Source organism: Cucumis sativus, chromosome 3, assembly GCF_000004075.3.
Source record: "Cucumis sativus cultivar 9930 chromosome 3, Cucumber_9930_V3, whole genome shotgun sequence".
Lineage (NCBI taxonomy): Eukaryota > Viridiplantae > Streptophyta > Magnoliopsida > Cucurbitales > Cucurbitaceae > Cucumis > Cucumis sativus.
Genome location: NC_026657.2, coordinates 7,337,267 through 7,473,756, shown reverse-complemented (window position 1 = coordinate 7,473,756; position 136,490 = coordinate 7,337,267). Strand labels below are relative to the sequence as shown.

General features: G+C 33.4%; 18 protein-coding genes, 2 long non-coding RNA genes and 1 other non-coding gene across 44 annotated transcripts; 7 read left to right on the top strand and 14 right to left on the bottom strand.

The window, feature by feature from the left end:
- Window positions 1–1,668: 1,668 nt before the first annotated feature.
- LOC101203933 (actin-depolymerizing factor 7) lies at window positions 1,669–4,578 on the bottom strand. Its single transcript, XM_011652455.2, has 3 exons — window positions 3,710–4,578; window positions 3,359–3,624; window positions 1,669–2,256 (listed from the first exon to the last, which is right to left on the bottom strand). Exons 1-3 carry the CDS (start codon window positions 3,710–3,712, stop codon window positions 2,106–2,108), a joined length of 420 nt encoding a protein of 139 aa, XP_011650757.1. The 5' UTR covers window positions 3,713–4,578; the 3' UTR covers window positions 1,669–2,105.
- Window positions 4,579–4,881: 303 nt separating this feature from the next.
- LOC101202969 lies at window positions 4,882–6,455 on the bottom strand. Its single transcript, XR_180737.3, has 4 exons — window positions 6,298–6,455; window positions 6,125–6,186; window positions 5,643–5,769; window positions 4,882–5,189 (listed from the first exon to the last, which is right to left on the bottom strand). It is a non-coding gene; the product is annotated as an uncharacterized LOC101202969 (long non-coding RNA).
- A 1,728-nt stretch (window positions 6,456–8,183) lies between these two features.
- LOC105434815 lies at window positions 8,184–10,188 on the top strand. The gene is made up of 2 exons (XM_011652454.2): window positions 8,184–8,412; window positions 9,862–10,188. The coding sequence occupies exons 1-2, from the start codon at window positions 8,296–8,298 to the stop codon at window positions 9,982–9,984; spliced, it is 240 nt and encodes a 79-aa protein (XP_011650756.1). The 5' UTR covers window positions 8,184–8,295; the 3' UTR covers window positions 9,985–10,188.
- A 728-nt stretch (window positions 10,189–10,916) lies between these two features.
- On the top strand, window positions 10,917–13,474 carry LOC101223085. The gene is made up of 2 exons (XM_004133819.3): window positions 10,917–11,930; window positions 13,016–13,474. Exons 1-2 carry the CDS (start codon window positions 11,690–11,692, stop codon window positions 13,231–13,233), a joined length of 459 nt encoding a protein of 152 aa, XP_004133867.1. The 5' UTR covers window positions 10,917–11,689; the 3' UTR covers window positions 13,234–13,474.
- A 74-nt stretch (window positions 13,475–13,548) lies between these two features.
- On the bottom strand, window positions 13,549–16,780 carry LOC101212360 (F-box/kelch-repeat protein SKIP4). The gene is made up of 3 exons (XM_004134279.2): window positions 16,693–16,780; window positions 14,570–15,087; window positions 13,549–14,290 (listed from the first exon to the last, which is right to left on the bottom strand). Exons 2-3 carry the CDS (start codon window positions 15,049–15,051, stop codon window positions 13,696–13,698), a joined length of 1,077 nt encoding a protein of 358 aa, XP_004134327.1. The 5' UTR covers window positions 15,052–15,087; window positions 16,693–16,780; the 3' UTR covers window positions 13,549–13,695.
- Window positions 16,781–17,624: 844 nt separating this feature from the next.
- LOC101222848 (acyl-CoA thioesterase 2) lies at window positions 17,625–26,337 on the bottom strand. The gene is made up of 17 exons (XM_004133818.3): window positions 26,124–26,337; window positions 25,937–26,029; window positions 25,490–25,557; window positions 25,340–25,412; window positions 24,737–24,783; window positions 24,511–24,636; window positions 23,572–23,649; window positions 22,897–22,984; window positions 22,064–22,176; window positions 20,210–20,272; window positions 20,071–20,126; window positions 19,326–19,430; window positions 19,161–19,217; window positions 18,943–19,044; window positions 18,327–18,375; window positions 18,182–18,250; window positions 17,625–18,096 (listed from the first exon to the last, which is right to left on the bottom strand). Exons 1-17 carry the CDS (start codon window positions 26,137–26,139, stop codon window positions 18,019–18,021), a joined length of 1,281 nt encoding a protein of 426 aa, XP_004133866.1. The 5' UTR covers window positions 26,140–26,337; the 3' UTR covers window positions 17,625–18,018.
- A 700-nt stretch (window positions 26,338–27,037) lies between these two features.
- LOC101212117 (16 kDa phloem protein 2) lies at window positions 27,038–31,179 on the top strand. 9 transcript variants are annotated; one of them, XM_031882689.1, is made up of 6 exons: window positions 27,039–29,392; window positions 29,668–29,728; window positions 30,326–30,391; window positions 30,465–30,600; window positions 30,689–30,827; window positions 30,905–31,179. In XM_031882689.1, the coding sequence occupies exons 1-6, from the start codon at window positions 29,255–29,257 to the stop codon at window positions 31,064–31,066; spliced, it is 702 nt and encodes a 233-aa protein (XP_031738549.1). In that variant the 5' UTR covers window positions 27,039–29,254; the 3' UTR covers window positions 31,067–31,179. The 9 variants fall into 9 exon arrangements, 2 of the variants coding, with proteins under 2 accessions (XP_031738549.1, XP_031738550.1); XM_031882690.1 differs by having other exon boundaries at window positions 27,043–29,392; window positions 29,636–29,728; XR_004215288.1 differs by lacking the exon at window positions 30,905–31,179 and having other exon boundaries at window positions 27,038–29,392; window positions 30,318–30,391; window positions 30,465–30,598; window positions 30,689–30,828.
- A 714-nt stretch (window positions 31,180–31,893) lies between these two features.
- LOC101222606 (mediator of RNA polymerase II transcription subunit 12) lies at window positions 31,894–45,040 on the bottom strand. 3 transcript variants are annotated; one of them, XR_968879.2, is made up of 14 exons: window positions 44,644–45,025; window positions 43,306–43,486; window positions 42,576–42,635; window positions 42,250–42,355; window positions 41,709–41,777; window positions 41,526–41,579; window positions 41,326–41,433; window positions 40,072–40,221; window positions 39,644–39,988; window positions 37,150–39,548; window positions 34,094–36,649; window positions 33,457–33,790; window positions 32,320–33,222; window positions 31,894–32,194 (listed from the first exon to the last, which is right to left on the bottom strand). XR_968879.2 is itself a non-coding variant. In XM_011652453.2 (14 exons), the coding sequence occupies exons 3-14, from the start codon at window positions 43,431–43,433 to the stop codon at window positions 32,767–32,769; spliced, it is 6,765 nt and encodes a 2,254-aa protein (XP_011650755.1). In that variant the 5' UTR covers window positions 43,434–43,486; window positions 44,644–44,724; window positions 44,882–45,040; the 3' UTR covers window positions 31,894–32,766. The 3 variants fall into 3 exon arrangements, 2 of the variants coding, with proteins under 2 accessions (XP_011650755.1, XP_004133865.1); XM_011652453.2 differs by having other exon boundaries at window positions 31,894–33,222; window positions 44,644–44,724; window positions 44,882–45,040; XM_004133817.3 differs by having other exon boundaries at window positions 31,894–33,222.
- Window positions 45,041–46,332: 1,292 nt separating this feature from the next.
- On the bottom strand, window positions 46,333–52,277 carry LOC101211871. Of its 2 annotated transcripts, none has more exons than XM_031882198.1 (7): window positions 51,011–52,277; window positions 50,710–50,914; window positions 50,187–50,254; window positions 48,547–50,101; window positions 48,179–48,435; window positions 47,590–47,779; window positions 46,333–47,461 (listed from the first exon to the last, which is right to left on the bottom strand). In XM_031882198.1, exons 2-7 carry the CDS (start codon window positions 50,858–50,860, stop codon window positions 46,893–46,895), a joined length of 2,790 nt encoding a protein of 929 aa, XP_031738058.1. In that variant the 5' UTR covers window positions 50,861–50,914; window positions 51,011–52,277; the 3' UTR covers window positions 46,333–46,892. The 2 variants fall into 2 exon arrangements, with proteins under 2 accessions (XP_031738058.1, XP_011650753.1); XM_011652451.2 differs by having other exon boundaries at window positions 46,333–47,464; window positions 51,011–52,269.
- Window positions 52,278–60,000: 7,723 nt separating this feature from the next.
- LOC101211637 (putative recombination initiation defects 3) lies at window positions 60,001–72,490 on the bottom strand. Of its 4 annotated transcripts, none has more exons than XR_004214935.1 (13): window positions 72,284–72,490; window positions 71,571–71,721; window positions 71,105–71,258; window positions 70,809–70,943; window positions 70,458–70,510; window positions 70,152–70,346; window positions 69,868–69,933; window positions 69,726–69,775; window positions 69,091–69,244; window positions 68,825–68,924; window positions 67,719–67,833; window positions 65,182–65,230; window positions 60,001–60,322 (listed from the first exon to the last, which is right to left on the bottom strand). XR_004214935.1 is itself a non-coding variant. In XM_004134277.3 (12 exons), exons 1-11 carry the CDS (start codon window positions 72,346–72,348, stop codon window positions 67,721–67,723), a joined length of 1,236 nt encoding a protein of 411 aa, XP_004134325.2. In that variant the 5' UTR covers window positions 72,349–72,490; the 3' UTR covers window positions 64,364–65,230; window positions 67,719–67,720. The 4 variants fall into 4 exon arrangements, 1 of the variants encoding a protein (XP_004134325.2); XR_004214936.1 differs by having other exon boundaries at window positions 68,825–68,921; XM_004134277.3 differs by lacking the exon at window positions 60,001–60,322 and having other exon boundaries at window positions 64,364–65,230.
- On the top strand, window positions 65,230–67,669 carry LOC116402523. Of its 2 annotated transcripts, XR_004214939.1 has the most exons (3): window positions 65,230–65,693; window positions 65,781–66,677; window positions 67,216–67,669. It is a non-coding gene; the product is annotated as an uncharacterized LOC116402523 (long non-coding RNA). The 2 variants fall into 2 exon arrangements; XR_004214938.1 differs by having other exon boundaries at window positions 65,230–66,677.
- A 932-nt stretch (window positions 72,491–73,422) lies between the features above and the next one.
- Window positions 73,423–80,645, bottom strand: LOC101222369 (RNA polymerase I-specific transcription initiation factor RRN3). Of its 2 annotated transcripts, none has more exons than XM_011652448.2 (16): window positions 80,492–80,645; window positions 79,476–79,634; window positions 79,210–79,293; window positions 79,039–79,110; window positions 78,898–78,969; window positions 78,568–78,804; window positions 77,690–77,800; window positions 77,492–77,605; window positions 76,640–76,762; window positions 76,473–76,541; window positions 76,245–76,351; window positions 75,888–75,971; window positions 75,711–75,798; window positions 75,111–75,230; window positions 74,364–74,548; window positions 73,423–74,100 (listed from the first exon to the last, which is right to left on the bottom strand). In XM_011652448.2, exons 2-16 carry the CDS (start codon window positions 79,587–79,589, stop codon window positions 73,800–73,802), a joined length of 1,881 nt encoding a protein of 626 aa, XP_011650750.1. In that variant the 5' UTR covers window positions 79,590–79,634; window positions 80,492–80,645; the 3' UTR covers window positions 73,423–73,799. The 2 variants fall into 2 exon arrangements, with proteins under 2 accessions (XP_011650750.1, XP_004133864.1); XM_004133816.3 differs by having other exon boundaries at window positions 79,476–79,658; window positions 80,492–80,644.
- A 1,422-nt stretch (window positions 80,646–82,067) lies between these two features.
- LOC101211387 (U-box domain-containing protein 33) lies at window positions 82,068–88,110 on the top strand. 2 transcript variants are annotated; one of them, XM_011652447.2, is made up of 9 exons: window positions 82,068–83,183; window positions 83,392–83,513; window positions 83,722–83,843; window positions 84,476–84,580; window positions 84,814–85,222; window positions 85,438–85,578; window positions 86,072–86,593; window positions 86,759–87,523; window positions 87,660–88,110. In XM_011652447.2, the coding sequence occupies exons 1-9, from the start codon at window positions 82,922–82,924 to the stop codon at window positions 87,840–87,842; spliced, it is 2,631 nt and encodes an 876-aa protein (XP_011650749.1). In that variant the 5' UTR covers window positions 82,068–82,921; the 3' UTR covers window positions 87,843–88,110. The 2 variants fall into 2 exon arrangements, with proteins under 2 accessions (XP_011650749.1, XP_004134324.1); XM_004134276.3 differs by having other exon boundaries at window positions 82,070–83,183; window positions 85,441–85,578.
- Window positions 88,111–89,146: 1,036 nt separating this feature from the next.
- On the top strand, window positions 89,147–96,586 carry LOC101222133 (ascorbate transporter, chloroplastic). The gene is made up of 11 exons (XM_004133815.3): window positions 89,147–89,449; window positions 90,156–90,724; window positions 91,359–91,466; window positions 91,565–91,720; window positions 91,939–92,154; window positions 92,602–92,811; window positions 93,189–93,326; window positions 93,795–93,896; window positions 94,698–94,763; window positions 94,967–95,051; window positions 96,079–96,586. The coding sequence occupies exons 1-11, from the start codon at window positions 89,395–89,397 to the stop codon at window positions 96,174–96,176; spliced, it is 1,803 nt and encodes a 600-aa protein (XP_004133863.1). The 5' UTR covers window positions 89,147–89,394; the 3' UTR covers window positions 96,177–96,586.
- A 307-nt stretch (window positions 96,587–96,893) lies between these two features.
- Window positions 96,894–99,963, bottom strand: LOC101221896 (ATG8-interacting protein 1). 2 transcript variants are annotated; one of them, XM_031882139.1, is made up of 3 exons: window positions 99,766–99,963; window positions 98,421–99,290; window positions 96,894–97,418 (listed from the first exon to the last, which is right to left on the bottom strand). In XM_031882139.1, the coding sequence occupies exons 2-3, from the start codon at window positions 99,231–99,233 to the stop codon at window positions 97,317–97,319; spliced, it is 915 nt and encodes a 304-aa protein (XP_031737999.1). In that variant the 5' UTR covers window positions 99,234–99,290; window positions 99,766–99,963; the 3' UTR covers window positions 96,894–97,316. The 2 variants fall into 2 exon arrangements, with proteins under 2 accessions (XP_031737999.1, XP_011650748.1); XM_011652446.2 differs by having other exon boundaries at window positions 98,421–99,271; window positions 99,766–99,959.
- A 660-nt stretch (window positions 99,964–100,623) lies between these two features.
- Window positions 100,624–103,069, bottom strand: LOC101221666 (hypothetical protein). Its single transcript, XM_004133813.3, has 3 exons — window positions 102,654–103,069; window positions 102,228–102,356; window positions 100,624–101,294 (listed from the first exon to the last, which is right to left on the bottom strand). The coding sequence occupies exons 1-3, from the start codon at window positions 102,987–102,989 to the stop codon at window positions 101,115–101,117; spliced, it is 645 nt and encodes a 214-aa protein (XP_004133861.1). The 5' UTR covers window positions 102,990–103,069; the 3' UTR covers window positions 100,624–101,114.
- Window positions 103,070–105,551: 2,482 nt separating this feature from the next.
- LOC101221426 (ATP-dependent helicase BRM) lies at window positions 105,552–117,751 on the top strand. Its single transcript, XM_004133812.3, has 14 exons — window positions 105,552–105,722; window positions 106,241–107,581; window positions 107,700–109,019; window positions 109,169–109,281; window positions 109,541–109,628; window positions 109,724–109,810; window positions 111,596–111,688; window positions 111,772–111,855; window positions 111,937–112,140; window positions 112,739–112,981; window positions 113,059–114,624; window positions 114,728–115,273; window positions 115,894–116,145; window positions 116,760–117,751. The coding sequence occupies exons 1-14, from the start codon at window positions 105,552–105,554 to the stop codon at window positions 117,393–117,395; spliced, it is 6,744 nt and encodes a 2,247-aa protein (XP_004133860.1). The 3' UTR covers window positions 117,396–117,751.
- Window positions 117,752–118,533: 782 nt separating this feature from the next.
- On the bottom strand, window positions 118,534–123,414 carry LOC101221190 (ubiquitin-conjugating enzyme E2-23 kDa). 3 transcript variants are annotated; one of them, XM_011652444.2, is made up of 6 exons: window positions 123,031–123,414; window positions 122,820–122,899; window positions 122,355–122,469; window positions 122,209–122,261; window positions 121,991–122,059; window positions 118,534–118,900 (listed from the first exon to the last, which is right to left on the bottom strand). In XM_011652444.2, exons 1-6 carry the CDS (start codon window positions 123,072–123,074, stop codon window positions 118,770–118,772), a joined length of 492 nt encoding a protein of 163 aa, XP_011650746.1. In that variant the 5' UTR covers window positions 123,075–123,414; the 3' UTR covers window positions 118,534–118,769. The 3 variants fall into 3 exon arrangements, with proteins under 3 accessions (XP_011650746.1, XP_011650747.1, XP_004133859.1); XM_011652445.2 differs by having other exon boundaries at window positions 121,991–122,119; window positions 122,355–122,515; window positions 123,031–123,408; XM_004133811.3 differs by having other exon boundaries at window positions 121,991–122,119; window positions 123,031–123,404.
- On the bottom strand, window positions 119,940–120,040 carry LOC116403011. Its single transcript, XR_004215740.1, has one exon. It is a non-coding gene; the product is annotated as a U6 spliceosomal RNA (small nuclear RNA).
- Window positions 123,415–124,659: 1,245 nt separating the features above from the next.
- Window positions 124,660–128,111, bottom strand: LOC101211138 (AT-rich interactive domain-containing protein 1). 2 transcript variants are annotated; one of them, XM_004134275.3, is made up of 3 exons: window positions 127,733–128,111; window positions 126,363–127,604; window positions 124,660–125,551 (listed from the first exon to the last, which is right to left on the bottom strand). In XM_004134275.3, the coding sequence occupies exons 2-3, from the start codon at window positions 127,275–127,277 to the stop codon at window positions 124,802–124,804; spliced, it is 1,665 nt and encodes a 554-aa protein (XP_004134323.2). In that variant the 5' UTR covers window positions 127,278–127,604; window positions 127,733–128,111; the 3' UTR covers window positions 124,660–124,801. The 2 variants fall into 2 exon arrangements, with proteins under 2 accessions (XP_004134323.2, XP_011650745.1); XM_011652443.2 differs by having other exon boundaries at window positions 127,830–128,111.
- Window positions 128,112–128,840: 729 nt separating this feature from the next.
- On the bottom strand, window positions 128,841–131,866 carry LOC101220957 (probable E3 ubiquitin-protein ligase RHB1A). 3 transcript variants are annotated; one of them, XM_031883387.1, is made up of 6 exons: window positions 131,648–131,866; window positions 130,533–130,603; window positions 130,220–130,431; window positions 129,754–130,139; window positions 129,515–129,624; window positions 128,841–129,361 (listed from the first exon to the last, which is right to left on the bottom strand). In XM_031883387.1, exons 3-6 carry the CDS (start codon window positions 130,240–130,242, stop codon window positions 129,338–129,340), a joined length of 543 nt encoding a protein of 180 aa, XP_031739247.1. In that variant the 5' UTR covers window positions 130,243–130,431; window positions 130,533–130,603; window positions 131,648–131,866; the 3' UTR covers window positions 128,841–129,337. The 3 variants fall into 3 exon arrangements, with proteins under 3 accessions (XP_031739247.1, XP_011650743.1, XP_004133858.1); XM_011652441.2 differs by having other exon boundaries at window positions 129,754–130,126; window positions 131,648–131,862; XM_004133810.3 differs by having other exon boundaries at window positions 129,754–130,126; window positions 130,314–130,431; window positions 131,648–131,861.
- Window positions 131,867–136,490: the final 4,624 nt, after the last annotated feature.

Below are 136,490 nucleotides of genomic sequence, written 5' to 3'. Positions count from 1 at the left end.
ATACTTTTAATATGGTTCGATATTAATCTCTATCCTTTTTCTAAATCTTGCTTAGTTGTTTTTTTTATTTTATTACTATTTTAAAAAAGATCTCCTTGTTATATATAGTATATTTAGTATATTTTTTACAAAATTTAAAAGTATAAGTTGATAAGTTTTATTATATTTTATAAATAGTTTCAACTTTTTTCTATATATAAAAATACTCCTTTTAAAAAATATATTTACTTGCGCTATTTTTACACAAAAATCAGGAAAGTTTAGAAAAATAGTAAAATAAAAATATAAAATAAAATTTATATCACTCATATTTTCAAAATAACAAATATAAAAGTAGATTGAAAAAAAATGTGTTATTTTTTTAATTTAGAGTATAAAAAAAATGTGTTATGAATTGTTTTTAATTTGTTTTTATCATCTAATACAATATCCCTACCAATTATCGTTATTATTAAATTAAAAATTTAAGATTTATTCGAACTACAACAACCAATATATATATATATAAAAATAGAAGTAAAAGTAATTTAAATTGATGCCATAAGTTATTGCGTTTTGTCTTTTTACAATAAATACATTGCCGCATTTGCAGCAGCACTCCGTTACGGCCAAGAGAGTTAATAGAAATGGGTTTCTCGATTTCTATTTTATTTTCTTTTTAGATTTTCCTTTTCAAAATAATAAAAATGATATATTATATATATACATATATTCATAATTTTAAACCTCATAAATTGACACCAACCAAACCACTACCTTAATTTAGGTGTATTTTATCTTTAAATAAAAACAGTTTGAAACAATTAAGTACTTGTTAATTAATTAAAATTAGTGGTTATTTATTTATTTATTTATTTTTTTGTTTATTATTATTATCATTATCATTAGTAGAGTAATAATGGGTAGTTTTTAATCATAAAAATTGATGTTAAGAATCAATAAGATTACTTGCCTATATAGATTGATAAAGAATAGGAATCCAACAATGGAATAAAGTTCATATACTAAAATATTTCATATATATAACAAATTTTTTTGATTAAAACTTTTAGGTTAGAGACTAAATATATTACCTATTAAAATATAGATATTAAATTATTCCAACGTTATATAATGTAGAGCTAAGCCAATAAGTAATATGCACTCATTCTATACTTCAATCTCACATTACTCGTTGTTACGTTGTGCTAAATAAATGTATATAAACTGCATGACAACATATTAAAGTTTGTGAAATAAATAAATTTTTTCATATGAAATTTGGGTCTCCTAGTTGTTACTTTATTACTAGTTAATTAAGATATATATTAAATTTGACGGAAGTTTAGATTCCTATTTATGCTTTTTTGTTTATATCTCCGAGTGTTTGGGTCAACATACATATCTCAATCTCAATTAATTTCACGAGACAACTCGTGACCCTACAAATCTATACCTACACTTGTTGAGAGCTAGTTTATTAAAAGTAATCTTCTGTGTTTCTATTTATAAACTTTCATAACTAAAATCTAATGAGTCCCTCAAATTTTACAATGACATGAAAAAAAAAATCTATCATTTATCAGATTTTCGTGTAGTAGTTCTTGTGTATTTTTCTACATGCCTATAATATGATCGAAAACCTAAATTAAAAAGAAAAGTTAAAGTTAAAGAATTTATGTGACAAAATGCAATAATTTAACATTTGTATATATATACCATTACAAACTCTTCGTTAAAGTAATTTATGTAAATTCAAAAGATTCACAATGAAAACGAAAAAGTACAAAAACTATAGTAATTAATGACACTCTACAACTTTGATTAGAAAGAAATTATTCTTTCTTCCGACACTCAAACATTGTAGGGTCAGATGAGTTGTCTCGTGAGATTAGTCGGGATGCATAAAAGCATACACTTCAAACCTCATGAATTGCATATAGCAATCCGTAGAAAAACTACACAAAAGTGTAAATTTAGACAAATAAAAAGAGGGGGTAACAAAATAAAATAATTTAACACAAGGGGTGAAAAGAAAATAAATAAAAGAAGTGTTTGGGTAGAAATGAGAAAGTATATTGTTTTATTTTCATTTTTTGTTTGTTTGTTTGGATTTGGATTTGGATTTAGAGAGCTCTTGATTTAATGATGTCAAAGCTCATCTCACTTGGATCTGTGGCTTGTAATTCGACTTGAATTCCATCCAACTCTCTCTTGAATCTATCCTTCGAACTTGCATACAACATTTTACTTCTTATTCTCGATGAGTCTGGTGACCTACAACATACACCGTTTACAAAGATTTTATAGAAAGCTATTGTAAATGACAAAACTACTAAAAAAACTATTTATAAAATATATCAAAATTTAGTTTCTATAAGTGATAGATGCTCGTAAACTTCTATCTATATCTATTAGTTACATATACTATAGAATTATGTCTATTAGTTAGATATAGTATATAATTTTGTTGTCTAGATTTTTCTTATTTGTCTTCTTTTTAGATTTTTTAAGAACATCAAATAAGTCTTTAGAACGTTCAAAATTTCTAAAAATTGAACTTTTTCTAATAGGAAGATAGAACTTTCTAAGATTAATTAACAAATTAAATTATGTTAACGAATCTTTGAATTTTATGTCTATTTAGTTTTGTAGGGTTTTTTAAATGACGGGTAAATTTCTAACCTTTAAATTGTGTATCTAAAAGTCACACAATATTTAATTTTGTGTTCAATAAATTACAACCAAAATTTAAAATGATTTGATATACTCTACAAAACTTCAAAACTTTTATAAAGTAAAATTTAATTTAGAAAAAATTTAATTTAAAACTTCTAATTTTGTGTAAAGAAATTATGTAATAACCAAAAAGAAAAAACCTATAGATCACGAAAGTGTAAGTTTAACTAAATATTAGATTAAAGAAATGAAAAAAAAAAAGCTATTATAAAAACTTTAAAATTCAACTCTCCATTTGATCAAACTTTTGAAAATATCTCATTTGTTTATGAAAATTTCAATTTTATGTTTAATATTTACTTTTTCAATATATTGGTAAGATTTTCAATAGATGCTTAACCATTAATCTAATCATACAAAAAAATATATTTAATTAACGTATTTATCAAATATAAAATTTAAAATTTAAGGTTCCAATAAATTCAAAAAACGTAGTGAATTTATCCGCATCAAAGTTTTAATGTGAGTGTTTGAGTGATTCAATCTAAGCCACTAAGAAAATCTAGTTTTGATTGAGTTTAATAATCGTTTTTTTTTTTTTTTTATCTATAGGTCTAATTCTCAAAATCCAAAAACAAAAGATAAAACGGTTATCAAAAGGAGATATTAAAAATGGATGATAAATATGTGGAGACGATACCAGGCAATGAAGTAAATCTTGCTCTTCTGACAATTCTCATTGGTTGTAAAGTTGTAATCATAGACAGCATAACGACACTCATTGGCGGGGATGGAAGCAGTGAAATCATCATAGGTTTCATCGGGGCCACCGACCTTGTCGACGGTCACCTGCTGCATCTTCTCCTCAATCTTGAACACTATGAATCTATATTTTCTTTTGGCCTTCAGATCCAAAAACTTGAGCTTGCACTCATCATGAACCGCCATTCCTGATGATGAATTTGCCTTTCCAAAATTGCAAACAAAACATCCTTCAAAACAAATCTAAAAAATGAAAAACAAAACAAATCAACCCAAGTTTGAAACATACCATAGTGTCTGATTTGATGCCCTCAAATGAAAGAGAAGTTTTTGTTTTTGTTTTTTCTTTTCTTTTTCTGTTTTTTTGGGTATTTTTCTTGAGATCAGAGGAAGGAGAGTTTTGAGTTGTGAGAAATGCTTTCTTTGTTTTTTGTTTTTTGATTTTGTTTTTTTTTTTTTGTTTTGGATATCTCAAATTCTCTCCTAAAGGCTCTTGTCTTGTCTGACTTAGCCTTGTAATTGGTAAGGTTAATTTGGTTCACGTAAGAGAGTTATGGATTTTGATGCCTTTTAATGTTGTTCTATATTTGGTCAATTAATTAGATTTTGAAATTTAAGATTTATCTTGACCATGTCTTCCTTTTGTTTGGTTCCCCATAGACATCGCTATTTCTGTTCTAAATTAACCCTTTTCATACCCAACACCCTTCTAATCAAAAGAGAGAACTCCTTCCTAAATTTTGCTCACCCATAAACTTTTTTCGATCTCTCTGCTGATTGTTGTGGTTCTTCATGAGTTATCTACATGTGTGTGGATTAGGAATAAATATGATGGGCTGAAAAACCAAGTCGGCGGACTAAAGTCGATTGGTGTTGGTTTGAGATTGGTTCAAATATTTACTAACTAAATCAACCATATGATCACCTCTAGTGCTAATACACATATATACATGCATACATATATACACGAAGCATTGATCAAGTTGTACCAATTGTGTATGAGAATGTATGCATGAAACGTTGATCAAATTGTAACAATTGAGTATGAGAATATATGCGTGAAGCATCAATCCATCAATCAAGTTGTACCAATTGAGTATGTCAATATATGCACGAAGCATTAATTAAGTTGTACCAATTGAGTATGACAATTCTCAAGTATTCAATGAAACATTTCTTTTACTAAATAAATTAGTTGAAATTAAGCTTGTAGGCAAATTGAATTAACAAATTTATGTCATTTTACTTTCAATTGGTTAAAGATGTCAGCAGTTTTACAAAAGTGAGATCGTTACAAAATTGAAAGCTAACAGTTTATGAATCTTCATTTGTCGTTAAGGTTAAAAATTATTTGTTACGACGATCCTATGAATGAGAATTACTATTTAGGGGTCCCTTTAATAAGGGATCAGGTACTTGACAATAAGCAAAGATGAAGCAGCTCAATAGCAAAATGAACTCTTGGATATGAACACGCAAGCTCAATATAAAACCCATAAGCCATATGTTTTCTTGACAAAAAAGTGGAGCTTTCATTGAAAAGTATGAAATAATGTACAAGGACATGCTAAACAGAAGGAAAAATATCAAATGAGTACTACTCGAATTAGATTACAAGAAAGGGACTGAGATCTAAAAGAATGAGACGAATTGGATCTTCAATGATAAACTACTTGAGTTCAAATAATGCCAATGCATTTCACCAGATTTTCTCCAAAACGAAGGGCTAATGGTACCCTGAAGATTCAGCCTCTGCACCCATTGCCAACCTAAAGACATGATAACAAAAACCGTTTATGGAATCAAACGACACAACCCGATTTCCAGTTCAAATTAGACGACCAAATACGTTATAATTCGAGTTTCTATAGACATTCACATTAGGAGACACTCATGAAGGGGACATGAAATTATCCGATACAGCTAGTAATATGATTCAAGATTGAGATGATGGGGATTACTTTTTGTTTGAACACCTAAGAAAGTAAGAAAAAGAAAGAGATATTCTTGACAGAGCAATTTCCGAGTTCAAATGATGGAACATTTTCTTTGAATTTGCATTTAGTATTAGGTAATGATTAAGAATTTCTTATAAATCAGATTCGAATCAGTACTCAAGACATTAGAGATCAAAGCTTACTACGAATGGAAGATTTTTCTTTGTAAAACTAAATCAATATGTCAATTCATCAATACAGGGCCAAAAAATATACATATCAAACCTCATTTATCAAGCTCCATAGCTTGAGAAGCTTTTGCTTTTGCTGTTGCCGTCAACTTGGTCTTCACTTTTTTCTTCCCAACTTGAAATCCACCTCCACCCTTCTTTTTCTTTCCACTACCATCAACCTATGAACAAAGTTATACGAAAATCATGAGACTTTTGAATGATATCAAAAGAACAAGCACACAAACAAACAGAACTTGTTTCAACTCCATCGAAAATTGCCAAATCACCCAAGAAATTAAGCAGTAGAAAGTCATTGAACTTCACAATCCCACTGGAGTATGTAAAAACTAGAAAATTACTCATACGATGAAATTCCTAAATCGTCCTACTTTTCTACCCCTAATAATTAAACGTTTTTCTATAAACGAAGCAGAAAATTCTACTTTTCTACCCCTAATAATTAAACGTTTTTCTATAAACGAAGCAGAAAATTCTACTTTTCTGGATTCAGTAGAGTGAAAGAGAGAGATTTACTTTCATACTATTCTTCTTTGCTTGAAGCTTCTTAGCAGCCTTTTCCTTTTCTTGTTTCTCCCCTGGTAAGAACATTACATAAGAACCACGAAAATAGTGAATCAACTGGAACGAACGAATGAACGAACAACCAAACAAATTATTCGAAAAATTAATCCATGATTAGAAGTTACTTTGAAGGTCGAATTCATATTGTTTCTTCCTGCGCGAAAGACTGTTCTTCTTCGACATATTGTTGGTCTGCCGCCAGAAATTTGGATATCCCAACGTCGTCTTCTTAAACCCTAATTCATAATATATATATATCGGCTAAAAGAGAAAAAATAAAACTGAAAAATCAAATGGTTACGCTAAACGTTACCGTCTAACCGTACGATAAACTTTTTCTTCCTATTTTGTCCTTTATATATATATATATATATATATTAGTTTTGTTGTTTTTGCATTTTTTACTTTGTTGATTTTTCTTAATTATTATGGTTTTTTAACCAATACATGCATGCATCTATTTGTAAAATTTCTTTTTAACGTCTTCACACGTAATTAAATTAAAAAAAAATTACTACCATTCATTAGTTAGGTTTTTCTTTCTTTCTATCAATCACACATTCTTCTTTATCTTCTTTCTTGTGACTCATCTTCACACTTCTAATCATTTTCTATAAAATATAATAAAATGATAAGCAATAAAATAAATTCATATATTGGAGAAGTTGGTGTAAAACAATATGTACTTTTGTGTGTTTTCAACCAATGTATAAGAATGCGAGAAGGCCTCTGACAACACTATCGTTATGTGTTGAATAAACAATATTCTCACAATACTTATCATGCACTACAACGTTATTTTATCTATGTATCTATGTTCGATTAATTTAAAATTTGGTTGTTTATTAGCATTGTATTTGAGATTGGAGAGACTTCTTTATTCATCATTTTATTTTAATTATATCCTTTCATTATTTATTCATTTCATTTCATTCTTTAATTTATTTTAGATAATCGATACGTAATATGGACTTGCTCTTGAAATATATACTTCAATCTCACGCTACTCTACGTTGTACTAAAAACATGCATATATAAACTACATAAATATATACTAAAGTTTGCGAAGAATAAAAGTTTGTGAAATATTCTTCAACTGCCCCATCGTATGGGCTCATATGGAATTTGGGTCTTCGAGTCCTTACTTTATTACTAGCTAATTAAGACATATATTAATTAACAGAAGTTTAGATTCTTACATATACCTTTCTTTTTATTTATATCTTCGAGTGTCTAGGTCAATTTATGCATATCTTAATCTCAACTAATTTTACGGGACAATCAGGACTCTACTAATCCTTACCTACACTTGTTGAGAGCCACTTTTATTAAAAGTGATGTAATGTGTTTCTATTTATAAACTTTCATAACTAAAATCTAACGAGTCCAATCCCTCAAATTTTACAACTAGACATCAGTATTTTTAAGTTAAAAAAAAAAACTTGTCACTTACCAAATTTTCGTGTAGTAGATCTTGTGTATTTTTTTACAATGCGATTGACATTCTAAGACTTACTCCTACGATGAAATTCTTAAATTACTACCGTGTAAACCGAATAGAAACAATAATCCTTCGTTCTCTACTCTTGATACTAAATTCTACTTTTTTGAACTAAATAGAGTGACAATCTTTCACATGTGTCAACTAAACAATAGATCAAACTAGAAGAAGCATATTGAAAGTCAAATTCACGAGGGGCCTATGCCCATAACGAACACAATGCAATATTTGAGTCCAACAATTACTATTCAACCAATTTTGAAAAAAATAATAAATTTGAATTTCTTGCCACTAACTTTAAAAGCATTTGAAAATAAAAATAAACTAAATTAAAATGATATGCTAACATAAACCTTCTACTTGTAATTGAAAAAGAAATAAGAAATTATAAAAAAACAGAATTTAACAAAAATATTTATATTTCATAAAAAATAAAAACCAAAAAATAGTAAAAAATAAAACATTTCACAAAATATTAATTTTGAGAGTCAATTTTTCTATTTTTTAAAAAACAAAAAGAAAAAAAAATGTATAAAAGGGTTTTAAGCGGTTAAAGGGAATCGCGATTTCTTCTCCGTTCGAGCAATTGATTCGAAATTGAGAGGTCGAATTGATACAAAAAATGGTGAATCAGCGAACAGACAAGTTGCTGAGAAGAACAACTATGGTGGCCACTGTCACTGCTTCATACTTTCTCTTAACCGCCGATTATGGCCCTCAACCAAATTTTCTCGATCCTGTGAGTCCTCTATCCATCTCTCCCTCAAAATCTTTAATTGTCTGTTTGGTCGCCGGGAAAATCCATGCAAAAAACCACTAGGATCCTGGATTTTTAGTACGCCGGTTTCTTCTTACTATTCAGCAACCTAGGGATTGTTTATTGTGCAAATGTAACGCGGATTTGTTTGTAGAGTTTATTTGTCTTATCCGTATTCTCTTCAAGTGGAAATTAAATTGCGTTTGCAAGGGTTTGGATTTCTAATTGGTTATTCTTTTTATACGTGTCGTGTAGTCTAGTTCAAGCTTTGTGGTTCTTGGATTTCTAGTCGTATTTTTTATTCAGTTATTGTTCGTAATTTTTGTTGACTGTGTAGAATTTGTTGTTTATTATGCCTAGTACTTGATTTTAGTGTGGAAAACCTATGTTTTTTTTTTCTAAATTCTTCGTCGGTCCTGTTTTCCTCGCTAAATTGACAGATGTTTAACACGATCCGTGTTTAGTTTATGATAAGCTCATCTAACGTGTTGTAAAATTGTTGAGGCTTTAACTCTACATTACATTGAGCTTAATTAAATGAAATTTTTTACTTCCAGTTCATTCTCAAATTGATAAAAAAAAAGATATATTACTTCATGTGATGATTCTGATCCATAATAAGAACAATCTGTAGTTTGTGGTTTCATGAATTGCTAATTATCATTCGTTGTAGTGTTTATTTTTTTGAAAAAGAGACAAACTTCTTTATTAATGATAAAATCTCAAAGTACAAAAGGTATATATATTAAGAATAATAAAGAAGCCTAAAAGCAAAAAGGTAGGGGATGAGAAGGTGCACTCGGGCATCTCACATTTGTTATAGTGTTCAATTTTTTAATATCACTTCCAATGAAGTTTATGTCTTGCTAGAATTGTCTCTTAATGATGATTTCTTGCTATTGCAGTAAGATATGAGAACTAAGAGTAAAGATTGAAGTTTCCCTTTCTGTTACACTCAGAAGCTAGAAGACTTAGCATTTAACTAATTAAAATTATAAGTTGAATTGAGAAGTCATTGTGGTTCTGCTTCTACTTGTAATAAACATCTGGAAAGCAGTGGATATTTCAGTTATTTACTTGTTACAACACAGGAAAATCTTATGCTGTGATGAATCCTTGTGCATAAAAACACCACTTTCTTTGTCTTGTGGTCTAGAGACTTTTAGATTGTTTTCAAAATCAAAGTCCTTTCCATAACCTTGTTTGAAATTGGCTGAGAACTCACATGTTCATATAGGAATTATGAAAATCCTGAAGCAAGGAGTTGCTAGAAAACAAGCACAGTTATCAAAAACTAAAAACCGAATGGTTACTAAACGGGTCCATATTGATCTATTGGTTTTTTATATGCTTGATTGGTGTTTGATCAAATTTCCAGATGCTTAGAAGATTGTAGTTTTGAATTCTAATGGCCTAATCTGGGAATGGCAGGTCAAAAAGGTTATACTGTCAGCAGAAAGTTCTATAAAGGGATTCATCTTTGGATCAAATAATCAATCTCAAGAAGGTCAAAGAGAGAAGCTCGGCTCCAATGGCGTCAAGGACAATGCATGATAAGTAAACTTCAAAGACTTAGTTACGAATTTATGTATATATGTCTTGAATCTGCAGTTTGTTATTATACATTTCCTAAAGCTTAGGTTGAGATCATGCGTGAGTAAACCTTTTGGAGGAGTAAAATAATAATGCAGTTTGTTTAGACTTTAAGATGTTTAATGAATTGGTTTATGACCAAACCCATTTAGCATATTAACCTCATAGATTCAAATTAGTTATAGCATATTCCTGGATTGGTGTAGGGTTCTCCACATCAGTACCCCTTTACAAATAAGGTCGAATCTATCGACATTAACGTGGGATTCATTAATATTCATGAAATACCTTTATAATGAGAACAAAGAGGGTATAGTAACTCCGTAGTACTAGAAAATTTTCATCTTCAAACCTATGAAGTATTGAGAGACCCTTACATTTTTGTTTAATCTCATAGAAGGAAGTGATATTTGTTTAATTGCTAATCTTATATGCTCATGGATCATAATTTGTTTTATATGATTTCTGGAATGTTGAAAATTTAGCCTTATATTAATGACTTGATTTTTTTTTAAGAACTTAAAAACAAAGTTAAATTACAATAAAAAGAAACATTTGATAATATACCAATCAACGATTTTTAAATCCTTCAATTATGTTGGAGGATTATTATATAGTTTTAACAATTTAGAATAAAATAGATACACTTGAAAAATTTTTGGACTAGTTTTATAATTAAGATTCTTAAAAAAGATTTGGGACAATTTGAACCAGAATTTAAACAAATTTCAAAAGAATATAAAATAGGGTCTTTTAAAAAATATAAGAAACCCTCCAAATATTTCTAATAGAAAATTTAAACAAAATTTAAAAGAATATAAAATAGGGGTCGAAATATTTTTAATGTATTGAACAATTTTAAAAATGGAAAAACGTGAGGATTATCATACGATCTCTTTCTTAAGTATGGATCGTGTGAAATAATTTTTCTTTTTTATTCAATATTAATTTTTTTTTATTTTTTACCTTTGGTTATTTGATTTTAGATCTTAATTGTACTATGATCGTTAGAGATTAATTAATCGAAAAAAACTTAAACATAATTAATCGAAAAAACTTAAGCATGATATGGATCGTGTGAAATAAATTTTCCTTTTTATTCAATATTAATTTTTTTTATTTTTTACTTTTAGTTATTTGATTTTAGATCTTAATTGTACTATGATGGTCGGAGATTAATTAATCGAAAAAAAGATATAAATCACGATGACATATATAAAATTTTGAGATTAATCGTAAAAATATATATATATATATAAATCACGACCACATATATAAAATTTAGTAAAAAGTGATCGGGCATCCTGAAATTTTATTAGAATTATGTAAATTACTTTCTAAAATGTGAAATAAATAAATAATAACAGTGGGCTGGGCTTATGATTGAGCCATGGGCCGAACGGTCAATGTTCAATTTTCATACTTTAATATTTGGCGGGCGCCCGATCGGGGCTTCAAGACCCGACAGGTTGGAGCGGCCTTTCTCGGCCAATCGATCTCACAATCCAATTCCATTTCAACGTCGAACATTCAAATTTCAAAATACGTTGCCCTCCAAATTCTCAAGATTCGCGTTCGATTCCATTCGAACACATAACTGAATTTCATTTCTCAGATCTTTCAATCCTACTTTCTCTAGAAACTGGCTGTGATTATAAACTCAAACATGTCCCCAGACAAACCCGGTGAAGATGCCGGGGTTTCTGGATTTGAACCCGAAGAAACCGAGCCCGATTCCGAGCTTGAGGAGCTGGAGCTTGAAGTTCAGCAAATGGCTCAGAGGATTCTTCACTACAGATCCACTCTGTCGGCTCAAATCAAGTCCTCATTCTGTTCGTTACTTGAATCCTCGAGGCCTCTCGCCATAGCCTCGGAACCAGGAATATCTGCTCGTCCGGATCATGAAGGTGGGATTCTTAGACTGTAATTTTAGTTTGTTTGGGTTTGAATAGTGATTTTGGGTGGATTTTCTTTCTTCCTCTGAACTGGTAGATTTGCTGCCTCTATTATTTTGCTCGATTGGAGCCTTTTTAGGGTTCCTCAATTTTGTGGGTCTTTGTTTTCCTCATAAAAGTTGGTTTTTACCAATAAAAAAGGATAAAAAAAAAGTGAGCCTCTGTACTTCTTTTGGTGTAGTTTTTTATAAGTATGATAGTTGTAGGGAATAAATTGATTGTGTGTACAAGCTCTGGAGAAATGTTACATTATATATATAAACTTTTGTATTTTAAATTTACAATCCATATCCTATTGAGTTTAGTTATCTTGTAATTTTTCATTGCTTGTTGTTGAGCCAGTTTTCACTGTTCTTGCTGTTTGGGTGGGTATTTCTTTCGGCAGCAAACATTCTAATGAAACTATTGCATCAAAAGTTCATAATGGAAGTCATAATTCTTGCTCTAGTCTAGGCTTACAAATAAGGATCTTAGGTTGTCTTATGGGAGATCTGAGTTGAGAGAAATTTCAGGACTTCTCTACCCTAGGATTTATTTTAGCTTTTGGGATTGTTTCATACTATTGTTTGCTGATTTGGTCCTTCTTTATGAAATTTCTTTTAGATTTTGGGATGAATTTGCTTCTTCCCTTGCTTTTGTGTTCCTTTTGATCCGTTAATCTCATGGTCTGTCAAAGTCTGCATGTCGTCCCCATTTTAGATCTTTCTCATTTCATAAATCACTCTTGTTTTTTGGATAAGATTTAAAGATTAAATTTTGTGAATACTTCAGATATTCATGCATATTTTGATTGGTTATGAATGCAGAGCTAGGATTTTTCATTTTTCTTTCTGTATATCAAGTTTCAAAAGCAATTATTGACCTTTTGGACTCGTTAATGTATATATGGATGCATGCGTTTTCTTAACAATATGTGGGGGTGAGATTTATGAAACAACACTAGGTTGGTTGAAGATTATGATGAACTTTTATTATGACGGTTTATATATTTGTTACTCAGCTATTGCGTCTAATTAACAAATTCCTTTATCATGCAGATGATGAGCAAACCACAAGAGGAGAAGACACAAATCTTCATGAAGAGGGTTTAGAAACTGCAAAGAAGATACAATTGATTAAAGATAAAATATCAAGTAATAATACTATGATCCCTACAGTCCTGAAGAGGATGAAAGACTGTATTTCAACGATTGACAAATTGGATTCTTATAATGGAGTCATTCATCCTGCATTCAAAAGGAAAAAAACTAGCTGAATTTAATTGGTATACCTATGGTTGTTATTTTAGTGACAATTTACTTTCACGTGGGAGTCATTGAGTGTAGTATCATTATTGAGTTAGATGTTTAGTGTATTGAGCTTTACAATGTGTTGTCAAAAGGGGCTGAATATGTAGCATAACGTTTTGTGTATAAGGTAAGGTTACTCAAGTTCTAGTTTTCCATTTGTTGATGTATAAAATAATTGAGATATTGAACTAGAAAGTTCTACTTCAACTTTCTCCTTTTCCTATCATCCTCTTGTATCCACTTCTGGCATTATCGACATCATTTACGAACAAGAAAACAAATACAAGAACTTTATATCGGTATTCATTGAGAACATTAACAAAGAGGTTGGTTCGTTGATACAATATCCAAATATGTCACTGAAGGAGTATGTAATATGCATTATGGTATAGCCACGAGGGGAACTTTCTCTATCAGGTGGTGGCGTCTTAAATTGTTGTACATTTACAGGCAAGTACATCAATGTCAGAATCTAATCTTGGTATAGAGGAACTCACCATCAACCCCATCATAGTCTTCACGTTGCTAACGTCGAAGATGACACTGCTGAGTCCCTTCCCTACAACTACGATTTTTGTTCCAACGCCCACAAGTTTACATGGTGGTCTTGTCAGAAGGGAAGAAAATCTCCCCACTGGAATCCATCCCTTGTCTTCATTGTTCCACATCATCAATCTGGTTCCAGAACTTTGATCCAAGACGTAAAGGGTTTTGTCAACGATAACTGCTGGACCTCGCCATCCTGAAACCATTTCTGAGTTACTGTGCTGCCACATTCCGCTGGATGGGTCGTAAACAAGAGCATACACTTGAGAATCCGCAGATCGAAGACGGATATATATCTTTCCATCCATTACAATAGAATCTTCAATTTCATTCTGAATATTTGTAATATCCAAGTAAGGTTCCCATGTGTTGGTGCTCGGATCATATACGTCCCAAGAATGTAGATCACCTGAACTGGGACATATGCCCCCAATGGTATAGAGCTTTTCATTTAAGACTTCACATGCAAAGTAGCACCTGAATATCATGATGATACAAGTATTAAGGTAAACCAAAGAAAATTGTGCATAGGCAAATATGTTACTAATAAACCAATGGTCAATATCTTATAAAAAAAAATATAAACCAAAGGTAAATATCTTATAAAAATAAATAAACCAAAGGTCAATATAGCACTTTGAATTTATAGTTGAAATTTTATCAAACAATTTCAGTGTAGAAACAAATCCACTTTGTGCATTTTTTTTCTCAACGAAAATTATTGGCATTAAGGCTGTGTATAAGAATAACCATTACCTAGCCGATGACAATTGAGCAACTGGAGTCCAACTATTTATGGAAGTATCGTAGCAGTAAACTTCATCACTAGCATCTTCAGACCAGCTGCAACCACCTAATACATAGAGCTTCCTTCCCATTGCTTCAAACCCCATACCCTTCCTTTTGAAACTGCAAGTTGGCCAATTTTTCATCTGTTTCCAACACCTTTTTGATGAGTTAAGATCCAACACATAACAAGAAACCTGTTCAGACTTGTCTCTACACAAAGCATAGATCCAGGTCTCAGCAAGATTATTCTTCTCACGGCGTGCATACCACTCTTGGCTGTTCACTAAACCTTTCCATCTATTTGAGACACATTTTAGATTATGATGGTATTTTCGAGGAACCCTTGAGAGGATGGAAAGGGCAATGTCATCTGGAAGAGAATGTATCAGAGATCGCCCTGGTGGTGGGGTCAGTTCTTCAAGACCATTTGAACCTAAAACCTTGTCCATAATTCTGATCGAAAAGTTTAAGCCGTTAAAAAACTCCTGCAGAGTAAAAAAGAATGTGCACTGCTCAGAAATGCTGCATCAATGCAGTCCAAAGAACTCAGAGAAGCACAATTTATATTCCATGAGCATAACAAAGATGATCATTGATAACCACCCAACTCTATTTTAAGGCACAAAATTAGGAAGTGGGAGTCTATGAATCTGTCAAAAGAAATCTGCAATCTTTATCTTTCTGCTAGAGTCCAAACGTTCCAGAAACAATTTCACCTTTCAGAATTTCAGGTCTAATCGCCTATCAAAACTCAAGTTCTGATTATTTTTGCACAATAGGGTTAGCTTATCTAATTGTGTAAACTATTTTTTAAAAAAATGCCTGAAGCAGAATGTCTCCGCCACATTGTTTTCAGCAGCAGGATGTTCATAAGAGACAAGTTATACAGCATGCACTCTCAACCAGATCATTGAAATGACGTCAATCACTTCAGTTAAAACATAGTAAACTAAAGTTATCGTCCTAAATAAAGCAAATCATCTTTCAGTGTCTGTGAAATATATCAAAGCTTCTACATCGAAGGTCTTTCCTTCATTTGGCTTGTGCACTTCATGAAACATTTTGACCAAATGACCATGAAATCATGAAATTATGTCGGTACCTCCACAAATTATGTTATGGTTAATGTAGAAGACATTTCTACTTCTCCTCTCAGTTACACTAGCTTGATATTTCCTCTTATCATCAAAAAAGAAAGAAAAAAGTGAACAAACCCATTCTATAGCCATTAGACAAAAGAGGCTTCTAATTCTATTGGTGCGTGAAACAATTTAGCCTTCTCTATATTGCTGTCTCAAGAGTCAATAATTTTAGAACAACTAAACTCAATCACTTTACCAATTCTCATGAGTTTTCTATTGAGATCTATCCTATGAGGTACTCAAATGGGACCAATGATCGGTTACTAGGTTTCGTCTTTAACCTAATTGTTATTTTCAATTACGTAAATCAAAAGTTCAAACTATAGTATAGGGCATTGTCCATTTTTGTAGGAACTTCAAAATAACTTCAGAAACTACACGTTTAAGCCCTAAAGATTTAAGGAATTTCTTGAGAAATCTCGTTATCAAGGCCAGAAGTTCAGTGAAAATAACTTTGAATGCCCAAACTTCAAAAGTTATTTTCCCTTTTTTTTTACGAGAAATGAAGCGTACATTTACAAGCAAATTGAAATATTGTTCTTAAAGGAAAACAATTTCGGCATAAATAAAACAATGTATTCAAAACAGTCTTCCACAGAAAAGCAATTACAGTTTCACTTCTCTATTTATTGTTGCCTGAATTATTCCTCGACAGGTCCAGTATTTCAGGACCTGAAGCAGTCGTATATCTATCTAGAAATTAGTACCGAAATCCATTTGATCTTTAATTCAAAGAAATCGACATCTACCAAATGGATCAAGAAAAACCGATTGATTGAAACCATAATCTGATCTTGAAAACAGCCGCATTGTACATAGAGAACGAGAATTATCCAGTTCACCGAGATTAACAAAAGAATCAAATACTGAAGGCATTAAGAAAAGATAACAAACCAAGAAAATAATACGAATCGAAACGTTAAACGAAAACGAACATATGAAACTTACAGAAGAAATTGATTTGGAAAATTCATGAGATAGATCCGATGGCAACGGGAGGAGCAGTTAAAAGGAATTCAGACGAAAGCACGCACAAGTCAAAATGCTGTGGGGGTAGATTTGTCATTATACCTTCCGAGTTTTTATTTTATTATTTTATTCTTTTTAATTTTAAGAAAATGATAGATAAGAAATGACAAATTTGATAAAATATTTCATTTACACGTCTATAAAGTGACATTGAAGAAGTATAAAATTTTGTTATATTTTGTAAAAATTTTAACTTACTTTATATGAAGATGTTCTCGACAAAAACTCCCATCTTCAATTTTTTTAGGCTATTTTATAAAAAAGTTTGAGGATGCAATTATAATCAAGTTTAGTGTTAGAGATTTTTAATTTTGAGCATGGTATGTGACAATTTCAAATGCATTTAAACATATGTCTATTGGATATATATTTAAATTTTATACTTAACTAAAATCTTAAATTTTAATTTTGCTTTTCAATAGGCTCGTTAATTTCTACAAATTTTAACATTGAGTTTACAATTTTAAAAGTTTAGAGTTTGAACCTAAAATAATTTTGACTTTTAGAGCTTGGACCTAAATTAATTTTAAGTAATTAAAAACGTTTTTTATGAGTGATTCTAAAAATGACAATAATTTTAATGCTTTTAAATTTACTTCAAACATGTTCTTGCTTTGAGTGTCGATTTTCGATCTTCTAGAAAGTAAAGCGTGTCTTAAACAGTCTAGTTGAAAGTTAAAATATTTTTTAGTTTAACATGAGGTTCAAGATTTTTAACTTTTAGCGTCACGATCAAATATCATAATGAACAACGGTTCGGTTTTAAATCTAAATCCATAATTTCATAACAAACCCAACACAAAAAATTCATTCAACTTAATAATAATAAGAAAAACATTTGAAGAATAGAATAAGAATAATCTTAATAAGTACCACTAACTAATAATTAAGTATATAGTATTTTTTTAAAATTACAACCATAGATAGACTTAGAGATGAAAGTTTGATCTAAATTTTATTAAATATGCAAACTCATTTTATTAAATATGCAAACTCTTTTATTGTACTATAAATATATATATATCTATAGTACTTTTACGCATAATTGTTATCTTTGCAACCGAGAGGACATGAAAGCACGAAATACTATAAACTTTGATATGCATGCGATGCAACATTTCTGAATCATTAGAATCACAAGTTGGTTTTACGAACACCTTTTATCCGCTGCCATGTTGGGACTTCAAAATTGGTACTATAGTTTAGGGCTCTAAGCTGAAAGCTATCACATTAGATAGAGATTTTTCATAGCTTCGAGGCTGGAACGAATTCTGGTGTTCGTGCCTTTCGAATTAGGCCTTCTTGAGTCAACGACACGAGAAGCTGCTCATTATTCACACAATTCAGTTCATGACATAATAGTGAGAGAGAGAGCTAAGAGGAACATATGGTAGTTAGTCTCGTTTACCTCGCCCTTTTGGTTGAACATCTCACCCGCAACAAAACCGCGAGCGTTGTAGGCAGTAGGCGCTTCAATCTGTTCATACTTCTTTTAGCATATTTTTAAAAGTACAAACAAAACTCAATGAAATACTATCATTCATTATACTTACTACAAATAACAGCCAATCGTCAGCTCTTAAAGGTCGATGGAACCACATCCTGGACAGAGATGAATACAAAGGAGGTCATAAGTTCCAATCTACATTTGTGGAAACGATAAAACGATGCACGGATAGTCTTTTTAAATGGTGCCTCTGATTTACATTTTGTGTTACATATATTCATGAGTCATGATCCGCTCTAGTAATTACCAAAGATGGGGGAAATTTTAGGAATAATAAATAAGTATATAACAACATTTTAAAAAATTGTAAATATAACCAAATCTACCCATGATAGACTTAATTGCTAATAGACTCATATGGTCTATAGACTAATATTTGTAACATAGTCTACTTCTATCGTTATTTTACTACATTTGCAATTTTTTTAAAAATGTTGCTAATATGTTTAATTATTTTTTAATCTAATTGCTATATTTGCAACTATCCCTTTCTAAAACTAGTTCCAAAAGCCAATTAAGACATTATTTTATTGACCTCTGCAATGGGAAATGTCATTATATTCTTTCATTTTTTGTTTGGCTATTATTTATTTGCAAAAGAGAATGAAATGCCAAACAATTGAAAGCAAGAAAACTGTTAAATATATCAGTGAAATACTTACGAGTGATCCAAGCTTACGGAAGTTGTCCTCAAACCCTTCCTACGATGGGGATTCAAGCTTACTGAAAGAAATATCAAATCAGACGCGTATGCTACCACACACCTGCACATGACAAATCATTTCATACAGCATCAATTTCTATGTATACATGAGAAAGGGTTTTACGAAATTGTTTCTCTTGTCAATTTTAACTTATTAAACTCAAGTAAGCTGCTTACCTATGCAAGGCTTGATCATCTGATAGTTTTCCTCTTGCTCTAAACCAATACTTCAAACTGCAAAAAACAGTTTCGGTTGTTTTTATATAATGCATTGTACCATCGACATATGAAAAGGTGCTATAGCCAAACCATTAACTGAAATGAGAATTGCAACAAGAGTACCTAGGAGGAGACTTGGTCTGGTTTGTTGAATTGTTAGGCTCACAGAATCGTATCTCAATCGGCCAAGGAATAAACGTCCTTGAAGCTACCTTGTTACGGTATGTCCTGATAGAACCAATGGTGAATGACATTATCAGCGTCATAGTTTCAGGTACTTATCCAGATTTACATTATCGGCAGTTTGACATTTAACGAGTCTATGACTAAGTACGCGGTAAGCCCGCATATCCAACTTGTAAATGCATCCTAAGTCATTTTTTCATGATCAACATTTAATACGAGTCTATCACATAGTAAGGCTCCACATCCAATTTGTAATCAGCATACCAGAAGAAAATTCTAAACTCCTGCAATTGATTCTTTTAAGTTACGAATTTTATACAAAATGAAACTTCCAAAGGAATGCCGTAGCTGATTCTATGTGCTGATTCCAAATGATTTTGCCCTACATCAAATGGCCTTAACTTTAACTTACGCTCTGATCAAAATAAAACCAACTAGACGTGATTCCACCAAAATAAGTGGCTTAATATTTTCATACCCGGGGTACTGCATGACCTATATTATCAAGTATCAGAACAAAAGTTTCTGATATTGGACCACATAAACCTCCCATAAAAAAGAACAAAACCAACGGAAAAGCTAATTCTTTGAAGGAAGAACAAGTGAGAACATACCGACTAACTTACATGATTGGAGAGCCCATACAAAAGAAAGTCTGAAGTGGACAACAGATAAATCTTACCTAGGAAGAGATGGATCTGTAAGGCGCCTCTCACGCAAGTCTTCCATTGATAGAAGCTGTAGTATAATCAAGATTAATATGAAAATGGCAATTCTCTGGTGGAAATTGTCGTACATATAGGTTGCAAAATTTTAGTCACCGTATCTGGAGATGGCACAGGCGGCATTTTTGCTATCTGGTGGTCAAATCCTTCTTCTTCTTTCTGTGAATAAGCAATTATAATTTTAACAACCAACATATTGCAGTCAAAACTATAGAAGTGTTGAAACAGGGAAGAAATTTCTTTTCAAATTACATAATTTCCTGAGATCTATCAATTCAAAATTTAAACAAAATTATTCTTAGGTATGTTGGATGTCATATTTGTTAGAAAGTATAATGAGCTAAGTTTCTAATGAATGTTATGGAGCTTCATTTGGAGTTCCTCGCAAAGAATTTAACTGTTATTCAAAATTGATCATATTGACTTCTCTGTTATTTATTTTCTTATAGTCCTGGGCTTTCATTAAAAGTCGTGATTGCAAATCTCGAAGGTGTTTGGAAAATTTCCTAGCTTGGAAGATGTTCCAATAATTCTATATTACATTCTTCATCTTGCAGGCCTATGGCATAAAGATAATTTAATTATCAGGAAATTTTATTTTTAGACTTCAGTCCTCTTGCTACACTACTTCTCTCGAACGAATTTTATCAAACAATGAGCTAATCGGTGCTATCTGTCTTCTTAAACTCATTTAGGTGCTGCATCTTTTGTATGGATTTCTAGGGCGTGTAGTTTTTGTTTCTTTTTACATATCTTATAGCACCTCAGACCTAAATTGATGTCTCAAAATAAAACCCTCGATAGTGTTAAAGAACAATAATAAATATATACCAAAGTTTTCTTCCATATTCATAAGCCATAATTTTACAGTATACTGCTACTGGCCTACTGCATTCATAACCATAGTCAGGGTTGCAATTAAACTAACGGAACCAACAAAAACAACTAAGTCCATTAGAGAGAGACTCTGCTCATGTAAAAAGTCCTCTAAACCTTGGTGTAACAAAGGTCATTATCTACTAATAGAACATCCATATTTAGTTTATAGGACATAATCATTTCTACCAAGTTGAAAGTCTATCTCTAGTCTATCTCACAACTTTAAAACTTTCTTTCTGCTTGCTAATATTATATAATAAATGTGGAACATATATTATCAACAAAAGTTTAGCCCAATTAGCACATGTAGGTGCTTGAGGACTAAGAACTCCCGGGTTCAAACCAACCAACCCCAATTTGTACTAAAAAAAAAGATGTTGAAAATATATTGGAAGAAAGTTAAGCGCAAATGGTTCATATTTCTCGTATCAATTGTGGTATATTCATATTATATCAGTTGGGGTTTAAGCATAATCTGTACATAATGATAATTTGGTCAAGTTAAAACAGTATATCTCACCACAACAAGATAAAATTCAACAACCCAAATCAACAGTGCAGTAAGGGAAGGAATTTAGCAAGTGAAAAACATTGAACTCAGCTATCAATTCTCACCTAAAACTTAAACATTTATTACTACGTTTACCCTTAGATTAAATTTTCTCTAAATTTGCTCACTAATTTTGACAGTAATAAAATAAAAAAAATCCTCAAAACTCGCTAATTTCACCAAAAGAAAAAAAAAAAAAAAAGGAAAAAAAGCGAGAGCAAAGTCTTAAAAAAAATAATCCCAAATAATACCAAGATTGATGCTTTAACAAATCTTTAAAAAACGATCAAGATTAATTAAAAATCCCAATGTTATTTTCTTTAAAGTTTAACTAACTTTATATTCAATAAACAGCTTTGTTTATAACAGATACAAGAGAAGACTTCAATCGATGATTTTTCAAATGAAAGTCTGTTAGAGAATCAAATAATAAGATTTAGGAACAGACTTAGAGTTTGATATGATTGAAATTGATATTTTCCATTAAAAGATCATCTAAATATGCGCAGATTGGTAATTACCTGAAATGAAGCAAGCATTGTAAAAATGATATTTCCTTTCTGTATTGCATCCACTCTCCGGGAAGCAAAACTGTTTCCATCACGCAGACGATGAACTTGATATATAATTGGCACTACAAAAACAAAAAGTGACTGATTAGCGTCCTTTTTCAACTTCAAGGATAGAATTACAGTTGGTCTAATTTAAGATTGTTCTATTTTTCTCACATCATCTGAAGTATGTCACATAGATACGGTCCTACCGAAATTTCCCTATAGTTAATTTTATCATAACAAAGCCCAGCTCTCCAAATGTGGACAATGCATCGGCGCAAACATCTTATGGTGGCACACAGTTGCAATTAGGGTTTAGGCTGCAGAAGGTGTCAAACTATCGGAATATGCTTCACAAAAACTTCAATCTATCATAGAAGCATATAAAATCAAGACTTCAAGTTAATGTTAAAAAACCACAAGGTAAAAGGAAACTATCTTGCACAGCTTTGACAAATCATTAAAAGTGACAAAGAAACATATCCTTGGATCAAAAAACACTTTATTTTGTATCGTTCCAATTTTATCGGATGTCCTTGAAGGGAGAAAAAAAAAAACTTTATTTTGAAAGTTCTCCATGCTACAATTTTATATGGAAAAAGCATTCTCTAGCTAATTGTCATCACCGTGCATTTTAATTTAATTGAAAGTGAACTATCATTGAAACAATAATGATGAAGACAGGAAACAAGTGTATGTGCAAGCCACACAGAGACTAACATAGGCTTAGATATTGAAGTTGGGAGTATGTTATCGGAGCAGTAAAAGCATTAAGATCCAACACAAATAATTGTACTTACTATCAAAGTCTCCGACAAGAAGAAAATATGTATGCAAGCTATGGACAAACTTGAGACAATCAAGAGTTTTTGACGCTGCTGCCAGTGCCTGTAATATGCAGGAATTAGTAGTGAACTCTTCTGTGTATCAAGAAGAATTAATAATATTGTACTAATATGTTCAAAGCCTATATTTATCAAGTAGTTTAATTAATGTGATAGCAAAATCAGAATAGTGACTGCTGATGTATACTCTTTTACTTGAGGTTCGGGGTTCAAATTTTTGTACCCCATGGGTACTCAAGGAAAAAAAACAGAAGACAAGCACCAGATATTGAGACATGCATTAGACTGCTAAATTAGTAGAGATGGAAAAAATGGATATTTCACTCAAACATTTTGTACTTCAAAAATATGTTATGATTGGCAAACACAAAGACAAGCAAAGAACAACAACAAGGGTATGTGATAAAACACCATGTTGACGTCAGAAAGAAATTTTTTGAAGTGTACTTAAGATTACTTGATTCCAAACTATCCAGCAGAGCACCGTATATTTTGAATTCTATAAAACAGTACCCAGAAAATATATAGATATTTCTTTTACGATACCTACCACAATTTTGAAAGAGGAGAAACAAATGATAGTGAACAGAACCAGAAAAGAAATAATCATGATGATAATAATAATAGTACCTGGCCAACTAGCTGCCCACCAAAAACTTTTCCAAATTTTGGAGCCTCGGGTAAAGTAATCCCTTGGAATAAATTTGCCTCCAGAGAATCCAAAAAAATGAAAGAAACAGAAACAGCAATTTTAGCAGCATTTCATAGGCAAAGAAAACAATGTCATGAATGAAAAATAGAATCAACTTCATTATAATTCTATGATTCAGTGGGCACAAGTCAATCAGAAAATTCCTCACAATTTTCCCTTCATTCAGTGTAATTCTAAGTTTCAACAGGAACAAGGACAATTTTCTCATTTTCAGTTTACTTAGGATGAGACGTATTGATGTTCTTGGAAAGTATTTACGTTTATGTAATAATGTAATATTCCTAAAGAGATGGTTGATGTTTAAAAATAAGACTACCTTCGATCTAACATTCAAAATGTTTCTAACTAGTGAGATTGAAATAATATGCAGTGCTTTAATTAGCTATTATTTAAAGTTTTGAGAAATAAACTTTATTTTCAACAAAACTGAACAAAAATTTGTATGAGTGAAAATTTAAATCAGATAAAGTAGTAGTTCCTAACTTCCTATAGAGAATTATTGGCCGTTGAAATATATAATTAAAAACAGAGAAATACATCAAAACTCATTATATTAAAAAACAACCTGTCAAGTATATAATTGGAAAAAAATTATTAAACCATAGATAAAAGAATTTGAGATATCTCTGATCCTCTAAGTATAACCTAAACAAACTAGAGAAATTGAAGAGTTTTGCAAATTTCTTAATTCTTTAATCTTTATTCCTAGGACAAGTACTGGAGAAATGATTTCCTTTCTTTAGGGGGAAAATGATCGTCATAGAGAGAGAAATGAAGGAGAGAGATCATTAAATACATGGCAGCCGGAAATGTGAGCACTAGTTGCAAAACTGAAACCGTATTCAAGAAAAACATACTTCCAGAGGCTCTAGGTGCAATATTTTCTCAACAAGTGCACATGTATCACGAGTTCTGTCGGCATTCCAGATCGACATTGGATTTAACAATGAATAATGTTCTCGAGGTAGAATCAAGCATGTGAGCTGCAACAATTAGAAGCAGGTTAAGTAAACCATGAAGATAGCATAACCTCAAGGAAAAGGCATTTTGCTTCTAAAAGAGAGGACGGAAGCCCTAACCTACCTTAGACAGAGCAACTATATCAGCGTCCTGTACAGATGTTACGGTTCCTGCAAAACCAGTTGATTTCATTCTTAGTTTCCAGAATTCACCAGATTTTCATGTAGCAGACATACTCCACAAGTTGTTTTTTGTCAGCATAAGCCTCAAGATGGCAATATAACGACTGTATATCAAATTCAACACATGACATAGAGCATATAAAGATGGGTACACAAACGAAATCCATCACTCACTCATTATAAAGACGAAACAGTATATGTTGAAGAATAGACACAAGAGAACAATCTAGTGGAAGAACCAAAAGGAAAAGGTTACAAACTATGACATATAATGGAACAAGTCCGAAAAAGTATCTAAAAATAGAAATTTCAGATTTACCCTGTACAGTAAGGAAACATGGGATACATGTTTGGAATAGATTCCATTTGAGAAAGTTGGAATATCACTATATTTCTCTTAGGGTAGTACATACATTAGTCAAATGATCTCTATTCGGAAAGGGGTAGAAAATCAGATAAGTTAAAATTGAAAAAAGAAACGTCTACAGAAGTTGATCTGACAATAATACGTGACATTAAATTGCTGAGAAAATATTTATAATACCAAAATAGTCATAACGCTTTAACTGAAACTCCGGACGATTTTCCCCATCTTCATCAACGCCATGTACTTCAGCCTGTAAACCATAAGAGTGAGAAGCTTTCTCAAGACCAACTAAACTTCGAACAACCGCAAAATTCCAAAGAAGATTACCTCTCCCTCCCATATGAAATAGATTCCAGCTCCTGTTTCACCCTCACGAAGAACGTAGTCTCCGCTCTCTGGAAAAAAAAAAAGTCAAATTAAAATTGTCATGTTAACAACTATTACTTTAGCTACTAAATCTTAAGTCACAATAGCCTCGGCACCAATTCTTGTCCAATGTAATCGCTATAAGCTCAAAAAACACCCTTCAAGTTTTCAGTTAAACAATAATTTTAACATTAAATATACTATCAACACTGCTGTCAGCTCAATCGATTCCAACAATTCTCATCAGATAGAAAAGGAAAAACAAACACTACAACACTAAATCACACATCATTCACTACATACTCACAGGGTCAAGTGTAAGAGCAGAAGAATTAATTGATTCCATCATCAAATCACATATTATAATGGACCAAAAGTCGTGAACAAATTGTGGAAAACAGAAGTTACCGTAGCGCTTAACAACAATCACTTCAGCAATTGCCCTTAAAGACGAGCTAGGCAGCCTCTGTAGCAGCGGAACACATCCAAGAAACTCAATCACTGCAAAAAAAAAAAATAATAATAATAAGAACATCAAAATTTCAGTTACAGAACAAATCTGAGGTGAAATGAAAAAGAAGAAGATTCGAGGAACCTGATTCGAGGTCCATAACGATCGAATCAGAAGCGTTATCTTCGATTCAATGTTGAATTGATGATAATTGAAGAGGAATCAATTAGAAGTGGAAGTAATGGATCGAGATAAGCAACGGAATTACGTGAATTGCTGCCGCTACGGCTTCATGATTTTATTCATTTCAAATTTGATAAACATTCTCATCCTTGTGGACGGTTCGAATCAACTATATATATTATCATTGTTGTAGTTGTTTTTGTTTTTTTAGGTTTTAGTATTGGAAGGTGGACCATTCAAATTCACAATAACATAAACGTGATTCATATGAACTTTTTGATTATGAGATCATGTTCATACGTAGAGTTGTTGAAACCTTTACCAAATGTATTATATTTGGATTCATTTAGATAACTTGTATAAAAATTATTTTTCTAATTAGAATATCTAAATTTACACTATATAAATAATTTTGAACATAAAAAAAGTCTACCAGCTCATAATGTAAAATATTACAATTACCCACGCTATAAATCGACAACACGCATGCGATACACGATTGTGTAAATTTTGATACACAATTTTGAAATACTATGTCTCGAGATGTTTTAGGACGAAACAATTCTTTCTTTAGTTATTGTATCTTAGTTGTTAGTGACACCGAGATGGCCTGGGATAAAATAATTTTGTCTTTATTTTATTCAATCTCGACATATATTGCCCTGCAATAAAAGAGTTCGGTCTCTAGATATTCAATCACGAGCCTTAATTGCAATGAGATGGCTCGAGATTAATCGCAAAGAAGATATAAATGGCAATGTTATATGTGGAATTTATATATTTTGGTTTTTTTGTTTAGGTTAGATTGATGTAAATTACTCCTTATAGTTATAGCAAAATGTAAGTTATATATGTATATTATGTTATGTTGCGGCAAAAATCACTTATTTACACTTATAATAAGTATATATTGTGTTACATTATAACACATAATTGTAAAATTTGGAGAAGCTGTAGAAATTGTACGATACGAGTGTCCTCTTCTCACACTCTAAGATATCGCCGGTTTTCCTTTCAGGAAGAACCCTCAAATTAATATCGGCAGATTAAAGTTTTCGTATTTATCCTTCTTCCGTCCTGATATATATGTTGTGTTTTTCAAGATGTGCACGCAACCTGTTTGTCGTAAGTTCCAAAAGAAAGGATTATACGATAAGATCAATGGTGGATGCTACTTCAACCAAAAAACGAGTGTACTTCGAAGACCCAGTTGAATTTTATGCTCAACGAGAGGATGTGATATCTTGGACGTCTAAAATCACTAATTTGGTAAGAACGGGTCAGCCAGAATCTGCTTTTGGCTTTTTCAAGATGATGTTCTCAAATGGGCACAGGCCAAATTATGTGACAATGCTGAGTGTAATAAGAGCTATTGATGCATTGAGCTGGGATTCAATGATCGAGGTGATGCATGGAGTAGTGATCAAAATGGGTTTTGAGTCAGAAGTGGCAGTTTCAACAGCCCTTCTAGGATTTTATTCAATTCGTGATATTGAGACTGTCTGGAAGTTGTTTAATCAGATTCCTTCTAAGGATGTTGTTTTGTGGAGTGCCATAATCTCAGTTTGCGTGAAAAATGGTCAGTATAATGAAGCATTTGATCTTTTAAGAGAGATGCAAGATCAAGGAGTTCAACCAAACCAAGTAACCATTGTGAGCATTCTACCTGCTTGTGCTGATTTTGGTGTGCTATCTTTAGGTAAAGAGTTGCATGCGTTTTCAATGAGAAGGGATTTTTATTCTATGGTTGATCTTCAGAATTCACTCATGGATATGTATTCAAAATGTAGAAAGTTTGAGGCGTCAATTAGAGTTTTGAAGTTGATGAGGAAAAAGGACGCAGTATCATGGAAAATTATAACTCATGCATGTATCCAAAACAATTGTCCTAGTAAAGTGTTCAAAATTTTCTCAAGGATGCGATCTTTCGGGTTTGAGCTAAGCGAAACAATGATGCTGGATATGATATCTGCAGTATTACTACTTGATGAACTTTTACTTGGCTTGGCTGTTCATTGCTATGCCTTGAAAGGTGGTTTTCTCTGTTTTATTTTAGTTGGAACTGAACTTCTCCAAATGTATGCTAAATTTGGTGATTTAAGGTTGGCCAAGCTTGTATTTGACGGGCTTGTTGACAAAGATATCATTGCCTGGAGTGCGATGATCTCAGCTTACTCTCATGGTGAAGATCCACTTAATGCGATCCAGACATTTAAAATGATGCAATCAACTAATGAAAAGCCTAATGAGAGAACTTTTGTTAGTTTAATGGATGCTTGTTCTTCATTGGGTGCTAAGGAGCTGGGAGAAACTATACAAGCTCATACAATAAAATGTGGGTACACGTCTAATACACACTTGATGTCAGCTTTGGTTGGATTTTATTGCAAACTTGGAAGAATAAAGCTAGGAGAACATGTTTTTGACGAGATTTCGAGGAAGGATGTAATTTGTTGGAATGCACTGATTAAAGGGTACGGATTGAATGGCTGCGGGAACAAGGCACTCAATACATTTTCAGACATGTTAAGTTATGGTTTGAAGCCTAATGGAGTGGTCTTTGCCTCTCTTTTATCTGCTTGTGCTCAGTGTGGATTGGAAAAGGAAGTTCGGATGTGGTTTCGTTCAATGAATGATGAGTATGGAATTACTCCGACAATGGCACATTATGCTTGTATCGTAGACTTGCTTGTTCGACAAGGAAAAATTAGAGAAGCTGTTGAATTTGTGAAGAAATGCTAGTAGAGCCCGATAAAGAATCTGGGGTGCTCTTTTTTCGGGTTTCAAATTAACTCATAGGCCCTGAAATTGCAGATTCTTTTGTAAACAGCTCACTGATTGAAAACCAAACAATATGCAATGCTACTAAACTTTTGTGCTGAGGTTAACAGATGGAAGATGGGAAGATGCAGATGGAGTAAGGAAGTTGATAGATGAAACGGGATTGAGGAAGATGTTTAGATTACAGAAAATTCCATCGACAAGAAGATGGTTCGTAACAGAACTTACATGAAAAGGAATTTTGCTACCTTAGGACCATTATCATCTGGTCACCTACTTCCTGGACCTTCTAGCACTGGACAGATGTATACATGGTCTTGCAATTTTGCAAAGATCTCTGTTTTTGGTTGGTAAACAGTCGCCCGGTGGGTCACTGCAACCTCTTCTTCCATGTCAATGCTGTTATTGTATCCGATTGGAAAACTGATGGATGCAAGGAAATTTGTCAGGTAACTGATACAGCTGATTTAGTAACTTTAAATGATCATTGAATTCCATTCAATGTTGTGAGTTTATCTTTAATTTCAATGGAATTGATGATCTAAGTAGTTTTTATTAGCTTGAAACATCACCATGCCATAACATAACCTGTCCTATTTATGGCGGATGAAAAAATGGTAGAGGATGTAGAGGAGTATCACAATAACTTATAAAATCGTATGTTGAAAACATCTTTGGCCTTCTGCTTGAAGGTTCAAGGCTAACCAATACATAATTCATGAAGGGCGGAATTCTTGAAGTGCTTCTTGTCAATGCCAAAGACATCAGACACACCAATCGACTTGGTACTCTCTTCGCTTACCCTCTGCCTTTCACTCGCAATTTCTTTTAATCTTAGCCCATGTTGAGGAGTAATTAGAGATGTCCATTAGGAACTCCCCACCCTATTTCAATTCCCATTTTTACAAATTTTTTCATTAAGTTTCGCAAGACTCAGTGACGAAAATTCTTCCTTTGGTTTTTCTTTAAAAATTGAAAAATATTCTCGATCAAATAGAATTTCTACATTTGGAAATCATACAAGATTTTTTAATAAGAGAAAATATATAATTAAAATGTTCAATCTCGATAATTTCTAAAAGTAAAAATTGAAATATTTAAAACGATATGAGCATCTAATTTTAAAGGGTTTTTAAAGTATCAAATATTAAGAATAGTTGGAGTTGGAGTGAGGATACATGTCCTCGTTTAACCAATGGGGAGAAATTTCTCGACTCCCTCTTCTATTTCTCGTGTAATTTGAGATTCTCAATCATACGAAACTTCGGCAATTTGGGGGTGGAGATCAAATGATCGATCTTCACACCTTATTCAATACGCTATGCTTGAATTTCTGTTTGATGCAAAACTTGTGAGCCTGAAATTATCAGTTAGTGCTTTAGGTTCCCCAGCATATTACGTGACGGTAGAATGTGGAAATCATGAACGTAGAACAAAAGTATCCTCAGGTTAGTTCTCTTCTCCCATGGTAAGTTCTAATGCTCTCAAGGTCAGGACTTTGATTTTGCTTTGTGAACACAGGCAAACATGAACATGCTTGTTGGAATGAAAAGTTTTCATTTGAACTCCCCACCTCTGATTGGAATAACATAACTCATATCAAATTCAGAATCATGGAAACCAAATTGCTGAACAATGAATCCGTTGGAGCAACCGTGTATGAATTGAAAAACTTACATATTTTGCTCAATTCTTTTGTAGATTCTCTTTATGATGTCTTACAAATTCCAACTTAAACATAGCAGAATCCATCTTGGTGGGATAGTTTCAGAGGGGTATGAAAGGGGACTCATAGAAGTTTTGCCAGCCCCATACAACGTGGTGCTCGAGGAGGACAACACTTACAAAGGAGAAATAAAAATAGGATTCAAGTTCTTCACCAAAGTAAGATGCATATACAAAATTTCTTTATATCCATCACAATAGTTATAGTTATTCTTGCAATTTCTTGATCTTTTCAGGAAGAAATAGCTCTAACGGAAGCAAGAGAATCCATTGCAGATGGGAAACTGCAAAGACAACCGATCTGCAGCAAAATTTTGAATTTATGGAGAATTGTTTGGTTGAAGTTATCGTGCTTCATTGACCACAAGAATTCTTCCAGTGGACAAAAGAAGCAATGATCTGATTATTTTCAGTTTTTATATGAGTTGCTTCCATGTTATTTGATGGATCATGTTGAATTCAAAGTAGCTTTGAACTATGCATTTTAACAGAACCAATATCTTTTTGTTAATTTAACGGTATAGTATCAAAGTGCAAGGTTCAAGGTGGGCAGCAAAATCATGTTATTTTTTGAAATATTTTATAAAACAATTTAAACAAAATATTTACAAATTTAAACTATTAATGCAGTGGAAGGTCTATAAAAAAATTTCTTTTACTGAATTTTCTTTTATAGAATTAAAAATTTAGCAACAATTTGTAAACATTTCTATTGATCATATATTTGAAAAAGTCACAAAGTAAAACATGCTTAAATAAACAATTTAAACAAGTGAAATTGACAATTTGGTGCTTTTAAATATACAACATAAGATATAATAGAATGTTGATATTGAGTCCATAGACGTGAAAATATTTATAAAAATGTTAAATGTATTGCATACACTGATATTAGGTCATTAGAAATCTCTAAATTCTTCATTTAAAAATGATAAATTTGTAAGATTCCATAATTCATATAAACAATATTCATCATTCATTCACGCTTGCATATAAAAAAGGCAAACAAAATAAAAAATAATAAAAAGAAAGAAAGAAAAATACATGCACAAACAAGCATTAGACTACCGTTTTTACATCATTATGAGCCCACAAGATTCAAACAACAAATTGGTCAATACACTACACAAGAAATTTAAACTAAGCATGTATTTTGAAATGGAAATATCAATGAATTAATCATTAAATGAGACAGCCAAATACTAAATAAAGTGAAAAGTAACACTTCCAGAAATTGTGTAAATGAAATTGGAAGCTATAACTAATCTTGAAACACAATTCTTACTAGTTCAATGAGAATAAATAACAAAAATATTAAAACACAAAAATACATTGGCCTACCGCCTATAAAATACATATACACAGAAGCAAGCGCATAAGCCGAACTTTCAATTTCCTGAATGATTTTTTTTTCTTTTCTTTTCCTTTTATTTCTAAGCCCCCAAGAACTCAACTGAGCAGATGCATAAATGCAAACTGAAAAAATGTTGTCGAAATCCTGGGGCGTGGTGGTATTGTTAATCTGCCTACAGAAGAAGCATATGACAGTAGGAAGTATCTCTCAATTCCAAAAGTTAAAAGAAAACCAAGCAAGGAATGGCTGTCTTTCTAGTTCACAAAAAGATATGCTAGAAATGAAATCCAAACATACCTCTACAAAATAAACAGCTGCAAAGCTTTTATCTGGAGGGAGGGAGAGTAATGAGCATGCAACTAACAGATCATATTATGATTTTTCTCATTTGGATAAATCAGTGAAGTGAAACAATTAATCTCTATATATACAAGAAGCCTCCGAACCGCACCCTGCAGTTCCAAATGGAGGACCAATTGAAGGGTTAGAATCCAAGCTAGGCCACCATCGTGTAGGATGGATGGTGCGGGAGCATCATTTTTTTTTTTTTTCAAATTACCTCCATGATGGTCCCACGCCCCATTAAAAAATTTACCCCGTCTCAAACAGATTGCTTTTTCATCTTTGAATTAGCACAAGATTACCATCTTAATGCCATTTGTGGGGCAATAAAAGGAAACGAGAATGTACCTGCTGAGAGGGTTGCTAGCTCCAGATAAAATAAAAAGATCAATAAATAAGAGATCAGCTGTCATCATCCATTGCGCCAATATATGTCAAATCTGTCCGTCTCACCCGCACAGCCCCTTTTAGACAGTAAGATGCTCGGAAATTTGCATGTTCGCCACTACCGATTACAGCAGAATTGCTGGAAGATTGACTTGATCCAGCACCATCTTCTAGAAGCAACCAAGGGTCAATTTCTGTATCATGATCCTGCTGTGGTGGCAAAGGTTTTGACTTCCCGGGTGCACTAGGAACAACTCTGGGTGATGATATCTTGCTCCCTTGAGGCATGCTACTATTTCCAGAACCATGCCCAGGTGTAGAAATGCTAGATTGAAATGAAGAAAGGGCAGAATGAGGTATTGTTGGTGGCTGGTAAGATAAAAAGCACCGACCAGGAGGAAGTGGAATTGGCATTGCAGCTTGGATACGCCATCTAATCATATCAGGTAGTTGCATGCAGTGCAATTCATTCTGCATCAATAAATTAATTCAACTCGTAAGTACGACATTAGATTTCCTTCACGTAGTCCTCCGAATGGGTGAATGAAAAGCACTCCTATTAATATTTTGCTTTGGTATAGGCTCAGTGCTACTCTCTTCTCATAGAATCCAAATAAATCGGAATGTGAACTTTGAAGACATTGATATTGATATTTTATTCGTGAGAATGTCAAGATTGAAAAATAGTGTTACTAAGGGGCAAACCTGTAAACTTTCAGCCAGTTCACGAACAAGAGAAGAAGAGTCCTTGCTTGTTTCATTGGTCGACTTTGCAGCATTCTTCAAACCTAGCCAACTTGGCTGGCAACTGCTCAAAAGCCCATGTAGAATCAATAACATCCTACCAAAAAGACATTCACCAGGTAAATCTGCAAATGCAGCAAATGAAGCTTCGGAAGGTGACTCTACTTCCTTCTTAACCATCAAACTATGGGTGGGACAAAAGGTAAGGTTTGCATCCTCATGAACCATTCGATTTCCAAGAAGACGAAGAATAACAGAGGCAAGCATATGTCTCATGTTCCTTCCTGAAGGCTCCCTGAAAAAGGAACAAAAGTTGGGAAAAACTAAAATGTCACTTGACCGATGGAAAACTTGGAATGAAGATGAAGCTGCAGACTCTAGTAAACCATGAAGATTCACAAACAAGCAGAAAGCAAGAAAATAATTTCAAGAACAGAAAACTCCTGATTGACAAATGTAACCAATATTTTATGTTAAAAAATCAGGCATAGAAAAGGAAATAGCACTTTCAAATATAGTTAGTAGTGGAACACTGTTCTCACAAGCCAACTTCCTCTGCAAGTATAAGTGAGTTTGTACGTATCAGTTCTAAATTTACCTATCTTCGAGGATGACAGGGAGTAATCTCAATATTAATTGTAAACGCAACGACATCGATGCTCGCAAAGCTGCAGGGGAGGGTAGAGGAGAATCTGTTGAGCCAGTTGATCGTCTAGCCATTCCCGGGCTGCCACCTTTCATTTTGCGACTACTTCCCTTGCTTGTAGGGCCCTCAATACCTGAAGGAACAGATCCTGTTTGTTTACTTGTCCCTGAAGTAACTGCATTTATTTGTTGTTCAATATTATTCAACTGCTTAATTAGATCATTAGCAAAGGTGTTGCGTGATTCTTCAGAACTCTGATCTATGCATGGAAGAACTAATTCAATAAGAGCCCTCTCAGTCACATACTGCTGACCCGAATGCAAAACTTCATTGTCAAGCATTGGGACAGACTTTTGGTTGTACTTTCTAGAATCTGTGCCTTCTTCGACAACCTCTCCTTCTTCAAGATAGGAAGTATCCGAGCCAGATGTACACCAACCCCAAGGCTTCCAAAACATGGTTTTAGTTGATAGTCCCTTACTCTCAGCAATATTAGTTAGTCTCTGTCGAATTGATTTCCTTCCAAATAGGACATCTTGACCTCCTAGAAACCATTTCGCTTGTAACAACATTGAATCTTCAAGAGAGCGGCCAAAAAGATGAATCACGTCTGAAAAAAGGGATGCAGCATCTGGCCTGACCAACAACCTTGTTAGGATAATCTCGATAAAATTCTTCTCGTTGTCAGAAGCAGCAACTTTTTCAGGACTTGGTGATGCCAAACGAACAGCATCAGCTAAGGACATATCTCGTGTCTCAAGTTTCTCAATAATGGCTTGTTCATTCAAAAGAAGCCTAAGTTCCACCCACTGCCAATGAAATTTAGCAGGTTGTAAGGTATCCAGAACATGTACAAGCCTGTCCAGAAGCTTCATTTTTCTCTCAGGATACTGCCCTTTACCATCACCAACTCCTGATATCCGACTCCCATCATCTTGATTGTACATAGAACTTGGCAACTTACAATCAATGATAGCATTCAAGAAAAGCCTTGCACGTAGAGGAACAAAGGCCATGGACTTCGTGGGGATATCAGAGCCATTTAACTCAAGTATAGCAGCAAATTCAACATCGCTGGTATCCATCATCAAATGGTTATAGAAACCCTGACTGTCCCTTAAACAGATATCTCGAAAAGGCAAATGTCTTACAATATCGCTAATTGCAATTGTTAATGATTGACACAGTTGATTCACATCTTCACGAACTGTAACAGCAGAATTCAAGATAAAAGGGCGCCATACTACAAATGAGAATATAGAATAGGCAGGAGGTAGGACCAAGCTAAGTGGAAGCAACCGTTGCATTCTAAAAAGTGCCACAATAGATGGCTCTCCTAGTAGTTCCACAATCAACCCATCAAAAACAGTTCTACAATTTCCAACAAGTAACCTAAACCAATGTACATAATCCTCAATAGAACTTTCAATCTTGTGCATTCCAATTGTACGGGTGTTGCCATTTGCGTTTGACCTAGTAGTCCTAACAAACTGAATAAAGTCTAATCCTTCTTTTAACCTAAAGAGTGCTACCAATCGTTCCAGACTGCAAACCCCCTGAATAATTGCCCCAATGACAAGTGCAGAAATAGCTGCTGCGACTTTTGTGGCTTTACCTATTACTTTGGAGTTATCACCAAAGACGTGAGTGTTAGAATCATGAGGATCTGCTAATGATTGAAACTGAGACCTAGATGTCTTCCCAGAAGGATATACTCCAGCGAGTGCAGAAAAGGCTTCTGTTGCAAGAGCAATCTCAAATACACGGCTTTGACGCTCTCCTAGAGCTTCCTTGAGCAGGCAGAGACAGGTAACATGAATGGATAAAATGCGCTTAGCGAAGTCCAATGAACCAGAAGCAGATGGAATATTCGAGCTGCCACCAACTATAGAATCAGCTATTCTCGACACAGTTGTACTCAGATTACCAACAATAGCTGAAACAGCAGATGACACCAATGATGGATCACCTTCCTGAGCAGCACCTCCTGTATGCCTGATGCATTCCATTAATCCTGTGATTATTTTTTGAGCAATCTGGTATCCCTCGTCTGATTTATCCGTGGCAAGAACCTTTGGGGCATTACCACTAAAGACTTTCCTATCCTTTCCAAGTAAATAGTGGAAGGCATCATCAACTTGTCGCCCAACCAATTCTCGCATATTCATCCCAACCCTAGAGAGTCGACCACCCCCAATCTTTTGCCTAAAGAAATCATCAAGATCCTCCACACCTGCAGGAACTCCAAGTGGAAGCCCCAACTCTCCGTCCAATGTACTCCCTGGATCAAGTTCAGCAATAAGTCTCTTGTCACATGTTGCCTTAAAACTTTTCTCCCACTCAACGACACTAGGCATGCTGCTATACTTTTTCAATAGATACCGAGCATATACTACCACTGCAGAGCCTGAAATACGTCCATTTGAAGCCATAATAGCCATAGCACGATGGGTTACGGATGACAATGCTTCTGAAATAAGATCAGCTGCAACAAGTATATTCTCGTATCTGCAAGTTCAATGGTAAGAGACATGAGATAAACAAGATCATAATATCTGATGAAGCACCTCCATGACAAAACTTTAAAGAAAACAGCAATGGCTTGAACATTCCTTAACAAGAGGAGGGTAAAACTAAACCACCTAAGCATGTGACAGAAATGCACTGAAGAAAATGACCCAAAGAAGGGTTCTCAAGAAATTTCTTCTAAATTCTACAGTTTATCACCAAATTAGAGGTATTTGCGGGTCTGAAACATGGCCCCAAAATTAAATAACAAAAATATCCTTACATTCATTCCCTATGATGGTCATATCAACACAATATAATATAATGATCCGTAAAAGAAATAAAGATGTCTTCAAAAATAGGTTTCCAGAAATCAAAGAAAATCCAGAGAGAAGAAAGCCAAGAAGATCAAGCAAAATACAGTCAGATTAATGAGAATTTAAAGAATGATGCAATAGAACAATAAAAATAATTATTGTGGTCAAACACCAATAATGCACCTTCGGAGGGACGATAATAGATATGCTTCGCCTACTTCACAAACTTGATTTTCAACATTCTTTGGTAAAAGAAGAATGCTCCTCCGGCTGTTCATTGTAGAATTTGAACTAATAAGGACTTTCGGCAGCAACCAGAGGAGAAATTTGACCCCTGAAACAAAATCATTACATACATCTGATAAATACAATATGGATGAAAGCTGGTCTTCTGCAAGCTTCCAACGTACAGTAATCCTATCATCAACAGTTGTTAAAGACCGACCAAACTGGCCAGCTTTTGCGATAGTCTTTTCAGTCTCCTCAATAAACTGCTTAACAGCAGTAATCAACCAACTTGAAATTGCTCGCTTCTCTGTAAGTCGAAGTCTTCTTAAACTTTTCCCAATAGAAGCAATATCTCCACTTATTTTGCTACTGTCTATTGCTCTGGTAGCATCACCTTCTATTCCAGATCTATGGTGTGGACAGGCTACCCTATTATCACATACATGACTCGTTGATGCACCCTGACTACCTTCAATTCTAGATGCAGCTAGATGAGCAAGACTTTGCGTCTTGCGTCTTCCCTTAGAAACTGGCTTCGTTGTCTTTACCGGTGGATCCACCTTCAACGCTTCAGAGGATTTAGGCCCCTTCTTCACCCACCACATATCTTCATCATCCGAAGGAATTGGTGAAGACCCATGTAGGTACAAGTTCCTTTCATCACTTACTTTCTGTTTTTTGGCTCTTTTACAATCTTCACACCCATGTGTTGCTTCTGCAGTATCTACTTTTGCATACACTGACACGAAAGACTTTTTACCAGTCCCTGAAGGATCATCTAGACCAGTGTCTGTGGGAAGTGAAGAACTGTTAGGAAATCGCAAAAGCAATGAAATGGCTTCCTTCAGCGCTTCAATGTCAACTTCACTTTTGAGTCTTTTGGTAGAGCCCGTGTTGGAAAATGGTGGAATAGACTTCAATTGATTAACAGAAGTTACAGAACTAGAAACCTTGTCAGAGGTTGGAATCTTCCGCTTTCGATTGGATGATATATTTGCACTACTAATATCACTTAGTTGTTCATATACGAGCCCATGAAGTACCAGACGACGTTCTTTGGAGTAAACATTTATAACCTCTACAAGTTGTGCTCCTTGTGCAATTTTCCCATCATCCAGAGTGGCACGCACAAAACTTCCAGGTAAATGCATCAAGATTTGTTGGTGTCTCCTCCTTTTATCTGAATCAACTGCTGGCCCATTGGTATCCATAATTCCACTAACTATTAGCTGCCTGACGTATGAATGGGGATAAAATATACCAGCACGTACAAGTTCCACTATGAGAAGCTGAATACGCTTAAAACCTTCTCCTTTTTGCACTTCATGTTGATCAATCCAACAAACCAGAATATCATGCAAGGGACCTGGACTTTCAAACAAGTCCAAAGAACCATTACCTCCCAACTTCTTCAACCTACTTTTAGGTTCAAATAAATTACCAACTGGTTTCCTACCAAACAAACTGTTCTGATGGCTAGAACCCTTTGTCGAATTGAGTCCACTTGACGTTTCAAATTTAATTCCAGATACGCTTTGTAGATCTCTGGCTTTCATTTTCAGAAGTCTAGTGGCAATATAAACCTGAGAGAAATCTTTCCCACCAGTGAACTTAAGTTCTCGAGGGGCAGCACTCCAAAAATCCCTGTATTCACATGTTGCCCACTCACATAGAAAAAATACTGAACAAGCAAATGCCACATTGACAGTTTGGATCCATTTCAATGACATTCTTAAACAAGGGCTTACTTCTTCAAACCAACCTTCATTAATGGATCCATTACAGCAATCTTCAAAAAGATATTTATAAGCTACTCCAATATCTCCATGTAGTAGAGACTTATCCAATGCATGCACAGCTTTAGCCACACTGCAAACTGGGAATTTTGGGTTTACTGCCTTAGCCAGATTGTCAGCACATTTCCGTATCGATGAAACAACGTTATCAAAAGCTGAGGATTGATACTGAAAATCGATACTTTTACTTCTGAATGGACTGGCAACTTCTGCTGAAGTATATCTCAGTTTCGTCACATCCTCGGGTACCTTTGACCCAAAATTCCCATCATTAACTGTATGCGATACAACACAACGTGGAAATGGGAAGCAATCCAGAGCAACAAATGTGTCGGGCACAGCCAGAACTAAATAGCGAAGCATCTCCACCAAAGCAGAGGTTGTGTACACTCTCCTTGAATTATCAACTAGGTCTGATCCACCAGGAAAGGAATCCCGGATAAACCGAATAGAGATTCTTACTAGAGTGCGTACATAGGTTTGAGATAGTACAATTGTATCTAAGACACCATATATAATTGGCAGCAGCAACTCCAAAATCTCAAGAACGTCATTTTCCTGAGAAAACAAACAGAAGAATGAAATCATTGAGAGTTAAATTATATACTCAAGATATCTCCAAATTCTTCCCTAATAATTTTAGGAGTCCACACCTCAAGTTGTCCCAGCACCCAATCAACAATGAGGGATGGAAGCAGAAGCCCTTCAGCCTGATGCCACAGCAACAGCCTGACCACATACCACCATTTGAAATGTAGTGATGGCTCTTCACCATCAAAGACTGCTGGAGGATCGCCCTTTGTATGTGTGAATCCAACAGAAAACATTTGTGGAGACCGGTCTTTGTTTGGTGGAGTCAAATGGGAATTGCTTTTTGAAAAAAATTCCTCCACAAGGCATTCCAAATAGTCAACCACATCCTTGGTCCAAAATTCTGTGCGGGACAACTGAGCTTTGTCAAATGCTCCACATGAAATACTAGCAGAATTAGGACGCACCTGTAATGCACAACCATAAACTGCTACATTCAAATTTGTCAACATGGCCTTTAGTAACCATTACAAAGTACAAGCACATTCACCTGGTTAAGATAATTAATTTTAATGAACCAAGTTGCTCTCAGCAATGGGACATTATTCCTAATGAGAACCTCAAAAAGGGCCCTTTTCCTATACCCATGAGGCACATTATCGGCTAAAGATCGCAAACGTTTATGCTGTTGTGATAAACCCTGCATCAAGAGGAGATAATACATCAAGATAAGATAATGCATCAAGATAAGAGAGAAGTGGTCGACCTGGACGATTATCAAAACACCATTCGACAGCTTCAGTTGATAGATTACAGTAAATTTAATTTTCTTAACTCCCCTAGCGACATGGGCTAAGGTTTTTGTATTTATTTTACAAGTAGTAATGCTTGCTGATACTATGTACTATGTAGCAGTGAAAAAACAGCCCAAGTTTCATGATATTATGCACAGATCATTTAATCCGTTTTTGTTTTTGGTGCGTATTATAGATAATGTTTGGCTGATAATAACTTATTTCTTAGTTGCAAACCCCTCAGTCACTACAAACAACCGAGTCGATATCTATTGCTTGACTTGAAATGAGAGCGAATTTGAAAATGAATCTTGAGAATGTCTAAGGTTGGACAAAGATGATGTATTGAGAGATTAAATCAAGGAAAAGAACAAATTCAATGAATGGAAGGCAGTCAAAGTAGAATATGTAGCTGTTAATACTTTGTAATCCGATAACTGTTCTCCGCTGTATTAAGGAAACTAATCTTGACTAAATGGCTTGGAAATCAGCATAAGGTCCAAACATATAATCATCAATATTGACTAGGGAGGAAAACAACATTACAAGAGTTTAAACACAAGGCACCCTATCCTAATGCCATGTTAAGAGACCACTTAACCCAAAAGCTGAAATCTATGAATAACAGAAAATGTAATTTCTTAACATAGAATGTAGTTGGTTGAAGTATATCAAATGGAAAAGGAAAAAAAAAAAAACGAAATTTCTCTTTTCACTTCCACACAACCCACAACTTTTATTAATTTAATTTTCTTGTAATAATTATTCTCTCTCTCTATATATATATATGTTCTTGAAAGAGAATCATGCAAGTCAAAATACTCCCTTCCTACATGTGAACTATACATCACCCGAAAATCATCAGAAAAACAAAACACTTCCTAAAAAGAAGAACCAAGTCATCACATAAAATTTGTCAAATTGTTACACCAGACATTAAGAAAGTGCAGGTATCTAAAACCAATTTTCAAGAACCCTTTCTTTCTCCTATAAGCAGAAGTGTGAAGTACCTCAATCCACTTTTTCCGAAAATCCTCACCACAAGGTCTTTGTTCGGGAAAAATGCCAGGCTTTGTTAACAAAGAAACAGATAGGGGAACACCATAAACTTGACCAGCCTGTCATTTAATAACAAAAGGAAAATTTGGAGGGGTTAAGATATGGATGATTTAAAATCATTATGAAATCGTGAAAAAGAAGAAAGCTCCACCTTCCGTTTCTGAGCACGTGAATCATTAATGGCCCTTAGACGTTTTCTTGTAGCCTGCAAAGAAAGAGGTTTTTTATTATACAACTGACCAGTTGTGATCACCTTAAAAATCATAGGCAGTAATAAAATTTTCAAAATACAATACAATGGGAAATTTGGTAGCTACTGATTCGAGTAACATACATCTTTGCACTTGATGACAAGATGCTTAGAAAAGGCTTGAACCTGAGTCAGTAAGATCTCTCTGGACTCCTGACACACTCAACAAAGATAAATAAGTTGTATAATCCTTTTTCAAACAAAACATAATTTATTACTAAAACAGGTTATAAATTGATTATAGTCATATAAAGATAAGTCAAACAGGTATTTAATACAATGAGGCGGCGTAATAAGAGTGGATAGTCAATACTGTTCATCCAACCAGTTACTACAAATATAACGTGTTGGTTAAGCTGTAAACTCAAATATTGCTCTTAATCTAGATATGAAATGAAAATTTGACCCATGAAGAAAATATTCTTGTCAAGTGAAGCAACCACAATAATTATGGAAGGAAAGTGAATGAGAAGAGGAGAAAACATCTTGAAGAATATTAGAACCTCCAAAATGTGTTTTTAATTGAATTGCTAATGTTCATTAAACTTGACCAAACAAGAAAAAACTCATGAATAAACAAACTCAATCAAAATCTCAGCCTAAGTCTGCTGATAAGAAAATGCACCTCAAGCCCTTCAACAGTTTCTCTGTATCCAGACTGCACATACTCTCTGGTGAGGTTCTCCTCAGGACAGCTTGATGTTTGAGGGTGAAAGTCGGGAGGCCCTAGCCTAAGATTGAAAAAGAACAGCCCATTATGTGAGAAAGAAAATACTACCCACGAAATAATTAAACTAAATAGAAAATCCACTGATCCAGCACCCCAAACTTTTGCATCCAACCAATGTGGAAATCAGATTGCACAAATATTCAGAAAATGAACTTCAAAAGTATTGGCATGAAGAAGAAAAATAAGAAGTACGATAAAAGGAATATATTGCAAAGTGATACCGGTTATTTAAAGACTCCTTCTCACACTTCAACTTGTACGCTGTAAGTGGAGCTGGCCGCCTGTAAATCAAGAACTATTCATTTAACTTTGGGAAAAATAATTTCAGTATGAAAAAGAAGAGTAAAGAAGATTAGGCCAATCAAAATATCAACCCAGATATACAATTATTGAACGACAAGCAAGGCATAATACTAATCCCTATGATTGCCCATAATATTGTAAGCAACAAACAAGGAACCACCATTCATTATTGCACCATGATTTTGCAACAATAAAACAAGGAACCCAAAACTTATTGTACCCTTTTTAGTTTAATCAACTATCCCATTAAATGTCGACTTGAGTATACTCAACTAATTAAGGCATATATTCTCAACCAAAAGATCAATGGTTCAAATCTCCACACATAACTTGGAAGAAAAAAAACCATGTTACACTTAAAATATATCCTTCATGGTTTCTCTAAAAAACCGTACTAAAGCAAATGAAAGAATATAAAAGCCATTAAAAAACAGATGTATCTCAATCCATTATATGGCAGTTAACAAAGTTGCAAACTGAAAAAGTAAAAACTCTCACTAGAAGATGCATTAGAAAAATTGAGATCAAACCATGCAGAGAACAAAAGAGACAAGTTACAGGAAAAATATATTTAAAAAAAGGCCATGGAATCAATGTTGGCAAAGAAAAAAAGATTCCCAGTTTCCCAGAACCTTCAAAACTCTTTACCTGGAATTTAAGGGGAAATTGCCTGGCAATGAAGAAGAATCAGCTCGGACAGTATCCCTTGCTGATGGCCCACCTATTGCACTGTTATTAACTGCACTAGTGCAGCCGGCAGGATGATACCTTTGCATTTCTCCCAACCATCAACTGCATACTTCCGTCAGCATCGGTTGGATATATAAAGCTGTACCAAACAGACCAAATTCAAATTGCTATCTTGTAACTTAGTTCTATCAGGTGAAGAAAAAGTGTAAGATCCTGTTGCAAATTCTTCAGCCATACAAGTTCAACTGAGCAATTCAAAAGCTAGTAAAAGGCTGTCAAGTTCAACCGATAACAAAAAACCTAAACTTAAAACAAATGTCCCAGGATGATTTCTTAGTTCTAATGAAATTTGAAATGGCTGAAGAAAAAGTGTAGGACCCTGTCTGATATGTAGTCCTACAGGTTCTGCCAAGCAATTCAAGTGCTGTCAATTTCAATTCAACCAATAGCAGAAAACTTAAGATGCATATTTTGTGCTTGAAAACCTTTATCCACTAGATATGAAGTTGAGTCCAAGGGATTGGATATGTAGTACAAACAGTTTTATGCATAAAAGTTTGTGGTAATAAAACATCATGGAAATATACAACGGCAGTGTAATATAATCAACATGAGTAAAAAATTCTGCTTGCACAGTTGCATATTTCAATCTGCTAAAAACCCGGTTCCAAAATTTAACATATCTTGTCAAAAATTATCACACAATATTCAAGTTTACACAGCTCAATAACATTTAATATTGAGACATGATCTGAAATGGCAGAATTTAACATATCTTGACAGTACAATCTATAGCACATCCATCTAAATTTGCAGTCCATAAGTTTGCGGTTAAAATTTTAATCCAGAATAAGTCAGCAAGAGTGACAATGCTGATATAGAATACGAGCACCAATACTGAAAAGAGTAAACTACAGTCAGCGTGACACATTAAGGTTAGAGAGTAACACCCTATCTTTAAAGTACAAGCGAAGATGATACCTACACATTGAAGTTTGTTGGCACTTGGCAGAGCTAAACTAAATGTAAACCCTAAGAAGCTCTAATCAGCTCCTAGAACCTCCGTAATAATAAAAATAAAAAACTACGCTCAAATAGATGAAACAAAACTAAGCTCAAAAACAGTGCAGAAAGAACTACTATAAACCCTAAATTTCAAGGGTAGAGATACGTGATCTGAGCTAAATTCCAAAATCATATAAAATACACAACGCACGTAACCGCATCAAATCAAATAACACAAATTCGAAATAAATATGCCCAAATGGAAACTAGGGTTTAGGGGGGAAAAAAAACCTGATCCCAGGTTCGACACAGCAAGCCGGTTCTTCCGGAAGTGAATAATTGGGTATGAGTACGCAATGGAGCAAGGGTTTTCTGTGCGATTCAGAAGATAAAAACCAAGAAAGATACTTTGAGAAACAAGAAAAAGAAAAATACAATATTGGGATTTTCAGTTGGAGGGCGAAACTGTACGAGATTTGAAAACCATGAAAGGAACAAAAAAAAAGGGAAAAAGAAAAGGGTTGATTACAGTTTGAAGAGCAAAGGAAATGGAGGAATTGGTGAAGGGAGAAGAAGGGTCTCGTGGCTTTGAGGGCTTTGACTCTTCAGCTTAATGCTGATGACGACGACGACGACGATGCCTCTGTTACTTCCCTGTGTTGGAATAATGGAAAGAGTGGGGGCGATCTCGTAATTAATAAGAAATGAAAATTCTTTAATTTCTATTTAATTTTTAGTCTATCTATATCCACTTTTCTTTAACTCTTTCTTAAGTCATTCAAAACATTGGGACTAGAGGGGGACTATTTTGCAAATAACCCAAACTATCGCCCCTCACTATTCAATCTCTTTGACATCTTTTTTACTTTTTTTCATTATTTTCTCTAAATTCAATAGCTAATGTCTAAAAAATATATAGTTATTATTGTAGTAACCTTTCTTGGGGGACAAATGTAATAAGAAAAGTGGTTAGTTTTAATTCAATTCTCGACCCTCACAACAAAATGATGTTTAATACACGATGTCTATTGGACGGTTTGATTCGGTGAGGGGAGTTACCTAATCATGAGTAAGATACCACACGTGTGTATACGAGCTAACGGAAATGATATGTACGAAGGTCGTGTTGACATAAATGCTAATAAATTTTGGCACTATCAACGCTTACCAAACCTATCTACATAAGATAACAAGGTAAAATTGTCAACGCAAGTGTACTTAACGGTTATTGATGTATATATTGTATTTCCAAATCTAAAATTGCATTAGAGATTTTAAAGAAAAACTCAAAAAAAAAAAACAAGTTACCATAACTATTAACACATTGTGTGGTTAATCTAATTTGGAATTTGGAATTTTGATTGGTTTTAACTAATTTTTTTCTGGGTTTGATTTAGTGTTTGGCAGAGGAAGGATCAAACAATAACATAAAAAGGAAAACAGATCAGAAAATGGATGAATTTGTAAGCAAACTTCCAGATTTGGAACTGTGAAGAAAATGGTAAGTTATTCACAAATCTACATATAATGATGTAAGATTTTAGTCAAAATAAGCATCAAATTGGGCATATCAGTTAAAGAAAGAAACAGCAAAATTTGAACTGACCAAAAAAGCAAAAGTAACAACAAATTCAATAACCAAAAAACCGATGAATAAATTAAATGGAAGAGTAATTTTAAAATTATTTTGTTACCTTCAAAGTTAGTGTGGATTACCTCTGTACTCATTCGAAGTGAATTAATATAATTTTTTTGCTTTGGTGAGTTAAAAACGAGAAAAGTAATTAAACTGAACCAACAAGAAAAGTGATTAAACTAAACCGATCTAAGTCATCTAAAACTTTTAAAATAACCAAACTACAGACTAGTTTAAGTATAGATTAAGAATTCATTTTTAAAATAAATAAAAAGAACAAAAAAACTAGTAGAAAAAAGGGAAAAGTGAAGTTAAGGCATTACATTTTTGTTCTTAAAAGCATGAGGAGATCAATAGGGGAAAAGCCTTTATTACATATTTATAAGAAGAAAAAAGGAAGCAACTCTCACAACCAAAATTCACAGTTTGTCATAATCTTTGCAAATAATACAGTAGCAAAGCGAAAGTAAACGACGCTAACAAGTGAACAGAAAAGAGAAGGAAAAAAAAATCAATGAATCAAACCACACGATATCGATTTCCTCGACTGATACAACACACCAAACTCTACAAGATCTACAAAGGAGGGTGCCACCTCCAGTACCGCAACTGTGCAAACATCGCACAGACCCAAAGTCGATTTTAGTCAGCTGTAAAAAACGAACATGACTGTTTTCACGACGACAGAAATCTTAAACCTTCTCTGTTGAAGGCATTAGTTTGACGACTAGAACGAGTTGGGAAGGCTAGAAAAGCCATGCTATGGAACTAATAAGATTTTGGTTGATATCTACACATATCTCAGGAGACCATGTTAGCAACAGCTCGGTCATATTATAGTTCATCAAAAAGAGGTCCTCCCAAGTTTTGATTATTTTGCCGGATGAAGACTAACTCCAATTCTTTACAAGTCATCTGAACTATCACATACGCAGCTTAATATCGTATCGTCCACCAAATCGTCGAATATGGCATCACATGTCTCGGTACCAATAGATTCAGCATCAGAATGAATGTTTATCCATGTTCTGGTTCTGTTCATGTCCTTCGTGACAAGGTGGTCCAATGTAAGAGGTTGTGGCATTGGAAGAAGATGCCAATATACTCCTTCACAAACCTCAACGAGATAGTCCGATCGTAAACAAGGTTTTACAAACGAGAACCATGGGGGAAAGTTTTGACAGACGTCAGCAAGTACTTCATTAATACAGTCAAAGAGGAGCTTCTGGTCGGAGCATAGCTGGTTCGGGAAAAGATCTACCTCCTCGATTAGTAACAAGTCAAGAAGCTGTTCTGAAGAAAGCCACCTTACACAGATCTGATTCCAGGTAAGGCCTGATGCTGACAACACTGTCTTTACATAGTCAAAAATCACTTCCTTATCTTTCTTCAACGATTTTGGAATGTTAGCTTTATCGCTTTCCACAGGTTCACGATCATCAAATTCAATATGAACTGGTTGTATTGGTAAGCCTGCTGATAGAATAAACTGATATTAGCCAGGGGAATGTCTATCGTCAATACCGTTACTTACTAGTAAAATAGATCCAAACGAAACACAAAATTCACGGATAAACTCCGTGGCTGTTCTTAATGCCTACCAGGCCGAGAAATGACATGCACTGGGCTCATGTTATCATCTACAAATAGTGGCTCAAGAACTGAAACAGGGCTTGGCCGCTCGGGAACATCAGAACCGCCGTCTAAATCTCCAACACCCTTTCCAGGAGTAAACGATGTAGAAGGGGATTCCGAGGGAGATGGAGGTGATTGGTTATCTTCAGACAAGCCCTAAACAAACGGAACAATTTAAGGAAAACGGTTTAGTAAACACAGAACACATATTTAGTACTGTAGGAAACTACATTTCACAACGTATTGAGCCTAGAACATATATGTGTGCATAAATTATGGAAAAACATGCCATTTAACATTTCCACTAGATATTAAGAAGTACAACTACTTCTAGAACATTTGAGCATCAAATTTTGGAAAAACTTGCGATTTGACATTTTCATCAGACGGGGGAAGTTAATTTTATCGTAGATTTCTACATCAGAAGCAAGCTTATCAGTTATCAATACACCTTGGGTATCTTGCAGATGGGTTTTCATCATGAGATGTATCTTAAGCCAACTTATGGAAAGAGAGATAGTGAGAGATATAAACACAAGTTAGAAGATATATTACTTGATCTTGAGGCAAGTTTATCGAAGGTTCATCAACGAGCATATCAGGCATTTCATCATTATGGTCTTCTCCGATAGGGGGAGAGGCAACTGGGTCAGATGGAACATCAGAAACACTTGTATCATTGCATGCATCAGGCATTTCACCATTCTGATCTTCTCTGGAAAGAGAAGATTCAATTGATTCAGAGGGAGCCTCCAAAAAACTTCTCTCCTCATGAACTGCAATTTCATTTACTTTTAGGGACTCAATATCACCTGCAAGTATATTATTGAACATGAATGATTAATAAATAAAACTAATGAATAGCCAAACCAATTAAAATTTAGGCCAACCCCACATTAATTTGACTATTCAGATATACATACCTTCAGAAATCATTCCATTAGTACTAGCACTCACGGCTTCTTCTCTTATACTTTGATCGACTAGATCCCTGTTAATATTGTGGTTATCGTCAATTGGAGGCTGCACAGAATTGGGGGTATTGTCAGAAATGCACAACGGAGATTTTCCTGGACTGATTGGTATATCATTACTTTCGCCCTTGAACGATGGCATTCTTTCATTAACACTTAAAAGTCTGCTACTAGAAGAAATTCTCTTCTCTGAAGTTACTGGGCTGAGCTTGCAGTCCCTTCTAGTGGGAGAAAAATTATACTCAGGAAGAGAGAGAATTCGTCCTAGGGTCTTAGGGACATGTCCCCTTAAAAAATCTACACTTTCATCCCCACTGCTAAGCATCTCAGAAAGATGTTTCTTCGCCTCGACATAAATATTAGAAGGGCTTCTTCTATTGTTATAAATATTTCCCAAATCTTGATTTATTTCCAAGCTTTTGAGTTTTCCAGCCTTCTCTCCTCTCGTGCCATCAGAGGAAGGTCTGGAAATTCTTTCAATAAAAAAGTGGTCCTTACTAGTAGAATTTCTTGCACCATTTTCTTTAATGACACCCTTTTCATTCTCCCTCTCAGAGTGATGATCACTAGGAAATCTATCTGAACCATTAGCAGAGAGTTCGTGGTGATCTTTTCCCATAGCATATTTAAACTTCCTCTTGATTTCAGAAAGAAAAAAGTTAGAACTGACCCTCTCATTCAGCACTTTCCTTTTATCATTAGCAGTAGGATCTTGGACTGATGGACGAATGGTGTCGGCCTCAGAATTCAACAAACCTTTTGGCCCTGGCTTCAGGATTACAATTTTACTCGACTTGTCAGAATTTTCATCCCCTCTTGATAAGTTTCTACCCCGATGCTTGACTTTTCTCCTGAAAAATAATCGTTGTTTATGATCAACAAGCTCCTCGGACTGCCTAACTTCACTGAACTCGTGTGACTTGGGTTCCTCACCTCTTTCTGTTGACACGTCATGCAAACTTCTAATGTACTTCAACAACACGGAGTTTGGGTTTTGTGCAAGTTCTAAAAACAGCTCGTCGTCAGAATGGGGAATCTGAAGAGCTTCCATGATCTCTCTTGAATGTTGAACTTTCTGAATTTCAGTGAAATCTTTCCCAATATTAAACTTCTGGCCTAAATATTCCTTAATCGCATCAACCACTTTTTGCTCTAAATCAGCAATGTACTCGTTCGATTGCATATCTGCATTGTCGTCTGGGTCAAATTTCATTTCACTTGTGCTCTTCCGATGGATCTGACTGTAGATCTCCTTTAACATCGCATCAACAGGAAGATTATCAACACTTTGTCCCTTTGAATACTCAGAAGAATTAAAGGAATCGGCATCAATGTCACGACTTTTTTTGCGACTTTTCTTCGTTTTTTTCGATTCCGACGTCTTTAAGTGGCCTGGTTGTTCGCATTCGATCTTCCTTGAGTCCTGCTCATTGAACATTTCCTCTTCTATGAGTTTCTTTACACTTGGCTTTCCAATGTCCAATCTCTTACGTTCTTCACTGTCCTGAAATATGCAAAACATCGAATCAATTAGAACATAAATCATACTTCCACTCCGGCAAAGAAGGATTTAAATGGGAAAAACTTACCAGAGTAGAACTACAATCTTCATCCAGATTAGCCAAAATCTCAAACTTGTTTCTTGAATTTCCTGTAACTGCAGAAGAAGAGATAAGAACCTTCATAACCAACTGATAATGCATTTCCAATAAAATACCATGCACGTTGTCTAATCAGATAAGTTGTTACAATTATTAAACCCTAAACCCTAAATCACCCTGGAATTCTTAAGATTATTTCAATTAAACTCAACCAATAACAAAAATTATAACGATAGCGTTTAATTGCAACAAATTCACAAGTCCAGGGGTTAGTTGTTCATGAGTGTATTGTGCAATTTCGCACATTCAAAGATTCTACACAGGGTGCAGGGAAAAAGACAGGAGAAAGAGAAACTAAAATTGTCCAATAACAGAAACTCAAGATATGATGATTCTCCAAAGAAATTTTGTCATCAAGAACTTGCAGGTCAAACGTAATGAAATTAAACTCAAAGAGAGAACAAAAATCTATAGATCTATGAGAAATCTGTATAAAAAATAACATTCTTACCAACAGTTTGCCTACTCGGATGCTTCTTGTCGGCTAATAACTTCCTGGAGGTGCGGCCATGGCGAAAATCAAATAAACTAATCAAACCCCACATACATCCTGACTGATCTTTCTCATAACGAACCGTAATTCTCTTGGACTTCTTCGCCATTTACTTAAAAAAATTCCGTCCAAAATTTTATTCTCTAATACGGCTGCATGAACTCTGATGACAAGAATGAAGAAGAAAACAACTCTTAGAAATGATTACAAACCGAATTTCTAGCTTTCTTTTTCTCGGAAAATTCACGGACAGACTAACCTCCAGTACAGAGCCTTAGAAATCCAGCGTAGCGAAGAACAGACATGGAATTCAGATGATAAATCGGAAGAAACAAAGCCAAATTCGATCACAGCTTCTTCCGATGGCAAGGTATCAAATCAGAGCGTTATGACGTGCACAGAAATTCATCAAAATCTTAGAATATCGAGAGATTCGGAATTAACGTGAAAGAAAAGACAAGTGAGGGACCATTATCTCCTCCCCCCAAAAGAAAGAAAAATCATGATCGCAAGTGGTTCATAATTGCTTTTCCTCAATTTCTTCTCATCAGAAATTGATCAAAACCATTAAACCCCAAATTCTCAGAGTCAGTACAATTCCAATTTCACGATTTCTGTTTCAGTTTCGATTCAAACTCATCACAATTCCACAAATCGTCTTCTATCTCGAACTGATTCAAAAGGCCTTAACAAAATGCGATTAGACACCCTAAATAAAACTCCAATCGCTAGGAACTAAACCAAATAGACTGGAGACCAAACTTCACACCAAATCCATCATAGAAATTCCAAAACATCATGCTCCAGTTTAGAACACACAAACAAATCCCATTCTCTCTCTCCCCATGTCCAAAAATTTCATGAATTCCACCGACCGGACGAAGAACAGAAACAACAACAAAGCTTTTAAAAATGTAGGCGTCTCTCTTGACAACCAATAAAAATGAGAACCGGATGCTTATCTAACACCGACCCTTTAGCTTTTGGCGTAGAATTCGCATATTGGCCGCCATTAAAGACATGGAAAAAGAGGGAGAGAAAAAAAAAACAAAAAAAAAAAGGAAGGAGGAAGAATTGACAATGGTGAGGTGAAAGAGAGAAAAGGAAAGAGAAAGAGAAAGAGAAAAGGGAAAGAAAAAAAAATGGTGATGGGTGTTGGGTGAAAGTGGAAGAAATAGATGACAGTTGTGGTTGGAGAAGGAGGGCCCACCACCCACAGCAAGCGAGCTTTCTATGGAAGAAAAGTTAGGGCTGCAGCCATTGCCATTGCCATTGCCATTGCTCCTCTGTTTTTCATTCTTTGAAATGGCCACGTTCGGATACAGAATCAAGCTCTTCGCCATACCCATTTCTCTCTTCTCTCTCTCGCTTCCTCTTGGAAGCCATTGTTGGGAAGCAAAAGCATTGGAGAAATGGATAACTTGGGGGTTTTTCAGCTGACAAATTACATTCTAAATTCCTTTTCTTTTTTTTATTTCCTTCTCTTTAGTCCTTACGATACCCCACGATTTTGTTTTTTATTTTATTTTTTTTAGAGAAATCCCACGACTTCTTTTTTTCTTCTTTCTTTATTTAATGTAAATGGAATTTTGCTAATCCTAATTATATCTATAATTTATTAAGTTTTTTATTATTACTAGACTACTTCTTGTGTTATTGTTCTATATAATTAAATAAATATATATATGTGTGTGTTTGAATATAAAATAATAAATCAATATATAGTAAAATTTCGTATTCTATTTATAAATGTTATAACTACTTAAATTTTGAACTGTTTTATTATTTAGGTAGATTTTCTTATAAATTTGTATGTATTTATTTTTACTTTTAGTTTGATAAAGTATTTTTTTTAAGTGAATTTAGTTGGACATAAAAAAAAAAAAGTAGTTTAATTTTGTTTTCTTATAGATGTTAGATTTCTCATCAATTATTATAGGTAAAAGGGTTTTTTAAATATAACAAAAAAAAATTAAAATTATTTAAAATCATCAAATTCTCTCCTATCTCATTTAATTTTCTGTTGTTGAATGATATATTTTATAAATAGTTTCAAATCTTGTCCCTATTTATAACAATTCATCTAACCAAAAAAGTGAAAACTAAGTTTTATGAATTATTCATTTTTGTAAAATTACTTTCTTACGTCTGTGAGTTTAGTTTTCATTTTGATAAATGGTAAAAGTCTATCTCTTAAATCAATTAGATTTTTAAACTTTTAGAGATGTTAAAACCAAACTCATTGTTAAACTCACAGTAATTGTAAAAGAGGAATACTCAAATTGAAACATTAGTAACAATTATGTAACATTGAGGTCGAATTTTAATCCTAGTAGACATTTGAGAATTTGGCTTTTACACGTGAAAATGATTTTTACACTCTTCTTTCTTAATTCATATATCTCAAAACATGGCATTTTTAGTCATTAAAGGTTGAGATTGGTTTCTTTGTAATTTTTGAGTTTGAAAGTGTTATTATTTTTCACTAAAAAATACACACTTCAATAATTATCTTAATATTTGTTAATTAATTTAAACTGATTTGAAGTTGAATTGTAACAATGTCAATTGTGTTTATCGTTTAAATTAATAATAAACATCTACACTTAGTATTTATTGAATATTTTAGATTAAAATGGTAAATTACAGAATTATAATTTATAACAAACAAATATCAAATTAAAATAATGTAATATTTTGAAATCAAAACCAAAATTTACCATTTAAGGAATACAAATCTAACATTTGGACACCTAACCATTAAGTAAGAGTTTGACCCAAAATTTATAGTTAGTGAAATTTTTGTTTTTAATACAAAATAAATAATAAAAATTGGGAAAGGGGATGGAGATTCTTGGTTTTTTTTTAATTATATACATATTTCTTTTATCGGTAATATGCATTAATTAAAATCATCAAAATTTGAAAGGAAAAAAACAGATTATTTACACTTTTCAAATATTTTTTTCTAAACTTAAAAACCCATTAAATTAGTCTTTCAAATGTATAAAGAATATAAATTGGGATATCATATGGCAAAATAAAATATAAAAAGAATGAAGAAAAGTGAGGGGGCATGACCCGCATGGTGACGTGGCATGATCTGGTAACGCAATCCCTTAGGTTTACAGATAATAACAATGACAATGAAGTAATAAATTAATTGTCAAACTGATGGTATGTAATTTGATAAATATAATATTCACATAAAACAAGAGATTCATTTTCGCATCAAATAATTATGTTTGATGGTATGAGGTTATATTTTAAAATCAATTGACAATAAGAGAAACAACTCATATAAGTGCCTATTTAAGTTTACTTATCTTGGATTGGATACTTGTTTGCGTTTATTAAGCTATGATACTATGTGTTAATTTTGATAGTTCGAGGTTCAATCTCAAAATTAAATGACTATAAGAGAGTAATGCATATATCTTATATGGAGTATGAGTTTTGAAACTTTGAACTTCTCAAACACCTTTTTTTCTCAAACACCTTTCTTTTTAAATTTCATCAAAATTATATCATACACTTTTTATAATATAAATATAATAATTCTAAATAAATTTTTGTAGGATGATTTGCACATTTGGTTAGTATGATTGTTGAATTTTTAGTTAAATTTATGAAATAAAAACAAAATTTTTCTAAACAATTAATTATTATTAATAATAAATTCCTTAGTAGGTAAAATGGAAGGATTTAAATGGTATAAATTTTAGTAATGGATGAAAACAAGCAATGGATGTGGAAAAGAACCTGAAATCTTACTCTTTTACCAATGTTGTTTTTTTGAATAAGAGTGTTTTTATCACTATTATAAAAAAACTAGTTGAATGAGAGAATTGGGATTTTTTTTAGTGCATCAATTGAATTAGATAATTCAAACTTTCTCAAGAAAAGATCAGGTTAATTACATTGAGTTAAAAATTTGCTTTGACATGATCATCAATTATTAATAAATTAACATTTTGTATTGTTATATTAAAGAATCATCGGTTTGATTTTCACGCTTCACATATATAAAGAATAAAGTTCTCAACACACAACTCTCCTTTGTTATTATTATTTTTAAAAAAGAAAATCACTATTTTTTTTAATTTGATATAAATATGTATAAAATGTATAATAAAATATGTTTAAAATATTTATAAAATATAACAAAACTTTAGATTATAATATTACATTATCCTAATCGAAATGGTGTTTGACTTAGAATCATAAATAAAACATTAAGAAAATATGAAGTAATTAAAAATATATTATTTTAAAATTAATCGACCGGTTAGAACAGACAAAGCATCAATTATTTTGTTTTCATTTTGTATTTTTTCCTCAAAATAAGTATTTATTGAAGCAATAGGTTACTATAAGTCTATATTAATTAACTACTTAAAATTGTGCTAAATGAATTTAGTTCAACAAAAATAGTTGAGTCTCAAATTAATAAAACTTTCAATTTGATGAGAAAAATTAGGAAAATTAGTTATAATCTCAACAACTTATTTGTACCATTGTCTAATATTGTTTTGTTATATTAAATATAAAAAAAATCAACTGCTTTTATTATTTTTAACTTGCTATTTTAACGAGATTTTAGCCTTCTTTTTTGCATCATACTTTGTAAATTTTAAAAGAAACCAAACCAAACAAATTACACAAGAATATCACACAATTCAATCAAAGAAATCCATTCAGGATAAAGAAAAAAATAATTGAAGACTCTCGAATGTACAACACAACTCATCGTAACATTCTAACAACAAAAAACATGAGAAAGGAGACAACATCCAACTTTTTGACTCTATCTTTAGCCTCCTCGATACAAAAGGAGACTTCACTAATTAAGTCATGACAGTATTACTTAGTAAATTGATGACCTTCAAGTAATCAAACTCTATCATAATATTTGATACATTTATGTAAAATAGAGTCTCAAGCCCAAAGCAAACAACCATCCATTCAAAGAGTGTAATTATCTAACATCGAAGAACAAACTTAAATCATCGTGGATAATTAAACTCTTCAACCTATTTAAAAGAACTATTTACCAATTATTATCCAAAAATGTCTCTAACAAGAGCTTAATTCAATTAATATGAATAAAATAGTTTTTGAATCAAATCTCCAACTTTGTTTATACTTAAAAAAAAAAAACATGCATAGAAATGTATTTAAAAGTCAAATCTCTCATTTATAAGTCATTTACTATTGTGGACGTTTATTTGGTTCATTATAACAATTTGACAAATTTCTAATTGATAGGGAATAGGGATTACTCTCTTCTCATTGATCATTAGCCATAGGGAGGAAATTAAATTTATTATATCTTCTTTTTAATAACTAATCTTTTGAGCTTATAGAATAGGAGGATTGAATTTGGTTTTTAATATTTGAAAAATATTAAACTTACAAATTCTATACCCACCTGCAAGTTTTATTTTGTATTGTCTATTTTATAAATCATTTTCTAAAATACAAATCAAAATTTAAAAAGATAAATTAAATTATTTCCAAAAATATAACAAAATTTTCAAATAGGTAGTAGAGAATTGGATGAATTTTCTTAAATAATTTTAATATTGTGCTATTTTTAAAAATATCTCATTTAAAAATTGGGAAATAATTCTTAAAACTTGACTTTTGATGCTTGATATTTGAAAAAAAAAAATTACATATAGGAAATAGTATAGATTGTAAAGAAGCTATACATATATATATAAAAGTCACATCCAATTAATTGGATTGTCCTTCCAAAAAACCATTGGATGTGATATAACCTAAATAAATTAACTACATGCTTTTTTTTAGCATAATTTCAAGTAATATACACAAGAAAAATAATATTAGGTGAAATTTAATAATACTACAACTACTAAAAATGTTATTAGACGAAAAATATCTTTAAAATCAAGGAACCAAAATAAACATACACATCAATTTAGAGACTAATTAAATAGTATTTACATATATATTATTTTGCACCAATTCACCCAATATTTTAATTTTAAAGATGAATTGAGATAAAGAAAAAAATGACAAATTAAATTTAAACATATTTAAAACTTCTTATGATTTTAAAAGTGATCGATCTCTCGTATCAAATCAAATTATAAAAAACAATAATAATAAAAAAAAATCTGTGTTGAATGGTGGGAATTATAATTTCTACCCTAATTAATTAAGAGAGAAGAAATTTCCCTTCAATTATGTAGGATTTGAAAATAAGAGAGAATATTTCTCTAAATCTTTTTAAAAAAAGTAGAATAAATAAACGGACTACATGCTTTGCTCATACATACATTCCCTCCCCCCTCCCTCCTTTTTTTTTACTTAAAAAAAAATAGTATACTATATAATAATTATTATTATTATCATTATCACGCGTTTGACTTTTAAAATTGATTTATATTAAAATTAATATATATATATATTTTAAGAAATAAAAACAAGAGGATGTTTTTCCTTTTGAAAAAAACCCACATTAATCCAAACAGCAAGAAGAGAGATGGAATGATGGAATCCTCTGTTTCAATTACTAGGGTGAAAAAGGAAAAGAAAAACAAGAAAATAATGGTGATGATGATGATAATAATAATAAATAATTAATAATAATAATAATAATAATAGAGAAGAGGGCCCCAACCCCAAATACCAAACAATAAAGAGAGAACTTTGCATGCCAACAAAGGGGCAATGCTGCTCTTTACTTGTTGCTTGCCCTAGAAGATAATTAATTGTAAGAACAGTAAAGAAAATTAGGGAAATTACAAGATTTATGTTTGGTAAAGATTTAAAAAGAAAGAAAAAATCTCGGTGAACAATTAACCTATTCTTGTTTCTCTTTATTTAATAATAATATTTTTTTTATTAATAGATATCAAAGTTTAAAATATCAATATCGAATGAAATAAAGTAAGCAAATGACTTAATAAACGTTCTGTAGGTTACATTTTAATTATTGACAATCTTAAGTTTTGTTAGGATGGCAATTTTTATGGAAATGTAGTCAATCCCTTTGTGAACATAAAGGAGGTCAATTCAAATATAATAAAAAGGTACACACAATTTACACAAAAAAACAAAATATAATTAAAGTCAAAGAAAAAAAGATTTACACACAACGATTTTGCTATTGCGGGTTTATATTTTACCAATTTTTTTATTTTCAACAAAATTTTCAACATTTTCAAATTCATTAAAGTTAAAAATATTGATGAAAGATGATTGTTATTGCATAAATGGAATAACTCTAAATTTAGCAATTAGATGATTGTTATTGCATAAATGGAATAACTCTAAATTTAGCAATTAGATTCAAAATAATTAAGTATATAACAACATTTTAAAAACTTGTAAATTTATCAAAATTTATCAATAAACAGTTATAGACCATATGAGTTATCAAACAGTTTTCCCATATTTATAATTTTTTAAAAATATTGTTATATCCAAACGTGGATTTATTAAAGGGTTAGAGGACATGTGTCCCACATATTCTCGTTTTTATATTTGAATACTAATTTTGAAGTGTCAAATTACAATATATATTAGATAATGCTCTATTGTTACTAAATTTTAAAATGTTTCATACTTACGATTTCTCGATCTTAAAATTTTCCTAACAATTTACTTTTTTCAATAACTAAGTTGATGGGACAATAAAAGAAAAAAAGCAATAATTGTTTAATCTCTTACATTGTGATTAATTATGAAGAAATAATAAAGCAAGAAAAAACAAAAATGATTAGCCATTCAAACTAAAGCATACGTCTGTAGCGTTTGATTAGTTTGTTGGTTGGGATTAGATTGTCATGTTAGGTACATTGGAAGCATCAGAAAGAGTCTTCTTTTTTTTCTCTTATTTATAATTATTTTTCTAAAATAAGTTAAATAAATTTGGTGTTTTAGTTTTTTATGCAAAGGGAAGGAAGACTCCAATTATGTCACTTCAGCCGACACTCCGGGGTTCAATTCATTTATTTGTTTGTTTTTTAAAATAACTTCTTTTAAACTTTTTATTTTTTTTATTTTTTTATTTTTTTTTTTAGTTTTAGATTTTGTTTTATTTTATGAAATTCTCCCATGTAACTATTTTGGGAAAAGTTAAAATTTAGGATTCTTTTTCCATACCGTACCGAATTCAATTAACGCTGCACCTGAAATTCTAAGGATTAGGTTAAAGTAAAATTAATTACTATAAAATTGGAAAAAAAATGTATTCTTCCAATTAAATTAAATTATATGTTTGGTTCATAAAGTTTTTCAACGGTGTCTTTTTAGTATTGTGTTTGTTTTTTTAGATAAATTACAACAAAGCTTGAACTTTTAAATTTTTGTTTAATAGACTCTGTCATTAGTCTAATAGTTCACCTAAAGCTATTATTTAATAAATTAATTATATACAATATTAGATTGACTATTTCACACAAGTTCGGAGTTAGAAACCAATACCTACCCAATATAAAATTTACCATTGAAGAGTTTTATAGAATCTTCCAAGGTATGAGAACAAATTAGACAAATTTAAAAGTTGAGAATAATTGAAAATTTTAAATATCGCTATAGTTATAATTTTAGGTTGTTTTATAATAGTAAAATATCTTGTTATATTTCTATATATTTTTAATAATTTTTTTATTTAAAATAATTTTTTGAAAAGAAAAAAAAAGAAAAGAAAACTTTTGCTATTCAGATAAAATTAAAAAAGGAAAATACAAGAAAAGTAACGTCCAATAAGTTTCAAATTTTAGTGGAATTTAACAAGAAAACTAAAGTATTACAACCTCTTTAGAAACTTTGAAATCTATTAAAAAAAATTAAGAAAATTAATGTTTTAGCCAATGAATTCTGAAAAATATGTGCATTTGGTTTCTCAATTTAAAAAACATACTTTTTTTTTAGTTTTATTTTATCAAAAAAAAAAAAAAAAAACATGTGGATTGCTTTCAAAGGTAAATTTTTAGTGCATAAAATAGGCATAAAAGTTGCAATTTTTTAATTTTTAATTAAAAATAAGTAAAAAATATCTCTTCTCAAATTTCATGTAATTATAAAAATAACCTACAAATACATTAGAAACCTTTTAAACCTATTCTTAAAATCTTAAGAATTAAAAAGACACATTTTCTCAAAAAAAAAAAATCAACGAAATACACTAAATCTAAAAAATTCATTGATGAAAAAGTTATGTTTTGAAAATTCGGAAAACAAACATACATGTTTTTAAAAATAGGACAAGAAAGGTAGTTTTTCCAAATAATCAAAACTCACCTAAACTTATCTCCTATGTTTCTTTATGTATTCAAAGTTGGGGGAAAAAGAAGAAAGAAAGAACAAACAGTATATTTCAAAAGCAAAATCCATAAAAGAAATTCTAAAATATTCCTTTGAGAAAATGCAGAGAGAAGCAGAAAATAATGAAGCTTAGGATCTCATGGATACAGCTGAGAGAGCCTAACCTTTTTTCTTTTATGTGGGGTGGGTGGGTAGGCACTTGCGTCAAGGCATTGGGTTCCCCATTAATGAAAGATTTTGATATTACATTATGGAACGTTCAAGCCAAACCCTATCAATAGAAAGAGGACAATATGATATATTATTTATATATACCAAATAATAATAATATATAATAATAAATATATGGAAACTAGGACTTCACTTTATTATGTAGTGATGATTTTGGGTTTGGTCAGCTAAATAAAGACTTGATGTCTAATGTTGAATATCTCTATCATACGTTATGGATGGATACATGTTAGCCCCACAATTGGATGGCTCACTAATTTTTGTTCTTTTATTGCCTTTTATTATAACTAGTACCTCACCTATATCTATCCTACTTTAGAAAATATGTATCGTTTTTTTGGATTCATTTGTTAAAAGAGATTTTTTTTCTAACAAAAGTTTATTGTATTTTATTTATTTATCATTATTAATGTCTTGCTAGTTAATTTAGTCGATGAAGTAAGATTTAATCCTTGATTAAAATAGCTTGATCAATTAGGCAGACAAACTTTTCTATCTCCAACAGACAACTCCGATCCTCTATCAGTGACCAATTTTCTATCTAAAGTTTCAACTCTAACATCAATATCTAAACTAATATTTAAAAGAAGGAAAAAAAAAACACTCATTCATGACACAACAAATCTCTAGATACATCCAAAATTTCTCTAGATATATCCACAACAATAGTGTTACTCTCCACTTTGGATATATACACTCATAACTTTGCTTTTGGTTTCATCCAAAATTTTACCAATTTACTAAGAAAACAAATAACCTTGAGATATTCTTATAATTGTATGACATTATCATCCACTTCAAACATACGCCCGTGTGATTTTCGTTTCAATTTCATCTAAAATCCCTCACACCCTATTCTCCATCGTAAACTTATAAGGTGAGACTTTTAATTTTCATTTATATGTTTCAGTATTTAATGGATCATTTAGCTGAAAAATAGATTTCAAACTGCTAATGTATTGATTTTAATTTAAAGAATAACTAGCCTAATACTCAAATTTATAATTGGCTTCAAATTATAGAAGATCAACTTCTTTTTTAAAGTTTGTCTATATAGAAAATCAAATAATTATAGATGATATAAAATTAATAGCTTCTGTAATATTTAATTATTAAAGTCAACTTAACCTTACTTATAGTTTAAGCTATTAGGCATGCCACAAAGTACTTAAAAAATTGCAATAAAATATTTAATTAATAGCACTTTCGATTTCACAAAAACACAAAAATTTAATTCAATATGTTATCTCTAATATAGTTATTTGAAAAGACTTCTGTCATTTAATATTTAAAAAAGAGAGGAAAAAAAAAGTTTTTTTTTCTTCTCTTTTCTTGTGGGGTGAAAGAAAGAAAGGCATTCTTGTGGAGGTAGCTTTCAAATTTCATCATTAGAAAAAAAAAAAAAAACCAGAAATTATAAGGTGGCTAATGAGTAGGCATCAGATTGGTTAGATGTTTCATGGTAGGCATCACCTAATAAAGAAAATTAAGAATGTGAAGAAAGAAGTTTGTCCAATAATCTCTATCGTACTTTAGGAGAATTCCCCTAATAAGACAACATATATATCAAGGGGGGATTAGGAAACACAGAAGGGAAAAAACAATAATAAATAAATTGAAAAATAAAACAGTTCTAATTACCGAATATTCTACTAAGCTAATCATTTGTGCCTAAAATATAAATTTATGGAGAATCTTCTTTACACGGTTTCAAGTGTAGTTGGATTCTTGGTCTATCCATTTAGATTAAGAAATATTTATGCTGGCAGTTTAGATTTTTGTGGAAGAAAAAGGAGGATCAAGAGATAGTCAGTCAGATAACTATGCTGCCATGCTGGCATTGGTTCCCCTTTTTGATCCTTTATTAAACCCACATAAATGTATAAAAACAAAATTTTCATATCATGCAAAGCATAAATCAAAGTGTCATAAAATATAATGAAGTGGCCTATTATGTACATAACAAAGGGAAGGGTTTGTTGGACAAATGTGAGGATGTAAATTTAAAGTAGGGTAGAGGTTGAGTTGAATTAAAAATTCTAAAGTTAAAAAGTTGGAGTTAGAAAACTTTTGTTTGAAGTGAAGAATTGTAAGGTGACTTTTTTTTTATGAATGTGCATATGAGAAATAAAATAAAGTCTTTAATAAATATGTAAACACTATTTAAATTGAGTTATTTAACATTGATTTCTAAAGTCGATGGGTCAAATTAAACACTCAAAATGTCATAAAACTAAGCTTAGAGTAAAAAATTACTGTGGGTGATTTATAAATCTATACCATACCTGCAATATTTATCCTTTAAATATATTCTAAGACAAAACTTCTAAAATATGAAATAAAAAACATTTTTTCGATTTTAAAACCTACAGTCCTATCTAAGAAAACCATCGATATTGATAATAGATACTTTTGAATTCTTGAAAAGAAAAAATAACGAACAAATTCAATCCTTTTCTAATTTATGGACAACAAAATCTCATGAATATCACTCCAATTTAAGATCCATTCCATCCTTAGTTATAAATTTTCAGTTTTCTTTTTATAAGATCTGGTTCTTTTAGTTGGATTTTGAAATCTAAAAAGGTTCTCAAAACATACATATTTTCATGGTTGAAAGAGAAGATTTATTCTTTTGTAAAATAGTTATTGAAGATGGAATTTAACTTCCCACCTTTATAATAGGATGAAAAATTATGTTAATTACCTCTTACTAAACTCATTTTGGTGAATAAGAGGAAGTGTTAAATATTAAATAGTATTCGACACAATGGTAGTTCATATTTATTTATCATAGAATCTACTATCAAGCAATAAATAAAGCCTAAGTCACACTGTAGACCCTCATACAATAATTCATCCTTAAGATAGCATAAAATTAAATGCTATCGAATCTGAAAGGAAATGCAATTTCCTTCCCCAACTCGGCTAAATAATAAAATTTTAATTCTTTAAAAAAATATATAAATTGTTAAATAAATAAATTTTAATTCTTAAAAAATATATAAAAAAATGTTTAAATAAATTGAAAATTTGTTAGAAAAAAAAAACACACACAAATTGACTAACCAAAGTTGGATGGATTTTGCTATATTTTTTTATTTTTTAAAAATGTTTTTAATAAATTTTCATTAAAGAAAAACAATTTCTTCCACCTGTAAAAAAAAACTATTTTTGTTTTCATAAAAAAGAAGTAAACATTATCAATACATCGGTAAACGTAATTTTAGTCACACCATAACATCTATCTTTGTATTTTGGGTGTTGGGGTTCATTGAAATATTAAATTATAAAAATTTTCAATTGCGTCGTTTAATTTAATATATCTTTATCAATCCCATGTCATTAATAGAACTACCATGTAGATTAAATAATTTTTTAACAGAGTTGTCCATATTCAAGAAGTAGTTAAATATTTATTGTATATCAAACATCTATTTTTTTTATAAAAAAATTATTACCAACTTTGACACTATAAAACAGGAAATCAAACGTTTGACCTTTTATTAAAAAAAATAAAACATACAATCTTAATACTAATGGTTATAACAATTCTAGAAAACATTTTTTAAAAAATGTCCATATAAAGATAATTTGACTTATTATCTTAAAGGTTTATAGTTCAATTCTCACTTTCAATTAAATGTTTTATAACCTTACAAGTTAAAATTCAAATTTTCGGAACTTTATATTCTACCAACAAACCTAAAATAAAAACACAGTATAAGGCTTAATGACGTTATGTAAATGTCATTATTATTTTTAGTTCAGCAATCAAATTCTTTTAAAATTAATAACTAAATGACGAGTAGGAGAGCAATTTAAGAATAATTAAAATCACTTTTATCTTATTTTAAATAAATGGAAAACATATAATTAGCAATTCAAAATCATATGAAAAATCACGTTAAAAAACAACCTGTAGTTTATTTCAGTATCAGAAAACAATGGAATCTTTGGAAGGTTTGGACTTCGGAGGAACGTGGAAATAGAGTTCCAAGACCCGCTCCAATCGAGAAGAAAATAATATTTTTTAATATAAAATCGGATTCTCTTTCCTTTTCTTTTCTTTTCAATTTTCTTTTAAATGTTAAACAACGCTCATGCCGCTCCCGACTTTATTTTATATCACATGGCTCAAATCATGTTCACAGTGTGTATATATTGAAATTCAATACTCTACACTTTTCTGAACCATATGCCATTTTTTAGAATCGCAATTTTCAAAGAATACCTAACAGAAATTTGAGTGTGGACAAAAATTGGGAAGTTTATGGGTTGTAAAATAACCCGTGATTCCCAAATCATGGTCCAGAAAACAGGGTATTGATAAAACAGAACATCCATGTGGGACTTGGTTGGACTGGCAGACAACAATATCTGGTTTGTGGGCTTTGTTAAATTCAGTGAAACGTGGACTTTCCAAAGGGAAAGAAGAAAGAAAAGAAAAGAAAAGAAAAGTTGGTAATGGGCTTCATCATTCAAACCCCACCATTCCCAAAAACCCACAACAAAAAGGGAACATTACAATGTTAAGAGGAACCGATATATCTACTAGCTTTGCTTCATTTTAAAGAAAAGCTAAGAATGGGAATGGCTCAAACTTATTTTAATGTCCTACAAAAGAGCCTTCCCTAACACAAAAGGGTCTTTTTTATGTGAAGAGTAAGTTAGAGTTATGCTCATCTTTTGAGTGAAAGTGGTGTGTTAGTGGTCCAGATTCCAAAGTGGGAGAGGGGGGAAAGGAAAAGGAAGAAAAGATATGGAGGGATATTTGAGCAGTGGAAAAGAAAAAAAAAGGAGGATGTACGAAAAAGCAAGAAGGCTCAGGATAAGCATAATGGACAGCATGCAAAAGTGGGCATTTATATTCAAATGCAAGATAAGGGATCCAATTACCTAGAAGAAAGGCTTCTTTACATACTGATCGTGCTGACCCATCTTGCACCTGCAAAAGAAGGGTAGGAAAAGGGAAAAAGGAAAAAAAATACAGCTGTTCAGTGATCTTGCATTTACTTTCTTAGATTTGATATAAGGATGTGCTGTAATTCTAAATCGAAGTTTTTTATAGTGCAACAAATATGGTATGAAAAGTTGAATATCTAATCGTGAAAAAAAGGAGTACATGCCAGTTACCTCCGGTTACTTGGTAGAAGTTATGAACTTACTCGTACATGTATACATAAACGATACAGATTTTGTCGTGAGGTAAAAGATGATATATATATATAGCCAAGTATAGCACAAGATCAAATCTCTTGTAGCCACAAACTGGGAAAATAAAGGAATATTCTTTCCCCAACTATTCTATAACAAAAACCCTTCAATCATTTCTCACCATGGCGGTGTCTAATTTGGAGGTATTGTCTCGAATCAAAAATCATTATGATGGGAACATGTACAGAATAAAGGTTTGTTTGAACCTTCATTCATGATAGGGTCTTTTTGCACTGAAAAAGTAAGATTTAAGATTAATGCCATCTCTTTTTTCCTGCAAGTTATCTTGGTAGAGTGGTTTTCGAATGTAACAAATCGAAAAGAAGTTACTATCTGGAGAAGACAAGAAGATGGACTCCTACTAAGGCTGATACATATGTTTTCTTACAACGCTGATTTATGGCTTTTCAGTTATAAACAATTACATTTGTTTTCTAATTACAATGCACTTCCTAAGTTTCAATCTCTAGAATAGGCGGATGAACAAGTAAAAATACCAAGTCAAACAATATATTCAATTGAAAGCTTTTTATTTTTTTATTACTACAAAATTTCTTTACTATCATTTTATCTTTTCGACCTAGAAACTTCTTTGTCAGATTCCAAAAACAAAACCTATCTTTTTCTTTTGGCTTGGTTTTAAAAAACAGTGCTAAAAGATAAAAAGTAAAACAAATAAATTCATGTAGAAGTAGAGTTTATAAATGTAATTTTCAAACAAAAAAACCGAATTGTTATGGCTCGAGCTAACTTTTAGAATTTAGTTAAACTCTGAGTGCTATAAGGATAGGATCAGTTTGATTCTATCTCACGTTTTAAACCTATACCTAAAAGGTCTATTCATACACCGGCAGTCTTCATCTTCACGTAGGAGTTTTCTTATTAGAATCTAATTTCTTTCAACCAGACAAAAAGTGCACGTAATTTTGAGTAGGCTGAAATGCCCTTTTCTTAGAGGTCAGTCTCTTTTAAAAGGTTGTAAGGTCATAGTACGGCTTGGATAGACGCAGTTTAAAGTACCAGAGAATATTTCCACACAAGAGATAAAAAAACTACAAGACAAATTTTCACGTTGTGCATCAAAAAGCAATCTTCCATGCTACAAATGTATTATCTATACTCTATAGATATCAAAATAAAGGAATGTGGTGTTAACGATTCCAGGAAATCCTATCCATGTAAGTCTCATTTTAGTATCTTGAATTTAATCTTTCAATGCCCATTATTCTTCCCGCCTGCTCGCTTTATATAGAGGCTTACATTCTAAATCTAGATTTTTTCTCTTTCCCTTTTTGGACTTTGATTTTGGAAGAATAAAACAAAAAGTTATATATTGAATAATTATCTTTCTCCATCGTTCTTTTTTTCCAGAACATGGGTCAGTTGGCTTTCGGGACGTTCTGTTTTCACTCTTAGACTATGATTCTGGTTTTTCAATTTAATATATGTCAGGATTTCTAAATGATGTTAGTCCTTTGTTTTGATGGGACATTATTTAGCGCTTTCGCTTCAAAAACAATGTAGGCTTTTTGGAAATGAATAATTTCAAGTCTCTTTGAAATTTGGATGAAACGAGGAAGCACATTTCTAGGCTATATCATGATTAGGAAAAAATCAGATCCTTTTGGAGCAAAGAGTGTGAGCTTCTCTTAGATTTTGGGATTACTCTTGCATGCATACTTAATGGTGATTGGTGATTACTATTCTTTCCTGTAGGTGTTATTTTTAACAAGAGGGTTGCTTCTCCTCATCACTTACAAATATTCTCTCATTTTCCTCTCGTCTTATTTTACGGTGAAAGATGATACGAATGAACAGAGCTTTATTAAAATACTTCTACAAATTTTAGAACGTTTCATTCAGGATAATTTCATATTTTATTTGACTTGCAAATTAGAGCTGATTTCAAATGTATGTTTTTATTTCAGGCTTTATTATTTTTTATTGTATTAATGACAACCTTGATTGTCAAATATTTCTTTAAGACATCAAATTCTCATCCCTAATTTCCCCACAAATGGCTGGTTCTCCCATTTCCCTTTCCCTTTCCCCTTTTCCTCTCTCTCTAGTTTTATTTTCTGTTTTGCGCCTTCGCTAGAACAAAAGATTGTCAGAACTTAATTCTAAAGATTCCTTACACAGTACACATGAATCAATAATTTTCAGAATATAAAATCAGTGACCGAAAAATCAGTGGTATTTAAGGAGCAGAAATGTACCTTCAATTAATAATTATAAGATTGCTGTATTTTCTTTTCTGCCTTCTTGCTTTCCTTAAAATTCTGGAAGTTTCTTTCTTGGCCTCTTCTATGGAATAGTAATGTACATCTTTTCCTACATGTTAATATAAATAACATCAATATACTAAAATTCAGTACACAACGCAGACCGATTTGCATGCGAAATAAAGCACGTCGAATTGTGCTAGTGAACGGAACTACTGAAAAATAAAATTTCATTTGAAAGGTTTTCTCTCCTCATACTACTAGCATTCGTAGGAACGCATTTTTTTCATGTGCTTTTAGAATGGCTCGTTGCTTTTGCTCACTAGAATACTATCTCCACTAAAACTTGAATTTGTAGCTTATTAACCAGGGAGAAAACTCTATTCAAATACTCCTACTCCAATTATACTTTAAAAAAAAAAGTTACCTCGAGATATATTGTACTAAAAAAGAAGTTACTAGAAGACGATGTCTCCATATATAAAGATTTGGAAAGTAAAATCTAATCCGAATCCTGATCCATCGTGAATTTCAACACCATACTCTATTTTACTCTAATCCTCCTGCACCAGTTTCCAATATCTAAGGGAGACAAACTTGCCCTGAACTCGTGTTCAACATATATACAGTTGCAAAAACCCAGACACATCTTAACTACGTCTGACTGCCTCAATAAATGGTGAAGCTTCTTCTCTCCTTTTTAGCAGTCAGATGGTGCTGAGCACTGTGGGTGGTTTTATTGAATCTAAAAATGAAGTTAACTTCGGTTAGACTAATCTAAAATAGACTCAAATCTTATATAACCTACTCTACCAAAAATCAGAATCTTATCCTTCTAAGGACAAGGTTCTGAGCACTTGAAATGAATAGAATAACTATAAAATAACAAATAATAATATTTTATGGAGGTCAGCCGAGCCATACATTATTTTTTTTTTCCTTCTAATAGTTACATCACGTCATTATTTCTTTGTTCCGTCTTGTTCATTGCTCATATGAGTTACATGCTACTCTATTTGCATGTGAAGAAGATATGATTGGCGTATTTAAATTCACACAATTTATATTATCTAGAAATGTCTTTATTTTGCAGGAATCACCTGTTTTCTTCTCTTCAATTAAGCAGGAGAAACTTCTTTCAATCTCCTCATCGGAATCAACAATAACTCTATATTCCCTTTCTAGCACCAGGCACTGCTGCTAATATTCAAGTTGAAATCTTTATTTGCTTCATAGAATAATGTGTAAATTTCGGATTCAATAATCAAGGAATAGCTTAATATTGGCTTTAAAAAATGCAATTACACAATTTCCGCAATAAATGGTAGTGTGATGGCAGGAAAAATAATAAAATTTAAATAGCTACCTGTTCAGAAAATGGAATTACTTTATTTGGATCATCCCTTTTCACCACACTACTAGTGCAAAACGCCTTTCCCACTTTTACTGATTTCCACATTCCTACTTCCTCCTTTTGTACTCCAGTTGCTTGAGTGCAAACATTTGGAGCCGCAGATTGACTGGTATAAAGTGGAAAAAAGTAAGTTCACTTAAGATGCTAAGCAACAAAGAACAAATAAGTATAGTTTCATAGTTCATTAATTTCATGCCACATTAAGATCACATTGTTGACAAATGGAAAATTCTTTCCTCCTCGCCTCTCTATGCAATATGATTGTATTTTATGAAATATAATGTCATAATTCCCTTGAGAACTTCAAGACTGTATTATCTCAGAGCCATAAAATATAGGGGAATGGAAGAAACCATTGAGCTTTTGTAGGTTACTAGATGTCATAAACTGCAATGAAGGTTTACATTTTGTGCATTTGAAGGGAAAGTTGAACTCGCAGATTGGAATGCATCAATTCAATCTAAACCCGGTCACCATTATCTTATCAGTAATTCATGCATTAAGATATGATATCTTTCTGCGTATGGAATGCATAGAAACACAAGGAATCAAGCTAGTTATTATGAAATGAAAACTGAGATTCATACATTTTACATCGACGTTGCTTCTGCTTTGGAACATCCAAACAAGCATTACTCTGACATTTGCAATTAAAGGCTTCCATGAGAAATAGTTCAGGACGTAACAAGTGCCTTAGACATATGATAGATATTTAGTAAAAAACTGAACCTCGGGAGATTGAATAGAGTGAGGTGGAAATTTCTGCAAGGGGTTCTTCAAGGTACAGATCATTGCCTACAAGTTAACAAAGAACACGTGACTGCAATGTTTCATTTACTTGAGATGAGATATTAAAACAAGAATACAAATTAAGGCAGGTTACTTTTACAAATACACACACTTACTGTAATGGAGTTAGGAGGCAAATCCTTTTTAGCGTATATTTATACCAATTTTTTTATTCAATGCTATATTTATAGGCTATAGAAATATTTGATACAATATGCACTTACCTTCATTTCTTTGGTGAATGTGCTGATGAAGTCATTTTTTAATTTAAGTTGAGAAGCTTGTACTTGCTTTTCCAATGAAGAAAGAAAATCCGAAATCTCATGCAACCTTTCTTGGTATGCATCCTTCTTAAGTTGATCGGATATCAATTTGAAGCCTCCATCAATGATAGCTTTCATGTCATCGTGGTCTTTGTTCTGACATTGAAATTTGTACTCGTTAGTCGAATGCACAATTTAGATATTACGATTACAATTAAAGAAACTTAATGGTCAATAAAATATGTCATTGATCTAATACAATTTTACCATGGATTGCAGCGAGCTACTGTTAATAAGCATCTTTTGCCATATGCTTTCCACTGCAATTTGAAAAATAAATAAGCATTTTATTTGAATAAACTTTTGGCCTTCAAGCTTTAAATTGGTCGGGATTCTGTACTGATTTGGGCACTTTCCCCTTTTCACATTCATAGCTAAGAAATCTTAATCTACTTTTTGAAGGAAATGAAATTCAAATAAAGCATATTCATCACCGTTTTCCTACTTCAGTAACAAACACATCGGGTTCCAATGGAGAAAGTGTTTTTCAAGCAGTAATACTAATACATAGTTTATCTTCTAATTTTACTTTTCAGCTTGAGGGATTGCAAAGCTCACCATCCAGAGAAACTTGCTTCATTCCTTTGTTTAGTTGTAAGATGTCACTGAGAAGAGAATCCAAGATCTTTCCAAACTTGTTTACTGAGTTTTCTATAGTTCCAAGGCGGCGGTCAAGTTCTTCACCAACTTGACCTGAAAAAGAAAGCTAAATTATGACACTAAGTCACAGAAAAGATATCAAGGTTGTAAGAAATGGCAGTTGATCAACTTACCCTACACAAACTGTTATACCATGCTGTAACGGATTCAACCCAACTTATTGAAATAGTTAGAGTCCAAGAGAATGAACTTACACTTAGAGTCCGGAAGAGGACTAGGTCTCCATTTTTGTGTTAAACTGGTTGAAGATTTAGAGATTCCCAATTGACTATCTTCTTTGGAGTAACTTACAGGAGGAAAAAAGGAATTCTTCTTAATTGAGTTTTCTCGGTCTTGAGAGCTAAATCTCTGCCAAAAAGAATCGTACATCAAAGTTAATTCATAAGAGGAGATGAAAACAAAAATAGATTTAAGAACTCAAGAGATAGTTTCCTTTTCTTTTCTTTTCTTTTTTTGGTAGATTATACGTCAAAAAATAGATAATAAAATAAAATTCATAAGTGATTCCTAAACAATGAAAATAACCATTTCCAAGTTTTTTCTTCAATGCTAATACGCATTGAATGATAAAGAGCCAGATCATTTTAGTGTCATTTCCTTAATTTCTTAATGGACAAACAAAGTCCTAAATCCAGAGTCTAGACAAGAACCGAGATTGACCTGTTCATTTGTCACGACTTCGTCAAAAGAGTTCTGAGAAAGTTGAGAATACATGCCGTGCTGAGATGACAATCCCTGAGAAAAGGATTGTTGCGAAGGTTGTGATCGCAACTGTGATGCTTGCTGCCCAGTCGTTAACGCATTTAACCTTCTACAGATTTTCAAGACCATTCACATTTTCATCATTGAAAAACTTACGTATATTTCTTGAATATTTTTGCGTTGAACAGAATTGAAAATAATGACGTCAAACTCAAAAGATTGGATCAAGTTTGCAGAGTACTCGCTTGCAATTTCATGATAAGATTATAGTCTGAAAACCTCATGTTCTTACTCATCTGTTCTTTTTATCCAAACTTAAAGTAACTGAATAATGTATCGATAAAAATATAGAACGAATCAAACTAAGATGCGTGTAAATATCAGTTTCGAAGTCTCTGTCAGTAAGAAATATTTAAAATATCAATCTCTTAAAAGCTCGGGGACAGCAAACTCCTTCCGTATCATAAAAAACGCAGCTAAGATGAAAAGGAAATCCATATCTTTCAAAACGAATAACACAATAAACAACATGAAACATTTTTGTTAAGAAATTGTCAAGCTACTGAATACGAACAGCATTGCAACCTAAACCTCTTTGCGCATTGTTCTCCATGAACTCTTGCAATTCAAACAGAATATGACGCTAAAAATAATTAAGAACAGATTCATGCCTGGACTGAGGAGGAAGAACGGAGATAGAACTGAGATCACAGGCCTTGTTTATCTTCAGCCGCATTTGATAGAAACACTCTTTGAGCGAGAACTGTGAAGCCAAAAACTCTTCGACTGGTCGATCGAGCTATGGAAGAATGGTTGTGGATCGATCGCAACCAACAATCGTTTTGCAGTATTGAAATGAGAAGGATTTCCAAGCTTGAAGGTTGTTAAAGCTCAAATGACAAAATATGGGAATAAGTAGTAAGAAGAGAACTGAGCAATGGCGGGAAACGGCAAACGTGTTTCCGGTCTTGGGCCGAATTAACGGCCCATTACAAATTAGGTAGCCTATAGGCCGGATGAATAATTGATACTCGTAAATATACCAATTGGATTTTAAGTATTATGGTAATATTTTTCTAAAATTACAAATACAGTCAAATGTGTCAAATACTATAGACCATAAAAGTGTATTGATAGAAGACTATGATTTTACTATATTTTCAATTCTTTTAGAATGTTCCTATATACTGAATTAGTATTCTAAAATTGTCACTAATTATAATTACTCATTCTAATATATCACATTTTGTGGCTGATTTATTTTCTCAAGTTCTAAAATCAGAACTTCTAAATGATGAGTGTTATTAGTTCTAAACAATGAGGAGTGCATTTAGTTCATGATTTTTTATATATATAAATCAGCCATAAACTTTTAAAAGATAAATTATAAAAAATAGAATATTTGATAATATTTATATTCACAAAAGAATGAAGTATAATAAATTTTGTAAATAGTTTATCTTGACAAAATCCCTATTTAAAATATATTTTTTTAATCTTCAGAAATTTTTTAAAGGAATAAGTGAATTTAATTGTTGAACTTTCAAAATATATCTTTTTTAAGTAATAAGTTCTTAAAAATAGACTTAAAACTTCCCTTTTAAGTTTTTTTAAATACTTATATATTGATAAAACTTATGTATTGAACTTATTGATAAAACTTTTAACTTGTAGAACTTTGTTATATTATTGTAGCTTTTAAAATAATTGTTGACAATAAAACACGCACTCAACCCATGAGTGCAGAAAGACAGGGACCAACTATCAAGGGGAGAGATGTGATATCATGGTCTTAAAGAAGAGTGAAGGCTGAAAAAGAAAGAAAGCCTAATTAGATGGGTTTGAATTACAAGGAAAACTTTTACTTGTACATGTATCACTGAAAAGAGTACAAAATTTTGGCAGTATTTGATGACTTACTAAAACTATTACAAGCCTGGAGTGTAAAGAATAACAAGGGCAATAATCAAAGCGCTGCAAAGCTAGAAAAAGGAATAATTCAAAACTGAACCCACCCCCAACCAACAATTCTAACCCACCTATTTATCATACATTTTAAGTAAAAACAAAGACAAACCCAAAAAACCCAAACTAGATTTGCAATCACCATGTTCATGGAAATATGCATCTGCCCCCAGCGCCATTCTCATTAGCATTCCAGTTAACTATTCAAGCTGCGATATGTTATCAAAAGAATTCTGGACTCATTGAGGGTCGGATTCTCGAGGGCATCTGAACAAAATCACATCGGTACTGAAGTGAATTTCTTGGTGTGATGGACATTTTGTTTAATCCAGAATCAAGATCAAAATCTTGGTCGTCGTAGCTTATTGCCATTGCTTCATCATCCATAAGGTTTTCATCAATTCTATCTGGAAAGATCTCTGCATCTTCATCACTGCTACCTCCATCATCCTCTTCTTCTTCTTCTTCTTCGTCATAGGTAGGTCTGACCATCGACCAGTATACAAAATGTGGCCGAAGATATCTTCATAAACAAAGAGGAACAACAAAGCATGAGTCAATAATTCAAACGAAAAGTCAAACAAAACATCAGTACACCTTCACGTTCTCAAGCGTACTCACTCTTACCAATCAATCATTTTGAATATAAAGCATAGCCACAATGAGCAAGCAGAATCATTTTATAAATTCTTCTGCGTGTGTTCATATTTATAATGGTTCTATGATCCATCTATCATTTGTTGTCTTGAAAAGGAAATAAAGAAGATTAACAATAAGAGTATATACCTGTCACATTTTTTTAATAAGCAAGGATCAAACGGAAAAAACATGTCGAGCCTTTCTAATCCACCAAAACTTCTTGAATAGTCAGACTCCAGCAAACCATTGAATATAAAATTCTCCGACGGTGTAAATAAATTAGCAACTTTTGCCTGCCGAAGAAATTCCTCAACAATAGATGGAAGGCAAACCTGTTAAACAAGAAATTAAAATAAATTTCGTTTTAAGAAAATTGCAAAGAACAGCGCTTCAGACCATGAATGAATCATTTTAGAGGTTAATGACACAACATCAAAACTACAGCAGAAATCCCAGATTCGTGGATTCAATATTGTGAAGCAATGGAGAGGAGTTGCAAAATTACAAAAGAAGACGTCAAGCTCCAAAGCCAAAATGTTAACTTATAAATATTTCCAACTTAATGGATGGTGCCCATGAGGAAGATTAACGTTTTTACCACAAAAATTGAAAGGTTATATAATTACAAGAAACAAGTTTTATTGATGTATGAAATTTGCAAAAGAGGGGGGCATATTGCCTGAACCATTGGATTTGCAAAAGATATCTCCAATTTCTCAAGAGGGAGGAATAGAGGCTATATGAATTTAAAAAAAAAATCAATGGACCTCAAGTACCATATGGTTACTTGGTTTTAGATCATAAACGTTGATTTCAAGGACAAGGAATAAATAGCCGAACAATTTATAACAAAACATAAACCACCAAGGATAAAGGGGTCAACCAATTACCCACCTTCAGTGGGCTTAATCTATGCGTCAAGAGTGGACCTATGGGCATAAGCAGAAGTTGGGACTTCAGACGTGGAATTTCCAAAATGGACCTCATCCGGAAGCAAAGCACATACATTATGGCCTGTAAAAATGAAATCATTAAAAAAAAGGGGAAAAAAGTTCTAAATCTTGTAAATGAAAAACTGCAAGAATGCCATTTTTTCTAATTAACCAACACATTCATGAAGTTTATTCTCCAAGATGCAATGCAAGGGAGTTAGAATTGAATCAATATTTCAAAGTCCAGTTTTATTTCTTTGGGACTCAACGAGGGAGATTTTAAAATAACAAAAATAAAATAAAGTAACCGAAAAAACTATTTCAGGGTTTGCCAATTGACCCCTTGATTTTCATGAATATAAGGGGGAGAATTAGATAACAATAATCTCAGAGGTTAAATTATCTTTCCGTGTTAGTGGAGTTGGAGTGGGAAAGATATTTTACAAGGGAAAAAATCCCAGCTAGAATAAGTTTGGGTAGGGTTATAATTACAACAGAATTTAGAAGTAGAAGACCAAGTAAATGCATTAGTCTAGCAATAAGGAGTTCAAGCATTGTATACCTGGCAACCAGAATAAAATACTTTATGAGCCTTTGGGTTCGGGTCAACATTCAGTGTTTTGCCATATTCTAAACACCAATCCACCAGTCTGAAAGAAATAAGAAGCAAAACTAGACTTAGAGCCACACCCTACCGATATTAATTTCATCAAAATATAGTTGAAGTTGTCAAGTTAACCTTTTCAATATAGTTGTAACCAAAGAGGTTGTCAAAAACTTCCCACGAGATAAGAAACTAGCAAGATATGAAACAGCACTCATCCTGCACAACATTGCAAACATACATTATTTAACTTCATTTTTATATTAAAAAGAAAAAAGAAAAGGAGGACGAATTTTTTTTTTTTTGTGTTTTCAAAGGCTAAGAACAAATTCATTTTTGTAGAAAAAATGAAAATATTTGTTTGAGGGCAGGTTCAGACAGGGAACCCACTAGTGTGTGAGACAGAGGGAAGTTGTAAGATTATATTTTATGTACAAGGCTACTCAGCTATTCAAACAAATTGTATATAAAATTCTAATAAATTGCTAATACCTGATAAGCGGAGGATCATTGCAGGAAACAAACATATCAGCCAGCGAAATGGCAAATCTCGCACCACAAACTTCAGGATCTAATGAACAAGCATAGAACACGATAAACTGCCAAAAAAAGGCATCAAAAGCAAGTCATTCAGTCTCCATAAACAAAAAAAATTATATAAAATGAGGGCCCACTAAACCAAGCAAATATCGAGAATTATGGCAAGGGCATGTTAATTACCTGAGCAAATTTAGACTTGTAAGCAGTCAGAACAGTTCTTTGGAATGATAGGAGTAAAATGTCAAAAACCTGACCTCCACATTAAAGAAACATGGAATGATTCATATTTGCAGAACAAAACAAAGAAATTGAGAACAAAAGAAAATTATATAAACTACAGAAGGTACCTCATTCAATCGTCCATCACGTTCACATGATTCAAGATGTTCAAATGTTAGAACAATCAAGCTATCTAACGTTTCAGCAATTACATTTCCACCTAAGCTTCTACGGCTTAGTTCTCTTGGAAGCTAGCAATTAAATTTAGCCAATCAAAAAACGGCATGAATTAAAAGAAGCATCAAGATGTATGGCAGAAAAGTCAAAATGTAAGTAATTTTTCAAAAAAAAAAGTCACATATCATTTCTAAAAACCTGACTCAGCTTGAGTATAAACTATGTAGACCCAAAAGACAATTAGCTTCAAGGCAAGTTGTAAGCCTCAAAGTTAATTAAAAACGTTTTACAAATCTAAAATTGGCATGACCACGTGTTGTTAAACATAAAACTATAGTAGTAGTAAAAAAAGTTCACCCCGTCAATTGCCACTTAAAAAAATATATATTTTAAAATGATATTTATAACATCACTACTATTATCATTAATAGGATTAACTTATACTATAATTTATCGTCTTCAATGTTTTTAAAAGCACAATACTAAAAGTAGCAATAGTCCAAATCATCACAACTTAAACCTCTGTATTTTAAAAGAATGACACAAATCAATTCTGTTCTTAATCATAATCATTATTACTAATGCCTTTTTACCAATGGGTAAGCCTTTTTTTTCAACAAATGGGTAAATCTTGAGGCTAAAAGTTAAAGAGTAGAGTCTTGCCTATAGATGAGCCTTACGGCATAAGCCTCAAGCTCTTCTTCAAAACAAAACGAAGAAAAGCTAAGAAAGAGATTAAATACCATTACAACTTAGTTGAAGAAATCTCCTTCAACATCCAGCCTAGGTATCGAATATCATACCTCACTAGAATCCTCATTAATATCATCTGTAGTGTCGTCGTCATCTTCAAGTTCCATCTCAAAAATTCCTTTACTGAAATCGTCTTGTAGGATATCATCCCACCCAATCTCCACCTACCAGAAGGTTAGACCTAATTAATATTAATGATAAAGCAATCGCATAAACAAATGTGCAGTAAAATACTTGTGTTCCCTTACATCCAAATCTAGAAGCTTATCCACCAGCGCAGTTAAGATCTTTCTCCCAACAAATTCACTCAGTGCACCCTTTTCCAACCTCAACATGTTTTCCACATATATCGTGGTCAACTACAGAGCGATTAGACAGATGTAAGTGGGAGACACAATATATGTATAGACACACACACACACTACATTGGGATTAAACAAGTGTAAGTAGGAGACACTATATTTTTTAAAAATAATCTAATTTTTTTAAAAAACCATTACAAAGAGTGCAAGTGTTTTGAAGGTGAAATAGACATTGAGCTTTTAAAAGATTATTCTAAAAAGATATCAAAGCAATTTCTCTCCTCAAAGCAAGCAAAAAGCATCTATAAAAATTTTCAGTCAGGGATTTTGAAAATGTAATCATCTTTTTTGTACCTGACTCTTTAAATGACCTATCAATCTGAATCATATGAATGTACTTATTCACAAAATTTAAGAGAAGTGCGTACGTTCAAAGATCGTACCAGTGCAGCATCTAGTAAATATACACTGCATTTCATCTATAAATCATTTTGAGGCATTGTTCTAGTTTGAACTATGTTTGGTAGGGTAATAAAATTCGAAACAATATAAATCTAGTTATCTAATACTTCAGTGTGCCAAAGCCAAAGGATACAAACTGGTAATGGGCTTTCAGCTTCACACCAAACTTCCAATAGTCATTGGAATGATGATCGTGAAAAGAAAACAATGGTGGAAATTTTTTTAAAAAATACCAAAATTAGCAATATTTTTTAGAGAAAACATTACAGAGATAAAATATCGATGATCTTTGATGAGAAATAAAAACAACTTTCAGTTGGATTTCTCTAAGGCAACTTTTAGCCCATGAAAATTCAACTCACAGATTCATTGAAAAAGACCCTTTGCATTTTATGGACAACTTTCTGCTCCAATCTCAACGGTGCAAGAGGCACCAAGTCCGATATATCTTTTAGAGCTGTGTGCACTCGAGAAAGAACTTCCTCCTTTCTGGTAAGACCATGTGGTTTCTTCAGTAAATCCATGTAGGAATTGGGCGGCATGAAGTTATTTACAAGCATATCCAAGCATGAATCCACATATTTTCCATTTGAAACAGCCTGAAACAGTGAAAAGAAAAAAAATCAGAAAAACTTGGAACTCTTAGCTGAGCCTAGAGAAAATGTGAAAACTATTATCATAAATTCTCATACCAGGGATATTATTAGTTCAATCAGGGCATCCATCACATTAGATCCGTAATCCCACAAGCTCATTTTAAAAATCTGAGAAAGAACTTTCATTACAACAACAAAATTGCAGGATAGTGACTCGGAGTTTAGAGATAAACTTACTGCTGCAAGCAGAGATTCATGGAGAATGATATCTATACAAGAAACTGCTCCAGATAGTGCCTTCAAACATGTCTGTTAAGTGCATCAAGTGAGTTACAAACTAGATAATATTTAACGTGAAGTTAAATCTCGTATCATTTGTCAAAAACAGATGTGTTGAAAAGAACATACCACAAGCAAGGCAACCTCATCGGGAGATAGTCGATCCCTGTGGTGTATAACACCCACAAGCTGGTTATACCCATCGATATCTCCCTACACCAATGGAAGAGATTTCATAGGGTTACAACAGTTATTCCTCAAAAAATAACTTGATTAGCAGTGAGAACCCAAACGCACGTCCCAAATAATAAACTAAGAGAGTGCACTTCGAAAATCAATGGCTATATGATCTCTTATTTAAGTAAAGACCAATAATGATGTTAAGAGAACAATACCAGTGACACTGAACTAAGAAAACCCCTAATGAAATCAACTAACTGGGCATCTGTGAGATTAACATCTTCCATAGCGTGCAACTGAGCCTGATTATTTTCCAGTTCCGCCCCCATGATTAAAGCCCAGCCCCTATTGAACTCCTGTCGTCACAGTGGGGCCTGAGAACAGGATAAAATTCAAACCTGAAGCATGAAAACAAATGAACAAAAGATTCAAACAAAATAATTAGGGAAAATAAAAGGTAAATAAGATTCCTTCGTGCATGATAAGTCAGACTCAAAACCAACTGGAAGAAAAGGGTTCGTTTACAGAAAACGTGAGTAAATATTTTATTAGGAACATCGTTGAAAATAATTTATTCATACAAAAATAAATAATTCAAAGAAACATTGAACGAGATAATCATCAAAATGAGAGCAAACGTGCTAGTTTTGGAACTTTGATCAAAACAAAAACACGAAAAAAAAACTTTGAAGACGTGAACTAACGCAGAAACAACATGACTAGTCTCATCACATGACATTGAGAATAGACCACCTTGCCATATCCCCGGTACATTCTTCCCCAATAGTCACAAACGCGAATACAACACGACCACATGTCAGTTTCCAAAAAAAATAGACGGAAGCATTATGTCCCATGTACATATCACACCAAAGAACTACAAAATACTCTTCCAATAATAGTAGTAATGATGATAGTGATAATAACCCTCGAATTGAATGAACTAGGAACTTTAAAAACGTGAAAATATCAACGAATTTTAAGATTTCAACAACAACAAAAACGTTAACCGCTTTAATTGAATTCTGTGTAGTGACAACTTGCAAGCAATGAAATAGCAAAAGCCTTTTAGTATAATTCTTCTTTGACCAGCTCCGACAAACGCGAAAACCAACGTAACCGGTAAACAAGACCCCATAGTTACCCAATAAAAACCCAGAATCCAGTCACAAGAAGTTTAAATAGCCAAGAAAAAAAAGATGCAGTATCTCAGAGAATGAAGAAGACGAACCTGAGACCAGTGGGTTAGATTGAGATCCAGCGAAACCAGCTACAAGGGCAAACGGCAGAGTAGAGGGACCGATGAGGACTGCGACCGTCGAACGAAGATTGGGAGAGAGAAGCAGCTGACGGCGAATGCGAACGAAGGGGATTGAACATATTATAGCAGCATCCGAATGAATTCCAAATGGCCAATAGGTGTATTGGCTGAACCGGGCACCAACCGGAACTTCCCGTCTTCAATCATAACCTAACCCGGCTCAACCCGGTCCGAGTTTTCCCCCCCAATTTTTGGCGCTTCCCTCCAATATGTCCCTACAAGTAATGTTATTTCGTCCTAAAAAAACGTATTAAAATAAATTAATTAAGCTTGACACTATTGCAACTTTAATTATGCCAAATCAAATTATATACGTAGAGATGTTTACTGTGGGTAGGTTAGTAATAAATATCACGTCATCATTTTATGTATGATTATTTGATAATTTATCATATTATGATCGAACTATTGAATTTATTTTTTAAAATTCTAATACTATTAAATAACATTTTTTTTACGAGAAAACCGTAATTTATTATATTTTTCGCAAATTCAACTACGATCAATAGGATTAAAATAAAGGCAAAATTATACAAAGTGATTGTTGGTCTATAAATATAGTTACAATTATAGTTATAAGCTTTTTCATTTGACCAATCACCAAGAAAATCTTACAAAGTCCACTAAAATTACATGATTAATTTTCTAATTTGATTAATCATCTATCGTGTAGTTTGTTGATTATTGCAATCAATCATCCCACTGTCGTGATGCTCGTATTTTCTTAATCAATGCAATATTGATATCAATCTCTATGTTTTATATTTTAAAACAATTAATATCTTGATTAACTATTTTTATCGTCGGAATTTAAAATAATTAATGTCTTGATTAACTATTTTTAATACTTTTGAAGATTGAGCCTTTTAACGTTGGAATCTGAAATAATTAATGTCCTAATTAACTATTTTTAATACTTCTTAAGATTAAGCTTTTGAATTATATGTCATGTTAATTAATAAAGATTTATTTTTAAACTGCATGTACTCAAGGTATTTCAAATACAATATATTTTTATAACATATAAATAATAAGTATGGATAGACACTAATAAAACTGTTTCCAACGAAAATTATATACTTCAACATATATTTTATTTATAATAAATTAATGAATCAGTTTGACCAAACAAAAGGAAGAGTTCACTGCTTCATTCTTTTGAATTTCCATTCTTCCATCTAATAAGGTCAATCTTTTTCTTGGGCATCAAAAGAGTGCTGGACATTATTTTAGGTTATAGCTTACTTCGACCATTCAATTATAACTTACGTTTTTAGTAAAATATTTTAGTTTTTAAATAATAACTTCGAGTAATTATTTATTTATTTTTCAAAATAAATTAAACAAAACTTACCATCTAAGATATATTTTCGAACCATGATTTGATGCAACTTTAAGTAGAAAAATAAAATGTGTTTCTTTTAAACATAAAGTTATCGATCAGCATATGAAGGGCACCGAAGTTTTTTTCCTTTTTTTTTTTTTATCCTTTAATCTGTCAGCATCAATACTTCGTCCAGTTTATTGCAAAAATCAATAAAGAACGATGTTGGAAAACGAGAGATTGCTTCAGAATTCTTTCATATTTCAACTTCCACTCCAACATAATTCTGAGGAGCTCGCTTCATCAGTTCCACGAAGTTTCTCTTTGAATGAATCATCGAATCGCGGCAATTGGCAAAATAGAGAGCTCAAGAGAGAACGGTGGAGTGTAAGAAAATGGACGAAATATTGTATATTTGCTTTCGCTTTCTCTTCATTTACATCGTAAATTGAAGACCACTATTCTCTTTGTTCTCATCGCTGATTCATTGGCGCCAAAGACAAACGACACTTTTTCACCAAAGTAACCGGCGTTAGAGCTGTCAGCTGAATTCTGAAAGGGGTTCCCCCCCTTTTGACACCCATTAATTCACCCCATTTCTCTTTGCGCTGTGAATTTTGAGTATTCTTTCCGGTTGATTTGTTGAATTTATAGTATACCTGTGCTTTTTTTCTGCAATTGTACTCGTTTTGATTTACTGGGTCAGTTGATTTTTCATGGTTGAGTTCGTATTCTTCACGAGCATCGTGAAATTGGAGAGAGAGAGCGACTGAGAGAGCTAGAGAGGGAGGGGGTTGAGAAAAGAAAGATGTTCATACTTTTGGTAAAAAAGCAAAAGTAGTTTTGCCGTATGTAACTTTATCTGATTGGGATTCCTCACTTGTTTTTGTTAACCTTTTCTTTTTCAAATAGCAATTTACTAGTGGAACCGACATGGTTTTAGAGAGATAGAACATAGGGGAAATATACTTGGGTTCAGTTGGTATGGAGTTTTGACATTCCTAGAGTTTCTTATCATGGCGGTCGTGAGTGCTATGCAAGCAACTACTCCTCGAGTTGGTCCAATTAATTATGCCGAAGCTTCACCAATTATGATCAGCTCAAGCAGAGAAATTGTAGAAGAGCCTGTGGGAGCTATTAGTGAAGATATAATTTATGTTGCTGTTGGGAAAGATGTGAAAGAGTGCTTATCAGTTTTGAGATATGCACTAAAATCCTCACGTGGGAAGAAGATTTGCCTCCTTCACGTTCATGTACCTGCACAGATGATTCCATTAAGTAAGTTTACGTCTACACGTAGAACTGTGCATGAATTTTCTTGTTTACATGTAGTTGTGTGACAAAACTAGATATACTGTATCTGCCTTTAACTGGTGACTAATCTAGGAGTATGATCTGAATACCATAGAGTTTGCGTGAAAAAACTTGTCCTTCTATGTTTGCATCAAACGTTGACTACGTGATTGAACTTGCTTTCCTTGGGCAGTGGGAACCAAGTTTCCCGCGAATTCATTGGAGAAAGAGGAGGTGAAGGCATATCACGAATTTGAGAAGCAAAATTTGCCGAGGGTCATGAACGAGTATATTCTTTACTGTCTTCAAGAAGGGGTATACGTTCTTCATCTAATTTTCTTATTGGCCTATTTATGTATTAAACCAAAATTCATTTTCTTTTACATAACTAATTATTAAAAATGAAATTCATTCTCCTGTTTCATCACAGGCTTGTGGTGTGTTGCTGGCCTTGCCATCAAATTTTTCTTAACTTTTTATACCTCTTCATTAATTTTCTAATGTAACATCATATATTAAACAGGTTCATGCTGATAAACTATATGGTGAAGCTGAGTATATTGAAAAGGGAATAGTTGATATGATTTCCATGCACAGGATCGATAAGCTTGTTATGGGAGCAGCTGTAGACAAGTGTTATTCAAGGTGCAAGCCAAGTCATAGCCATTTTTATTCATCCAGATTTCCAACTGTGACGTTTTATTTTTTTGTTGGAGATTTTTAACTGTAACATAGGATCATATTACTTCCCGCTTCATGCATTTACACTGTCTTTGTTCATCTTACCAACATTACTATGTTCAGACAAAATAGTTCTTAAATATGTTTTATGCAAAGAAGGGCAAGTAAACGCTGATAGTCCTCAAGGGGAGTTTTGCAACCATACCACATCTATAGTTATAGAATGTATGATTTAGTAATTACAATTTACAATGAGCATTTCACCAACATATGTTGAAGAACTTTTGGCAGGCTATGAGGTTTGTATGCACCAGCACCGTTTTCATCACCAGGTTGGCTGGCGATGGCTTTGATTCATTAATATAGATGAGAGCTTATTATATGCAATTTCTTCTGGAGACTTACTGTTTGGGTGTTTTGGTTGCTATTGTTAATATTTTGAATGACGAGGCATTCTGGTGTATATATGTATAATAGGGTTAACTTTCATCTGACATTTTGTTGTTTAGTTGAAATCAGCTAAGGTAGAGATAATTTGGTTCATGACTTTATGAACATTTAAACTTGAATTGCTAACATAATGATGAATATTGTAGGAAAATGGTGGATTTGAAGTCTAAGAAAGCCATCTACGTGCGTTCACAGGCACCGGCTTTCTGCCACATTGAGTTTATTTGCAAGGGTAACCGCATCTGCACCAGGTTAATCTCTGCTTGTTGTCTTGAAGATTTATTTAGATATTTGGATACGTCGTGCCTGCCCATAACTACAAATCAATCACCTTAATTCCCAAAGAAAAAGTTTCAACTTCTCTTTCACTGCTCTGTAGTCAATGTCGAAAGATATTGCATGAAATTGCTGTGGAGCTCCAAATAATTTGTCTTGACACTGTTAAAATCTTAGAATTGATAATCTGTTGATAATGCAAGTACAGGGAGGGTATGTCAGATGAAGCTCAAGTGGAAACCATCATCTCATCTCCACAAATAAGTCCAGACGCTGAATCCTCAGAAGTTACCCACCGGAGATCTCAGTCATTGCCACTAGGACAGGTTAATAGCAGGGAAGTGGGAAGCCCGTCTTCCAGTTTACGTCCTAAAAGGAGATCATTGCTTCTTGACCATTTTCGAGGGAACATACTCGATCCTTCTTCTCCAGATATTAAGAATGGGGTTCATGCTGCAAAACACTTGGATGTTAACGAGGCTATGGATGAATGGGGTTTATTAACAAGGAGAAGTCCTTCTGAAAGGTCAGAAAATTCCATACGCTCTCCTCGTGGTGTGATTGATATGGCTCCATCCCCATTTTTTAGGGTTGAATTATGTGCAAATGGGCTGGAGGTAACTATTTTTATTGAAACTTTAAGCATACGTGTAATTTACTTGTCATTGCATTGTGTCAGCAAGAATTACCAGTTATCATACGTCTTCATGATGAAAAGCAATATGAGTTTGTTGACTTCTTCATTTAGTGATGCATCCTATTTTGTTCTCTTCGACAATCCCCCCGCTTTAACCCCAAGTAAAAACAGCCGACAAATTCTCTCCAATCTTAGCAGGATGGGAAAACCAGTGACAACCTTTACAATCAATGTGAGCGGGTGATGATGGAAGCTGCAAATGCAAGGCGTGAAGCATTTCTAGAGGCAATTGCACGTAGGAAATCCGAGAAAGAAACTGTTAACGCTCTACACAGGGTGAGGTTGATATATTTGATAAAAGCATTCATCTTTTTTACTTACGAGGTTGATTCAATGATTACAAGTTTGCTTTTGTTTGATGCTTAAAAGACGAAAATGCTTTTGGTTTTAAAATATAGACCCATTTTTGCCAAGTATTCTCCCTAATCCTATAAATTGCATTTGAGATTGCGCTTTTGCTGCTTGCAGTTCGTCCTAAAAACATTTTTTAATGTAAAATTTCTGTTGCTTAACACAAATTAGTAAGGTGGGCCATGGATTTTTATTATGTAAAATTTTTGTTGTGTAACTCAGATTAGTAAGGTGGGCCATGAGCATATTACAAGGAGTGGGGCCTACCACTATTCTACTTACTACTTTTTTGTTCTTAAATTGTTGGTAGATGCTGTTACCCATTGGAAGTAGATATTATCATTTCAAATGTGTGACACCAGTCTACTTAATCAGTGTAGTCCTAACATATTTTGCTCTTACATTGATAAATATACAGGTCAGAGCTGCAGAAGGGTTGTATGCCGAAGAACTGAAACAAAGGAAGGAGGTTGAACAAGAGCTAGCGAAGGAAAAGGGGAAACTTGAAAGTATAAAGACACAATTGAATGAAGAGATGGAAAAGCTCCGGATAGCTCAAGATGAGAAGGCAAGTCTAGAGAGAGATCTTTTAGAATCCGATCTAACCGCAAAGGAGTTGGAGCAAAAGATTCTTTCTGCTGTTGAGTTGTTACAGAGTTACAAAAGAGAGCGAGAGGAGTTGCAAATTCATCGCGATAGTGCACTTAGAGAAGCAGAGGAGCTTAGAAAAAATCAATCCACAGGCCGAGACCTTACACAGTTCTTCACCGAGTTCCCTTTTCGGGAGATCGAGGAAGCAACTAAAAACTTTGATCCCTCGCTGAAGATTGGAGAAGGGGGATATGGAAGTATATTCCGAGCTAACTTGCGTCATACCATGGTGGCTATAAAAATCCTACATTCTGATAGCTCTCAAGGCCCCTCTGAATTTCAACAAGAGGTGAACTCTCTCTTCATCTTTCGTTTAAATGTCATAAATCATTGTTTATCTTTGGTTGAGAAGGGATTTGTTTATATATTCATATTTATTCTTAAATAAAACAAAATATTCATATTTTTATTTCGATGTTCGGTGTTTGTTTCTCTGTATTATCTGGCTTATCAGGTTAATGTATTGAGTAAGATGAGACATCCCAATCTTGTCACGCTCATTGGTGCCTGTCCGGAAGCTTGGGTTCTCATCTATGAATACCTCTGTAATGGAAGCCTCGAAGATAGGCTAAGCTGCAAGGATAATACTCCACCTTTATCTTGGCAAACACGAATACGCATTGCCACTGAGTTATGCTCAGCCCTTATGTTTCTTCACTCGAGTAAGCCCCACAGCATCATTCATGGTGACTTGAAACCTGCAAATGTATTACTTGATGCAAATTTTGTATGCAAGCTTGGCGACTTTGGAATTTGTCGCTTATTGTCTCGGGATGAAATGCTAAACAGCGAAACCCTTGTTTGGAGAACTGACAACCCCAAGGGGACTTTTGCTTACATGGATCCTGAATTCCTTTCATCTGGAGAGCTAACAACAAAGTCAGATGTTTATTCATTCGGGATAATCCTTTTGCGGTTATTGACCGGTAGGTCTGCAGTGGGAATAGCAAAGGAAGTGCAATATGCGATGGGAAATGGAAAGTTAGAATCCATTTTGGATCCTTTAGCAGGAGATTGGCCATTCGTGCAGGCCGAACAGCTTGCTCGATTGGCATTGAGGTGTTGTGATATGAATCGAAAGAGCCGCCCTGATCTCATTACTGATGTCTGGAGGGTGCTTGGACCAATGAGGGCTTCCTGTGGGGGCCGATTGTCCATCCAGCTTGGTTCTGCAGAACACTCTCAACCTCCCTCTTATTTTATCTGCCCCATCTTTCAGGTAAATCATTCGGCCCCCTACATGTTTGAGTTTCGATCCTTAACTCGTTTTTTCGGCACTTTGGTTTCACTTTACTGCCTTTGTAGTAATGAACTTGAAGTCCCTAATCTCAAGCTTGGTTTGTTTTTTCCCGCAGGAAATTATGCAAGATCCACATGTAGCTGCAGATGGTTATACATACGAAGCAGAGGCTATACGAGGATGGCTAGACAGTGGACACGAAACTTCGCCAATGACGAATCTTAGGCTTGAGAACCGCAACCTCGTCCCAAACCGTGCTCTTCGTTCTGCCATCCAGGAGTGGCTCCATCATAACTGAAACATTCCCATTTGTCAGTCACCAAAAACGAAGATTGAGTAAAGGAAAATAAAAGAGGGGGAGGAAATCACTGTATCTGCAACTATACTTCTTTCTTATTTCTCCCTCTCTTCTGTTTTCCTTTAGTATTGAGTTAATATTTATTGTGTTTTCTATAGCTTATACTAAAGAATGCCATCTATTTGGATACTTATTTGTGATAAAGAAAACACTAAGCTGTGTGCCATTTGTATATAAAAAACATGGATTTTTGCCTCTCTTGTACTTACTTTATTGAACAAGTTCATGTTGACATAATAATAATAGTACGACCTGAGTGAAGATTAGAAGAGGATTATAAACCACTGCTTGGAGAAGGGGCTGTAAGAGCAATAACCATACTATAGTAAACTTCGGTCCTTAGATATTTGATATTCAATCTTCCAACCTGCAAACTCGTACGTGATTATTTTTAAAAATGGAGATCGAATAAGTAAGTAGATAAAAACTAGAGAAGAGTCCATCATACATACTAAAGAGACGTTTTAGTAACTTTGTTCGAGAATGACATGGACACCAATATTGTCGAAAAATCATAAAAATAGCAAATTTGACAAAATACTTATAATTTATAGTAAAATTTTAAGATTTTATAAATAAAAGATTTTGATAGACACTTGTATGCTATAGTGATATAAGTGTATAATTTAAATTTTTGCTATAGCTTGTAAAAATTTAAATTTATTTTGCTATTAAAAAAAATGTGTCAATATTATTTCACTTAAAAAAAAGCAATTTTTGTATAAAATGGCATTTGCCCAAATCACATTTTTGCACTATCAAATAAAATATTAATGTAGACGTTTGAGAGAAATGCAGGTCAGTAATATACCAATATTTTAAATCTCATTAATGATACATATTGACATTAATAAATTTAAATTTTTAATATATTTCATTAATCATATTTTCATATTTAAGATAATAATAACCCTATTTTAATCCATAAAATAATATATATATAAATGTGATCCCGTAGAAACTTTTATTTAAAAAATATAAAAATATATATTTTCCAAACAAATAAAACCCAAAGTGACAATTGACGAATTAGTCCGGCTAGAGGCGAACTCGTGTAAGAGAAAGAGTCAAACAGCGTCCAACGCAAAAGGTGTATGTAAGGGTAATTTAGTCAATTTGGTCGGTCTAGTACAACCCTTCTGAAACGCGGAGGGTGATCTGCCACGTGTCCGTTTATGAATCCCTTAATTTTGTCGCTTCACAACAAAATTTATTGGCGCTTGTTGAGAGTGAAAGAGAAAAAGAGGAGGGAGAAATAGAAAACAGAAAAAGGAATATTATTATGAATCTCTAAAATCAGAAACCACTGCTTTATCTTCTACAGTTCGAAGAACGTCAGAGCCTTGCAGGCTACAGGTTGAGCGACGGATTTTACGATAATCTTTTCAACCTTAGCTTCAACCATGCGCTCTGTTCTTCATCTACAACAGCGCTTCTCTTGAGTTTGAGTAGCTTACTTCAGTTTTTCTTCCTTTTTTTTTTCCTGTTGGAAATGGCCATCGGCAGCTTGGTTTCTAATCGGAACCTCGGTTCCTTCGTTGGCTCAGGTAAGTTTTCTGTTATTCTCGTCTTACTTTGGATGCTTTTTATTCGAAATTGAACTGGTAGTTTGGCTGAATGTTTTGTGTATAGTTTGTAATTCAGTGCTTGTTTGCTGTTGTACCTACATTTTGTTCTGCTGCATTTCGTTTGTTCGAGGTTGAACTTCGATTGAGTGAAGTATGGAAGTGGTTCGCATGCGTAGTTGAATGGAACTAGGCTTATTTTCGCGCGGAGGAGGATATTTTTTGTGACAGTTGGTTTTCAGTAAATTTTTCTTATAGATAGTTGTAACTCGTTCTGTGAATTTTAGGAGTAATGTGTTTCGTGGTATGTAAGGGTAATCTATGTCTAATTTTGTGGTGTGTTATTGTAACGGAAGGAGTGTTGGATATTTTCTTGAACAAGATGTTGCTATTTATTCGCGCTTTTTGATTTTTTATCGCTAAATTTTTGTTGTATCCGCCTTGTTAGTTTGGTTTTCAATTAAATATATTATTTATCGAGAAACGGTTCTGATGGAATTTGCAACTTTCTGAAAATGTCTTTCTGTTAAATCTTCTCTACACTTTTTTGTTCTTAACAATTTCTTAAATTAATTACCATTTGTCCTGTTAGTTATTTAATTCTCTCTCTGTCTTTAGAATTTTTATTTGAACTCAATGGCCAACCTTAAGGAAACACATTTGATTGTCTCTACCCTTGTATTTGCAGGAAAAGTGTGCAAGACAGAAAAAGCTTCGTCTCACCACGGAGTAGAACGTTCAGTTATTTTTGCAGCTCAATATGGCCAACCAAACTTGTTTTCTAGAAAGTCAATTGGTTTGAGATTAAATAGTTCTTCTCCTAAGATCGCATGTTCCACTTTTCTTCAATCTATAACTCGAGATGGAAAGCTTTTCAAGCCGCTGGGAGTTTGTACAGATGAAACTGCTGGACCAAGATTGCCATTTATCAAAAGTACCATCACTTGGCCAAGAAGAAAATGCAGATGTTATCCTCAGTGTACTAGTGCTTGCATTCTAACGAATGGTCCTAGTTGGCTGCAATGCCAAAAGTCTCAGTATGTTAAGGTCGACCGAACTTCTGCTAATTACAAGTCAAATGACTTTGATATGACAAAAGGAGATGTGGATGCATTGGCATTGGCAGAGGGGTCAGGTGATGCATTTTTTATGGAAGAAAATGAGCAGATAGTATCACCTTGGTGGGAGAGTTTTCCAAAGCGCTGGGTGATTGTATTGCTTTGTTTTTTCTCCTTTCTTCTATGCAATATGGACCGTGTGAGTACTGTACTTTTCCATTCCTATTGACATTGACCTTGAATCAAAGTTATTTGTTTTTAGCCTGAGAACATGGAACTATTTGACAGTCCTTCAATTGCTTTGCCATTATTTCCTTTAGAATTGGTGGTTCATGTCCAATCAGCGACTGTGTACTATGTTAAGATGTTCTAATTCAGAATAAAAATATAATGCCATTCACCAATCAGCGACTGTGTACTTTGTTAGGATGACCTTATTCAGAATAAAAATATAATGTCAGTGCACAGCAATGTCTTGTGTATTAAAAGACAAAAAATAATGTAGATTATTTTAGTTGTGTCAATTGTCCATCCGTTAATGATCTACTGTTAATGACATTAAAAGTCATTGATAACTTCAGTGTTTCAGGACTTGCTTGATCAATGTATATTTTATGTTTTAGATAGTGACTTATGAACGACTATAATAGCAGTCAATTAAAGCACATGCGTACTTTTTTGTTTGCAGAAAAAAGGGTTATCCTTGTAGAGGAGCAATTTTAGAATTTCTCTCTAATATGCGATTAACTCGGTTGTACTATTTGCCTTCAGTATGCTGCCATAAGCAATGTTAATGTACTTTGTGAGCTAAATGTATAAACAAATTTCTGTAGGTGAACATGAGTATTGCCATACTCCCAATGTCGAAAGAATTTAATTGGAATAGTGCAACAGTTGGCTTGATCCAGTCATCTTTTTTCTGGGGCTATCTTCTAACGCAGGTTTGATTGGATTTGATCAACTCAAAATTTCTCTTGCCATAACTACCTTTTTTAGAGCAATTATATCAAATATAACGTGTTTATGTTTGATTGGTTAGATTGTTGGAGGGATATGGGCAGACAAAATTGGTGGGAAGCTTGTGTTGGGTTTTGGAGTAGTATGGTGGTCAATAGCAACTATATTGACTCCAATTGCTGCAAAAATTGGGCTTCCTTTTCTGCTTATGATGCGTGCTTTCATGGGGATTGGTGAGGTAGGCTCTCTGCTCTACATTTGTTCCTGTGTTAAACCAATATATTTTGATCATCATGAGCATCAACGAGCTTTCTTGTTCTTTTTTTCGTTTTTCAACCAAATCCATTTTGGCGTCAGATGGATCACATTATCTCAAACAATTAATCTGAATTGAGACAAGTTTTTGCGTTTATACCTGATGGAACTCTCTCTTTGTTTTATCTGCCTTCTTTGCAGGGTGTTGCTATGCCTGCAATGAACAATATTATATCAAAGTGGATTCCCGTATCAGAGAGAAGCAGATCACTTGCACTAGTCTATAGTGGCATGTATCTCGGTTCAGTAACGGGATTGGCTTTCTCACCAATCTTAATTCACAAATTTGGATGGCCATCTGTGTTTTACTCATTTGGATCTCTCGGAAGTATATGGTTTGCTCTGTGGCTGACAAAAGTAATTATTACTTCTTCTGCGTTTAAATTATAATTATAACCTTGTGCATTAAAATAGAAAAATTTTAAACATGGAACTCAATAGTTCTCCACTTCACCAGAGAAAATCGAACTTGTGCAGCCATCATGAAGAGAAGATCTAAGCAGTGAGAAAAGAAATAGGCTGTTTTATCATCACGTATATGGCCAGTCAATTCTTCCTGTTATTTAGGGCGTAATGAGTAGTTGGAAGAAAATTAGTTATAGCAAAAAAGAAAAGAAAAAAAGAACACACAAATGCTGACTTGCATTTGCCTTTTCATATCGTTAATCCAAAGTCTCCTTTTGCCTTTACCATCGTCTTTCGTAGTCTTTTCAATGAAAACTTTCTATTTGTAATCCTAAAAGGGAAAAAAATATTAATAAAAGGAAAAAACTGTCCTACCTTCTAATCCTTGTTTACTGTCAGGCATATAGCTCTCCAAAAGAAGATCCAGGTCTCAGTGCGAAGGAAAAAAAGATTATCTTTGATGGAAGCATTTCGAAGGAACCCGTGAAAGTTATTCCCTGGAAATTAATTTTATCAAAAGCACCTGTGTGGGCTCTCATAATCTCCCACTTCTGTCATAATTGGGGAACCTTCATTCTGTTGACTTGGATGCCCACATACTATAATCAGGTAATTCAGGGTTTATTGTTTAGCTTTAGTTAATAACTTAATGCCACAAGCCTACATTTACATCTAGACATGGCAGAAAATAACTGTAGAAGTGAACGATCAAGTTGTAAAAAGGTTAGCTTATAGTTCTGGTGCATGAGTTATGTACCAAGTTGAGTAGTTTTACCTCACGTGCCTAGAATCGATTGACTCTACTAAATCCCAAAAGAAGTCCCAATAGCCAAACTTGGCTGCTTTGCTAAGCAAGTTGCTCTTCCAGACTTCAGTTTATCGTACAGTTGAAGGTTTTCTCTAGTTATGCAATAATGATGATTGTAAATTCACATTCAGAAACAGACAACATTACATTTCCATTGAACTATTGGTCGCTGTCTCAGGTTCTGAAGTTCAACCTCACCGAATCTGGACTCTTCTGTGTTCTGCCATGGTTGACCATGGCTGTTTTTGCAAACATCGGTGGATGGATTGCAGACACACTAGTGAGCAGAGGGTTTTCCATCACTACGGTTCGAAAGGCAAGAATCTTTCCAGCTTAATTATGTGTCAAGTAATTGCATGATGGTAGGGATTATGTTCCGGTTATCAATTTAGGAGTCATTTCTTCTGAAGAATTTACACATTTGATTTGCCCTGTTATCTGCTAGACATTAATTCGTTTGCATAAGTATCGTGCTAAGTTTATTTCTAAAATATAGCGATACTACAATCAAATCTGAACCGTCTATTCGATGTAAATTTCACAGGGTAGTCAGTTTCAAATAGAATAATGTAGTACAGGATGCACTTCATTTTGTCCAGTGTCTACACCTGCATTAACTATATTTTCTCCTTGTACAATTAAATTTGTGTCTTACGGGAGTTCTAGGTTGTATTTCTACTCCATAAAATGCAGGAGTTTTAGCCTTGTCACTCAGGTTTATGAATTAACTTTCTACTTAGTCCGTGTGGTAAATAGTTACGATGGAAAATGTTCTTGGATGCAGATCATGCAATCTATTGGATTTCTGGGACCAGCATTTTTCCTTACTCAGCTGAGCCATGTTAGAACACCTGCTATGGCAGTATTGTGCATGGCATGCAGTCAGGTATTCACATGTTTTTACACAGAGTGCAACTGATCTTAGGCTTTGATTGATTAAATATTATAAAGACCATACAATTACTTAAAGCTGTCAGAATTAGCTACATAAAAAAGTAACATGAAAAAGAAAAAAGTAAACTGAAACGGATAAAGGATTGTTTGCAAAAATAGTAAAAAAATTTATGATAATAGGGTTGATGTTATTACATCTTTTAAATTGCAAAAGTAACAAATTCAAAAGTGAATAACCCAGCCCTATGATATATCTAATTACTTGTCATATTTGTAATATGCAAAAAAGACGTGCTATGAGCTATTTTTCAAAGATGCAATTTTACAAGGATGAATCCCTCACCTCCCCATTTTCCAGACTCTACCACCAAAATGTTCTATCATTCCTTTAGCTCCAAATCCACCAAAATATAGATAAAGCTTGATAGCTCCTTTATATTTTGGCGTTTTTCTTCTAAAGGAACAACAGCCACGATGTTACAGAAAAATTTAGTAGAAAAAGAAATGTTTTACGGAGACAGAATGACCATCAGTTGAAAATATGCTGACAAAATAAGATCGAGATGAGATTAAGTGCATGTTTGGACTATTTTTCTGTGTGCTTTAGAAACACTCTTATAAGGACTTAGAAAGTCTAATCCAAACATCCCCTGCCATTCGTCCCCTTTGGATTCTCTGAATTTTCAATGCAGTTGATCTTTCCTTTTTTCCTTATTCTCGTATAACAAAATCATATAAAATAGATTAAAATACACTTTAAATGCTTGGTTTAGTTAATAAAATTTTCTTACAGGGATCTGATGCATTTTCACAATCCGGACTCTACTCCAATCACCAAGACATTGGACCGCGATATGCTGTGAGTTAACAAAATGCAGCTAAACCCCATTTATTTTACCTCGTATTTCTGTAAAATTATCGTCACCGAATTTTAAAGCATTTGGGGAGATGCATATTGTTTGAGTAGTCATGAATGTTTAGCATTTTAACAATGCGTAATCGTGCTTTCCAGTCTTAATTATCATATCACGCCCTTTAGAATAAGTTTGTTTTCGTGCATAGGGAGTCTTGTTGGGATTATCAAACACCGCCGGCGTCCTCGCTGGTGTCTTCGGTACAGCTGCAACCGGATTCATACTCCAACGAGGTTAGTTGGAAATCATTTCATCCTTATTCTTCTTGTATTAAAAAAAAGGAAAACGGTAAAATATAATAATAAATAAATAAATTTGACAAAATATTTACGAGCTAGTAATAGACTTCTATCACCGGCTACTAATAGAATAAATAAAAAATTGTTATACCTTATAAATATTTTAATTTATTTTGCTACTTTTAAAAATATCTAAAAAAGAATGGTTAATAAATTTATGATTTTATGTTTTGTATTTAAATAATCTCTGAGTTACAAAATATCTACCAAAATGTTCAGTTTTTCATTTTGTCTGATTGATTAGTTAATTTTATAAAAGGTTAAGTTGATGAAAGTTTAGTCTTTATTTTGGTTATTTAATCTTTGTTTGTTTTTTATGTTTTTAAATTTTTGTTTATTATGTTTTTTTTTAAAAAAATAATTTTTTTAAAAAAAAATAATTTTTTTAAAAAAAAATAATTTTTTTTAAGTTCTCTTGTTTAAAAAACTAAAAGTGAATTAGTTAGGAAACAAACCTGTTTTTTTTTATAAAAAAATTAAAAACAAAAACAAAAATCAAATGAATTATCAACAAGACCATTAATAATTAAATAGACTTTTTTTTTTTTTTTTGTAATATTTGACTGAGACACAAATCTGAAAAACTCCATAGAATTGTTAGAAAAAAGTAGTGATCAAAGGTTTTGTAGAAGGAAAAAAAAAAGACACTTTCATCTCTCAACATCAAAAAGTGATTTTATCTAGTTTCTGATTCTACCATTAGTATTTAATAAACTATGATGTGAGTCAGCTAAAAAACAATCATAGGAAGTAAAGAATACATCAGCTAATACTACAATCATAGGAAGTAAAGAATTGAACCTAACAAATTGCCACATCCAATAAAGATGTCTCACCTCCTCATTAAATTAACAAGTTCAATCAAACATACACAACCATGATGATGATTATGAACTAAATTTACAATTCAACTTTATTTAAGCAACAAGGTTATATTCAATTTAATTTCTGGTTGATGCAGGTTCATGGGACGACGTATTCAAGGTGTCAGTGGCATTGTATATCATAGGCACATTAGTCTGGAATATCTTTGCAACGGGAGAAAAAATTCTTGATTGAATAGGAAGATTTTGTAAATGGAAAAAGAAGGATGCTTTCTTCCGCTGATAAACAGAACCAATATTCTGTGGCTAAATTAGTAAATTTAATGGAAGGAAAAAGCAGGCAGGCAAGTCTGAACAACAAGAAAAATCCCCCAATTTTTCTTTTTCCATAAAGTTGTTGATGCCTTAACAACAACAGCTTCAATAAAAAGGGGAGAAACAAAAAAACAAAAAAGAGAGATAGATAAAGAAAAAAAAAAATCTACATACAAATTCTGTCCTTGTATATTGAAGTTTTTTATTCCCCTTGAAAGTGTTTTGCATAAAACTACACGAGTAGTAGGAAAATTTAATTGTTATTTGTCCTCTTTTGTATTGCTATTGGAAGCTTTTCCCCGACATCACATAGACATTCTAATTTCTACCACATTGTAGGACATTGTGCTTATATATTTGTGAGTGTTCAGACCATATGTACACCTTGAACAACCTACCTAATTCTATAATATTTGAGTATCAAATAAACTAGGCAAGCTTAAATATCCTTATTATACTAAATGAATCCCACGTTATAAAAAAGAATATCGATGGCTGGAGGTTCAAACCCTATCACATCAGAAATAGACAATAATTTTAGAACTCAAGGATACAACTACACCATCTAAATTAAAAAAATCCCAGCCAACTATTTAATAAAAGTAACCAATCAACTTCCTGTTTCTTGACAACTCTAGAATTCAAACCACCAAAACCAATTTTGATTAGAACAGTTGAATCGGTTGGCATTATATTTCAGCTAAACTATTACAAGCAAACAAATGAACAAGATGATCTTGAGCAGTGAGCTAGAAACGTGTCATTCAATCTGATTTGACAGGCCATTCTCGACGAAGTCGAAATAAAATGAGTCCCTTGGGAATATAGGTATGTATGACCTTTGTAACTTACATTCCACCCAATTGATTAAGTTAATGTACAATGCAATATGGTACTATACCACCAAGATAAAAGATATAACTTAAACAATCAAACTTCAACATGTTCCCCAAAGTACTTGTGTAGATTTTGAAAGACGGCCATAGACGCTCAGGCATTTAACTTAGAAACCTCTTCCTTTCATGCTGTTTCTTCCTTTGCTACATTTATCGTCATCATCTTATAACTCATTGGGGCTAAACTTGATGGATGAACCGCGGCGTTGGCCACCCACGATCACGTCTTTAAGCCTAGTTATTGGTCCCAGCACTCGGTTTGTCTTCTGCAATAGTAGCAGTACAATGACAATTAGACCATACAATAGCAACATGAAAAGGGAAGCAAACCTATCTTCTAATCATGATGCATGTAACAGTTGCAATTGCAATTTGCAAATGATACCGCTTTGCAGTTAGCAACTAAGTAGCTTTGAAACGAAAATATTATTGCACTGCCACGAACACAAGAGAATGATGGAAGCAACTAGTGAATGAATGTGCCATCAGCACGATCTATATGTAGTTGCCAAGTCAAGAAGCCAAGAAGCAGACTACCATCAAAATTTTAACAAGCACCACTTGAAAATGATGAATTGAAACAGAACTGATAGCTACAATTATGAATACATCAGTTTTAAATTCTCCAAAAGACTAAACTAAAACCTAGAAACTTTTGACCTAGATTTCTCCGTATATGACCTCAACTACCGAAAAGATGAGGCTTAGAAAATAGTGGGGTGGGAGTAAAAGATATAAACATTGGCTTTATAACCATATGATGAGTTCCCCTAATCAGAACTGGAATTAGCTATTGGATCAGTTTGTATTCAACAAAACTGGTTTCCTAGTTGGAAGGTCCCTGAATTTCTGCCAACAACACAAGCTCATTTATATTGTCTCTGCTTTTAAAATTAAAACCTAGCGCTAGCAGTTATTTGAACATCAACCCAAAGCACCAGATGCATTTCAAATAAATAATAAACTAGCAGGGTATGCAGGAAATCTCAGAATTTAATCTCCAATTTGGATGACAGAAGTAAATAAAAATACACAAGTAAAGTAATTTCACTCAACATCCACATGTGTACTATTTTAAGATCCTAGTTGTCACTGCACCATGACTCCTGATAAAATTGAATTTAAATTCCCTATTCTTATCTCTTATAGAGACTGAATCTGGAACTCAAAATTCAAAGTACATAACAGAAGAGATGTATACACATGATTGCGAAGAGCTAAACAATAAACAAAACTCCATCGAATAAAAGCAACAGTAATCAACATACCTGATCATTCACACTAATGTGCCACTTCAGTTGCAGAGTTTGCCAACTTTCCTGCTGCCAGCGTTGCCCAAGTATTACAAGTCCCATAACAGCAGCTGCAATGAAAATGGACCAAAATGCCTTTGCTTCTTTCGCATGAGAGTATAAATTAGCAGCTCTTCTCTTCCACCACGCACCACAAGGAAGACTGGACTTATTGCTTTTGTTATCAAGCTTGGGAGTTTCTAAGCTTTCTGGACTTGAGACTTGATCATTAGATTCCAATGGAGGGATTTCATCAAAGGTTGTGGAACTAAGATCCGTTTCACCATGAAAAGAACTATAGGTAGGAGCACTGAAGGGATCCAACTCCTTGTCAACCAGATTCAAATCTGGTAGGGCTGTATTTTCACTAAAATCATCACCATGAAAAGACAGCTTGCTACCTTTCTCCATAGTTTTACCAATCCCTGTAAACTCATCTGTCTCAACCAACCCTTCCAAATTCAAACTATCTTCATTTTTTCTACTAGATTTTCCGCCATCTATAACAGCAGAATCAGATTCCACATTCTCCTTCCCTCCTTGATCGTCATGAATCTCACTCTTATCAGGTTCCAATGGCAAATTCTCGTGCTGACTCGGTGGAAATACAAAGTGCCTGGACATAAAAAGAGCACGAGAAGTTTCTGCTTCGTACAAATTGCTGTTATTTTCATCAAGCGACTCATCTTCCTTCACATTTGGAGCAGCTTCATACGCCGATGCAGTGAGTGAAACGACTTCCCATTCGTTTCCACGAGAGTTATTCTCTTCTCCATCCTTATCTGCCATTCTAGGAGAATCCTTGTGTATTCCAACCTCACCGAACTCTGGGGAAGGAAAACATATCTTAACAGCTCGATTAGAAATAAGAGAGAAGATTGGAAAAAAAAAACCCAGATGCAAGTTCAACAATATGAAACTGAGCAATAAATCGTGCGATCAACAAGACAACTCCCTCCCGCCACATCTCGACAAGTAATGAACACATCCCGATTATCACTCAAATTTACAACGAGAAAACACAATTCAATCTAATCAATAGAAGCTAGACCTACAAAGATACAAATTACCGACCCAGCACATACATACACGCAATCATTTCTAGGTCGTACAATCATCCATTCAATAATTCGAGATCAAACAAGAAACGGATCTAACACACCGTACCAATAAGCAACAACAAAGATCGCCACCGATCTAAACAACTAAAAAGAGCGGATCGTCCATGAAATAGGTAAAAATTAAGAATCCCCAACACAAGTTCTGAACGGAACAAGACACACAGAAAAGAATCAATCAAGGGTTGAAAGAAGAAACGTACCAGAAAAGATAATACGCGACCGGAAATTGCCAGGAACGACGGCGAGGTGACGATAAGGATGAAATTGCGTCAGGAAATAGAGAAGAGATTAGGAGTGAGACGTGAATGTGTGGGGTAAAGTAATGAACTCCGCCAAGCAATGATGGAAACCGGCGGTTACCGGTGACAGTGGATTTCCAAAAAGGCTAAATTATAAAAAGAAAAAAATGGCCACGATCTCTTCGTCAAAATTTCTCAAAATTTATTCTCAACTTTCAAAAGTTAAAAAACTAATAATAATAAATAGAAAAACGTTAATGTTTTGTTTAAAAAATAGCTATCAACAAGTATAAAATTGTTCAAAAATTATTTTAAATGATAAAATTGTTGGATATAGATCTATAAATTATAAAGTATATATTAAAATCATTGTTGTTTAAAATAGTTTTCTTTGTTATTTTTGCTTTTCATTTAAGTAAGATTTTCCTAAATATTAGTTTTTATATATTTGAAAAATCCCCTATCAATATTTGGGTATTCCAACACTAATATATGTGTGGTTCTCTGAAATTAATTTTTCTATTAAATTTGATATTTTTATTTTTTAAAAATTAAAAATTACTCCACACCCTTTTAATTAATTTTTTTCCAACGTATTCTTTGAAATCTAAGATATTTTATAATTTTTATTATATGAATCAAATATAGTCAAATTTTATATTTATAAACACTATGAAATCTAGAATTTTGCTATATTGTTGGTGAGAAATATGAGTTGTTGTTACTAACTATTTTTTTGTGAACCAAAAGTTGTATAAATATATTTTAGTCAGCCAACTCAACTGTTCCAAATTACTCAAATTGTCAAACACTCCTCCATAAAATAAACAATTTATTTATTAACCATTAACAAAAGAGAAAACATTAAAAACACTAGAGGTCTGCCATACACATGCTTCCAACATCATTCATTTGACATGTTAGAACTACCCTGCTTTTGAAACTGCCCTATTTTTCTAATGAACTATTATATCATAATTGAAACTAAAAGGTCCACTGCCCACATAACATTTACCCTATCAATAGTCTACGAAAAAACGATTTAAAAAATGTTGCTCTTAACGGTTTCATAACATCTATCAGATGTGGATTCAAATTATTGTCGGTTAACAACAAATTTGATGTATAGGAAAAACTGTCAACCACATCGTGATAGTCTCACGGAATAACTATTATTCTATTAAAGGGGCAGTGGATGATTTTTCTTTTCTTTCTGTAATTTCCATCCATGGGGTACCAGCCTAAACAAATGAACAAATCCAAAAAAGTCACTTTCAAGTTGAAGATTGGTACCATATTAGTATTTAGTTCTACAGCTCCTGATGCAATGGCTCAGAATTTTTTGAAGAAACAGTGCCATCAGCTTTGTTCTTGTCTTTTTGGAGCAACTGAATGACTTCTTCCAGAGGAGGATCTCCAGGTCTTCGAAATACATTGTCCCCAATTTTAATCTCGTATGACTCTGCTTGGCTCAACACAAACTCATTCAACTGCTATCAAAAAGAATAATTTAAAAAAAGTACAAACTGAATTTCAAAAGCTATTATCATGTGATACAATCTATATGGAAAATTTAACTGACTTTTCTATTCAGAAAGTTGTGTTTGGTGGGTTCTTTCTGAAAATGAGAACGGAGGAACAACAGCCCATAACAAATTTGATTAAAACTAGGTGTGAGGAATGATGTTCTTGGTAATACATTTTCATTGTGATGCCATATATTTGAGTTATAAACATTGAGAATCACTAGAGTTTTGTACATGAAGAGTAATATGAAGATAAAAAGACATGTAAGAACGAAAACCAGAGGCATTTCCACATTTAAAAGAGTTTTTTTTTTAAAATAAATTTTCAATCCAACGAGTTCTCTGAATAAAGAGTAAAATTAAGAAGAAAGTTCTTAACAGACAGCTTAGATTTGAATATAATACATCCATTATTGATCTGCAGAAACAAAGTTTAGCTCCTTATATTCTAATGTGATTTCTTTGTCATGGGTTACCGTATATTTCTGAAAATTTTGATAATACAGAAACACTGATTAGATTATGCGCTTTACATTCACCGATCCAAGAACAGTTATCGATTTGAGATTCACGGATTTTGGTACCATATTAGATTACACGAGTTCATCTTGATAGTGAGAGGAGTTGCTCATAAACTTGTAAAAGACACTGTGGGTAGGATCAACAACACTATCACCACCAACACCCTCAGAAGCTCTAAAATTTTAGGATCGAACTTCGGTGACGGTATTAGAATGGTCCAAAACTGTTAAACTTAAACTATATACATATCCGGAATTAAGGACTAGGCCTTTTGAATTGGATCCCAGAAACCAAAATTGAGTGTGAAAACTACTGTTCAAACAAATTGGAGAGCAATCGAGAAGTCAGTTCCAAAATCGGACAGTTAAAGCGTACCTCATTCAAGTCTTGTCCTCTGTCCATTGTGAACATGAGTGTATTAAGATCTACAGCCATAAATTTTGCCTCCACGGAACCGGTTTTCAGAACCTTCGTCCATTGCATAGCAATTTCAGCCACCGTATCCTGAAACCAAGAGCGATAAATGCTGGTAAGAAGTGAACATGTAAAGATTTTAGTCAACAAATTTATCAATTAGGAGCCGAATACACTTCCAAATAACAGAAAACACACTGGTTCATCGAGATTTTCAAGGTCTTTGGTTTCAACCATTCGTTTACACCAATTCCAAATTCAACTTGTATTCAAATTCAAAAAATCACTTCAAGCCAGTACCAATTTGACTGTTAGCAGTTACATTGTTCATCGCTTTCCCGCATGAAATTAATTATCTCAGTAATGGAAAACAGCAAAATTTCTAACCGGGGTCCGCCGAACGCCGAGCCGAAGCTTGACAAATCCCATGGTTGGACCAGAATGCCGCTTCATCATCTCAGCCTGAATCTCCGGAATGTCCATCTTCGATAAATCAGCCGGCGGGATGTCGAAATCATTGGAAGCGGACTTTTTCTTGCCCCAATCCTTCCAAGAATCGTCCTCTTCGTCGTCAACAACGTCGTCGAGATCATCTGTGATGTGGACTCTCCGTTGGCCGCCGTCAGCGAATCGATTGAATCCGACGTCGTTCAAAATGCCAGCGGCGATGACGATGAGAATGAAGACGGGTAGACGAGAAGAACGTGAGAAGCAAATTCTCATTGTTTTTTAGTTTGAAAACACAAATGGAGAAATCAAATAGAATGAACAGAAACTGTAGAGAATTAGCATAAGAACATTTGCGTGGACTACTTAATTTAATATTCATTCACTTGTTGTTTGGTAAATACTTATAAATATAACATACCATACTCGTTTATCATATAAATACATTATTGTATATATCTATCATTAAATAAACAACAAATATTTTTAATACTTAAGTCGTATATCCCTAAATATTTTAGTTTATTTTGATAGACGTTTTTTCTATTTCAAACATCTCTTCGTTATTTTTCAAATAATAGTGTGAGTTTTTTTAATAGTAAAAAGATACAAACTATTTACACGTAAGTGTAAAAAATTCATTACATTTGTTTTGTAAAAAAAAATGTAAATAATTTTTTTATTATGTCATTTTTGTCGATTCTCCCAATAAATATTCATTACTTACCATAGGACACTTTTTAAGGCTATGGATTGAGTATACAACATCTAAAAATATATATAACACTTTGTTGTGTAAACACTTGGACTTAGATAATTGCACGTAGCCTAACAATGTATGTAAGTATATTTCGAGGATTAAAGTGATATTTTTTTAGACTAAATGATGTGAGATTGAGAATATTTATCATATTCGTTTGGAGTTTATTTAACTAATTTAGACGTACGAGAGATGTAACGTTAAACAGTTGATGATATAATGATATGATTTATATTAAATAAATTGCATGAGTAATTATTTAATTTGAATATCAAAATTGTTGGAAAGATGTTGACATCGATCATTAGAGATGATAGAAGTTCGTAAGCGGCTATGGGTGACAGACGATAAAAGTTATCTATGTATGTTAGATGATAAAAATAAACCGTGTTAGTCAATGCTAGACAATGTCATTTTGCTACATTTGCAAACGTTCTAATCCCTCTTATTATATTTAAAAACAACCCTAGATTGTATATTACATATGCTCAAATTCACGCTAAATGGTCGATATAAAACAAGCAACAAATGGTAAAATATTTTTCCAAATTGAAGACCTAAAACTAAAATTTTGTCTTTGAACAAAAAAAAAAATGCTAAATGGAAACAAATACTACATCCTTAGTACAAAAAACCACACAAATATATGTATAAATAAAATTTAAATTTAAAACACATATTGTTTAAAGAAAATTGTTATGAATAGAAAAAATAAATACCATCTACCAATTATAGTAAAGTATTAAAATTGTTATAAGTTTGGATAAGTTTTATAACTAGTTTGAATATTTTGTTACTTTTCAAAATGTCATTTATTTTAAATAAAATAAAACTAAAAAAACTAATCATGGTTTAGTTTTACCCATTCAAATATCTAATTTTACAAATTAATTTATACTTTTCATAACAATAAAAAATATATTTTTAAATATAAAAATTTGACAAACTAACAAAATCATAGCAAAATTTATTACCTTCAATAGATATTTTATCAAAATGTTATATTTTTAACACATTTCCGTAAAAGTTAATTAATCTATTTAAGTATCAAATGAGCCTATCATTAACAAAAGTTAAAAAATAAACAAGAAAAATCTACCCACATTTAAAACTCTGCTTAATCACAAATAAAAACTATTTACACATTAGTGATGAATTGAAATATTTAAGAGAAACACGTAATCTAAAATTTAGTCCGTACTACTAATTTATTATAAGCTATTTATTATTCTTCATATTTTTTAAAGCATTTCCATTATAAATATTAAAAGAAATTCACACGTTATGTTTATTTATATGAAAATCATTATAATCTTAATTAAGAAAAACTAAATTCAAAATTTATAAAAAAGTATTGAACAAAAATGAAAATATATGAAGAAAAAGGATATCTTAATATAAATAGAAACGGGGAGTCAATGAACGAGTAAAAAAAGAATGCCCTCAAAAAGCATCGTGACAATAGGCAAGAAGCGTAGAAAGCAAAAATTGTAGGGAGATAGTTGTAAATAGGAGAGGTTAGAGGGCTAAAAATGCAATAAAAGTAAAAGGTAACTGCAGGGAATTGGCTCAGACTCAGACCTCAATCTTCGCATAAAGCCATAAACTCCGTTACCGTCCCTTGAGATAGAGAGATTGAAAAATCGAAAAATCGAAAAAAAAAGAAAGAAAAAGAAATTTTAACGCTTTGGGGGAAATTGCCAAATCAGTGATTGCGTCAACTGAGCTTCACTGGTTGAGCCCTAAGTCCGATCCCGTTGCCCATTTTCCAAAAATCTCGCTTTAGAGAGAGAGAGAGATTTTTTTTTCTTACCCGTTTTCTTCTTTTTTTGTTTGGATGAAGGGTTTTGAACATTGGGATCGGAGGGTATATATAAGGTTTCCGTTGGATTTTCTAGGGATTTTGATTTTGGTTTATTGAACTTTCCCGTTTTATTTTATTTTTTTTGTCCTTTTTTTTTACCCGGAAAGTGAGAGGAAAAAGGGGGTTTGTTAATTGTTTCGTGTTTGGGTTTGTTGGTAATAGAAGTAGTAGAAAAGAAGTGGTGTTTATAGTTTTAGTTTTGGTTTAATTTTGCATGCAATCGGGTGGGGGTGGCCCCCTCCGGAATCCGGGGTTTCCGGCCGGACGGGCGGCATCGACGACATCAGCTGCGGCGTCGCCGTCGTCGTCTTCATCGGCGGTATCAACGCCCCATTTGGGGTTTGATTCAATGCAGCAGCAACAGCAGCAGCTAGCGTCTAGGCAGGTAAAGTCGTTTAATTTCTCAAGTTTGCGCTTATCGTGTTCGATGAATTGTTCTGTTGGGTTATGAATTGTTCAGTTGACTGATGAAAATTGCAAGCGTCTTAGTGGTGTAAGTGAAGTGTGAACTTGATTAGTTGGTTTTGATTTGCTGGTGCATTGTTGCTACTCCATGAGCTGCTTCTTGTAATGGGTTTGGAGTGGATTTCTGATTTAGACATTCGGCTCTTTGATTGACTTTGTTTCATCAGCTCATAATTTTGCTGAATCAACTGCGAAATCTATTGGCTTAATTTCTTTTTCCCATCTCCTTTGCTGAATCAATCCCTTGGCGTGGTGGCCGGGAGGATTGCAATGTTTCTTTCTTTGTTTGGACCAGCATATTTGCATCAATGAATGTTGGTAGCTTTTTAAAAAATTGTGCACATGTTGATCAAGCATCTAAGTCAAGCTGGAGTTGTATGATTTTGTTATTATTATTTTTTACTGACACGTTTGACAATTTTGATTTACTTTATTCAGTCGTTACAACATCAATTACTCAGAAAATCTGATGGAAATGAAGCCCTTTTATCATATCAAGCTGGTGGTCTCCAAGGAGTCTTAGTTGGAAACAACTTTCCTCAGTCACCTGGTTCCTCACATTTGCCCCAGCAAGCGAGAAAATTCATTGATCTAGCTCAACAGCATCATGGTACATCTCAGGAGGGCCAAAACAGGAGCCAAGGTCTTGAGCAGCAAGCACTGAATCATCCTATGCATCAAGCTTATCTGCAATATGCCTTGGCTGCTCAGCAGAAGTCTGCGATGGCAATGCAATCACAGCATCAGGCTAAAATGGGAATTATGAGCCCTCAGTCTATTAAGGATCAGGAGATGAGAATGGGAAATCAGAAAATTCAGGAACTTATTCCCACTCAGGTCTCTAATCAAGCATCAACATCTTTGTCTAAAAAATCATCAGATCATTTTGTACGTGGTGAAAAACAAATGGAGCAGGGACCACCATCAACTTCTGATCAGAGAGTTGATTCAAAGTCTTCTAGTCAGCTTCCTTCCATGGGTAATATGGTGCCCGTGAATATGACACGGCCTATGCAGGCACCACAAGGTCAACCAGGAATTCTTAACATGGCAAACAACCAGCTTGGCATGGCTCAGTTGCAGGCAGTGCAAGCATGGGCTCTAGAACGCAATATTGATCTTTCGCTACCTTCAAATGTCAACATTGTTTCACAGCTTTTTCCAATGCTCCAGCCTAGAATGCTAGTTCCCCATCAAAAACCAAATGAAAACAATATGGGACAACAGTCATCACCTGCTTCTGTCCCCAAACAGCAGATCAATTCTTTGTTTGCTGGGAAAGAGGCTTCTGCCCATGCTAATTCATTAAGTGATGTATCTGGACAGTCAAGCAGCACGAAAGCCAGGCAAATAGCTTCAACAAACCCCTTTGGTCAAAACATGAATGCCAGTGTTGTTAACAATACTAGCCATGCCAGCATGCAGCAGTTCAGTGTTCCTGGCATGGAAAACCAGTTATCTTCAAGATTACCAGTTTCTGGAAATACAATACCTCCAGTACATTCTTCCGAATCTTCTGGGAATGTGAACCAAAACATTGAACGTTCCCTTCAAGGAAAAACATCGTTAGGTACCCCGGAGAATGTGCAAACACAGTATGTCAGGCAGGTGAATCGATCATCTCCACAAACTGCTCTTCCTACTAGTGATGGGGGTTCTAGCAATTCAACCTTACCACAAGGTGGACACTCTAATCAGACGGCACAACAGCGGTTTGGGTTCACCAAACATCAATTGCATGTCTTAAAAGCCCAAATTTTAGCATTTAGGCGGCTAAAGGTGTTCCTTCTTCTTCTTAATCTGTTTGTTCTTAATTGATAACTTAGTGTCAGATCCTTTTGGTTCATCTTTAGATGGATGGTGTTCTTACGTTCTTTTCATTTCTGTTCTTTTACAGAAAGGAGAAGGTACACTGCCGCAAGAACTTCTAAGGGCTATTGCACCTCCACCTCTGGATGTGCAGCAGCAGCAGTTTCTACCTCCTGGAAGTACTAGTCAGGATAAATCATCTGGGAAGACTGTGGAAGATACAGGGAATGTGGAGGCTACTGAGAAGGACTCCTTGTCTCTTGCATCAAGTAATGGACATAGATTTCCAAGAGAAGAAGTTTCAACTGGAGACGAAAAATCAAAGACGTCCACTTCGGATGTGCAACCTATGCCGCCTGCAATGAAGGAAACAGTACCTGTGGCATCTTCCGGAAAAGAAGAGCAGCAGACAACAGTCTCTGTTAAATCAGATCAGGAAACTGATCGTGGTTGTCAAAAGCCTCCTGGTAAAACTGATTTTCCAGTTGAAAGGGGAAAGGCTATTGCAAACCAAGCTGCTGTACCAGATGTTACGCAAGTTAAAAAACCTGCACCACCTAGTACACCCCAGTCAAAAGATGTTGGCGCTGCTAGGAAGTATCATGGACCCCTTTTTGACTTCCCATACTTCACCAGGAAACATGACTCATTTGGTTCAGCGATGGCAGTTAACAACAATAACAATTTAACGCTGGCTTATGATGTAAAAGATCTTCTTTTTGAGGAAGGCTTAGAAGTTATCAATAAGAAAAGGACAGAAAATTTAAAGAAGATAGGTGGTTTGCTTGCTGTTAACTTAGAGAGGAAAAGAATCAGACCTGATTTGGTAGTACGATTGCAAATTGAAGAAAAGAAACTCCGACTTTTAGATCTACAGGCACGTCTGAGAGATGAAATTGATCAACAGCAACAAGAGATAATGGCAATGCCTGATAGGCCCTATAGGAAGTTTGTACGCTTATGTGAGCGCCAGCGTATGGAGCTAACTCGACAAGTACAAGCCTCGCAGAAAGCCATGAGAGAAAAGCAACTGAAATCTGTTTTTCAGTGGCGTAAAAAACTTCTAGAGGCTCATTGGGCCATCCGTGATGCTCGAACTGCCCGCAATAGAGGAGTTGCCAAATATCACGAGAGAATGTTGAGGGAGTTCTCTAAAAGAAAAGATGATGATAGGAACCGAAGGATGGAAGCTCTAAAGAATAATGATGTCGAAAGATATAGAGAAATGTTGTTGGAGCAGCAGACAAGCATGCCTGGTGATGCTGCTGAGAGATACTCTGTTCTATCATCATTTTTGACTCAGACTGAAGAATATCTTCATAAGCTAGGAAGCAAAATAACTGCTGCCAAGAGTCAGCAGGAGGTGGCAGAGGCCGCAAATATTGCTGCAGCTGCTGCACGATTGCAGGCAAGTACTCTCTTATTTATGGTCACTTTGGATCAGAATGGTTATTTTTTTAGTGCCTATAACTTGTGAGAGACTATGGAACTTTGTTCTATACAACCTGCTGATTTGGTAGTCTCCTCTCAATTATGCGTTCTTGTTTGTTGAATTAGGGTCTTTCAGAAGAAGAAGTTAGGGCGGCAGCTGCTTGTGCAGGAGAGGAAGTTATGATAAGAAACCGTTTTATGGAAATGAATGCTCCCAAGGATAGTTCATATGTGAACAAGTAAGTTCTCAATAATTTATGTTAGTATGGTTCACAGTATTACGAATGCTTGGTTGGCTGCTGAGGTTCTGTGCTTCAGTTTTATTTCAAGTTCAGTAATTTGCTTGACTCTTCTTCCTTTACCTAGATCTAGAGGGATTCGTTTCTTTTTAATGCTATAATACCGAAGAATTGTTATCTAACTTTTTCTGGATGAAGAGCACTTGCAGTATCCTGGACTGTCTTTATATATTGTCATCTGTCTTTTACTTTTTGTCAGGTACTATAACCTTGCCCATGCTGTGAACGAGAGAATCGTGAGGCAACCCTCAATGTTACGGGCTGGAACCTTAAGAGATTATCAGCTTGTAGGTCATCTTATTTTAGAATGGTTCTTTCTAGGATTTCAGACCACCTTCTATCTTTCTGGAGTATTAATTTTTTTTTTTTTTTTATGTTGTAGGTTGGGTTACAATGGATGCTTTCACTGTATAACAATAAATTAAATGGAATCTTGGCAGATGAGATGGGTCTTGGGAAGACTGTGCAGGTACCTTCCATTTGTTAGATTGTAGTCCTTCGACTCCTTCCTATTTTTTGTAAAATGTTAACGTGGAAGTGAGAACATATTAGTTCCTTGTAATGTGGGGTAACTTTATATATAGGAGCTAATAATTGATTGATTTGGAATTGTGTTCAGTCAGCATGTCAGCAAAATTTTCCATTCCGGTTAATGGGTAAGCTAAGGGGAAAGATTTTCATGATGAGAGATCTTAGGCAAGTAGGTCATCTTTTCTTTTCGATTTGGTGGCCAACATTCTTAGCAAGTTAGTTTATCTTGAAGTGGAGAATGGTGTGTTGGAGGGTTTTATAATAGGTTCCAATGGAGTTCAGTTGTCACACCTTCCATTTTCTGATGGCACTCTCTTTTTTTGTTATGATAAGAAAGCTCCTTAAGGAATCTTAATGGCTTTCTATCTCTTTTTGAAGGTAACTCAGGTATAATGATTAATTGTTAGAAAAACACTATTTTCGATTTGAAGTGTGAGCTTGCTAAATCAAATTATCTGGCCTCTTTTGTGGGTCGACATTACTCAGCTTTTGGGTGCTTATCTTGGCCTTCCTCTGGGAGATAGCTCAAAATCGGCGAGTTTTGATGAAAGGATGAAAGCAACTGTTTCTATTTAAAAAAAGTTCAGAAATGGTTGTAGTCATGAAAAAAGGATTTCTTGTCTAAAGGAGAAAAACTGACTTTGATTCAGTTTGTGTTGAGTGGAATTCCGCTTTTACTTTCTTTCCCTTCTAGGATCCCCAGTTTCTGTGGGAAGGAGTGGACAGGGGGGAGGGGTCCATCTTGCGAAGTGGGAGGTTGGTACATAGTCATTAGAGAGTGGGGGCTTCGGTATAGGTAATCTGTGGTTGGGTAAAAGAGGCTCTCTTGACAAATTGGCTGCAGTGTATCCACTTGGAACTTATCTCTTTCTGGCGGAAGATTACTATGAGCATGTATAGACATCACCCTTTTGACTGGGTCTCAGGTGGTAGACTTAAGAATTCTTGTAAGGGCCTTAGGTCTACTATTGTATTGTTTCTGGCATTCCTATGTTTAGTTTGTTAAATGCTCTATTGCCACGAACTGAATACTTTTTTTGGAGGATATTTGGGTGGAATGGAAACCCCTTGTGTGCTTTGTTCCTTTATCTTTATCATTTTTTGGATAGGAGGTTGCATTGGTGGCTTATTGGTTTATATTGGGCCTTCTTCCGATAGATCTTCCTCTTTCTCTTGATTTTTGCCGCCCACTCTCAGACTAGTAGGCAAGTAAGGTTGGGGCCAGTCTCCTTTTTTGTTATTTCTGATCATTTTACTTGTGTGGGTGAAGAGATTTTCGATCGAGTTCAGAAGCCCTCTTACAACTTTTCCATTAATTTTTTCTTCTGGATTCTTTGTCCCCCTTCTACCTCTTGGAGGCAATTTCCCTCTCTTTGGATGGTTATAATTCCGAAGGAAGTAAAATTTTTTGCCTGACAATTTTGTTTTTTCGCTTTGTTGTGGGGTGTTTGGCTTGAGAGGAACGGTATAATTTTTCATAGAGTAGAGAGGCTGGGAAGAAGGATATGTGAGATTTGGTTAGATTTAATTCTTTCTTTAGGGCGACCATTAGTGTTTTGTAATTATCAGCCGAGCATCATTCTGGTTAGGACCATTTCAACTGGGTGGGGGTTTACTTTTTTGGCTTCTTTTTTGTTGGCCTTTAACTCAATGAAAGCTTATATTAAAATAAGGCTCAATAAGATCTCTTTCTGTTACTTTATTCTCTGTCTTTCTTTTGCAGGTAATGGCATTGATTGCTTATTTGATGGAATTTAAAGGGAACTATGGCCCCCATCTTATAATTGTCCCCAATGCTGTTTTGGTCAACTGGAAGGTCAGTAAATTTTTTTAAAACCTTTTCGCAACTACAAGTAAGAACCCAGTTATAATAAGAACTGGAAAATGAAAATCTTGCAGAGTGAGCTCCATACTTGGCTACCATCCGTATCATGCATTTATTATGTTGGTGGGAAGGATGAGCGGTCAAAATTATTTTCACAGGTGTGAAATTTTTTGTTTCTTATTTCTTTTTAATTGAGGTTTCAAGAGACTGAGATTTCCTCACTGCATTATGTTGTACAGGAGGTTTGTGCCTTGAAATTTAATGTTCTCGTGACAACTTATGAGTTTATCATGTATGATCGCTCAAAGCTTTCAAAAATTGATTGGAAGTATATTATAATTGATGAAGCACAAAGAATGAAGGACAGGGAATCAGTTTTAGCTCGTGACCTTGATAGGTACAGATGTCAGAGGCGCCTGCTCCTAACTGGGACACCGTTACAGGTTTGTCAAAGACATTAGTCTTTGTGGCATCTTGTATGTCAGTTAGTAGTAGAGAGAACAAAACTGTTTTAGATATTGTTTGAGAGTCCGCTGTGTACCACATTATCTCCAAAAGAAAATTTTCTGTTGAGACAAGGCATTGTGTTATGATTATTTTTACCTTCCACAACATAATTTAGTTGTCCAGGCAGTGATGATAATACCGAACTTGAACTGGTGGCTCACCTTTCCTGCTCTCGACTGAGAAGTTTTTTATTGCATTTAAAAATAAATCTCTGTTCCTCTGCTCTACTGTTAGAAAAGGCATGCAAACAGAAATGAAAATGGGTGGATATAAATCCTGATCAGTATTATCATTGTAAATCTCTTGAAGAACTGCTACTATACCTTCCTATTGTTTACTATGGTAAAGCTGATACGCATATAAGTTTTAGTTCTGTAATTTAGAAAACTTTTTAAAACCCAATTTGACTTGACTGAGAAGTAAGCATGTTATTTGGGGTACTGCGGCTACTGTCTTGTTATGACTTCTTATTTTAAGAAGTGAATCTTACTTTAAGTTTTGTTGAGTGAACATTTCATGAATCTTATTTTGCAGAATGATTTGAAGGAACTTTGGTCGCTTCTTAATCTCCTTCTTCCAGAAGTGTTTGATAATCGAAAAGCTTTTCATGATTGGTTCTCAAAACCCTTTCAGAAGGAAGGCCCCACTCCAAATGCTGAAGATGATTGGCTTGAGACTGAGAAAAAAATTATTATTATCCACCGACTTCATCAAATTCTTGAGCCATTTATGCTCCGTCGGCGTGTTGAAGATGTTGAAGGATCACTTCCACCCAAGGTCTGCTTTTGTTGCTTCTGCTGTTCACATTTTGTTAAATTTGGTCAACTAATGATGATTTCCTTGTTGAAATTCAGGTTTCCATAGTGTTGAGGTGTAGGATGTCAGCCTTTCAGAGTGCTGTATATGACTGGATTAAGGCCACCGGCACTCTTCGTGTTGATCCAGAAGATGAGAAACTGAGAGTTCAGAAAAATCCGAATTACCAGCCTAAAGTGTATAAAACATTAAATAACAGATGTATGGAACTAAGGAAAACTTGTAACCACCCATTGCTTAACTATCCATATTATGGTGACTTCTCCAAGGACTTCCTGGTAAGATCATGCGGAAAACTGTGGATCCTGGACAGGATCCTTATAAAACTCCAGAAGACAGGGCATAGAGTACTGCTTTTTAGTACAATGACAAAACTACTTGATATATTAGAGGAGTACTTGCAATGGCGGCGACTCATATATAGAAGGATTGATGGTACAACTAGTTTGGAGGATCGTGAGTCTGCCATAGTGGACTTCAATAGCCCTGATTCAGACTGCTTTATATTCTTGCTGAGTATACGGGCTGCAGGTCGTGGTCTTAATCTTCAGTCTGCTGACACGGTTATTATTTATGATCCTGATCCTAACCCTAAAAATGAGGAGCAAGCTGTTGCTAGAGCACATCGAATTGGACAAACAAGAGAAGTCAAAGTCATCTACATGGAAGCAGTGGTCGATAAGTTCTCTAGTAATCAGAAAGAAGATGAGCTAAGAAGTGGTGGGTCGGGAGATTTAGAAGATGATTTTGCTGGTAAGGATCGATATATGGGATCGATTGAGAGTCTTATAAGAAATAACATACAGCAGTATAAGATAGATATGGCAGATGAGGTCATCAATGCTGGGCGTTTTGATCAGAGAACAACGCATGAAGAGAGGCGTCTCACTTTAGAGACATTGTTGCACGACGAAGAGCGATATCAAGAAACTGTCCATGATGTTCCTTCACTTCAGGAGGTGAATCGAATGATTGCTAGAAGTGAAGATGAGGTTGAATTGTTTGATCAAATGGATGAAGAGTTTGATTGGACAGAAGAAATGACACGGTATGATCAGATACCTAAGTGGCTTCGAGCAAGTACAAGAGAAGTAAATAATGCTATTGCTAATTTATCCAAAAAACCTTCAAAAAATATATTATTTGGTGCTGGTTATGGTTTGGAATCCAGTGAACTTGGATCTGATTCATCCCTTCGAACTGAAAGAAAAAGAGGCAGACCAAAGGGTAAGAAGATCCCTAATTACAAGGAAATGGATGATGATAATGGAGAGTTCTCAGAAGCAAGCTCCGATGAGAGAAATGGGTACTCTGTCCAGGAAGAAGAGGGAGAAATTGCAGAGTTTGAAGATGATGAATATAGTAGAGGCATTGAGGCAACGCAACTTAACAAGGATCAGATGGAAGATGGTCCTGATTGCGATGCTAGGTATGACTACCCTCGGGATGGCGCTAGAAATAATCATTTGCTTGAAGAAGCTGGCTCTTCAGGCTCCTCTTCAAGCAGTCGAAGGTTGACACAGATGGTGTCTCCTGTTTCTTCTCAGAAATTTGGTTTCTTGTCTGCCTTAGATGCCAGGCCTAGTTCCCTTTCAAAGAGACTGGTAAATTATTCTCTCTTTTACACTAGTGGTTTGTTGTTGGAATGTTGCCCTTTGTCATATATATGTATTTATGTCTTTTCTTTTGCCTTAAAACTTTTTTCAGCCTGATGAATTAGAGGAAGGGGAAATTGCAATATCTGGCGACTCTCACATGGAGAACCAACAATCTGAAAGTTGGATTCATGATCGTGAAGATGGGGAAGAGGAACAGGTACTGCAACCCAAGATAAAACGTAAGAGGAGTCTTAGGCTTAGGCCACGCCCTCCAGCAGAAAGGCGAGAAGAGAAGATTTATAATGAAACCCAATCTCTTCAGTATGGAGATTCTTCATCTCCTTCTCCCTTTCTAGCGGACCATAAATTTTCCAAATTTAAGAATGATCCTGAGGCTAAACCATATGGGGATTCCAATTCCTTGAAGCATGAACAAAATGAATCATCTTCGAAGAATCGGCGTAATTTATCTGCTAGAAGGGTGGCACCTTCATCAAAATTGCACTCGTCTCCTAAATCTAGCAGATTGAATTCTGTGACTAGATCTGCAGATGATGCAGTTGAACATTCTAGAGAAAATTGGGATGGCAAACAATCTAACACTGGTGGAAATTCAGGTTTTGGTTCTAAGATGCCTGACATAATCCAGAGGAGGGTACGTACAATGAGTTAAAATATACATCCTCTTTGAAGGATACTTTTGTCTATTGTTCTTCCTTTATTTCTTTCATGCCTACTTTCAGCAAGAGTACTATGCGCATTATCTATTAGTAGACAACATACTGAATTATTGGATTTAAACTTATTTTTTCCAGATTGAAGTTTACACTTATTCTGTCCCCATCCTCTTTCAGTTATATCCCCATAAAATAATTTACCTCTACTTTGGCTAGGCCTTTGAGTTTGTTGTAAGTTTTCATTTTATTGGGTGGATAATGAAGCACTTGGTTTAGCAGAGATGCACGGCTGTATTGTTATTTTTCTCAATTTTATATTTTTACTGTGTTTTTGGCGCATCAGGATCTAAACAGGGTTCTACTTGGGTGGAAATATACTTGAATTGATAATGCTTAGAAGATCCTTTCTGGTTGAAAGTTTCCTTAGCAATTGTCTTTTTTAACAATGTATTTGAGAAAACTTAGTTTCATCCGTTTTATTGTTATGCTGCTACATTTAGTAAGGAATTGTTGCATCCTATGATGAACTTGCAACTTTTTAAGTTTTTGTGGTTGTAAATTACATTTTGGACTTACCTGACTTTTTAATATTTTTCAGTGCAAGAATGTTATCAGCAAACTTCAAAGTAGAACTGACAAAGAAGGGCATCAAATTGTGCCGTTGTTAACAGATCTGTGGAAACGGATGGGGAATTCTAGTTTACCAAGTGGAGTCAGTAATAACATTTTGGATCTACGGAAGATTGATCAACGCATAGACAGATTAGAGTACAATGGAGTTATGGAGTTGGTGTTTGATGTTCAATTTATGTTGAAGGGTGCCATGCAGTTCTATGGGTTCTCACATGAGGTACGATTTTACTTGACATTTTACTTTTAGTGCACATTTAATCCACCTATTCTTGGTCTCGCGCATCGATTTTGATGCAATTTTCTGAAACAATTGAAACTAATGTTGAAGAGTGGGTTTGTGGTTTTTTGATTTTTTGATTTTGTTTTCCTTTGGATCTGGATGTCTGTCATTCTTAGGCTTAATGGCTACTAACCCACATTCTTCAATGTTTCCATGAGCTTTGATATGCTTTAATTTTAGTAATCTCCATAAAGTAGAAGAAATGTTATAGATATGCTACTTTATCAATCTCCGTTACTGCAATTTCTTGATTGGTATTTGCAAAAACTAAAAAAAAAATGTTGTTGCCACCTTGGATCTCAGTTTTGCATTGATTCCATATTGTGCTGTTTTTGGTAGTTGTGTTTGTTTGGTTTGTCATTATATGTACTCGCACACCAAACAGAATTTAAACATGGACATGTAACAAAAGGGTGTTTTCTGTATGTTTTGACTGCTGAGGCTAAATATATTCTAGTAAATCGGTATTGCCATTTGTTCATCAGAACTTGTCTTGCCTTCCTCCAACTGCCATTAAAATTTGAAATTGGCTCTTTTATATTGATATGCAGGTAAGATTCGAGGCTAAAAAAGTACATGACCTCTTCTTTGATATTCTGAAGATTGCATTTCCAGACACAGATTTTCGAGAAGCTCGAAATGCTCTGTCTTTCCAAAGTCCAGGGTCTTCTGCTGCTGCTACTATGAGGGAGAGACCTGCTGGCCAAATCAAAAGACAGAAGATGGTGCATGACATGGACACTGACTCGGGTCCGCCGCATAAATCCCTGCATCGTGGACCTGTGTCTGGGGAAGAAACGAGGGCCACCAGAGGTCACCTAATAGCACAGAAAGAAACAAGATTTGGTAGTGGAAGTGGAAGTAAGGATCAATATCAGATAGAAGAACCCCCGCTTCTTACTCATCCTGGGGAGCTAGTTATCTGCAAGAAAAAAAGAAAAGACAGAGAAAAATCAATAGTCAAGCCAAGGACTGGATCTGGTGGCCCGGTCTCACCACCGCCTAGCGGTGCTCGTGGTATTAGAAGTCCAGGTCTCAGTTCAGTTCCAAAAGACAGCAAACAATCTCAGGGATGGCCCAACCAGCCTCAATCTGCCAACGGCAGCGGTGGTGGACCTGTTAGTTGGGCAAATCCTGTGAAGAGATTAAGAACAGATGCTGGAAAGAGGAGGCCCAGCCATATCTGACTTTTATAGGTTAGTGTATGAAATAGAGATTTAAAATCGAGCTCAAGCGATGAGGATACTGGTGAGACCCCCTATCGTTTTGTAAAGGTCCCAATAGCTCGTGGTGTTAATAGTGTAGGTCTTTGTTCTTCAATGCATCACATATATAGATCCTCTAATGTTTTATATTATTGAAATACATCTTTACATCTTATAGTTAGATCTCTGTACTCTACTCTGATGGCTATATCCTTCAAAGTTACTGTTGTATTCAATTATGTCGATTGATAGCAACTCTGTTTCTTTGGCTCAAATATTGGGGAAAAAAAGTAGTTGTATTGGCAATAGAATACACTCCAATCCATCTCTTTTTATCATTTGGTTTCTTTTGCAGTACCAATTTCGTTATTATTAAGAAAAGCAAGCAACATTTTGTTCTTGACACGACTTTTATTTATTTATTTTTATCTAATCATGTAGCAAGAATATTGAAATTCATAGGTCTTGTTATTGATTCTTAATTGACTTCTACAAGAGTTTGTTTAACATTAGTCCTTTTTTATAGTTCTTTTCTGATTTTTTTGGAACTTGGAAGGTACAATTTAGTTTTATATATACTCTAATATCTTTGAATTTGCAACAGTTTAGTTCGAAATTTATAACATTTTAATCTTCATCCTACAAAAAATTCTCATCGAAATTAAATTTCAAATGTTTTTTTACTTCAACTCACTATTTGTGGTTTATAATTTTTTTTATATCAGATCAGTTTCCTAACGTACATGTATTTGATTTCTAAAATACATAAATTAAATTATTACTTCTTATAGTTCGAAATTTCTAAAATACATAAATTAAATTATTACTTCTTATAGTTCGAAATTTAAATTGTACAAAATTGGAAGATGATGTACTGAAATCCTTTCGAGCCACTCCAACTTCAAACAACCAGATGATTTGAAAAATCTTTTCTACACAATGTTCTGCCTTTTTCAATGATTCTTGACTTAAATATCATTACATCTTGACTTTGCTTGTACAACAAACAACTACAGATTCTAATAGAATCATAATTTGGGAATGATTTAGATAGCTTTAAAAGTGATTGTAGAAGAATCTTAATAGCTTTTTATGTTTGGTAAAGTTCATAGAGTATAGATGTTAGAACTTTAAAACATCTTTTTGAAAAAAGAAAAGCAACATTACAACTACCTTTCCAAAATTCAACCAAGCAAAGCCAGATTAAAGTCTCAACATAATCTAATATCATATGGTAATTGCAACATGAAACCAGCGTCGATTTTTCTTTTCTTGATATATATATACACATAGCAGATCAGAAGAAAGTAATCAAGCAGACACCTTTGTACAATGAAAGAAACTCAAAATGAGCCCTTACAAGTCTGCTTGCCCCACAACTTGCTCATCGCTCGAGTCGGATTCATCTTCACTTAGTTCTTCTTCGTCACTTGATTTATCAGGTGCAGCTACTATGTCTTCTGGCTTTGCATATCTTTCACAGTATTCTGTAAGATCAGATGGAAGAATTGCTACAATGGTCATATTCAATGAAATTCACAAGGTTAAAAAATCAAGAAAGAAGATCAGTAAGGATTTCATCAATCAACAAAGTAATGACTGCGTGGACATGTTACATTTGCCCTTGAACCAACTACTCTGCAAGAGTAACAGATACTCAACTCACAAGCTATCTAGTTAATATCAGACATCAGGAAAAAACCTCTAGAAGATAAAGTCCAATTCAATCAGGAAATAAAACACTGAAAATCAATTCTGGTGGAGGAACTTAAACTCCAAAAACTAACAATTTTACTCTAAAATTGATGCTATTATGCTGCCACCGCTAAAGATGCTACTGCTGCCCAGCAGCGGCACTATAACCAAAGCATATATCGTTTTCATCACCGTGTTTTGATCTTCCTCCACCATAATACTGAGCAGAATCAAATAACTTGAATGACAGTGGTAGGGTATTTAATTAGAGGGGATTAGGGAAAATCAGGCCTGTCGTTTGAGTTTTGTTTACTTGGCTTAGAGCTTTTATCAGGAGAATTTCTCAATCAATTCGAGAGTCTTTTTATCAAGAGAGTAACTCTTGTCTTTCTCCTTTCATCCCTTAGTAATTGTTATTCTTTCAAGAAAGACTACTCGCACAAAAAGAAAGGTTATAGACAACAGTACTCGATGTCCACTTGGGGAAAAAATCATTACCTTTCACTCTTTCCCAAAGCATTCAAATGATCATGATACTACCATACTTACTGTGGAAGAAAGATCACACCACATGACAATAGAGCACTTCTGGAGAGTCATGAGCCTAGGGACCACCTACAGGCTTAGTAACGGCTGTGCTAGTAGGATAGGAGAACAAGCATCATACGCGCAACGCACAAGTATTGTATCTCAAAGTGTATAAAGGTGAAGCCAGATAAAAGAACTTCTAGTGATGGAAGAAAATGTACGGTTAGAGCAATAGAAGAATAGCTTGATAGTAACATTCTGATGGAACCGAAGCAGGTTTTGCGAGTTAACAGTAATCCACTTGAAAATATAACGAGCATTTGGTAGATGTGTGTCATACTTTCGTAGGGGACATGCTAATCTTCTCTATATTGTTCCATATTAATATAATTAGATTATTCTTAGGAGATATTATTCTGGAGATATTATTTGATATTATTTCCTTAAGTGTATTTCTCTATGGTTATATATAGGCTTGTATCTCTATTAAGTAATGAATGAAATATAGATTTATTCCATAAAATCAACATGGTATCAGAGCTATAGGGTTTTAGTCTCCTTGTATTCTAGCCGTCACATCCCCGCTCGTCTGCCTCCGTTGATTCGTCGACGGAGGCAGAGCCATACCCATCAGTAATCAATACACATCATGTCTCCAAGTAATTCGCTGCCGCCTCCTTCTCGTCTTCTGCCATCACTGCTCCTTCCGCCATCACTGCTCCTTCCATCCACACAGTTCGTCGCACTCTCGACCCTCGACCCATATCCGCTCTCCATTCGTCCTCACTTAGATCTACTTGTGCGCACATTGCAAGCACCGATTTGTTCGTGCATCTCTGTTCGTGTCTTCGACTTCCAGATCCGTGTTTTATTTCATCTTTCGCCTTCGAATCATACTGTTCCAGATCAGACCGACCTGCCGCCGCCGCCCTTTACTCGTACCAGACAATCTCTTTCGATTGAAGACTCCCGATCCTGAAGAGGGTGAATCTTTGTTCAGATCCATGATCCACCGCTCCGCTCCACTCACAGCCGACGACGCACAGGTTCGGCTTTGTCCGCTCTCCATTTGTGAAGCTCGCCGTCATGAAACGCATCTTCTCTTTTTGCGAAGAACGCCGCAAAGCTCTCTATCTACTCAACCTCTCAGCTCTCTTCAGTTTTCGTTATGTTCACCCAGATTTCCTGTTCAGTTTGATTCTGACTTGCTTTAGTTTAGTTCGTTCAGTTCCATTCTGATGACGAAACGCTCCTGCCCAATTCAGACCACGTTTTCATCCTGATTTGATTCTACTTTGCTTCAGTTTTGCTCTTTCATTTTGCCCCCGGAGTTCTTGTTTCGTTCTTCCTAGGTTCTGTTATAGATCTCTATACGAGGATCTATGTTTCTATCCCAGAAGTTCTTCGTTTCGCTCTTCGTGGGTTTGTTTTAGCCTAGAAGTTCTTTGTGTGTTTGTTCTTCGGGTTTTTTATTCTATTCTAGATATATTGTTTCTTTTCTTAGTTCTTAGCAAACTCAAGTTTGTGATTTCAACCTTGAGTTTGAGGGAGGGTATTAATATAATTAGATTATTCTTAGGAGATATTATTCTGGAGATATTATTTGATATTATTTCCTTAAGTGTATTTCTCTATGGTTATATATAGGCTTGTATCTCTATTAAGTAATGAATGAAATATAGATTTATTCCATAAAATCAACATGTCGGTGATATATAATTAAATTTGCCTTCAACCACTAGCTTAAGCTTTTGGATGAATTGGTGGTTTAATATGGTATCAGAGCAGGTGGTCCAGGGAGGTCCTGTGTTCAAGCCCCTGCATTGTCGTTTCCTCCCCCAATTAAAATTGATTCCACTTGTTGGGCCTTTCAGATATTTCAAGCCCACAAGTGAGGGGGAGTGTTGGTGATATATAATTAAATTTGCCTTCAACCACTAGCTTAAGCTTTTGGATGAATTGGTGGTTTAATACCAATTATATTGGATATCCCTGAGGAAATCGTACTCAAGTATTTGAACTTTTAGTCAAGTTGAAGTAATCACTAAAGATAATCCCCAAACGTAGAATTCTCTTTATTTTCTGCAATGCTTTCAGGCATTGCATGAACCTGTCTGGATTTCTACGAATTTATTGAACAGCATTTCCAATAGGGAAAAACACCATATTTCTTAATATTTGATGTTTCTACAAAGTTACACACTTGTAACCATAGACGATTAGTTTTAAAGTTTAAACACCCAACTTTCAAATAAATGTATAGTCATGGCATGGACAGCAAACAACAAGAAAATCACTTGTAAAGCACACTTCCAATAGATTTGCTTCTAATCAGAAAACAAGAGAAACAGTACCTTTTACTTTTTGTTCATAAGCAACTCGGTCACGCATCATCAAGGCTGCAGCCTCTCCATTCAAAGGATCTGACGGATTGGGATACAAAAGAAGTTGTGGTAGGAACACTTCAAAAACATTTACCAGATCTGAAAGTAATTGCATATACAAGTGTACGATCAATCTGAAAACTGTGGCATGAAGATCAATAACTAAACATTTAAAAAAGCTCGCCTACCGAACATGGGACTCCAAGTTTGATTAATAACGTCTAAACAAACCGAACCCGACCTGAATTGAAGACAACCAGAAATCCAATATAATCAGAGCATAAAACCTACAACCTACAATTCACTTCAAGTTAAGAACATATGTTGAACTCACATTTCATCAACATTGGGGTGATAAATTTTGTTAAGAAATCCTATTGAAGGAGATTTATAGGGGTAAGCGTCCGGAAGTTCGACTCTTATCCTCCATAACCCTCCATGATAAGGACCTGCCAGAAACTCATCACATTGTGACTTTTCTTTATCAATTTCCTTCTGTTCTCCAAGAACATGGGAAAGTTAGGTGCCTCAAAACAGCATGGCCAAACACAACATGAGTACATAAATAATCAGTTACTGCTATGAACACAGATTCATAAAGAAGAAACAAGAAGGATTCTCACATCATTGAGATCACAGTCCACTTAAAGTAACTAAAGCGGGTTTACTCAAGAAGATGACCATATAATTGCTCATGTTTGGTGAAAACAAGTAGATCAAATCCAGATTTCAACAAAATACAAACTTCAAGAAACAACCAAAAAAAGTATATATATATTAAAAAAATTTGAAGATTTACTTTCACTGGGTCCATGAAAATCTACGTAAAACTCTTGCACCCCATCATTAATCATCTCCACCTTGTAATCACTCATCATCCTGTCAAACCCAAAAAAAAGAAACCATCAAACAAAAGATTTCACAGAACAAGTTAACAAATCCCCCCCCCCCCAACAAAAAAGAAAAAAGAGATCATGGAATTAGAATAAGCTTATTGTTAGAGAATTAACAGTTTCATCAAGTCCATCTCTCGGCGTTTGCTTGGAGAAGACATGGTTTCTACTCTTTGGTGGGTCGATTTGAATACAAAGAAATAGGAACTTTTCAGTTTGAAATTAGAAATGAAAGAGAAAAGGCTACAAGGGTTCTTCAGACATGAAGCAGTGAAACAAGGAGAAATCTAGAGAGAGAGAAAATAGGAGTGAGAAAGAGAGAATTTTCAATTTGGAAGCCCTTGTGATTGCTTCAAAATTGAAATGTACTTTCAAGATTCTTCCTCCTTAGTCATTATATATATATATACCCACTCCAATCCGGGTCTCAGCCATATAAATATTCCATTTCTTTTTTCAAGATTTTCCTCTCTAATTTATCCTAAAAAAGATTCGATCTACATTGAGTAATTATAAGCCAAAAACTGATCTTAGATTTCTATATTATGCTTTATTCATTCATTCATTGTTCAGGAAACCAAAGAGATTTGTCGTGAAGCTTCATGGGATAAAAAGGAAACAAATAAACCTAATTTAAATACGTACGATTGACTTTGTTTCCTTTTTAATCTATTTTAAAATGTTGATTTTTCTCTATATTTTTCAATGTTATCTCTTTCTACTTCACATGCTTTCTTTCACAAGATTTCTTTCTAATTGTTTTACTCTTTTTTCTCACTTCTTATTATTTTTGTTTTTTTTAACGATTGACAAAATTACAGAAAATACAACCATTGAACAAATATTTAGAGTGATTTTGTTATATGGAATACAAATATTTTACTAATTTTTTCTATTTTTGAAAAAACATCTAAAATAAACTATTTTGATAAGAAATGGTTAATTTTTTCTTTCAAAAACTATTTTGAATTCTTAAAAATGAATACGGCCACCAAAATAGTCAAGAAAGAGTTGTTTTTTCTTTCATTCACGTAAGAAATTTGAGTTTTTTTTTCTTGAATTGACATAATTTTGTTGGGAGTGTATTTGATTCCACTTATCGAATGTTTAATTTTTTAAAATAAGTTTATTTTAAAATCTAATAATAATAAATTTAATAACCACTTAATATAACTTTATTTCAATTTTTATTTTACTCGAATTTTACCAAAACAACAAAAAAATTAATAGAAATTTTATTTTCTTTAAAAAAAGTTATATAATCAATCCAAAAGTAAATTTGTACGAGTCGAATATTCGTGATATAATTAACTACTCCATTTTGGTTGTACTTTTGAACTATTCGACATGGACAGACTTTCATTTACAAAATAGGAAAACCCATAATGAAAACTTGAATTTAGGTAAATACATAAAATTTTAAATATATTAAAACTATTCAATATTTTATAAAACTCAAGAACCTATAAAACATTATCGACACAGAAAAAAACCAAGATCAACTTTACAAATATAAAAAGACCTCAAAACTATCATCTATAGGAAAACGTTAAACGGATAAACCGACTCACCACTCAAATATCCTCACCAAAAAATCTATTGTTCCTCTCAATTCAAAAGATGAACACAATCACTAAAAACCAAGAGGAAGTCCTTGTCAAGAAATGAATCACAATGAATGATGTTGCAACAAGGAATGTAAAGGAGTATGTATGAAAGCAAGAATCGTTAAGGCAAGTCCAGAACTACAAAAAGCTCTTCTAGTTTTTACTTCACAAATGTATAGATTAAGAACTGCATTACCATAAGTAAACAAATATGTGTATGAAACTAATAAAAAAAAGAAAAGAAAAGAAAAGAAAAGAAAAAACAAAATCTCCTTCTGGTATTACCAACAAGGTTTTCTCTTCCTACATAAATATTCCAATTCATCATCACTGCAAATGTTATCGGGAGTGAATCTGTTCTGAAATGCTCTATGATGCAATAAGAAGACATTAAAGTAGTAACAAACTATATCTTCTTTGGTTTTATATGGGAAATACTTGTACATACGAGTTCTGAAAGACTGCTTAAAAGATGTAGAACTCGACCTCGTAGCACTCTTAAACTTGTGCTCCTCTTTCTCTGTCCAATGAAGTCGCACTTCCTCCCCCATTTTATCAAATTTCCAGTGATAGAATGCGGAGCCTAGTTCCCTCTTAACTTTGTATCTTTTCTTTAAAATATGATACTGAATGCATTCGATGGAACCAAGGACTTGGCAATTACATGAATCATCCCTTCCCTTCCCAATGGGATTGTGTTTATGCCGAAATGATTTTTTCTTTTTATTTAATGGCCAAACCAGGCTCCCCAACCACTTAGAGTCGCTTTCAGATGTTATACCGCTCCATTCTGGTACTTCAACTTGAAATTTTGGTCCTATAGGTATTTGTTTTGAGGCAAATTCTCCCATGTAATCTGGCATCAAGGGATAAGTTGTTACAAGAACTTTTTGGTCAAGTTGGTCTTCTGTCGTCCGTAGAGGACTTTGACCACGACTCATCCCACAAGGAAATATTTTACTAGATCTTGCTCTCTTTCTTAGATTGTAACTGGAGTCTTGATGATCATCGAACATGCATGGATGTATGCCCTGATATTATAACAAGAAGAATGCTTAAATAACGTTATCATGGATTAACTACACACTAAAGAGATCGGTTACTGTAGCCAAGTTTTCTGCTTTTTATGCATGCTTTGAAGAAGCCAAAAGGGAGCAACCAAGGGATCTATGGTTTGAAACCCCCTTCCCACATTATACTAAAAAAAATATTTTCATCCATTAAAAAGTATTTTCAACCATATAAGCTAGCATATTCTTGGTCACACAAAAGTCAGAACATTAATTGCAATCAATCACATAACCAAAGAATGTGATGCTGCATCAAATAGACAAGATTATCCGTTGAACCTATGAACAAAGAGCCACAGTTGACATGAGTCGTGATGATAAGCCTATGTGTGTTTGTGTATATATTTTGAACAGAAACAAAACTTTTTGTTGAAAAAATGAGTCTAGTGCAAAGAGAATACAAGAAACATGAATAAACCAATATTATATCAAACCAAACTGAGATGGCTTAAGAAGATTCTTCTTCAAACATATGAAATGAAGAAACAGTGGTATCATCCTGAATTAATACACAATTGGTTGTTCCAGGCTATTTTTCATATATAACTAACCAAGAGCTTGTAGAGCTACAACAGAGCCAACAAATTTTAGGTCACTGAACTCTATATTCACACATTTAAATATCAAGCAAGAGAATGCACAACATATACATGCAGCACATTACAATCTCTTTTACAATATGGTTTCAGACTGAATGCTCGATCATAAGTAGGATGGAATGATATTCTTGTAAATGATTTTTGCAAGACCTAGTTTTCATAGAAATATATACCTGCAGAGCAGACCGTCCAGCATATGAACTGATATGTCTGTTCAGCAACGTTGCCTCTCGAATCAGCAGAACTTGCTTCCAGATCTCTTCATTTCCACTTGACTTCCACTTTGAACTTTCAGGTAATAAACCAATAACAGGGTTACATGGATTCTTTGCAATTTCTTTGATCCAATTTACCATTCCTAACATGGATTCACACTTTTTCTCATGGCTAAAATTAAGTTCCTCAATTGAGATGGCATCTATGATCACTCCTTCTTTGTCATCAGGATCATGACCATCGTACGTTCTGCCGTCGTAAGAGAGCTCGACATTGCTTCCTACCCCATCTAAAAATGCATTTTCATCCTTTTGAAGGTTTAGACCACGGGATTTCTCGGCCACATTGGATGCTAATTCCAGGCTAGAGTCTTCAGCTGTATACAAGTTGTTTGTGTCATGAATGTCCCACTCGGACTTATTTAATTGGCAAAGAGTTCCCTCACAACCAGCAATATTCTTGTCCCTATCAATCTTCAGAATTACATTTGTATCATCACAGTCCGAAAATTTTGATTCGTGCAAATCATGATTCTTCTTCAAATTTTGAATATCCGGAGACGAGCCATTGGATCCGGATCCTGTACTGCTGCAACTATTTGTGGAGTCTCGATCCTCAACAGCCCTTTCAAGCAATCTCTCTAAAACATTCAAGTACTTAACGTACAACACTTTCAGAGTTGAGGAGATAATTGAACCTAAACCAAATTCTTCTGCTACCAAATCCCACAAATTCTTCCTCGATACAACATCGTAACCACCCTTATTTCTTACAGCCAAAAATAGCTTAAACAAACCGAATGTTTTCTCGCTTGAAGCCATTTCTAGTTCAAAAGTCTCGGGATCAAAACACCTTTTAACACACAAAGTCATTCGTTGATCCAAAAGCTTAAGTTATTAAAATAATTCAAATATGCAACTCGCCATATTAAATCAACCATCCAAAAGTAAACTTAATTATATTCGCACTTTAGCACATGCAAATCAAATCAGTCAGATAAATCTTCAGCCGAGTTTCAGTACGCATATTAAAATAAACACCAACAATAAATATCATCCCACTGTCTGAGTCAATTGGCCATGCAACGAAAACGCCCTAGTTGAATGTCAACTTGTTCTAAGCTTTTTCCAGAGTCCTCGAAATCTATTGCAAACTCATGCCATCATGAACTATCACAAAATTGGTTGATGATTCAAATCCTAAAAACAAATTAAAACCCACGTTAGAAGGATAAAGAAAAGGGAGGGAAACCAGATAAATTCACAATGCAGCTAAGAGACAATGAGAAAGTAGATTTTGTGGACAAGGAATAAAATTATATATCCACCGGTAAACTTTCGGATGATCAAAGTTTTTGCGAGGAAGAGATTAACAATGAGATCGAGAATATCAAACTCCGGAAGCAGAACAGAATCGTCTCTTACGGTTCGTCTCTTCCATCACTAAATGCTAATACACGATTATTTCAAATGATTTCGTATGTCAGGATTCGGTAGAGTATATTGGAGCGATTTAGCTTTGTAAATCGTATTTGTAAGATGCATTAGTAACATCGGCGGTGTTTTTGGGAGGGGAACCTCCGGTCATCTTCTTCGAAGTTCGCGCCGCTGTTCGGCGGCGGTGATTCAAATAAGGATTTTCTTTCTTTTGGGGAAATTAGAAGAAATAGCACTTCTTTTGTTTTACATTCGTGGATAAAAACTTGTAATTTTGTTCTCATATCTCAACTAATTTTTATACAAAAAAAAAAAATAGAATGTCAAAAAGATTTGAAAAACGGTAAGATTTGAAAAACTATAGAATTTCACAAAATTTGAAAAGGTAGAATCTCCAAATATTAAAAAAAAAGATAAAATAACGATCTTATACAAAACTCAAAACAATCCATAAAATCTTATATTAAGGTGTGTTTAGAAGAGATAAAAGATTACGGAAAAAATAAATCTTTTTTCGATTAGGTTTAGGATTTGAAGACGTGAATCCTTTATATGGAAACTTAATTTAATTAGAATAATAATATTTAATTATAATTATATATCTTAACATCTAATATTAAAGTTATTATTGCTTCTAAAACAAATTATAATTATAACTAGCATTTAGAGTTTATAATTATAATTATCCATTTTAATAATTTAAAGATATACAATTAATTTTGATATCTATGATTAATTATTTGAATCTTATTAAAATATACTACTTCTTTTATTACCTACTTTTTTAAAAAAAATTGAATGTTATTCAAATTAAATAATTTTTTGGAAATATTCAAATTAAATGGTTGTTTTTTTTAGAAATTAAGATTGAATTATTTGAATCATATTCAAATACACTCATTTTCACACATTAAACAGTCCTAGTTTGAAAAACATTCAAATTAACCTTATAATCATGTACTTTAATATATCAATGATTATAGATTGAACATCTTTTCCTTCATAAAAATTTAGCATTTCAAACTTTTTCTTTCAATACAAACCACTTCAAACTTATAGTTGCAATTTTATGCAGTACTAAATTGATCATAAATACAACCAATACAGCTAGGTCAAAGCAAAAATGGGAAAGATATCTCATCTTATACAGAATGTATGAATCTTTAATGCTCCTTTTCTCGAGTGAACAAGTCAGGAGTTCCATCAGAACTGATGATCAAAGATCGAAAAAACAATAATAAACATGCATGAAGATCCAACATGAGGAAGAGATGCACTGTCAATTGATTGCTCTCTGCCTGATGTATCGAGTCGACTGACTACAACAATTTACATTTCGAATTTGCGTTACGAAACGACCGTCGACCAATGTATCTATACAACCATGGTTGAAAATGAACCTGCAGACGAATGAGGAAAAGTGCCATCCACCAAAGGTGAAGTGAGCTCAGCCCCTGGAATTTTATGGACTAGAGAAGTTCATCTTCTCTACGTACTCAATGTAGCTCAAATATCATCTCCTGTATTGCAAATCGAGCAGAAATTTTGATCAGATTTGCACAAGCGAACCACAAACTATCTAGTAAAGTTTTTTTATTCTTTGGGATGAAGGTTGTATGCTGTTAATGAGCAAAGACAGTATGTTATCTACAGCCATTGATATTAGAACAAACCTTGTCGCAAATGGGACAAACATCGCTTCTTTCGGTCCACTCGAGAAGGCAAGCAAGGTGAAAGTGGTGCTTGCATTTTGTGATAATTTCTGGATGTACAGAATCATACTCTACATAAGAGATACAAAGTTAAACATGAATTGTGAGTTTGATTTAAAACTACAGAAGAACTGGTGGTGTAAGTGAAAAAGAATGATATTAAAAGAATATCAGTTGATAAAGATGCCATTTCAATTCACCTTCAAGACAAATGGGACAGTCATCCTGATCTTCTTCGGTCACCGGAGTTGTCATACTATTGCCCTTCGACTTGGAATGTTCCAATTTGCCTGGAGGGCCACTTTCTTGGGACTTACGATCAAGTTCCCCAACACTTTTCACTGCCGATGTAGTTTTCAAACTACATTCACATATTCTTTCTTTAGCAGAGTTAGGATCTTTCTGGTGTGGATATGTCAAAACCACATCGTATGGGAGAGGTATGGGAGGGGATCGGTAAGTGCTGGGTATTGAAAAATCAAGGTTCAAATGATCATGTCCTGCATTCAAAAGCATGGAGGATGAGCCACTATTAATTTCGGATGTCATGCGCTCCTCCATAGCGATGGGGCACTGCAGAAAGGAACTACGGATCTTAGTTTTGGCAAAGAAAATAGAAAGGTATAATAATGGGTAATGATCATGTGGACAAGCAAATGAACTAACATAGTACTATGTTGAAGTTCCATTCAGGTGAGAATTTCGAGTCGAACAAGTGCAATAATGGGTCATGATCATGTGGAAAAGCAAATGAACTAACATAGTAGTATGTTGGAGTTCCATTCATGTGAGAATTTCGAGTAGAACAGCAGCAACCTCCCATTCTTTGATGATTTTTCTGATCTACCTAGCAGCTTTAGAACATGGTTTCCTATTATCTGAAACAATGCTGTACATTAGACTTTAAGAACTAACGAAGAACCGATACAGATTGACAGCAAATACATATATGAAAAGGTAGAAAAACTAAGACACAAACCATTTAACATTGCAAGATATGTAGGCGAGCATTCTTCCCCAAGAGAGGAAATAGGGAAACCAATCTACAACCTGAAGATCAATGACACAATTCTGATTCATCAACGTGGAAAACCAAATCCCATGTGCATATTCAAAAAAGTAAAAACTAAAACCCGTTTGATAACACTCTTGTTTCTCATTTCCTGTAATTTGAGAACTAGAAACAAGTAAAAAAATGGTTTATTTTCTTCTAACATGACTATGACTATGCTTCCAAAATGTCTCGCTAACGAACAACGTTAATTCTCATGAATAAGTTTCTAAAAACAACTACAATACAGCACATGACCACCATATGTCTCAGCATGGATAAAAAACAATAGATAGATACAAATAGCCGATATAAACGAGGCAATATCCGTTATTATCAAAGAGCCAAAATGCACATAACTACCAACTAAATTAACATTCTGCATGACGAACCCCATTAGGTAGTGTCTTCTTTTTATCTTCTATAAGGATACAGGAGGAGATGGTGGGATTTAAAATTTCATCAAATTAGCTCACATCAACTAGACTTACACTTTTGATCCAAACTCAAACCATACTGCAAAGAACCACTAAATGGCTCATAAAGAACATGTGGATAGGATGCAGAAGTACATCAAATCAACTAGACTTTATCGTTGAGTTAACACATAGACATAAATACTGTCTCCGTTGGGATTTTGATTTGGTAAAGTTAATGGATGAAAGAGAACAAACAAGGTGTTGAGAAGTCAGATTTATATGGAAAGAAAAACAGAGAGAAGCATCTCAACAAAAGTTAGAATCAAATAATAAATGAACCATTTACATCTTTTGCTTCTACCACCATAGCTAAATGTCCAGCAAAGATCTTAAATCCACTTCAAATCTCTATCTAATCTCCTATATTGATCATTTCATCATTCACAGTTTCATGAAATAAACACAAAATCAACTCCAATTAAGGAAACGGTGAAGAAAACTAAATCCACAAATAAGCAAAACAAGCCAAACCCAAATCACAGAATCATCAGCAACACCATTAACAAAAACCCAAAAGCTCAAAATGAATCAGAAAAAATAAACGATTCGATAAAGAACACAAACCAATTAAGAGAATCGCCTAAGAAAGGAAGTGGCGCCTTTTTTGAGCTATGCAATTTCCACGCCAATTTTCCATACAACTTTTTGTTTACTAATTATTGTGTTGAATTTAATTTTTTTTCTAAAAATCAATACGAACAGATGCGAAAATTGATATGATGTTGAGAAAAAACAATCATACGAACCGGACAAAAAGTAAAAAAGTTTTTAATAATAGTTTTGATAGAATTAAATTGATTGTATAGTCAAGAATCATCAAGTTATTTGAATACATCTATCTAATTGTATGAATTATGAATCTCAATCAATTCGATCCGTCTCTTTCAATCAATCTTATTATTAATTTGAATTGAATGATTTACAACCAATTTCAATCATCTATTGTTGCACATAGTATTGTTTGTTTTGTTTAATTGATTAATATTTAATAACATTCAACCTAACAAGTTTTAATATTTTTTTAAAGAATGATAATTACATAGTTAATTATGATTAACAGTCCAATTATGAACAGTTTTTCTTTTTTTTTTTTTGTTGAATTTCTCTGTTTGGCATTTTCAAATAATTTAAGGCACACTCATTTTATTTGTTTCCACATAATTAATTTCTCTCTTTCATTTAATACAATCAATTTTGGCTGACTTTACCATTTATGAAAAAATATCTCCTGCTCTTTTTAATACATAAAGTAGTAATGTCTAAGGTGGCGGCCATTGGAGGTGATGTTGTCACGATATACGATATGTCGACATACTTTTTTTATGTCTTAGGGATTGGAAGAGCAAAAATATTCTGTTCTTTGAGCAAAAGAAATAGTTTGATTTTTTTTTAACCTATTTTGTATTGATTTATTTAGTAACTTGAGTAGTGAGAGAGTTCGGTTACATGGATAAAAGAAAAAACAACCAATGTTTGTTTTACCAATAATTTAAAATGTTTACTTGTTCGACTTATATTTTTCTATAATTGTTATCAACTCAATTTAACTCATTGTTTTTATCGTTAACTAAATGTTCCCCAGAGAAAAACATCATATTTGTGTTTATCGTCTTGGGTCTTATGTTGAACGACATTTAACAATAAATACTCTTAAATTGACACGTGCATAAGTAACATACGATTATAGGATGAAAAATTGTACTTTGACACGCGTCACGATAATACCACTAAGTCAAGTTCATTGTCACCTAAAAACTCGAATGATAATATTATTATTATATAACAAAGTTGAATTGAAAAAATCCCAAAATGCCACAGTAAATGTACAGCCCACCATGATATCTATTTGACTCTTTAGTTGCATACAAGCCAAGTTGGTCCTCTCATCTTCATAAATACTATGGGCCCAATTCTATGGGCTTCTCAAGACCAACTCAACATTAATTCCTAAAATTTTCAATATTGTAATAATTAAACTACATTGCTATTACCTACAAAAATATATATATATATATAACGTATATATTTTTTCTTTTACATGACAATTTGTTACACGAAAAATATAATATATTAATCTTATTCAAATACATCACTTGTATAATAAAAAAAATTAAGTACTCCTAATGTGACAGTTGATATCTTATCCACTAAGTTATGTTCAAATCAACACATAAAATCACAATAAATTGAAATATTATAAGTTTAATCTCTCTTTGTTTGTAATTTTTTGAAGTAATATTACATTTTAATTAATATACATGAAATATCTGACTAATTAAAAGTATTGGTATGTCCTATTATAATTAATATGCTCATTTACGAGGGATTGTTGTTTCAAATTTAGATATTGACTAAAAGTGAGCTTTCGTCAAAAGTTGGACAAACATAAAAACGTTTCTAAAATTCAACTTCATACCCAAACTCTCAATTCAAAATCATTAATTTAGATGTGATTGTAAATCTCCAACTTGGTAAAAATAATATCTCCATTTGATTAACTTACAATCTAAGTGTTACCTTCCCTACCCTCACCACATCCCTTTCAAGTGAACCTCAATTTATTGTTAAACTAAATACATAATTAAAAAGTTTAAATGTTATTTTGGTACTCACCTGTCCCTATTTTTTTTAAGTCTAATTTTAATCGATATCATTAATGGATGGAATTTAAGATATAGTATAATGATATATTGATGAATAAAAAATAATAATCACAATTTGAATGATTTATGGTCTCTTTAAAGTGTTACTACCACTCAAAATTTCTCTACATGAAATCTCACTAAAATGAATTATCGGAGGACTCAGTGGATAAACCTTGATATGTCGCTTTCTTTTACTTGTAAATATCTAGTAATATTTTTAGTCTAACAATTGGATTTTTTTCAAAAAAATAAAAATGATCAACTATTTGCACTCAACTAAACAAAACCCAACAAAAATTATTCACTTGATTTTTATTAATTTTTGACAATCATACTAACTTATTAGGTTATATATATTGTCATCTCTTGTTGATTAAGCTAAGTTTCAACATAAATAATTGTTGGAGTAACCAAAAAGTTTCCCATCTACTCTAACAAAATGTGAGTAATTTAAGATTATTTTTAAATAAGTAAATGACATCAATTTCAAAACATATACAAATATTTAGTATATATTTATGCAAAAAGGTTATTTGAATTCAAATAATGTTTCTTATTTAAAAAAAAAAAAACTAAAAAAACATTTTTACTTTATTTGTTAAAACCTTAGACTTTTGACAAAATTTACATTTTTCCCCTAACAATTCCACCATCAATTTTCAAAAACAGCATATAAATCAAGCTTTCAAACTAACTATTAAGTAACATTTTTTAAAATTAGAAAATTTTAATATTAAGTCACTATAATATTTAATATCAGTTCGATCTAAATTTTTATTTATAATATAAATACATTTTATTTAAAGATTTATAACAATGTTTTTAAAAGGAACTCTAAAAAAATTACTGCAGTAGGAATATCACAACAGATTTAAAGTCTAAAATAAAAGTGTAGGATTTAAATTTGGGTTTGAATAGAAAATGGATGTAATATGATCAAATTTAGGAACAAAAGAAGACAATAAAATGACCATACGAACACGGCAAAGAGTCAACCTATGGGGGCGGACTTTATAAATTTTTAATATTCAAATACATATACATATGTTTTTAATGCTATTTTAAAAAGTGTGAAATTATTGGGCATACATTTAATCTCTATATTTTTAATATTTAAATTATTATATTAATATTTTAAAAGCTTTTTTTTTTCTTTACTTGTAATTTCAGTATAAAAATTGAAAATATTCGTGTGGTAATAATTTAGATCGAATAAATTAATTTTAAATATTATCCACGTGAATTTAGTTACATTCGTATCTACTAAAGAACAAAAAGTATAGGTTTAAATTCCATAAATAATAATAAGAGATAGTTGTAAGTTTAACAATTATATTCAAAATAGTTAAGTATATAGCAACGTTTTTAAAAATTTGCAAATATAGCAAAATTTGTCAAATTCTATCTCTGATATAAGTCTATATATATCATGTTACAAATATTGATCTATCATTGATAGATCATACGAAGTCTATCCATGATAGTTTTGTTATATTTATAATTTTTAAAAAATATTATTACATACTTAATTATTATTTTTAAAATGGTTATCAATTGCTACTATGCATGGATATTACGTAGAATAAAACAAATAAAAAAATGTGACTTGAGATGTGAGGGGACAGAGTGAGATGTGAGGGGACAGAGGAAGCAGTCAAGCTTCCAATAACATTCAATTACTTTTTTTATTATTATTGTTGTTTTATATTTCGTAAATGTTGATTAAAAAGATTTAAATCTAAGTTGTAGTTATAGATTTATATGTTTTTCTTACATCCATCGTGCGTTATAATCGAACTACTATCTCTTTCTTTTTCAATTTGTAGAAAGAGATCTTTGGCGCAACGACAGTATGTTATCACGTAGCAAAAGTAATAAAAATGTGGTATGATTTAATACAAAAGACTGTTTTGTAGATGACAGTCGACAATGTATAACTCAATTTCCAGAATGAAGAGAACTCAACCGGAGACACACATAAGAAAAATTCAAATAAGAAAATACGTAGTTGATATCAAAGGTAAAGTATCTTTGTCAGTACTCAATCCATATAAATGAAAATCTATTAATTCTCGTGTAGCTAATTAGTTTCTTCCATATAAATATTTTAGTTAATTAAGTTAAATTTATGGAGGTTTGTAAATTGTACGTATTTATAATTAATCAATCAACTACATATTATATAATTCGGCTTAGCAAGTAATCTAAGCACTATATCATCAATTGTCCCCCACGAGATTTTTGTACTATGAAATTTGAAATAAAAGTAATTAAATCATACATGTTTTAAAAGTTACATGTTCAATTACAAATTTTCCATAGATTGAACTACAAAAATCACAACACATCATTTAACATATATGAATTTAAAAGCTCAATAGCAATTTAAAGAAATTCTCATCTACTTCATCATTTGTTTAAAACATACTCTACCCTATTTCAAAATATTTAAATGTTACAGTAGATCTAAGTCTAATATACTGATGTTCATGTCCCGATTTTGTATTTAGATGATTGCAACGTTGTCGTATGATTTTAAAAGAAAATTTGGAATGTTTATTTTTGACTTTTTTTATATGTGAAATCTTCAAAAGGAAGAAATTTTCATATTATAATTTTCAAATAAAAATATTCAACATTGTTAAAAAATAACTTTTCATATTTCCTTTTTTTTCTTTGTAAATAACAACAATAATAGCAAAGCATAGTTTTCAACTTTCAACATTTATAAAACAGTAAAATAAATTAAAATATTTATAAAT

Coding starts and splice junctions, on each gene's coding strand:
- LOC101222606 (XM_011652453.2), bottom strand. CDS start 43,433: ATGCAAAGGTATCATCCTGCCGGCTGCACTAGTGCAGTTAATAACAGT. Junction 42,636..43,305: donor AATTTCCCCTTAAATTCCAG/GTAAAGAGTTTT, acceptor CTTGATTTACAG/GCGGCCAGCTCCACTTACAG. Junction 40,222..41,325: donor TTCGGAAAAAGTGGATTGAG/GTACTTCACACT, acceptor CTCTTGATGCAG/GGTTTATCACAACAGCATAA.
- LOC105434815 (XM_011652454.2), top strand. CDS start 8,296: ATGGTGAATCAGCGAACAGACAAGTTGCTGAGAAGAACAACTATGGTG. Junction 8,413..9,861: donor AACCAAATTTTCTCGATCCT/GTGAGTCCTCTA, acceptor TGGGAATGGCAG/GTCAAAAAGGTTATACTGTC.
- LOC101212360 (XM_004134279.2), bottom strand. CDS start 15,051: ATGGACAAGGTTTTAGGTTCAAATGGTCTTGAAGAACTGACCCCACCA. Junction 14,291..14,569: donor GCTCAATTGTCATCGGCTAG/GTAATGGTTATT, acceptor CATGATATTCAG/GTGCTACTTTGCATGTGAAG.
- LOC101212117 (XM_031882689.1), top strand. CDS start 29,255: ATGGTCTTGCAATTTTGCAAAGATCTCTGTTTTTGGTTGGTAAACAGT. Junction 30,392..30,464: donor TAGAACAAAAGTATCCTCAG/GTTAGTTCTCTT, acceptor TTGTGAACACAG/GCAAACATGAACATGCTTGT. Junction 30,828..30,904: donor GATTCAAGTTCTTCACCAAA/GTAAGATGCATA, acceptor TGATCTTTTCAG/GAAGAAATAGCTCTAACGGA.
- LOC101221666 (XM_004133813.3), bottom strand. CDS start 102,989: ATGAGAATTTGCTTCTCACGTTCTTCTCGTCTACCCGTCTTCATTCTC. Junction 102,357..102,653: donor TCGGCGTTCGGCGGACCCCG/GTTAGAAATTTT, acceptor TCTTGGTTTCAG/GATACGGTGGCTGAAATTGC. Junction 101,295..102,227: donor GAGGACAAGACTTGAATGAG/GTACGCTTTAAC, acceptor TTTTGATAGCAG/TTGAATGAGTTTGTGTTGAG.
- LOC101220957 (XM_004133810.3), bottom strand. CDS start 130,376: ATGGGAGGTTGCTGCTGTTCTACTCGAAATTCTCACATGAATGGAACT. Junction 130,127..130,313: donor GAACTCCAACATACTACTAT/GTTAGTTCATTT, acceptor TCCTTTCTGCAG/TGCCCCATCGCTATGGAGGA. Junction 129,625..129,753: donor CTGTCCCATTTGTCTTGAAG/GTGAATTGAAAT, acceptor TCTCTTATGTAG/AGTATGATTCTGTACATCCA.
- LOC101211138 (XM_004134275.3), bottom strand. CDS start 127,277: ATGACTTTGTGTGTTAAAAGGTGTTTTGATCCCGAGACTTTTGAACTA. Junction 125,552..126,362: donor CTGGACGGTCTGCTCTGCAG/GTATATATTTCT, acceptor TTATAATATCAG/GGCATACATCCATGCATGTT.
- LOC101211637 (XM_004134277.3), bottom strand. CDS start 72,348: ATGCGGCTGAAGATAAACAAGGCCTGTGATCTCAGTTCTATCTCCGTT. Junction 71,259..71,570: donor AAGTCGTGACAAATGAACAG/GTCAATCTCGGT, acceptor TCTTTTTGGCAG/AGATTTAGCTCTCAAGACCG. Junction 69,776..69,867: donor ACTCTATTCAATCTCCCGAG/GTTCAGTTTTTT, acceptor TGCAAATGTCAG/AGTAATGCTTGTTTGGATGT.
- LOC101211387 (XM_011652447.2), top strand. CDS start 82,922: ATGGCGGTCGTGAGTGCTATGCAAGCAACTACTCCTCGAGTTGGTCCA. Junction 84,581..84,813: donor GGTAACCGCATCTGCACCAG/GTTAATCTCTGC, acceptor ATGCAAGTACAG/GGAGGGTATGTCAGATGAAG. Junction 85,223..85,437: donor TATGTGCAAATGGGCTGGAG/GTAACTATTTTT, acceptor CTCCAATCTTAG/CAGGATGGGAAAACCAGTGA.
- LOC101221426 (XM_004133812.3), top strand. CDS start 105,552: ATGCAATCGGGTGGGGGTGGCCCCCTCCGGAATCCGGGGTTTCCGGCC. Junction 107,582..107,699: donor TAGCATTTAGGCGGCTAAAG/GTGTTCCTTCTT, acceptor GTTCTTTTACAG/AAAGGAGAAGGTACACTGCC. Junction 115,274..115,893: donor CTGACATAATCCAGAGGAGG/GTACGTACAATG, acceptor AATATTTTTCAG/TGCAAGAATGTTATCAGCAA.
- LOC101221190 (XM_004133811.3), bottom strand. CDS start 123,074: ATGTCTTCTCCAAGCAAACGCCGAGAGATGGACTTGATGAAACT. Junction 122,900..123,030: donor GAGATGGACTTGATGAAACT/GTTAATTCTCTA, acceptor TGGGTTTGACAG/GATGATGAGTGATTACAAGG. Junction 118,901..121,990: donor TTATGAACAAAAAGTAAAAG/GTACTGTTTCTC, acceptor CTGATCTTACAG/AATACTGTGAAAGATATGCA.
- LOC101211871 (XM_011652451.2), bottom strand. CDS start 50,860: ATGGCGAAGAAGTCCAAGAGAATTACGGTTCGTTATGAGAAAGATCAG. Junction 50,102..50,186: donor AAGATTGTAGTTCTACTCTG/GTAAGTTTTTCC, acceptor TGCATATTTCAG/GACAGTGAAGAACGTAAGAG. Junction 47,465..47,589: donor GCATGTCATTTCTCGGCCTG/GTAGGCATTAAG, acceptor TTATTCTATCAG/CAGGCTTACCAATACAACCA.
- LOC101222133 (XM_004133815.3), top strand. CDS start 89,395: ATGGCCATCGGCAGCTTGGTTTCTAATCGGAACCTCGGTTCCTTCGTT. Junction 91,467..91,564: donor GGGGCTATCTTCTAACGCAG/GTTTGATTGGAT, acceptor TTGATTGGTTAG/ATTGTTGGAGGGATATGGGC. Junction 94,764..94,966: donor ACATTGGACCGCGATATGCT/GTGAGTTAACAA, acceptor TTTCGTGCATAG/GGAGTCTTGTTGGGATTATC.
- LOC101222848 (XM_004133818.3), bottom strand. Junction 20,273..22,063: donor CAATGCTTGCTTCATTTCAG/GTAATTACCAAT, acceptor GCTTATTCACAG/AAAGAAGAAGAAGGATTTGA. Junction 18,251..18,326: donor ACGATTGGCTGTTATTTGTA/GTAAGTATAATG, acceptor AAGTATGAACAG/ATTGAAGCGCCTACTGCCTA.
- LOC101221896 (XM_031882139.1), bottom strand. CDS start 99,233: ATGGCAGATAAGGATGGAGAAGAGAATAACTCTCGTGGAAACGAATGG. Junction 97,419..98,420: donor ACATTAGTGTGAATGATCAG/GTATGTTGATTA, acceptor CTACTATTGCAG/AAGACAAACCGAGTGCTGGG.
- LOC101223085 (XM_004133819.3), top strand. CDS start 11,690: ATGTCCCCAGACAAACCCGGTGAAGATGCCGGGGTTTCTGGATTTGAA. Junction 11,931..13,015: donor TGCTCGTCCGGATCATGAAG/GTGGGATTCTTA, acceptor TTTATCATGCAG/ATGATGAGCAAACCACAAGA.
- LOC101222369 (XM_011652448.2), bottom strand. CDS start 79,589: ATGGGGGCGGAACTGGAAAATAATCAGGCTCAGTTGCACGCTATGGAA. Junction 76,763..77,491: donor TTAATGAGGATTCTAGTGAG/GTATGATATTCG, acceptor TTTAATTGCTAG/CTTCCAAGAGAACTAAGCCG. Junction 76,352..76,472: donor ACAAGTCTAAATTTGCTCAG/GTAATTAACATG, acceptor TTTTTTTGGCAG/TTTATCGTGTTCTATGCTTG.
- LOC101203933 (XM_011652455.2), bottom strand. Junction 2,257..3,358: donor AAGATTTACTTCATTGCCTG/GTATCGTCTCCA, acceptor TGTATGTTGTAG/GTCACCAGACTCATCGAGAA.